Genomic DNA, 135,424 nt, shown 5'->3' with positions numbered 1-135,424 from the left:
GCCTTCAGCTGACGGGCGGTTTCTGCTTTCTCTCCTTGCAGCCGGGCTCTGCGGGTGCTGAGGCTGCTCTGGGCTCTGCCAGGGCTCTGCTGGAGCTCAGCACCGGGCTGGAATCAGCCAAAGAAGAAATGGTGTGACCTGCAGCACAGACTTGCTTGAGCATTTTGGCAGCACAGCTCAAGTTTGCAGAGTGTACACCTCCATGGGAAAAGATGACACCCCCCAAAAAATAAATTTGTTCAATAACTTCTGAAATGAAATCAATCTGGAATGCCCCAAAATGACATTTCTCAGCTTGCTCAAGTTGTAGCTCAGCCCTTCTCTGAACAGTTCTCTCCCCATCTGCCTTTTACTACTGCTCCCTCTTTTCCCTCGGTGAGTTCCCAGCCCATTGCAGCCTGTATCACACTGTTGCCTTCCTTGGTGCCCCTCACCACGAGGAAGGCTGAGCCCCAGGCTTAGGGATGCATCCTGTCACTGGCTGAGGAGCAGCAATGTCTCAGAGGTCCCATGGGATTTTGGTGTTATTGAGAGCCACTCTCCAGCCCTCAGCTCTGCTCACGGCTGAGCTCCCACTCCCTTTCCCTTGTCCTTCCTGCAGGATGAGCTCTCTGAATCCCCTTGAGCCTCTTCACCCTTCCCAGCCCACACACCCACCTCAGTAAGGCCGAAGCTGAAGCTGCTCTGTCTCCTCTGGTGTACAGGGTGATCTTGTCCCCAATGAGTTGCAGCTGGACCAGTTGCTGAAGATTGGAGGTGGGCCTGATCTTGACAGGCCACACCTGCAACCAACAAGAACTAGTGATATATAAGAGTAAGGGAAGAGGAGTGAGAGGAGTCAGATTACTCCTGCAAGGACCTGGAACAGTCAGTGTGTAGAGGGACTGCCTGTGAGGAACATCAAGAAGGTATGAAGCTCTGACAATACAAAATCCTTGCGCTATGATGATACTAGAATTTGTGTTATCTAAGACAACACTCTGGCACACCATCCAGTCCCCTGTGCAGGGAGCCCCAGCCCCAGAGCACAGCACACAACAGTGCAGTCCAGGCTGGAACAGCTGCCCGACAGGCCTGGCTTGGCTCTTTGTGGCAAGGGAATGCTCCCTGTTTCCAGCTGTCCCTGCAGGATGGCCCCAGGGCAGAGCCCAGCTGGGCTCCCACTGCAGCCCCTGGAGCTTGGGGCAGACAGTGCTCCCAGAGCTGAGGTTCCTGGGGAGCACCCGGAGCTGTGCCTTGCACTCTGCTGCCATGTGTCACAGTGCAGGCTGGCTAGTGCTGTGTGAATGCACCAGCCCCTGGTTTGAGTGACAGGGGCCTTGCCCAGTCACATCTCTGCCAAGGCTGCAGCATTTCACTGGGCAGAACCTGACAAGGCATAGAGAGCAGAGCAATGAAATTATCCAGACTGGGTTTTTCAAAGGCCCTTTAGAAGGAAGGGCTTGAGAATAAATGCTCTCTGTTTGCCACATGAACATTGGGGAGAGTTAGTGTCTTTGTCTTCAACCCACTCCCCCTCGAGCCAACGTTACAGCCACCCACTCCCTCACACATCCCCCTCATGCCTTCCCACTGCTGTGTCCTGTCAGGGCTTCTGCAGCCCCTCATCCCTTCTTGGCCCCGTCCCCTCAGGGTCTCCCCCAGCCCAGCCAACCTGCCCGGCAGCAGCGCCGCAGCCCCACAGCAGCTGCAGAGGAGCCCCATCCAGAGGCACCTCGGAGCCCTCAGCAATCCAGCCAGCAGCACACGGGCAGGAGGACACAGATGGCGCTTCCTGCCTGGGACACGGCTTGTGGCCATCTCCAGGCACTGCTCTCACAGGGATCTCTGCAGCTCCAGCCCCTGCCCACCCGCTCTGTTGGCAGCAAAAAGGCTTCAGCAGAACCACCAAAGGCCAAGGGGCTTCTGGCCATTTTCCCTGCAACACAGCATGCTGGGACAGCTTGCTGAGCCCAAGCACCCTTTTTCCCCTCTTCCCCTATGCCCTGCAGACCCTGGGAAGCAAAAGAAAGCTCCTGGGAGTCTGTGTATTATAACACAATCTATATTCATATACTAAAGAAAAAACAAAAATAAAAGAACAATCTTGAAGAAATAGAAAATTCCTGCTGGCTTAGGTGTCCCCAACAGACAGAGCCTCTGGGCTCAGCTCTCTGCAGATCTCCAGCAGCGCAGCCAGCCGAGCCCCGACAGACGAGGCCGTGTCCTCCATGCCCTGCGGAGCTGATCCTGCAGCCTCTGGAAGACGGAAGATCGCTCACTCTGGAGTGACTGGAGGACATTCAGTGTATGAAGTGCCATGTGTGACGTGGCACTGCTGGTGTCCTCTGTCAGGTGTTCAAGGGCTGAAAGAGAGAGGAACAGAGCCACAGTCAGAATCTGAGAGAACCCGAGGAGAGTCCCCTGCCAGGGCCATTCCAGCCGGCTCTAGCCATGGCCAGGAGGGAGCAGGGACCAATGGGACCAGCCCGAAGCTCCTGGCCACGAATCCCCCATGTGGCCCTGAAATCTCTGTGTGCTCTGCCCACGCTGCCCCTCGTCCACACAGGGAGCAGAGCCCTCTGCAGCCGGGGCAGGGCTTGCAGCTCCCCCCATCAGCCCCTGCTGTCCGCACGCTGCCCTCACTCACCACTGCAGATGAGCCGGAGCTCTTCCTTCTTCCCCCTCAGGTGCCGCCCGGCCATCCCTGGGAACACAGAGCCTGTCACAGCCCCAGCGGCACAGCTCCCTGCCAGCGGCGCTGCCGGCACTGTGGCCACACGCCCTGCTGGCCCGGCAGGGCTCAGCCCGGCCCCTGCTGCACGCTGCCGCCCCAGGGCACGGCTGGGAGAGGGCGGCAGCAGCGCCAGGGCCAGGCGGGGCTCGATGGTGCCGGGCCCGGGTGGCGCTGCCGGGGCAGCAGGCGGGGCTGGGGCCGAGCTGTGGCAGGGCCGGGAGGGAGCCCGGGCTCGTGGCTCACCAATGAACCTGATGGCCACCACTCGCAGGGACTCCTGTGGGCTCTGCAGGTAGGGCAGGGCCCGGCGCAGGTGCTCGGCTGCTCTGCTCCCGTGGTCTGCCAGCTGGAGAGAGCGGCAGGAGGGAAGGGTTGGTGCGGGCTCAGCCCCTTGGCCGGGCGCTGCCTGCGCCCAGCCCCAGCCTCCCCTGCCTGCACAGCCCTGAGGAGCGGCCAGCAGCTGCTGGTGCCGGGCTCTGGAGGGGCAGAGGGCCGGCTGCTGCCCGGGGAGCCGCGGTGCCGGCCTGCCCCCCAGCTCTGCTGGGCCAGGGCTCCATCGGAGCCCGGCTCAGGCCCACAGGAGCCTGGAGAACAGCCCGCACAGCCTCTGGGTGCAGCAGCGGGCAGGGGCACAGCTGCCAGCCCCGCACTCTGAGCACCGCCCTCGGGGGCCTTCTCCAGGCTGAGGCTGGGGCTTCCAGGCCGTCCTTACCAGGCACTTGGTGAACTTCCACGGCTTCTGGTTCTTCACCAGTCTTTCAAGATCCCTCCTCTTCAGGAACTTAACCACACAAAGCAGCGTTTCCTGAGAAGCCTGGAGAGCAGCAGAGATGCAGAGATGGCCCCACAGCCCAGGGCGCAGGACTCACGTCCCTGTGCCAAGGCCTGGAGGAGGCTGCAGCCTGGCAGGCGCCAGGGCAGGAGGCAGCCGAGCCCCCTGCCAGGGGGACAGCAGCAGCCCACGAGTCCTCACCTGTGCCACACGCCGATTCTCATCATGGCAGTGGAAAAAGAGTGGCAGCAGGCTCTGGCGCAGGGGTGTCTTCAGGGCCTTTTTTTTCTTTTCCAGTGGAAGAGTCACCAAGGTTCTGAAGAGCAGTATGGAGAGCAGCTGCACCTGGCTATTATTCTGTATTGAAGGAAGAAAAGAGGACCTTAGCATTGGCTGCATGGGGCTCAGCTTGGCCCAGGCCTGCAAATCCACAAGGCACAGTGCCAGGGAAGCACCCAGTGGCCGTGGCTGGGGGCAGTGAGCCTTACGTGGTCAAAGAGTGGCAGGAGTGCCTCAAGCAGCTGCAGTGTGATGGGGCTGGGCATCAGCATGTCATTGTCCAAGATGATAAAGCTGAGAAGCATGACTGTCATGCTAACTATCTCTCCATCTGCGTCCCACAGGAGCTCCACAAGACTTTCAGTCAGGCTCCACATTTTTTCGGTCTGTGCGGAACACAAGTTTGTGAAACGCCATCCTGCTGCTGCAGGGCTCAGAGGCCAAAGGCCTGTCCTGAAGCACTCGGGCAGCTGAACTGGGAGGCAGGAGAGCTGGGAGCAACTGCCCCAGTGCCCAAAGCTCAGCCAAGCCCAAGGGACTGCATTCCCCAGCTCAGCCTCTGCTGCTGCCCCCTTCTCACCATTGAGGGCTCCTCAATGAGCTCCAGAAGGGCCCTGAGCGCCAGGCGACGCCTCTCCCTGCACTCGCTCTGCAGCTGCCTTGACAAGATTTCCAGGACTCTGTTAGCACCACGTTCACTCAGGTCCAGGAACTCGAGGACCTGAAAGGCACAGGGCAGTGAGAGGGGACCTGGCCGGCAGGAGCCCAGAACCGCACAGGGCTGGGCCCAGGCAGCAGCACAGGGTGCGGGCACCGTCCCAGGCAGCTGTGGCTCCGAGAGGGCAGAGAGCTGGGAGGCAGCTGAGCGAGGCAGTGCTGGCCATCAGGCTCACCTCCACAAGGAACGCCAGGGCAGGCAGATCCCAGCGTGGCTCCCGTGTGCTGAGCAGCCGGAGCAGATAGCGAGCAATTCGGGAACACAAGGGGATGGAGACACAGCACATCTCCCTAGCAGGAAAAAAGGAACCAAGACTTTTGGCCAGGGGAACAAACCTCGGCCAGGACTGACTCACAGAGGTCTGGTCTTTCCCCAGCATCCTGTAAGGGGCCCTGGCCTATGTGGGAGGTGGCTCCTTGTGGGCACCCTCCTCTCCCAGCCTTTTCCAGTCTGCTTGGTCATCCCTCATTGACAAGGCTCTCTGGGTCACAACCACAGGGGCTGTCTTGGGAACCCTGGGAACAGAGCACAAATGTCAGAGGCAGTGGGGAGAAGCGGGTCTCACCTGGCCAGCAGACCCACGGCATAGTGGTGGGTGTCAGCACACAGCAGCGTGTCCCAGCCACCCCTGCGTTCCATTTCCACCACCACATCCTCCTGCTGCATTCGGCAGAGCAGGGACTTCAGGGTCTGCACTGCAAACCTGCGTGCAGAGCAAAGCCCAGGTCATGCTGGGAGCACTGGCTCCTGCCCAAGGACGTGGCTGGGACAGGAGGAGTGGGATGAGCACCTGTTGGGGCTGGTGGCAAGGCCATGTTGCTCCTGGCATCCTTTCCAGAAGGTATCGACCTCCGCTGGCACATCCAGAGTGCTGAAGAACACTTGGAAGAGCAGATGCACAAAGAGGCGGGGGAAATACACCGTCACCATATGTGGGACACAGGGCACCTGGAGGATCTTCCACATCACCACAGCTGCCTGCAAAGGACAAAGCCCCCCAAGACAGCCCTCAGTGCTGAGGTGTCCGTGTGGCAGGGCCTGAGCAAGGGAGGGAGAGGCCAGGAGAGAGGCAGGGGGAGCACGGGACCTGGTGCCCCTGAAGCTGCTCCTGGGCCAGGTTTCAGCCCAGTCCCTGAGGCAGGGAGATGCAGTGGGGGAAGGAAGATGGAGAGCTGCTGGAGAGGCGGCCGGGGGGCCAGCAAAGGCCAGTTGCAGAAACTCACAGCCAGGGCAAAAACACCCGTTTTGTCCCCATCCGAGGTGCACGTGCTGTGCTCTGGCCAGCTCCCCAGCACATCCAGGAGTATCAGCAGCACCGGCTCCGCAGTCCTGGGCGAGCACATGATGCTCTTCCACATGGTCAAAGCAGCTCTGTGGGGTTAGAGCTCTGTCTCAGGGGGCTCTCAGACACAGCTCCATGGCCTGGGCAGCAGTGGGGATCTGAGCTGGCTTCCAGCTCTGCCTCTGCCCACTGGCCCTCGCCAGCAGCACCCAGGCAGCCCAGCCCTATGGGGACAGTCCCCTGAGGGGTGGCAAAGAGCATGGCAGCAGGCTCGGGGGCTGACGTGCAAGGGCTGGCAAAGAGAGCAGCCAGAGGGCCCTGGAACTCTCTGTTGGTCAGACACTTTGGCCAGGCTGTACAGGCTGATGGGCTGGGGAGCCCTGAGCCCTCTGGGCAGGTGGGCCCCATACCTGTCACAGGATGGGGACACACGCAGGAGCGTCATGACTACGTCAGTGGGCTGTGCTTCAGTGAGATCCAGCAGGGTCCTGTTCAGCCTGTGCTCAGCAAACTGATTGGCCAGGAGCCACTGGTGGATGTACCTGACCAGGGCGGGCACCTGGAGAGGGCACAGGGAGACTTGGAAAGCTGCCAGAGGGAGGAATGTCCCCAGCTTCCCCAGAGAAGTGCTGCCCTTCCCAACACACTGCCATGTGGCCTCAAAGGTTTCCAGTGACCAGAAGGCGTGGCTTAGGAGGCCAAGCAATTCCTGGGAGGATCAAACCCTGGCTACAGGCTGCTTACTTGCTTTGGACTGGAAAAGCCCTCCTCTACGAGCATATCCAGCAGGGCAGCACTGGTCTTGGTTTTGAAGATGTGCGAATATGCTCTGAGCCCAGTGCCCATGGGGCTGGTCTCTTCTTCCCGAATTCTCTTCAGGAATTTGCAAACCAGCTGTAGGAGAAGGGCAGGAAGCCAGGGATTTTGCACGGAATGCTCCAAGCACTGTGACAGCAGGCCCAGCCCAGGTGGGGATGGCTGCAGGTACCTGTGCTGTTCTGTGGAAGAGGCCACGGGCGGGGTCCTGCTCTAGTGTGTGCTCCAGGGCTGCACCTGGAAAAGAGGGAGCACAGCCAGAGCTGAGGGGCTGCGGGAGAGGCAGGAGAACACAGCCCAGCCCTGTGCTCCCCAGGTGGGGACAGCCCTGGGATGCCCCAGGGGATGGAGCACAGCCCTGCGGGGTGTCTGCCTGGCCCCTATTCCGTCCTGTCCATGTGCATGGCCCAGGGGATGGGATGGGATGGGATGGGATGGGATGGGATGGGATGGGATGGGATGGGATGGGATGGGATGGGATGGGATGGGATGGGATGGGATGGGATGGGATGGGATGGCGCAGTGCCCAGCTGGCTGCAGGCACCAACTCTGTGGCCCAGCTCCACCACTCACCACCACTCAACGGCTCCAGCTCTTCAGTCTCCTGTGCGGGGGCAGGTCCAGGACCTTCTTCCTCTTCTTCCCTCCAGGCCAGCTTGGGCCCTCTCTGCTCCATGTCTTGCAGGAGAGATGCCGTGGAAAAGCTCCGAGTCAGCAAGTCCTACAGTCGTGCCTGGAAGGCACCTTCGAGAGAGAAGCCTCGGGAAGGCTACAGGACAGCAAGTCCTGCACTCTGGTCTCGAGGGCTCCTGCCACAAGGACAGGAGACTCCTGTCAAGGATTGTGGTGTGGCCTCAAGGGCACTGGCAGCAGGGATTGGAGATGCCTCCGGGGCACCAAGTCCCACGCTCTGCCCTCAAGGGCACCTGCAGAAGAGGAGCCTCGGGAAGGCCACAGGTCAGCAAGTCCTGTGGTCTGGCCTCGAGGTCAGCTGCAGGAACAATGCCTCGGAAAGGCTCTGGGTCAGACACGATCGAAGGCGCTGTGCGGGGGCTCCTCACGGCACCGCTCTGTGCTGTCCTGTCCCGTTGCCTGCTCCGAGCACTGTGGCCTGCTCTTGTCACCACCAGCTCCTATGTCACCACGTGTCACAAAGAGCCCTTGGACACCCCTTCTGTGCCATGGTTACCATGCTGCACCGTGTCACAAAGGGCCCCTGCACACACTGCCCCCTGCCCTGGGGCTGCCCCCAGCTGAACCAAAGTGGCCCCTGTTGGAAGGAATCTCTCACCCCAAGTGTTTAAGGCAGCCCGACGGGGTCTTTAGGAACAGCTCAGACCATCAGCAAACAGTGCCCTGCTCTCTGGGCTCAGGGCAGCAGAAGGAGACCCCAGGGCTGCCGAGGCAGCCGCTCTGGGAAGGGCACGGGGCCTTCCACAGAAGCTGGCACAGCCTCCTTGGGACACGTCCCAGCGGGTGGCCATCCTAAACCTGTGGGTGTGACATGGACAGGGAACGTGTGGGCCAGGGCACGAATGCTGCTCTGATCCCTGGGCCTGGGGAGCACTGACATCAGCAGGTGTGGCAGAGTCCCTGCCCAAGCAGACCTGCCACCCCCCGAGCCCCGGCAGCGCTGGTGCCCATCTCCTGTCCCAGAGACCTGTGCCCCCGGGGGGCTTCTGTGCCAGAGGGAGCCAAAGCCCACCTGCATTGGGGGCTGTGCTCCTTCCTGCAGGGGCTGTTGGCAGGAGCACCTGGAGCAGACGCTGGCAACACTTGGTCTCGGTCAGAAGCTCTCACTCCATGCTGAAATTATTTTCTATTGAAGTAATTTCCTTTAGCACAGAAACACCTTAGTGGTGAAGGCACAGAAGAATCTGGCGTTTAAGACTCCTCACTTCAGGAAAGCTTTACTTCCCATTGCTCAACTCAAGGAGTTCCAAAAAGTTGCAAACTTCCCAAATTCATTGGGATGGCCTGAGAAGGTGAAGAGTTGGAAGTTTGCTTCCCATCTCAAAGCAGCAACTCATTTGCCCTAATGTGACCCACTGAGAGTCACTTTACAGAACATAACACTACACAGAGGCAAAAAAAAGGTCATTCTTTGGTTTGCAAATGGTTTTCTATGAAGGCATGATAATATCCTAATTCTCTTAAGGAATAAAAGCTGTCCAGAAATGAAAGTCCACTCAGTGTTGCAAAAGTAGCCCAAACAAATGAGTAGATGGCCAAAGGGCTAATCCTCGCCCTGGTACAGATATCTAAGTGGCCAGTAAAGTACAGCTCTCCCTTCTTGTTCCCTGCAGGAGAATCAGGACCATGAACAGGAAGAGTCACAGATATTCTTTCTGCCCTCTGTAAGGCAAAGCTGTGCCAAACCACAAATGCTGCCTTCAAACTGACTCAAATTCCAGCCTAGACCTCTCACCTTCCAGACAACTCCTTCCCCAACACTTCACCAACACCAACCCTCCCAAACTCCCACCCAGAAGCCCTCAACATCCCACCAGGACCCCCAGCTGTCCCCGACCCTCCACAGAGCTTTCCCACCCTCCTGCAGACACCCTGGTTCACTGCAGGAGCCGTGGGATGGCACTCAGGGGGATCTGCTCCAAGGCCTTCCCCGGTGGCAAGCTCAGGCTGCCAGGCCTAGGGTTCCTGGATCACCCTTCCCACCTCACTGGGAGCTCCCAGGGAAGCACTTTCCTTGAGAAGCAAGCTCCAAAGGCATTTCCCAAAATGTGTAGATTTCCTGGGGAACACCAACACACTCTTAAGAAAAGCTGGCAAGGCTGAATGCTCCAGCTCTAGCTCCTATTCCCCCAAGTGTGTTTCCAGGTGGAGGTTCAGAGGTGCAGCCCCAGGCCCTCTACAAACACAAGCTGCCCGCTGCCTCTTCACCTGCCTCAACTCCTGCCTGCGCTCACGGCAGGAAAACCAGGCTGTTCCCAGCCAGAGCCCAGAGCCCTGTCCCCACAGGACGCTCTTGCCAGAACCTTCCAGAACTCTCTGCTGTGCATGCAGAGCTTTTCATGCCCGCTCCCAACAGGCTTTGGAATGCAGAGCACACCCTGGCTGGCTCTGCCACCAGCACACCCCAAACACAGGTGGAGGAAGAAGCAGCAGGGGTTGTTTTGCCGCCAGGCCCAAAAGAAACTGGAAGGGTGCCCTCGCTCTGGTCTCACTTGGTTGGCTTTCTGACTGGGTCTGAGCCTGGGGCTGCCATTCCTCATTGTGGGGACCAGAACCACACCTGGGATCCCAGCACTGCCAGGCAGCGCTCCAGGCACTGGCACAGGTGTGTGTCTGAGTCTAGGGCACCATGCTGCTGCTTCATTTGCTCTTAGGCACACCCAAAGCTCTCTGTTGAGCCCAGATGGTCTCTGGTTCTGCCCTCTTCCTGATCCTGTGCAGGGATGGAGCAGTGCAGTGCTTTCAGGAAGCTGTTCTTGAAACCTTCCAGCATTCCAAGCTCCTTTGCCCTCTGTGGATGCTTGCCATGGAATGCCTCACAGCTGGGTTCAGAGCATCCTCAGCTTGGCTCTTCCAAAGTCCAGGGGCTCCAGGGTGCTCAGCAAGATCAGTGGTGTGGAAATGGACCTTCAGCACAGGGACCCTTCCAGCCTGATCTGCTCTCGTTCCTCTGTGTCTGTGCACAAAACGCGGCGTGGAAGAGAACACCAGGAGGGGCCTGTGTGTCCCAGGGCTCTGGATTTGCATCGCTCCAACTACACAGAGATGGGGGTAAAGTGAAGAAGCCAAACTGTTTATTAATGGAAGGTGAAGCAAAGTGATGAGCAGGGAGGGAAGAAAGGGGATGGGCAGGGTCTGAGGGCTGGAGGGAGGGAGCTGTCACCAGGGAGGGAGAAGGTGGGAGCTATGGGAGCTTCCCACAGGCTCAGCTGTGCCAGTCATCAGCTGTGCCTGGAGCTCCAGCTGATCTCCTCTGGTCTCCAGGTGGTCTCACCTTCCAAGGGATCTGGAGGTCTTAAAGAGACACTGGTTCTTCTGAGCCAGAAGATGAAAGTAGTTCTGCAGCTCTTCCCTCAGACATCATCTGTATAAATGTGCTTATATGGGAAGGGATGTTGTCTTCACTCAGGCCTTGAAGGGCTGGAAGAGAGAGGAACAGAGCCACAGTCAGAACCTGGATGTTCAGGAATCCAAGGAGACCTTCCTGCCAGGGCCATCCCACCCAGCTCTTGCCATGGCCACAAGAGAGGAGGGGCCAAGGGGATCAGCTGCAAGGTGCTGGCCATGAATCCCCTCACCCATGTCCCTGAAATCTCTGTGTGCTCTGCCCACGCCACCCTCGTCCACACAAGGAGCGAAGCCCACTGCAGCCAGGGCAGGGATTGCAGCTCCCTGCCCAGGCATTGCAGCTCACCCAGCCAGCCCCTGCTGACAGCCCGCTGCCCTCACTCACCCTCGTGGAGGGCCTGGAACTCTTCCTTCTGCCCCATCAGGAGCAGCCTGGCCATCCCTGGGAACACAGGCTAACCATAACTAAGGCTGCTGTGGCTGTTATCCAGTTTGTTTTATGGCCTAATGAGGTGAGAAATTCATGGATTTTTAACTTCCTCTGGAAGGCGAGCGCATGGATTCAGAGCTATCACACACTAACTGTGTGTTTTTGGGGTATTTTAATAATGGTACTTACTGTGAGGAAATGACATTGGGGGAGACTTTCTCTCAACCCTTCACCCAGCTCTTTGGGTCTGTCCCACCACTTTTCAAAGGGTTCATATCCACTCTAAATGCTACTGATATCATACAGTGGTTATTTTTGCTGATAGGCCTGTTCTATTTAGCATTCAGAGATAGGGGAAGATTAACCTGGATAACCACGCTGACACCTATCCCAGAGACAAGGGATGCTGCTGCCCCAGAGCCTGACCCTGCCCCACAGCCCACCTCAGAAATGAACCACCCAGATTGGGTTCTGGTGAAGGAGATGGGCCAGATGCTGAAGGAGTACATTTCCCCAGCTGGTGAAAACCCTCCCCCTGCCTCAAAGAGGGAGAGTCTGATGGTGCAGCAGTGGAACCCACAGATGTTACAACCATCCAGGTTCCAGCTGAACTGCAGAGGCAGTCACAGCCAGCAGCAGTCGCTCCTGCAGAAACAAGGAGGTCTAAGATGAAATCAGAGCACCCAGATAAGGATAAGAATGGAGGGCCCTCATAACCCGCAGGGGAGCCAGTGGTTGAGTTCATCACTGAGTCCCTGATGTACGAAAGTCCCTGTGGATGAACTGCACAAGGACATTGTACGCCGGGGATGTGAGGCTTAAACAACCTGGTTACTTCGGGTCGGGGACCTTATGGTCACAGGCGTGCAACTGGATGGTGGTGAGGCAAGGAATTTGGGACCCTTGACCCAGGACTCAGGTATGAATCAGGTATTTGTATCGGATCAGGGTCCCTTTCCCTCTGGGAGCTGCTTATAATGAGTGTCAGAGAGAGGTTTCTCCACAGGGAGAGAATGCAGGAGCACCACCATAGAATGTGCTGGAAGACCCTCGAGGAAGGGATCCAACAGCTGAGAGAAGTGGCAGCATTGGAGGTACTCTTTGGGAGGGATGGACAGCATGACAATGACCCTGACAAAATCAGGTGCACAGGGCAAATGCTGTGGAGTCTGGCAGATCTGGGGCCATCTCAATACACCACCTTCATTGCAACGATTAATGCCGATACCAACCAAGAGACAGCGGGCTCTGTCACCAACAAGCTTAGAAATTGTGAGAGTATGATCAATGGCCCAATGCAGGCTCATGTCTCTGCTATTATTAAGAGCCTACAAGAAGAGATGAGGGTGGAGAGAGGAAGAACAGTTCCCACATGGCACCAGTGCGAGTCACAGGCCCCAAAGTCACAGCCCAGCGTTCCCCAGCTAGAGAGAGAGGCTACACCCCAAGGGCTGACCTGTGGTTCTTTCTGTGTGACCATGGGGAAGACGTGGGAAGGTGGGATGGGAAACCCACTTCTGTCCTGGCAGCACGGGTGCGTCAGCTCAAGGAGGGAAACACTAACGGAGGGAGTTCCACTAAAGTGAAGGTAGCCTCAACCTCCCATGTCCAAGCTACCAGGTATGATCTGTCAGATCCCCTTGAAGGAACCTCTACCGTGTATGCTCAGGAAAGAAATAATAACCAGGGTTAGAGGGGCCCTGTCTCTAGCTTGGAAGAAGCACAGCCAAACCGGATCTTCTGGACGGTGTGCATCGGATGCCCTGGCACATCATAGTGACAAAAATACGATGCCTTGGTTGATACTGGTGAGCAGTGTACCCTGATACCATCAGTACATGTTGGGGCAGAACCTGTTTCCATTGCTGGGGTGATGGGGGGGATGGCAGCAATTGACCCTGTTGGGAGCCCAGGTGAGCCTGACTGGGAAGGAGTGGCAGAAACATCCCATTGTGACTGGCCCAGAGGCTCTGTGTATTCTGGGCATAAACTTCCTCCAGAATGGCTATTACAGAGAACCAAAGGGACTCAGGTGGGCTTTTGGCATAGCTGCTGTAGAGGCAGAAAACATTAAGCAGTTGAACACCTTACCTGGACTATCAGAAAACCCATCTACAGTAGGGCTCCTGAATGCGGAAGAGCAACAGGTGCCAATTGTGCACCGCCATCAGTGTCAGATGAATCGAGATGCTGTGATCCCCATCCACAAAATGATCGGTGAGCTGGAGAGCCAAGGGGTGGTCAGCAAAACCCACTCACCCTTCAACAGCCTCACTTGGCCTGTGTGCAAGTCTGACAGAGAATGGGGGTTGACTGTGGACTATCATGGCTTGAATGAAGTGACTCCACCACTGAGCGCTGCTGTGCCGGACATGCGGGAACTCCAGTACAAGCTGGAGTTCGAGGCAGCAAAGTGCTTTGCCACTATTGACATTGCCAACACGTTTTTCTCCATTTCTCTGGCAGCAGAATGCAGGCCTCAGTTTGCTTTCACCTGGAGGGGCGTGCAGTACACCTGGAACCAATTGCCCCAGGGGTGGAAGCACAGCCCCACCATCTGCCATGGACTGATCCAGGCTGCACTGGAAAAGGGTGAGGCTCCAGAACATCTGCAGTACATCGATGACATCGCTGTGCGGGGGAACACAGCAATAGAAGTATTTGAGAAAGGAAGGAGGATCATCCAGATTCTGCTGGAAGCTGGCTTTGCTGTCAAGAAGAGCAAAGTCAAGGGACCTGCCCGAGAGATCCAGTTCCTGGGAGTAAAGTGGCAAGATGGACGGTGTCAGATTCCCACTGAGGTCATCAACAAGATCAACGTGATATCTCCACCAACCAGCAAGAAGGAAACACAAGCTTTCCTGGGGGCCATAGGGTTTTGGAGAATGCACATTCCCGAGTACAGCCAGATTGTGAGCCCTCTCTACCTGGTCACCCGCAAGAAGAACAATTTCCACTGGGGCCCTGAGACGCAGGAAGCCTTTGCCCAGATCACGCAGGAGATCGCTCATGCCGTAGCCCTTGGCCCAGTCAGGACAGGACCAGAGGTGAAGAATGTGCTCTACTCTGCAGCTGGGAGCCATGGCCTCTCCTGGAGGCTTTGGCAGAAGGTGCCTGGGGAGACTTGAGCCCAACCACTGGGATTCTGGAGCCAAAGTTACAGAGGGTCCAAAGCCAACTCCACTCCCACAGAGAAGGAAATCTTGGCCGCCTATGAAGGAGTTCAAGCTGCCTCGGAGGTGATTGGCAGAGAAGCACAACTCCTCCTGGCACCTCGACCACCAGTGCTGGGGTGGATGTTTAAAGGAAAGGTTCCCTCTACCCACCACACCACCAACACTGCATGGAGCAAGTGGATTGCTCTTATCACACAGTGAGCTCGTATTGGAAACCTGAATCACCCTGGGATTTTGGAGATAATTACAAACTGGCTGGAAGATGAGAACTTTGGTCTCACTGACGAAGAGGAGAAGGAACAAGTGACACGGGCTGAGGAAGCTCCACCATCCAACCAACTTCCAGCAGAGGAAACACGCTATGCTCTTTTCACTGAAGGTTCCTGTTGCATTGAAGGGATGAAGCAGAAATGGAAAGCAGCTGTATGGAGCCCCACATGACAGGTTGTTTAAGCTACCAAAGGAGAAGGTGGATCAAGTCAACTTGCGGAACTCAAGGCCATTCAGCTGGCCCTGGACATTGCTGAAATGGAAAAGTGGCCAAAGCTCTACCTTTATACTGATTCGTGAATGGTAGCCAATGCTCTGTGGGGCTGGCTGGAAAGGTGGAAAAAGGGCAACTGGCAACATAGAGCAAAGCCTGTCTGGGCTGCTGATGAGGGGAAAGACATTGCCTCTGGGGTAGAAAATCTATCTGTGAAGGTCTGTCATTTAGATGCCCATGTCCCCAAGAGTAGAGCCAATGAGGAGCATTGAAACAATGAGCAGGTAGGTCAGGCTGCAGAGATAGAGGTGTCAAAGATAGACTTAGATTGGCAACATAAGAGGGAGTTATTCTCACCTTGATTTACCCATGATGTCTCAGGTCATCAGGGTAGAGATGTCATTTCTAAGTGGGCACGAGACCGAGGGGTGGATCTAACCATGGACAGTGTTTCTCAGGTTATCCATGACTGTGAGATGTGTGCTGCCATCAAGCAGGCCCCGCGAGTGAAGCCCCTGTGGTATGGTGGGCGGTGGTCCAAGTACAGGTATGGGGAGGCCTGGCAGATCGACTACATCACACTGCCCCAGACACGCCAGGGCAAGCTCTACGTGCTGACCATGGTAGAAGCCACCACAGGATGGTTGGAGACCTACCCTGTGCCTCATGCCACTGCCCAGAACACCATCCTGGGCCTGGAAAAGCAAGTCCTGTGGAGACATGGCACCCCTGAGAGAATTGAGTCAGGCAACAGGACCCATTTCAAGAATGGCCTTATCAACACCTGGGCCAGAGAACACAGTATTGAATGGATATATCATATCCCCTATCATGCACCAGCTGCTGGGAAAGTTCAACGGTGTAACAGACTACTTCTGACTACCCTGAAGGCACTTGGCAGGGGAACCTTCAGAAATTGGGAAATGAACTTAGGAAAAGCAGCCTGGATGGTAAACACCTGAGGGTTCATCAATCGAGCTGGTCCTGCCCAGTCTGAACCCCTGCACACAGTGGATGGAGATAAAGTCCCTGTGGTACACATGAAAGGTATTTTAGGAAAGACTGTTTGGATTAATCCCACCTCAGGCAAAGACAAACCCATCCATGGGATTGGTTTTGCCCAAGGACCTGGTTACACTTGGTGGGTAATGCAGAAAGATGGAGAAAGCCGTTGTGTACCACAGGGAAACCCAGTCTTCAGTGAGAAGTGTGTGTAAGGTTTCATTGTGATGCAGATGGAAATAGAGTAAGGGGTGGATAATGTCCTGGATTGCAAGGTAATTAATGTGTATATTCTATTTTCCATCTGTTAGAGTTGTGGCAGTTATCTTCTGTTAATTGGGCAGTTTTCTTTATCTCTTCCACAAACCAATCCTCCCTCTGGGAAATATCTTCTGTCCATGGGCCATTGAGTGTCACTGCATAAAATTGCTGATAAAATTACATCATTCCATTGGGAGATGCTCCATGCAGGGGGAGGAGCCAAGCATTCCTACCTGGACATAATCTGAGATTTTGGGATACCAGAGCAGCCTTTTCCCACTGGATTCCCACAGGAGCTGCTGTCTTCTCCACTGGATTCCCAGAGGAAGACCAGGCCCATCTACAGCACCCCTGGACCTTCAGAGGAAAACTCCACCCTTCTACAGGATCACTGCTCCAACAGAACCCCATCTGTCACTGCAGCCACCATTTAATGGGACTGCTGCCAACACCCTGACACACAGGGAGTCAGGTTGTGTTCTGAGTCTGTCAGTGGTTTTTTTGCTGTCTGTATGGTTGCATTTGTATTTTTAGTTTTCCTAGTAAGAAACTGTAATTCCTATTCCCGTATCTTTATCTGAGAGCCTTTTAATTTCAAAATTGTAATCATTTGGTGGGAGGGGATTTCCATTTTTCATTTCAGGGGAGGTTTCTGCCTTCCTTAGCAGATACCTGTCTGTCCTGGTTTAGGGCAAATTTGGGAGAGAATCCCCAAAAAGGGCTTCTCCAAAAAACAAACCCACATGGCCCCTCCCCACAACCAGTTCAGGAAGAATTCCTCGGAGAGAAGTGGAAAGAACCTGTGTATTTGACAAGCACAGCACCCCCAACACCCAAAATGAACAATACCGGATGACACCGCTCTTTCACTGCTCTGAAAAAGATGACAAATTCAGAAAGTCTCTCCTGGGGGTGGTCGCTGTTATCAGTCCCTCTGGCGCTGGGGCAGCTGCTGCAGCCACAAGATGCAAACTCTCTCTTGGTGTTTCCCAGGTCCCAGTCCGGAGCATGTCGGTAGATCCAAACAGGAAGGGGAGACAGTCCAGGAAGAAATTTGGACTGTTTAGCTAAATTAACTAATGAGAAGAGGGAAAAAAGCAAGAGCAAGCAAAAGCAAAGAAAAAGCAGAGCAGAAGCAAGAGCAAAAGCAAAAAGCAGGGCAAAAAGCAAAAAAGCAGCAGTATGTACTGGTGCTATCTGTATGTCCCGCCGAGTGGCTGATAAGAGGCCCAAAACAAAACTTTCACTCTGCAGAGCCAGTCTTAAAGGCACAGAACATAATATCCAGCATAACACAGATGAGTGGGGATACCAGTCACCCCAGGACACTGTCTTTTCAAACCAAGACAGTTGGATACACAGAATTTTAGAGGCAGAATATCAATTTCAGCCATGGACACCTGGAGGTGAAGGACGGTTCTTTTCCATAGGAAGGAAAACACAGAACACCAGTGTTTCAGGGCCAGATGAAAGGCAGCAATCAGAGGCCAAGGCCAGGCAGATCTCTCTGTCCTAGCAGCTTTTGTCTGAAAGCAGCCCTTGGATATCGGGAGTTTTGGAGGTGGAATCCCAATTTTGGCCATTTCAGCGTAGATATAAAGGATGGTTCTTTCCCACAGGAAGGAGAGCACAGAGCCCAAGTGTTTCAAAGGCAGAAGAGGAGACAGGTGGCTCCTGGGAGGCCAAGCCAGCCAGACCTGTTTGTCCAGGCAGCTTTCGTCACCGAGAAATCCTTGGATATACAGAATTTGGGGGGCTGAGTTTCAATTTCAGCCCTGGACATCCTGATGAAAAGGATGGTTCTTTTCCATTGGAAGAACGCACCGAGCCCCAGTGTTTCAAAAGCAGGTGAGAGGAAGCCCCCAAGAGGCCAAGGGCAGCCAGAGCTGTCTGTCCTGGCAGCTTTCACCTGGGAGCAATCCTTGGATGGACAGAGTTTTGGAGGTGGAATCCCACTTTGTCCATGAGCACCTGGTCGAGGTGGATGGTTTTTCCATAGGAAAGAAAAGCACAAACTCCAAGAGTTTATGAAGAAGATGAGAGGCGGCCTCCCATGGGCCAAGGCAGCCAGAGCTGTCTCTCCAGGCACCTTCCATCTGTGGGAAGTCTTTGGACATAGGGAATTTTGGAGGTGGAATCTCAGTTTCTGTTGTGGGTGCCTGGAATGGAAGAAGAGTTCTTTTCATGAGGAAAGCTCAGAGCCCCAGTGTTTCAAAGGCAGATGAGAAACAGCCCTCAGGAAACCAAGGCCAGCCAGACTTGTATCTTCTAGCAGGTTTTGTCTGGGAGAAATCCTTGGATATGGAATTCAGGAGGTGGATTCCCAACATTGGCCATGGGGACCTAGACATGAAAAGTGCTTTTTTTCCCATAGGAAAGAAAAGCACATGGTCCCAGTGTTTCAAAGGCAGAATAGAGGTGGCCTCAGGGTGGTCAAGCCAGCCAGGTCTGTCTGTCCTGGCAGATTTCATATGGGAACAATCTGTGCATACAAGGAAATATGGAGAAGGAATCCCAATTTTGGCAATGGACACCTGGAAAGAGGGACAGTTCTTTCCATAGGAAGGAGAGCACAGAGCCCCAGTGCTTCAGGGGCTGATGAGAAGCAGGCCTCGACATGCCAAGGTCAGCCAGACCTGTCAGGGGGCCCCGAGAAGGCCAAGCCAGTCAAACAGTCAAGACCTGTTCCATGTCCCCTGGGTTCCATGGGGTCCCACAGTATCACAATGGTCTCCTTGGTTCCATGAATCCCTGTAGTGTGACAATATTCTCCTTGTCACAATGTTCCCCTTGCTTCTGTAGAGTCACAATGGATCTTTGCTTCCATGAGGTCTTGCAATGTCACAATGGCTCCTTGGTTCTTTGGCCCCACATCTTCATCCTTGACCCTTGGTTCCATAGGGTCCCTGAGTTTCACAACTGTCTCCTTGATTCCATGAGGCACCAGAGTGTCACAATGGTCTCTGATTGCATGAGGTTCCAGAGTGTCACTATGGTGTCCTTGGATCTGCATTGCCTCCATGGCCCCTTGGTTCCATGAGTTCTGTACTGTCAGCAATGGATTCTTTGTTCCAAAGGGGCCTTGATGTGTCCCAAGGGCTCCTTGGTTCCGTGACATTCCAAAGTGTCATGTACGGAAAATCACACTATGGAAAGCCAGTGTCCATAAAGGAGACAGAGGAGTCCTGCAACTTTATTCCAATAAAGGGAAAGAGTCCACCAGGGCACACACCCACGGGGTTTTCTCTCTCGAGGTTCCAGAGGGTGCAGCCTCCTTTTATCCAAACTCCTAGCCACATGTTGCCCTCTTCCTGTCCCCATTGGCAGGGAGGTACTGAGAAGGTTCAGCCTTCCCAAACCATCTGTCACATTTTCCCCTCTTGAACCTGTCATTTTACCCCAAAGTTCATAAACTCAAGCTTGTGCAGACCCACGTGTCTGTTTCAGGAGCCAAGCTGTCTGGGCACTGTAATAAAGTTAATGGAGACATTAAGACCATTTCAAAGATGTTAACACCAAAACCTTCACCCATCGAACTGTCTGTAAAGAATCTTCCCTATCAGTCACAATGGACTCCTCATTTCCATGGGGCCCCACTCTGTCACAAGGGCCCCTTGGCTCCATGAGGTTCCCCAGTGTCACCCAGGTGTCCTTGGATCCGCATTGTCACAACTGACCCACAGTTCCATGAGGTTCCCCAGTGTCACCATGGTCGCTGTCTGAGGCTGGATGAGATCAATGTCCTCAGACACCTTGGGATGAGCTGTCAGTCAGTCACACAGTGGGGACAGCGCTGAGCCAGCCCTGACTGCCTGAGCAATCACAAATCCCACCTGAGGGGAGCCCCACAAAGGCCCAGGGGCTTAAAAACACAGAGCACAAGGTCAGCCCCTGGTATGGACCCTGCCTTCTCCTGGGGTTTGGGTCTCACCCACACTGGAACCCCAGGAACTTGGAGCCATATGCGTGTCCTTCTAGAGCTTCTGTCTTTCTGTCTCTCTCTTTCCTCTCCTTCTAATGCTCTTTCTATGGAACATTTTTGGGTACCTCAACAACCTAATTATTTAAAGGTTTCCAGGTTCAATGGGCCAAGTTAATGAAGTTCCTGCAATGATAAGTGTTTTTTGTTGAATTGGATGTGACATTGAATCCTTTTCCAAAGTTTCTTGGATTTTTGTGCTTTGCCAGTAAAATTTTGTGTCATTTTGACCTCTTGAGAATATCTGGTTGGTGTTTCTCCTGTACACAAAACTTGAGTAAAGAAGCCTTTGGTCACCCCCAGCATTTGAGTGTTCTGGGGTGTCAGAGCCCCGCAGGCTCCCAACAGCCTCTTGTTTCCATGAGGCCCCGCTGTGTCACTCTGGCCCTCGGTTCCCTGAGGATCTGGAGTGTCACACGGGTTGATGGCGTTTGTCCTTGCTGCCCCTCACATCCCCCTGGGTGGAGCATCTCCCAATGGGATGATGTAATTTTATCAGTCATGCAGTGACACTCAATGGCCCATGAACAGAAGATGGGAGGGAGGATTGGTTTGCAGCCTGATCTACCTGCTCATTGTTTTGGTGTTCCTCACTAGCCTGACCCCTGGGGACATGGACATCTACTTGACAGACTTTCTCAAGTAGCTTCTCTACCCAAGTGGCGATGTCTTTCCCCTCATCAGCAGCCCAGACTGCCTTTCCTCTATATATCCCCTCTGCTGCCAGAGAAATGGAGAAAAACGCGTTGGCAATGTCAATAGTGGCAAAGCACTTTGCTGCCTTGGAGTCCAGCTCATACTGGAGTTCCCGCATGTCCAGCACAGCAGAGATCAGTGGTGGAGTCATTTCATTGAATGCACGGTAGTCCACAGTCAATCTCCATTCTCTGTCAGAATTGCACACAAACCAGATGGGGCTGTTGAAGGGTGAGTGGGTTTTGCTGACCACCCCTTGGCTCTCCAGCTCACGGATCATTTTGTGGATGGGGATTTGGTCATCTCAGATACTGCCGGTGGTGCACCGTCAACGTGGCAATTGGCTCTCGTTGTTCTTCTGCCTTCAGAAGTCCTGCTGTAGATGAGTTTTCTGATAGTCCAGGCAATGTGTTCAACTGTTGATGTCCTCTGCCTCTACAACAGCTATGCCAAGAGCCCACCTGAGTCCCTTTGGTTCTCTGTAATAGCCATTCTGGAGGAAGTCTATTCCCAGAATACACGGGGCCTCTGGGCCAGTCACAATGGGATGTTTCTGCCACTCCTTCCCAGTCAGGCTCACCTGGGCTCCCAACAGGGTCAATTGCTGCCATCCCCCCATCACCCCAGCAATGGAAACAGGTTCTGCCCCAACATGTACTGATGGTATCAGGGTACACTGCTCACCAGTATCAACCAAGGCATCGTATTTTTGTCGCTATGATGTGCCAGGCCATCCGATGCACACCGTCCAGAAGATCCGGTTTGCCGTGCCTCTTCCCAGCTAGAGGCAGGGCCCCTCTAACCCTGGTTATTATGTCTTTCCTGGGCATACACGGTAGAGGTTCCTTCAAGGGGATCTGACAGATCATACCCGGTAGCTTGGACATGGGAGGTTGAGGCTACCTTCACTTTAGTGGAACTCCCTCCATTAGTGTTTCCCTCCTTGAGCTGATGTACCCGTGCTGCCAGGACAGAAGTGGGTTTCCCATCCCACCTTCCCATGTCTTCCCCATGGTCACACAGAAAGAACCACAGGTCAGCCCTTGGGGTGTAGCCTCTCTCTCTAGCTGGGGAACGCTGGGCTGTGACTTTGGGGCCTGTGACTCGCACTGGTGCCATGTGGGAACTGTTCGTCCTCTCTCCACCCTCATCTCTTCTTGTAGGCTCTTAATAATAGCAGAGACATGAGCCTGCATGGGGCCATTGGTCATACTCTCACAATTTCTAAGCTTGTTGGTGACAGAGCCCGCTGTCTCTTGGTTGGTATCGGCATTAATCGTTGCAGTGAAGGTGGTGTATTGAGATGGCCCCAGATCTGCCAGACTCCACAGCATTTGCCCTGTGCACCTGATTTTGTCAGGGTCATTGTCATGCTGTCCATCCCTCCCAAAGAGTACCTCCAATGCTGCCACTTCTCTCAGCTGTTGGATCCCTTCCTCGAGGGTCTTCCAGCACATTCTATGGTGGTGCTCCTGCATTCTCTCCCTCTGGACAAACCTCTCTCTGACACTCACTATAAGCAGCTCCCAGAGGGAAAGGGACCCTGACACCCTTAAAAAAATCTCATTCATACCTGAGTCCTGTGTCAAGAGTCCCAAATTCCTTGCCACACAACCATCCAGTTGCACACCTGTGACCATAATGTCCCAGACCCGGAGTAGTAACCAGGTTGTATAAGCCTCACATCCCCGTTGTACAATGTCTTTGTGCAGACTACAGAGACTTTTGTACGTCAGGGACTCAGTGATGATCTCAACCACTGGCTCCCCTGTGGGTTGTGAGGGCCCTCCATTCTTATCCTTACCTGGATGCTCTGATTTCATCTTAGACCTCCTTGTTTCTGCAGGAGCGACTGCTGCTGGCTGTGACTGCCTCTGCAGTTCAGCTGGAACCTGGATGGTTGGAACATCTGTGGGTTCCACTGCTGCACCATCAGACTCTCCCTCTTTGAGGCAGGGGGAGGGTTTCCACCAGCTGGGGAAATGTACTCCTTCAGCATCTGGCCCATCTCCTTCACCAGAACCCAATCTGGGTGGTTCATTTCTGAGGTGGGCTGTGGAGCAGGGTCAGGCTCTGGGGCAGCAGCATCCCTTGTCTCTGGGGTAGGTGTCAGGGTGGTTATCCAGGTTAATCTTCCCTTATCTCTGAATGCTAAATAGAACAGGCCTATCAGCAAAAATAACCACTGTATGATATCATTAGCATTTAGAGTGGATATGAACCCTTTGTAAACTGATGGGGCAGACCCAAAGAGCTGGGTGAAGGGTTGAGAGAAAGTTTCCCCCGGTGGCATTTCCTCACAGTAAGTACCATTACTAAAATACCCCAAAAACACAGTTAGTGTGTGATAGCTCTGAATCCATGCGCTCGCCTTCCAGAGGAAGTTAAAAATCCATGAATTTCTCACCTCATTAGGCCATAAAACAAACTGGATAACAGCCACAGCAGCCTTAGTTATGGTTAGCCTGTGTTCCCAGGGAGGGCCAGGCTGCTCCTGATGGGGCAGAAGGAAGAGTTCCAGGCCCTCCACGAGGGTGAGTGAGGGCAGCGGGCTGTCAGCAGGGGCTGGCTGGGTGAGCTGCAATGCCTGGGCAGGGAGCTGCAATCCCTGCCCTGGCTGCAGTGGGCTTCGCTCCTTGTGTGGACGAGGGTGGCGTGGGCAGAGCACACAGAGATTTCAGGGACATGGGTGAGGGGATTCATGGCCAGCACCTTGCAGCTGATCCCCTTGGCCCCTGCTCTCTTGTGGCCATGGCAAGAGCTGGGTGGGATGGCCCTGGCAGGAAGGTCTCCTTGGATTCCTGCACATCCAGGTTCTGACTGTGGCTCTGTTCCTCTCTCTTCCAGTCCTTCAAGCCCTCAGTGAAAATGACAGCCCCTCCCATATAGGCACATTTTTTCAGGTGATGTTTGAGGGAAGAGCTGAAGAACTTTCATCTGCTGGCTCAGAAGAACCAGTGTCTCTTTAAGACCTCCAGACCTCCCTTTGAAGGTGACACCACCTGAAGACCAGAGAAGACCAGTTGGAGCTCCAGGCACAGCTGATGACTGGCACAGCTGAGCCTGTGGGAAGCTCCCATAGCTCCTGCCTTCTCCCTCCCTGTAGACAGCTCCCTCCCTCCAGCCCTCAGACCCTGCCTGTGGTAGTTGGTGTTTTACAGTAGTTTTAATATAAAAGTTAGATTTCCTATGTTAGTCAGCTATAATGGTTTCTCCCATGTACCCCATTTTGTTCCCCCTAATGGTTCAGTCCTAAGTTGTTTACCACAAAGTTTTCCCACCACTAGTCTTCCCATCAGTGTCAGTCTCCCTGCTCCCCCCTCATTCCTTTAGAAGCCCTTGTCAATCTCAGTTGTACTACCCCTTACTCTTGTCAGTCTCCATAGTCACGCCCCTTGTATTCTCGAATGTTCTGTGTCAGTTAGCTATGTCTCGATGGTTGATTGGTTTGTGAGGCTTCTTCCCTCCCCTGAATGATCCTTATTGGAGTTGCTAAGTGATCTGTTCCTCCCCTAAGATCCCCTCATTGGGGGAGAGTTGTAGCCACCCCTTGTACCATCCCCTCTTTAAAAATGCTAGTCAGACCCATTTTCTTTGTCACTTGCACTGGACCCCTTTCAGAAATAAACATTCCTTGGAAACTCAGGCAAGTGATCCTTCCTTGTTTCCTTCACCTCTGATTTCTCATGCCATGCTCCTGCTGTCACCCACGCCGTAGCAATTACCGCCACCCTAGACGGTCTCAGCAGAGATCAGGGGGCGGCCACTCTCGTGTGTGCCCTCAGCCACCAAGGGTGTGCTGGCCAGCAAACCTCCATCCCGTGGCTGCAGAGCGCTTCCACACCTGCACATCCCCTTTCTTCCCTCCCAGCTCATTCCTTTGCTTCACCTTCCAATAATAAACTGTTTGGCTTCTTTGCTTTACCTGCATCTCTGTGGAACTGGAGGAATACAAATCTGGGGCCCTGGGACACACAAGCCCCTCCTGCCATTCTCTCCCACACCGTGTTTTGTGCACAGACACAGGAACAAAGGCAGATCAGGCTGGAAAGTTCCCTGTGCTGAAGATCCATTTCCACGATGCTGTGGAGGTACAGACCTTGCTGAGCACCCTGGAGCCCCTGGACTTTGGAAGAGCCAAGCTGAGGATGCTCTGAACCCAGCTGTGAGGGATTCCATGGCAAGCATCCACAGAGGGCAAAGGAGCTTGGAACGCTGGAAGGTTTCAAGAACAGCTTCCTGAAAGCACTGCACTGCTCCATCCCTGCACAGGATCAGGAAGAGGGCAGAACCAGAGACCATGTGGGCTCAGCAGAGAGCTTTGGGTGTGCCTAAGAGCAAATGAAGCAGCAGCACGGTGCCCGAGACTCAGACACACACCTGTGCCAGTGCCCAGAGCGCTGCCTGGCAGTGCTGGGATCCCAGGTGTGGTTCTGGTCCCCACAATGAGGAATGGCAGCCCCAGGCTCAGACCCAGTCAGAAAGCCAACCAAGTGAGACCAGAGTGAGGGCACCTTTCCAGTTTCTCTTGGGCATGGCCGCAAAACAACCCCTGCTGCTTCTTCCTCCATCTGTGTTTGGGGCGTGCTGGTGGCAGAGCCAGCCAGGGTGTGCTCTGCATTCCAAAGCCTGTTGGGAGCAGGCATGAAAAGCGCTGCGTGCACAGCAGAGAGTTCTGGAAGGTTCTGGCAAGAGCGTCCTGTGGGGACAGGGCTCTGGGCTCTGGCTGGGAACAGCCTGGTTTTCCTGCCGTGAGCGCAGGCAGGAGTTGAGGCAGGTGAAGAGGCAGCAGGCACCTTGTGTTTGTAGAGGGCCTGAGGCTGCACCTCTGAACCTCTACCTGGAAACACACTTGGGGGAATAGGAGCTAGAGCTGGAGTACCTGTCCTGAAAGGACCTGAAGTCATTCAGCCTTTCCAGGTTTTCTTAAGAGTGTGTTGGTGTTCCCCAGAAAAGCTACACATTTGGGGAAATGCCTTTGGAGGAAAGGGGCTTGCTTCTCAAGGAAATTGCTTCCCAGGGAGCTCCCAGTGAGGTAGGTGCAAGTGTCCTACTTTGGCTCTCTGTGCTCCTTGCAGTCCTTGAGGCCCGTTGCACTTGGCAGAGGGGCAGGGCAAGGGAGAAGGCTGTGAGGAGCAGGTTTGGCATCCACCTGGACCTGCAGAGACCAACCCAAACACCTGCAGCAGGGTGTGTTCTCCCTCTTTGGACAGAGGTGTGAGCAGGGGCATCTCTGTCCAGCCACGAGCCCCAGAGCTCTCTTTGAGAGCTGGGAATTAAAAGGCCTTTACAGACACACTTTTCACATCTTCCCTGTCTGCTGTGTTTCAACTCTTAGCAATATGCATTTGCCTCCTACTTGGTGGAAGCTGCTGTGGCCCAGGGCCAGCACAGAGCTGGGCTGGGTGGGCCAGGCAGTGTGGAGAGCCTTGGCTGATCTTGGTGTGTCCCTGGCCTCAGAAAAGGCTTGGAAAGTTTGCCTCTCCAGGCGTCCTGCTCATTGGCTCTCCCTGTGCCTCTTGGAGAGAACAAGGTAGGCATTTCTGGCAGCTGGGCATCAGCAGGCCTTCAAATGGGGGTGTGTTGTGGAGCCAGCCCAGCTGAGATACCTGGAGAGGAGCCCAGTGCTCCTTGCTCCCCTCTGCTGACACGTGAGCGTTTGTCGGGTTTTGGGATGACGCTGTCTGGGGTGCTACGTGGACATGAGACAGCCGGTCCTGTCCTGCTGGGTCCCAGCAGTGCCTCGCAGCAGCCCCGCATCCATGTCAGGATGCTAGCCAAGAGAGGTCCTGGGAGCTGAGACAGCTGATTTTAATCTTGTGCAGGTGCCTACAGGTCAAGGCCAAGGGTGTTCCCTCAGGATATAGCAGTCCTGAGGGCTTTCCCTAATTCAGAGAAATCAGCAGACAAAAGCATTGTCTGCCAAAAGCCCTTTTACTGACCTGGCAGGAGGGCAGGAGTCTGCACCCCACTAAAATATTTCTCTGCCACTTAGAAATTTCAGTGGAAATTTCAGTATGTAGGAATTGTATCAAACGTACCATCCATCTTTACACTGCTGTGGTGATTCGATAGGCAGGGGGTTAGAAATACATTGTGTCAGATTCCTAGACTTGAAGCTGTTGTCCAGGCACTGGCCAGGAGCAATCTCGATGCCCCAAAGCAGCACAAAGTCTTCCTCATGGCTTCCCTGCACAGGGCTGATTCCATACTTGCCCTTAGTTCTTCTGGCAGACTATGTCTAAAGCTTTTTGTCAAGTCACTCTCATGTCAAGTTAGGTTTTTCTTATGCTAACTGGTGCTAAGTACTTATGTCTGTCTGTGCTAAGTGTTTGTTGACTAATGTGAATTGCTTGTGCTTACTTATGTCAAACAAATCCTTGTTTCATTGCCAAAGGTGCCTGAGGCCGCCTGCTCCTTGTGGCACCAGTTGCTTTCCTGTGGGATGTTCTACCTCCCCAGAGAGTTAGGAGGGAGCTGGAGAAAAGAGCTTGTCAGGCTGCTCTGGATCCTTTCCCAGCAGCCCTGGTTGAGTGGAGAAGTCCAAGCTGGGCACAAAGGTGCAAATGGAACAGCCGTGCACAGGAAGGCTCGCTGGGAAGGGTGATCCAGGAGCCCCAGGCCTGGCAGCCTGAGCTTGCCACCGGGGAAGGCCTTGGAGCAGATCCCCCTGAGTGCCATCCCAGGGCATGTGCAGTGAACCAGGGTGTCTGCAGGAGGGTGGGAAAGCTCTGCAGAGGGACGGGGTCAGCTGGGGGTCCTGGTGGGGTGTTGAGGGCTTCTGGGTGGGAGTTTGGGGAGGTTGTTATTGGTGGAGTGTTGGGGAAGGAGTTGTCTGGAAGGTGAGAGGTCTAGGCTGGAATTTGAGTCAGTTTGAAGGCAGCATCTGTGGTTTGGCACAGCTTTGGTTATGGAGGGCAGAAAGAATATCTGTGACTCTTCCTGTTCATGGTCCTGATTCTCCTGCAGGGAACAAGAAGGGAGAGCTGTACTTTACTGGCCACTTAGATATCTGTACCAGGGGGAGGATTAGCCCTTTTGCCATCTACTCATTTGTTTGGGCTACTTATGTAACACTGAATGGACTTTCATTTCTGGACAGCTTTTATTCCTTAAGAGAATTAAGATATTATCATGCCTTCATAGAAAACCATTTGCAAACCAAAGAATGACCTTTTTTTTTGCCTCTGTGTAGTGTTATGTTCTGTAAAGTGACTCTCAGTGGGTCACATTAGGGCAAATGAGTTGCTGCTTTGCGATGGGAAGCAAAATTCCAACTCTTCACCTTCTCAGGCCATCCCAATGAATTTGGGAAGTTTGCAACTTTTTGGAACTCCTTGAGTTGAGCAATGGGAAGTAAAGCTTTCCTGAAGTGAGGAGTCTGGAACGCCAGATTCTTCTGTGCCTTCACCACTAAGGTTTTTCTGTGCTAAAGGAAATTACTTCAATAGAAAATAATTTCAGCATGGAGTGAGAGCTTCTGACCGAGACCAAGTGTTGCCAGCATTTGCTCCAGGTGCTCCTGCCAACAGCCCCTGCAGGAAGGAGCACAGCCCCCAATGCACGTGGGCTTTGGCTCCCTCTGGCACAGAAGCCCCCCGGGGGCACAGGTCTCTGGGACAGGAGATGGGCACCAGCGCTGCCAGGGCTCAGGGGGTGGCAGGTCTGCTTGGGCAGGGACTCTGCCACACCTGCTGATGTCAGTGCTCCCCAGGTCCAGGGATCAGAGCAGCATTCGTGCCCTGGCCCACACGTTCCCTGTCCATGTCACACCCACAGGTTTAGGATGGCCACCAGCTGGGACGTGTCCCAAGGAGGCCGTGCCAGCTTCTGTGGAAGGCCCCGTGCCCTTCGCAGAGCGGCTGCCTCGGCAGCCCTGGGGTCTCCTTCTGCTGCCCTGAGCCCAGAGAGCAGGGCACCGTTTGCTGATGCTCTGAGCCCTTCCTTAAGACCCTGTCAGGCTGGCTTAGAAACCTGGGACCAGGGATTCCTTCCAGCCTGGGCCACTTTGGGTGGGCTGGGGGCGGCCCCAGGGGAGGGGGCAGTGTGTGCAGGGGCCCTTTGTGACATGGGGTAGCATGGTCAGCATAGAACGGGTGTCCAAGGGCCCTTTGTGACACGTGGTGACATAGGAGCTGGTGGTGACAAGAGCAGGCCACAGTGCTCGGAGCAGGCAACGGGACAGGACAGCACAGAGCGGTGCCGTGAGGAGCCCCCGCACAGCGCGTTCGATCGTGTCTGACCCAGAGCCTTTCCGAGCCATTGTTCCTGCAGCTGACCTCGAGGCCAGACCGCAGGACTTGCTGACCCGTGGCCGTCCGAAGCTTCTATTCTGCACTGCCCTCAAGGGCAGAGTGTGGGACTTGGTGCAGCGGTGTGGAGAGTTTTGTGCAGGGCTGGCTTGAAGAGAAGGGCCATGGTCAGGCTGACTTGATAGTGCTGAGAGATATTTAGGCCAAGGGTAGCTCCAAGGGCAAAGTTTCCCTTGAGAACAAAGAAGCTTTATAAGAATGTGCAAAAAGAGATGCGAACGTGGAACAGAAATTGTTGCTTAAGCACAGGAATGTAGAAGTTGTTAGTGATAACTCGCAATGACGAAAAATGCAGCCTAACCAATAAGGAGCTATGATTTTGCAATATGTATGAGCTGATTAACTAGTGTATTTAATCATGAGGATAATGCTAATAAATTGAGACTTGCTGATGGCCACCTGGTGTCCGAGTCTCCCTTCTCCGACAAATGGTTGACCCCGACGTGCCTCTGTCGCTTTTAAAAAGAAAACAGGGGAGAACGTGCCACGGTCGGTGAAGTAGCGTTGGGGCCCGATGCAACCGGGTCGGTGTCAAACGACGTAGGGAAGACACCCTCAGGAGCTACAGCGGTGGTCCTGGGCCATACGTGCTGCCGAAGCCGGAGAGTTGCAACAGCGCTGACGATACAATGGACAGGCAAGCAGCATATGATTTATTTATTCACCACTTAGATAGGAGGGGGTTAAAGGAAATAGATTTAAAAAAGGAACTCCCGGGGCTGTTAGCTTGGGGATATGCGAAAGGTTGTTTTTTAAATCCGCACACGGTGCATGAGCTTACAGAATGGCGTAAGTTAGGAGATGTATTGTGGGACGCAGTTTTGGAGGACGATAAGACGGCAAAAAAGCTAGGGAAAGTTTGGAGAGTAGTGCATAATACGCTGTTGAAGCAAGAATCAGAAAAGAGAGCAGCTAGGGAAGCAGTTGAGGCACATAAACGGAATGCTCAGTATGGGTCAGACAGTGAACCTCGAGCACCTGGCATTTCGCAAGTCGTGATACCTCTCCCTGGGGGGCCCGAGAAATGTCCGGATTTGAGCGGCTTGCAGCCCTCTGCGCCTCCCGCGAGTGAGAGTCCGGATACTTTGTTACAGCCCATAAATACCTCAGGGCGCGACATTCCAAAAGCAACCCCCGCGGAGCCAGAACCTGTCCCTGGGGCGCTTAGCAACCTGTGGGGGGAGATGGCTCGGCAGCGGAGGGAGGCATGGAATACCCTGGCTAAGCACGGGCTGGAAACGGGAGAGGAGGCGGAGGTAGATGCAGCAAGAGAATGGGCATTTCCCGTGGTGTACACTCAGGGGGTGGACCAACAGGGACAGCCGGTGCAATTGGGAACGTATTCACCCTTGGATTGGAAATTGTTGGCTCAGTTGCGGCAGACAGTTAGTCAGTTTGGATTTAAGAGTGAGCCCGCTAAGCAAATGCTCGACTATTTGTTTGATACACAGTTGCTGCTTCCCAATGACTTGCGGAGCATTGTGAAATTGATATTTACACAACATCAGCAATTGTTATTTAATGCACACTGGCACGGACGTGTTAATGAAGCCTTAGCGGTACAGAGGGGACCAGGAGACCCGTTGCAGGGAGTTACGCTGGAGGAATTAATGGGGGTTGGGCACTATCGAAGGACCGAAGCCCAAATGATAATGGGTCCAGATAAGGTTAGAGAAGCGATGAGGTTGGTGCGGCTCGCTATGGAACAAGTGAAGGATAGCTCAGGAATACCTATGTATATGGGAATTAAGCAGGGACGCGAGGAATCATTTGGAAGTTTTATAGACAAAGCTGCTGCAGCTATTGAGAGAGCAGGAGTGCCAGAGTATATGCGCGGGGCATTACTTAAACAGTGTGCTTTGCAAAATAGCAATGAGTCCACTAAAAAGGTGTTAGCGACTTTGGGTGCCAACTGGACCATAGAGGAAGCTTTAGAGAGGATGGCTTTGCAACCGACGGGCTCGCAGGCTTTTTTAGTTAGTGTTATTAAGGAACTAGGACTAGGGTTGCAGAAACAGGCAGAATCCACACAGTCACAAGTGCTTGCAGCTCTTGCTCCTCTCCGTGCTTCCACCGTGGCTCCAGCAACATCCGGTGATCGCCGGCCGCCCTCTACACGCTGCTATCGATGTGGAGGGGGAGGTCATACGAGGAGGAATTGTCGAGCATCAGGGGTATGGTGCCAAAACTGTCAAAGTGGCACTCATAATACCTCTGCCTGCCGTCGCCGACCGTCGGGAAACCCCCGGCGGAGCGCGAATGGCAGCCGCGCCCAGATACAAGTCGCTGCCGTGACATCAGCGCCACCTCCTGTCTTCAACCAGCAACAACAGGGAGCTTGGGACTCGACTTGGCAGCAGCAGTAAAAGTCACCCTGATGACGACACAGCCCACTAAAATCCCCACTGGAATATATGGCCCTATAAAAATTGAAGGACAACCTTATGGAGGACTGTTGCTGGGACGATCTTCGGTTTCTATAATGGGACTGTTTGTGTTACCCGGTGTGATTGATGCGGATTATCAAGGACAAATACAAATTATGGCTTACACTCCCTTTCCACCGCTAACGATTGAGGCAGGACAACGCATTGCACAATTTATACCACTTCCACAGCTTAATAGGGGAGTGCAACCATTGCAACAGACCCCTCGCGGTAACCAAGGTTTTGGATCCTCTGGTTTAGCAATGCTCACAATGGACTTGCACAGCAGACCCAAAAAGAAGGTGAAAATAACCTATGCAGGAAATACAATTGAACTTTGGGGCTTATTAGATACAGGAGCGGATACCAGCATTATCTCCCCGGATAAATGGCCGAAGGACTGGCCTACCAAGGATACCACGGATACAGTTACAGGAATAGGAGGATTTACCCTAGCCCGAAAAACACCTCCAGTGACAGTGGCGATAGAGGACCAACAATTGGTCACAGTTTTGTCAATAGTCACCTTGCCACCCACAGTACACTGTTTAATTGGGAGAGACGTGTTAGCACAACTTGGGGTTGTATTATCAAATGAGCACCCTTTGGGGTAATTGCCATTGCTTGGACTTTCCCAATTCCACTTACATGGACTACAAATACCCCTGTAATGGTTAAGCAATGGCCTTTAAAAAGGGAAAGTTTGCTACAAGCACATAAACTAGTGGAGGAGCAATTTCAACAAGGACATTTACAACTATCCACTAGTCCATGGAACACTCCTATTTTTGTGATTAAAAAGAAGTCAGGGATATTTTTAATTTGTGGAGATAGAGCATGGGCAGGAAAGCCTGGTCTTTCAGTAGGAGGTCCCTGTTACCTTGGCAAACTAACACTTTTTGCTCCCAGTATCACGATAGTTCAGAACAAGACACAGAGGACCAGACGAGCTAGGCGTGATGTACACCAATTGGGGAAGGAATGTAATGACGGGGTAGAACTGTGGAACAGACCAACAACTATCATTGCCTCATTATTGACACCAGGGGTAACTGCAGCACATGCAATCACACAATTGAAAAAATTGGCCTGTTGGACAGGAAAACAAATTAATATTACTTCTGAAATATTGGGTGAACTGGTGACTGATGTCGACAATGTGAGACATCAGCTACTACAAAATCGTGCCGCAATAGATTTTTTGCTTTTGGCCCATGGACACGGGTGCGAGGATTTTGAGGGCATGTGTTGCCTTAACTTATCCAGTCATTCAGAGTCAATTCATAAAAAGTTACAACTGTTGCACGACAACATGAAGAAACTTACTGTTAATTCAAATCCTTTTGACGCTTGGCTGAGCTCTTTGGGAATTGCTGGCTGGCTTAAGAGCTTAATTATGATGTTTGCAGGACCTTTGCTTATTATAATATGTATTTTGCTTTTTGGGCCTTGTATATTGCAGTGTATATTAGCACGGATTAGAGCATTTACAGACAGCCTTTTTGAAAAACATGCAACCCTTCTTGCCCAAAAAGAAAACGGGGGAAGTGTGGAGAGTTTTGTGCAGGGCTGGCTTGAAGAGAAGGGCCATGGTCAGGCTGACTTGATAGTGCTGAGAGATATTTAGGCCAAGGGTAGCTCCAAGGGCAAAGTTTCCCTTGAGAACAAAGAAGCTTTATAAGAATGTGCAAAAAGAGATGCGAACGTGGAACAGAAATTGTTGCTTAAGCACAGGAATGTAGAAGTTGTTAGTGATAACTCGCAATGACGAAAAATGCAGCCTAACCAATAAGGAGCTATGATTTTGCAATATGTATGAGCTGATTAACTAGTGTATTTAATCATGAGGATAATGCTAATAAATTGAGACTTGCTGATGGCCACCTGGTGTCCGAGTCTCCCTTCTCCGACACAGCGGAGCTTTTCCAAGGCATTTCTCCTGCAAGTAGCTCCAGTCACTGACATGGAGCAGAGACGCCCGAAAGTGTCCAAGCTGGCCTGGGTGGAAGGGGAGGAAGAAGGCCTTGGAGCTGCCCCAGCAGAGGAGACTGAAGAGGTGGTGCCATTCCATCCACAGCAGGAGGGTGAGTGGCAGAGCTCGGCCACAGGACTGGTGCCTGCAGCCAGCTTGACCCCATGCCATGCCATGCCATGCCATGCCATGCCATGCCATGCCATGCCATGCCATGCCATGCCATGCCATGCCATGCCATGCCATGCCATGCCATGCCATGCCATGCCATGCCACCCCCTGGGGACATACCTATGGACAGGACGGAAGAGCGGCTGGGCAGACATCCTGCAGTAGCCGTGCTCCATTCCCCTGGAGCATCCCGGGGCTCTCCCTGCCTGGGAGGAGCAGGGCTGGGCTGTGTTCTCCAGCCCCTCCCGCATGCCCTCAGCTCTGCCTGTTCTTGCTCTTTGCCCGATCCAGCCCTGGAGCTCACACAAGAGCAGGAATCCAGCCGTGGCCGCTTCCACAGAACAGCGCAGGTACCTGCAGCCACCCCTACCTGGGCTGGGCCTGCTGTCCCTGCTCAGCCGAGCATGGTGTGTGCAGCACTCCGTGGAATACCCCTGGCTTCTTGACCTTCTCCTACAGTTCATCTGCAAATTCATCAAGAGCATTCGGCAGGAAGAGACCAGGGCTATGGGCACGGGCCTTAGAGCGCATTCAGAGGTCCTCAAACATGAGACCAGTGCTGCCCTCCTGTGTATGCTTGTAGAGGAAGTTTTTTACAGTCCAAAGCAAGTAAGCAGCCTATGGCCAGGGTTTGATCCTCCCAAGAATTGCTTGGCCTCTCAAGCCACGTCTGCTGGTCCCTGTGAGCATTTGAGGCCACATGGCAGTGTGGTGGGAAGGGCAGCACTTCTCTGGGGAAGCTGGGGACATTCCTCCCTCTGGCAACTTTCCAAGTCTCCCTGTGCCTTCTCCAGGTGCCCGCCCTGGTCAGGTACATCCACCAGCGGATCATGGCCAATGATTCTGTGGAGCACAGGCTGGACAAGCCCCTGCTGGATCTCACCGAAGCACAGCCAAATGATGCAGTAATGACACTCCTGCGTGTGTCCCCATCCTGTGACAGGTATGGGACCCACCTGCCCAGAGGGCTCAGGGCTCCCCAGCCCATCAGCCTGTACAGCCTGTTGCAGGTGTCTGACCAACAGAGAGTTCCAGGGCCCTCTGGCTGCTCCCTTTGCCAGCCCTGGCGTGTCAGCCCCTGAGCCTGAATGCTGCTGGCAAGGGCCAGTGGGCAGAGGCAGAGCCAGCGGTCCACCTGGGCCCCTAGAGACGCCCAGGCCCTGATGCTTTGTCTGAGACCCCCCTGAGACAGAGCTCTAACCCCACAGAGCTGCCATGGCCATGTGGAAGACCATCATGGGCTCGCCCAGGACTGCGGAGCTGGCACAGCTGGTACTCCTGGATGTGCTGGGGAGCTGGCCAGAGCACAGCACGTGCACCTCGGATGGGGACAAAACGGGTGTCTTTGCCCTGGCTGTGAGTTTCCGCAACTGGCCTTTGCTGGCCTCAAGGCTGCCTCTCCAGCAGCTCTCCATCTTCCTTCCCCCACTGTATCTCCCTGCCTCGGGCACTCGCCTGAAACCTGGCCCAGCTTCAGGCCCACCAAGCCCGGTGCTCCCCCTGCGTCTCTCCGGGCCTCTCCCTGCCACACTTGGGCCCTGCCACACGGACACCTCGGCACTGAGCACTGTCTTGGGGGACTTTGTCCTTTCAGGCAACCGTGGTGATGTGGAAGATCCTCCAGGAGCCCTGTGTCCCACATATGGTGACGGTGTATTTCCCCCGCCTCTTTGTGCATCTGCTCTTCCAAGTGTTCTTCAGCACTCTGGATGTGCCAGAGGAGGTCAATACCTTCTGGATGGGATGCCAGGAAGAGCATGGCCTTGCCACCAGCCCCAACAGGTGCTCATCCCACTCCTCTTGTCCCTGCCACGTGGCCAGTGAAGGAGACAGTGCTGCCAGTGTGACCTGGGCTGTGCTCTGCACACAGGTTTGCAGTGCAGACTCTGAAGTCCCTGCTCTGCCGAACACAGCAGGAGGATGTGGTGGTGGCAATGGAACGCAGGTGTGGCTGGGACACGCTGCTCTCTGTTGACACCAGCCACTATGCCGTGGGTCTGCTGGCCAGGTGAGACCCCTTCTCCCCACTGCCTCTGACATTTGTGCTCTGTTCCCGGGTGCCCTACACAGTCCCCTCTGGTTGTAGCCCAGAGGGCCTTGTCACTGAGGGACGGCCGAGCAGACTGGAAAAGGCTGGGAGAGGAGGGTGGACAAAAGGAGCCACCTCCGAAATATCCCAGGTGCACTTGCAGGATGCTGGGGAAAGACCAGACCTCTGTGAGTCAGTCCTGGGAAACATTTGTCCCCCTGGCTCACAGTCTTGGTTCCTTTTTCTCCTGCCAGGGAGATGTGCTGTGTCTCCCTCCCCTCCTGTTCCCGGATTTTTCGTTACCTGCTCCGGCTGCTCAGCACACAGGAGCCACGCTGGGATCTGCCTGCCCTGGCGTTCCTTGTGGAGGTGAGCCTGATGGCCAGCACTGCCTCGCTCAGCTGCCTCCCAGCTCTCTGCCCTCTCGGAGCCACAGCTGCCTGGGACGGTGCCCGTGCCCTGTGCTGCTGCCTGGGCCCAGCCCTGTGCGGTTCTGGGCTCCTGCCGGCCAGGTCCCCTGTCACTGCCCTGTGCCTTTCAGGTCCTCGAGTTCCTGGGCTTGAGGGAATGCGATGCTGACAGAGTCCTGCAAATCTTCTCACGGTACCTGAAGAGCGAGTGCAGGGAGAGGCGTCTCCTGGCATTCAAGGCCCTCCTCAGGTTCACTGACAATCCCTTGATGGTGAGAAGGGGGCAGCAGCTGAAGCTGCACTGGGGAATGCAGTCGCTTGGGCTTGGCTGGGCTTTGGGCGCTGGGGCAGTTGCTCCCAGCTCTCCTGCCTCCCCTTCAGCTGCCCGAGTGCTTTGGGACAGGCATTTGGCCTCTAGGCCCTGCACCAGCAGGGTGGAATTTCATAAACTTGTGATCCACACAGACCAGAAAAATGTGGAGCCTGACTCAAGGACTTGTGAGGCTCCTGTGGGATGAAGATGGAGAGATAGTTAAGATAAAGGTCATGGTACTCAGCTTTATAATCTTGGACAAGGACACGCCAATACCCAGCCTGATCGCACTGCAGCTGGCTGAGGCGCTCCCGCCTCTCTTTGACCATGTAAGGCTCTGTGCGCCCAGCCACAGCCACTGGGTGCTGCCTGGACACTTGGTGCCCTGTGGATTTGCAGGCTTGCACCCAGCTGAGCCCCTTGCAGCCCATGCTGAGGTCTTCTTTTCTTCTCTTCATTCAGAATAATAGCCAGGTGCAGCAGCTCTCCATATTGCTCTTCCAAACATTGCTGACTCTTCCACTGGAAAAGAAAATAAAGGCCCTGAAGACACAAGTGAGCCACAGCCTGCTCCCACTTTTCTTCCACTGCCATGATGGGAATCGGCGTGTGGCACAGGTGAGGACTCGTGGGCTGCTGCTGTCCCCCTGGCAGGGGGCTCGGCTGCCTCCTGCCCTGGCGCCTGCTGGGCTGCAGCCTCCTCCAGGCCTTGGCACAGGGACGTGAGTCCTGCGCCCTGGGCTGTGGGGCCATTTCTGTGTCTCTGCTACTCTCCAGGCTTCTCAGGAAACGCTACATTGTTTGCTCAAGTTCCTGAAGAGGAAAGATCTAGAAAAACTGGTGACGAAGGAGAAACTCTGGATTTTCGCCAACTGCCTAGTAAGGACAGCCTGCAAGCCCCAGCCTCTGCCTGGAGAAGGCCCCCGAGGGCGGTGCTCAGAGTGCGGGGCTGGCAGCTGTGCCCCTGCCCGCTGCTGCACCCAGAGGCTGTGCGGGCTCTTCTCCAGGCTCCTGTGGGCCTCAGCCAGGCTCCGATGCAGCCCTGGCCCAGCGGAGCTGTGGGGCGGGCTGGCACCGCGGCTCCCTGGGCAGCAGCCGGCCCTCTGCACCTTCCAGAGCCTGGCACCAGCAGCTGCTGGCCGTGCCTCAGGGCTGTGCAGGCAGGGGAGGCTGGGGCTGGGCACAGGCAGCGCCCGGCCAAGGGGCTGAGCCCACGCTAACCCTTCCCTCCTGCTGCTCTCTCCAGCTGGCAGACGACGAGGGCAGAGCGGCCGAGCACCTGCGCCGGGCCCTGCCCTACCTGCAGAGCCCACAGGAGTCCCTGCGAGTGGCGGCCATCAGGTTCATAGGTGAGCCACGAGCCCGGGCTCCCTCCCCAGCCCGCCACAGCTCGGCCCCAGCCCCGCCTGCTGCCACGGCAGCGCCACCCGGGCCCGGCGCCATCGAGCCCCGCCTGGCCACGGCGCTGCTGCCGCCCTCTTGCAGCCGTGCCCTGGGGCGGCAGCGTGCAGCAGGGGCCGGGCTGAGCCCTGCCGGGCCAGCAGGGTGTGTAGCCACAGTGCCGGCAGCAATGCTGGCAGGGAGCTGTGCCGCTGGGGCTGTGACAGGCTCTGTGTTCCCAGGGATGGCCGGGCGGATCTTGACGGGGAAGTATCAAGAGCTGAAGCTTATCTACAGTGGTGAGTGAGGGCAGCAGGCTGGCAGCGGGGGCTGGCAAGGGGAAAGCTGCAAGCCCTGTCCCGTCTGTGGAGGGCTCTGCTCATTGTGCGGACGAGGGCTGGCCTGGGTGGAGCACACTGAGATTTAAGGGCCATGTGGGGGATTCATGGCTGCTCTTTGGGCTGATCCCCTTGGACCCTGCTCCATCCTGGCCATGGCTAGTGCGGGCCGGGATGGCCCTGGCAGGGCGCTCTCCTCAGCTCCCTGCAGATGTGTCATCTGACCATGGCTCTGTTCCTCTCTGTTACAGCCCTGGAAGTAATGGCAAATGACATCAGCCCCTCTGTCAGCAGCCTGTCAATTCAAACTTGGCATATCCTCAGGGCTTTAGACAGACCTCGATATTCCACCTTCAGGAATCTGCATGGTGAGCTCCGTGGGCCATGGAGGACAAGGCTTCGTCTGCTGGGGCTCAGCTGCCTGCGCTGCTGGAGCTCTGCACAGAGATGAGCCCAGAGGCTCTGTCTGCTGGGGCCACCTGAGCCAGCAGAGATTTTCAGTTTGTTCAAGACTGTTCTTTTCTTCTTTTTGTTTTTCTTTAGTATATAAATATAGGATGTGTTATAATAGACAGACACCCAGGATCTTTCTTTTGCTGCCAGGACCTGCAGGGCATTGAAGAAGAGGGGAAAAGGGTGCTTGTGCTCAGTGAGCTGCCCAGGTGTGCAGTGCTGCAGGAAAAATGGCCAGAAGCCTTTTGGCCTTTGGTGGTTCTGCTGAAGCCTTTGTGGTGCCAGCAGAACAGTTGGGCAGGGGTTGGAGCTGTGGGGATCCCTGCGAGAGCGGTGCCTGGAGATGGCCACAAGCCCTGTCCCAGGCAGGCACCGCTATCTGTGTCCTCCTGCCCGTGTGCTGCTCGCTGCGTTGCTGAGGGCTCCGAGGTGCCTCTGGATGGGGCTCCTCTGGAGCTGCTGTGGGGCTGTGGCGCTGCTGCCGGGCAGTTTGGCCGGGCTGGGGGAGACCCTGAGGGGCTGGGGCACTGGGAAGCCGTGAGCAATTGTGTGCCAGAGGCTACAAGCAGCCCCCTGGCAGCCGCCTTGTTCCTGGCACCCGGCTGCTCTGGCGCTTCCTCAGTGGGCGGTTGGAGGGACCTCCTGGAATCAGGCATGGAACCCTGGTCCCGGCCTTTCAGGGCTGTGGGGCCAGGAGTTGTGGGGCTGGGCGTGTGCCCTCCCTGTGCTCGAGACTGGAGCCCCAGGCCCCTCAGCCTTAGGCATTGAGCTCCACTGCCTGCTTGCTGAGTCTTGTTCCTGTTGCTGTGGGGGAGGCTGAGCTCTGTGCTTTAGGTGCCGTTGAGCCAGAAGAACAGCAGCTTTGAGCCCAGAGGGGCCACAGAAAGGCCTGGACAGGGCATTCCTGGCATTCCCAGGGCAGGGACACATGGTAGTGTGGCACCTTCAGGGTGCCACGCTGGCTTTGCACTGGGCCACCTCCCTGTGTGTGCAGGGCTGGCTCTTTGCTTTGCTGTGCTTGGCCTTTTGCCAACGTGCTCCTTTGGCTGCCTGCAGAGAGGGGCAGCCCTATAAGAAGGGGGAAAGGCCCTGTCTCCAACATCTCAAAGGGGGAAATGGAGCTCTCCCGGCCCTCAGCCCACGCTGTAAGCAGAGCAGAGCCTTTCCCCCAGCTCTGATGGCTTTCTGCCTGCTGCTGGGCCCTGGCCACCATGACCCACTGCACTTGCTCTGAGTCACCTACAGGATGGCTGCTGCCTCTTGATTTGCTGGCGGGACGTGAGGGTCACTGAGGGAAAGGTGGGTGTCCCAGTGCTGAGGGCACACATGGGTCACTGAGCAGACTTGAAGCTTCCCCAGCAGGTTGCAGGTGCCTTATGTGTCACTGAAGGGAAGGCAGATGCCCCATGTGTGGCCGAGGTGTCATGAAGGTCTCTGAATGGCATGCAGATGCCCAGCATGCCACTGAGGGCACATGAGAGTCCCTGAGGGGAGGCGGGTGTCTGTCGTGTCCCTCAGCGTACAACGTCGGTGTCACTGAGGGAACCTGAGCGTCCCTTGAAGGGGACACAGGCACGCCACGTGTCGCCGAGCGCACGTGCCGCTCGCTGAAGAGACGCCAGGGCCGCTGAGGGGACGTGGGCTCGCCCTGAGGGACACGGCAGGGCCGGGCCGGTCCCCGCTGCGCCGCCGCCGCCCGCTCCCCGCCGCAGGGAGCGTTTCCCGCCCAGGCGCGGGCGGCCCCGCCCCGCCGGTCCCCTCAGCCGCGGGCGGGAGCTCCAACCCGCTGTGGCCGCCCCTCGGGGCCAGGCGCCGGGCGGCCTTCCAGAAGCCGTGGGGGAGCTGCCCTGGGGCTGCCCTGCGCTCATACACACCGAGGAGGATGGGGCAGTGTTGTCTCAGGACTAGGGAGTGTTTCACTTTGAGAGGGGTAAAGCTGCAGTAGCTTAGAGCAAGAGAACTTCACAGCACAGGAATGCTACTGGAATTGCCTGGTGTCACCTGTAGGGCACGCAATGAACATTTGGGCTTTCAAGTTGAGATAATCACTGGACTGTGAGAATAATGAAATTGGAGGTCATCTGTCGAGTACATGTAGTGGGTGGACATTTCAGCAGGAAGATTTGAGGTCATCTCTAGGGGACAAAATTACTTTTGAGAAGAAGTCTGAGTAATTTCTAGAGGACACATAGAGATCATTTTGTGACAAAACCTGAGGGAAATGTTAGGGCAAAGACAGAACATTTGGGGGGTAAAACCTCAGGTTCTCTGACTTCCCACTACCTCATCCCATGCCCCAGCAGGGGAGCTTTGCCCTCCCTGTCCCCAGCCAGCCCAGCCTGGGCACCTCGGGGGTGCCCCCACCCTCCTGCTGAGGCCCGGCCTCGAGGGCTTCTGCCGCAGGCCTGGGAGACGCTCTGGGGAAGCGCCAGAGCAGCCAGGTGCCAGGGACAAGGCGGCTGCCTGGCGGCTGCTTATGGCCTCTGACACCCAATTGCTCAGGGCTTCCCACCGCCCTGGCTCCTCAGGGGCCTCCTGGTGTTCTGACAATTGACAGAGGTGATTTAATGGACACACCACTGGAAATAATGTCCTTATTTTACTGTCAATAAGAAGGAACCACAGTGTAAGATGATACATTCAATAAAAATGTGTGCTCGGTTATTGTGACAAGCAAAAACAAGCAAGATAGTGCACCTAAATAAGTACTATAAGAGAGAGAGAGAGCTATTTTGAAAGAAACATTACCAATTGCCTAAATTGTTTATCATCTTGCAGATCTGCACTTGCTGGGGAGCTGCATTTTACACCAAGGACCTGGGGAACCGTTCCCAGCAATTGGGAAAATCCTAGGTCATCCATTCACCCAGAGATGAGGTTTCCAAATTTGCCCTGAAAGTGGATCCAGCTTTTATAGGCCCAAAAGAGCAATTCAACGCAACTCAATTATATTTTTAGCCCAGAAACCCCTGCAGCTGATGGTATACTTCACAGCCAGCAGGGACACAGCTAGGCCAAAGCCCAAACCTCTGCTGGGAGGGTTTCCCCTCAAATACCCTACAAACAAACCTCTATTCAAGTCAGTTGGGAAAGTTTCTTCAAATGATACATTTCTGGCACCTAACTACACAGGGTTATGTGAAAGTTTCTGAAGCAGCTGGTTTGGAGTCAAAGAGCCAGCAATAAGAGTCCTTGTCATTTATTTGTAGCTAAATCACACTTCGGGGGACTTGAAGGAGTTTGGAACGAGTTAGAGACCAGACCTCTGAATTTTTTAGCTGTTGCCATTTCTTTTTCTTCTACATAGACAGGAAGGATGAGTTTGGCTCACATCTCCACCGCAAGGCTCAGAAGGTCACAAGACTCCTAGTTACAAGACCTTTTTAAGGATTTATTGGCCAATCAAACACTGCCAACAAGGATATTTATGTTTGTCTGGGTTTGAAAAGACAGGTGTCTGCTAAGGAAGGCAGAGGCCTCCCCTGAAATGGAAAATGTGAACCCCCTCCCTCTGAATTGTTATAAGTTTGAAATTAAGGGGCTCTAAGGCAAAGATATGGGACAAGGAATAACTTCTTTAGTAGGAAGGAAAAAAAACCCCAAAAAACAATGCAGTAATACAAAACAATACTGGCAGAGTCAGAATATGGTCTGACTCCCTGTGTGTCAGGGTGTTGGTAGTAATCCCATTAAATGGTGGCTGCAGTTCTCCTGGAGAGACAGGTGAGGTTCTGTTAAAGCAGTGACCATGTAGAAGGGTGGAGTTTTCCTTTGAAGATCCAGTGGTGGTGTGGATTGGTCTGGTCTTCCTCTGGGAATCCAGTGGGAAAGGTGCTGTGGTGTTCCAACTGTCAGATTACATCCAGGAAGGAATGCTAGGCTCCATCCCCTGGGTGGAGCTTCTCCCAATGGGATGATGTAATTTTATCAGTCATGCAGTCAGCACCTGCAGAGCCTGGCTGCAAGGAGAGAAAGCAGAAACCGCCCGTCAGCTGAAGGCTCCTGTGCCCTTGTCCCAGCCGCCCACGGTGCCCAGGCCATGCTGGCCGTGCTCAGAGCGGTGCCCAGAGCTGCCCATCACTGCTGCTTTTGGCAGCAGGGCAGGAGGGCAGGACGTGTGCCCAGCCTGCAGCCAGCCAGGGCACATCCACCTCCTCAGCAGCTGCCCAGAGCAGGAGGCTCCTGTGCTCGCTGCCATCTCCCAGAAGCTCTGATCCCACCATGCCAGGCAGACAGGGACCCACCTCACGCCCTCCCCTGCTGGAAGAAAAGCTGGTCCCAAAGGATGTCCTCAGCCTTCTCCAAGGGCACGGCCCATCCACACTGCAGCTGGTCCCAAGCACTTCCTGATCCAGACTGGACCCGACCTGGAACACTTCCTCTAGAAAAACAAACAACAAATTATTGAAAATAGATTACAGACAAAAAGGGGAAACAAGAAAAGATTTAAAAAAATCTTCTCTGTGTGGGGCTTAAGGAAGACCACCCCCTGCATGCAAGGAAAAAACCCACACACGGGTGAGGGAAGCCCAGGCTTTCTCCCTTCCCCCCTGCACTGCCCCCCACAATAACGCTGATCCCAAAGCAAACAAGGGCAGTGGAGCAGCCCAAGCCCTTCCTTGCCTGCACAGCAAAGCAGCCTCAGCACAGGTTCTGGAGTCCCACCTCTGCTCCCACCATGGGGTTTGTTTGTGTCGGGCTGGCTGCCTCAGCCCCAGCCCAGGGCACGGTGGGGGCTGGGGGCTGTTGGCAGGGCCAGGAGCCCACTCCCATTTCGTACCCAGCCCAGCCCATCCCCCCAGCCCTGCCAAAACCAGCTGGGCAGGCGACTGAAGGATCAGCTGCATCTGCCCCAGCAAAGGGGGAACCTTTGGTTCCCAGCCAGGCTGTGCAATGCCCAAATCTGGGAGCATCCCCCTGGGTGTGGACTGATCTGCAAATTTGCTGTGGAGCCTGGCTTTGGAGAAGGTGCCACAATCAAAGTCCATCATCTTCAGCTGGCCTGTGGCCAGGTCCAGGAAGAGGTTGCCATCCTTGATGTCATCCTTGCTGTCTCCAGCAGCAGCAGTCCCACCTGGTACAGCTTCTCCAGGGGCTCCTTCTCCTTCCATGGGGTGAGACCAGGCTCTCAGGTTCTGCCCAAGGCCCCAGCTGTCAGGGAACCAGGACAAGCAAAACCAGCTCAGATGGTGGCCACCAGTGCTGGGCAGAGCAGCTCAGCTCAACAACAAGGGCTGTGTGTTCCCATCTGATGAGCCCTGGGCAGTGACACAGGCAGGACAAAAAAGTCTGGCTTCCTTTGCTTCTGACTGCCAAAGCATGTGTGGAGCTGTAACTTACCAGGGCCCTGCATCACAGTGTGCCTGTGGCTCTCTCCCTTCTTCTAGGGCAGATGAATATCCTGCATCCAAGGATGACAGAGCAGCTCTTCTAATGAGGGCCTTTCCAAGTCCAGCATGGATAAACACCGCCTGATCAGATCTTGGCACTCTGGGCAGGGATACCACAAACCGCCGGTCAGTTGGAGAAGGCTCCTGTTGGCTTTGCCCCACTATTCCCGTGCCCAGGCCATGCTGGATGTGCTCAGAGCTGGGCCTAAGCTTTCCCATCCATTCCCTGGTTTGGAGGAGAGCAGGAGAGCAGGACATGTGCCACCTCCTCAGCAGCTGCCAGAGCAGGATGCTCACGAGCCCGCTGCTGTCTCCCAGCACTGGTATTCCCCCGTGCCCAGAGATGAGGATCCACCTTGAGAGAGCCCTTGTGGCAGCGAGAGCTGATGGTCCCAGCTGATGTTCTGGCCCCTCCTGAAAGGGTGCTCCCCACAGACCATCTGGTGCAGCAGGATGCCCAGGGACCAGATGGTAGCTGGCCTGCCATAGTACCAGCCAAAGTGGGTCCATTCCGGGGGGCTGTATGACCGTGTTCCTATGGAATACAGATGGAGTTCATCAGGGGGATGCTGCTGCTCCCAGAGCCTGGCCCCAGCATCCCTGCTCCAGTGGCACATGGGGTGTGACGCACTGCCCTCTCACCAGCACCTGGGACTTCTGTACAGACTTGGGGTTGGAAAAGAAGCCACTGGGGTTGGAAGAGGGCAGTGGAAGCCCTGGCAAGGCCCCATCATAACAAGGAAGAAACCACTCAGTGCTGGGGGAAAAACCATGCCTGCATCCTCCCTGCCTGCATTGCTCCAAAAACATTATGAACCCAAAACAAAGCAGGCGAGTGGAGCAGTCCAAGCCCATTCTCACCTGCACACCAAACTGGCTGGGGCACTGGTTCCGACCCCCCCTCTCAGCTACCACCACCCACGGGTGTTTTTGTTGGGTTGGCTGCCCCAGCCCCAGTCCTGGGCAGAGTGGTGGGCAAAGGCTGCCAGGAGGGCTGGAAGCTGGCTCCACACCCAGCCCTGCTCAAAAGCAGCTTGGCTGAAGTCTCCCGGTCTCCCTTTCCCGGGGTCCCCTCCTCTCCCAGTCTCTCTCCCCATGCCCGGTCGGGCCATGCCCCACGCCTGCCCCTGGCCCCGGGCGGGGCTGCATCGTGCCCGGACCCGGGCGTCCCGCCGCGGTCTCGCCTCCGGCCGGCTCTGGTCGTACTGGCGGTGGCGCTGCTGGGCGGGCATCAGTGCCTGGGACAGGGGCGGCATCGCCTCCCTTTGGCTCCGCCTGGCCCGAGCCCGGCCCCGGGCCCGGCCCCGGCCCCGGCCCCGGCCCCGGCCCCGGCCCCGGCCCCAGCCCCTCCCGGGGCCCGCGGAGGACACAGGCGGCGCGGCCGCTCCCGCCGCCTCCGCTCCTGCTTGCCCGGCCCGAGCTCCGCCGCTCGGCAGCGCGGCCGCCGGCCCCGAGCCGCCGCTGTCCCGCTGCAGGGAGCGAACGCCTGGGGATGGCCGGCCCGGGGCGCTTGAGGGGCGCTCGGGGGCCGTTACCGGCCCCGGGCCGAGCGCTGACAGCCGCGTCCCGCCGGCAGGGAAGGCGCAGCAGGGCCTGAAGGAGCAGTACCGGCTGGGCTCGCTGCTGGGGCGCGGCGGCTTCGGCAGCGTCTTCGCGGCCACGCGGCTCTCGGACGGCGCCCCGGTGAGCGGCGGGCGCAGGAGGAGGAGGAGGAGGGGGCGGAGGAGGAGGAGGGCGGAGGATGGGGCTGAGCAAGGCGGGCGGCGAACTCAGCCCGCTGCTGCCCTTGGCTTGCAGGTGGCCATCAAAAGGGTGCCACGGGAGCGCGTCCGGCACTGGGGCGAGCTGGTGAGTGAGCGGGGCCAGCGGGAGCAGCCGGGCCGTGCCGGGCGGGGATGAGCCGAGGCCCGACAGTGTGGAAGCCTCCAGGACGCCTCGAGGGAGAGCGGGCGTGGGGCCAGCGCAGGGCACAGAGCATCCCAGGCTGGCTGAGGGCTTCCCGAGCCCCGGCACGGCATCAGCCCCACTGACGGCATCGTGCTCCTCCCGCAGCCCGACGGCACCAGCGCACCCCTGGAGATCGTGCTGCTGGCCAAGGTGTCCACTGGCTTCCCTGGTGTGGTCCAGCTGCTGGAGTGGCTTGAGCTCCCCAACGACGTCTTGATGGTGCTCGAGCGCCCGGAGCGGTGTCAGGACCTGCAGCATTTCATTCGGGCACGGGGCTTCCTGCCCGAGGAGGTGGCACGGGAGCTGTTCCGCCAGGTGCTGGAGGCCGTGCGGCACTGCACCAGCTGCGGGGTCCTGCACAGGGACATCAAACCAGAGAACATCCTGGTTGACCTGGCCACCGGGCAGGCCAAATTGATTGACTTTGGCTGTGGCACCTACCTGCAGGACACAGCCTACACTCACTTTGCAGGTGAGCCCACACAGGGTGTGCTCCTGGTCCCAGCATCTCATGGCCCAACATCTCACAGCCCAAGCTGGGTGTGGCAGTGGGGATTCTCCCTTCTGCAGCCCTTCATGGCACTGAGACTTCAGCCGAGTTGCTTTTGAGCAGGGCTGGGTGTGGAGCCAGCTTCCAGCCCTGCAGGCAGCCTTTGCCAGCCACTCTGCCCAGGACTGGGGCTGGGGCAGCCAGCCCAGCAAAAACACCCGTGGGTGGGGGTAGCCGAGAGGGGGGGTCGGAACCAGTGCCCCAGCCAGTTTGGTGTGCAGGTGAGAAAGGCCTTGGACTGCTCCACTCGCCTGCTTTGTTTTGGGTTCATAATGTTTTTTGGAGCAATGCAGGAAGGGAGGATGCAGGCATGGTTTTTCCCCCAGCACTGAGTGGTTTCTTCCTTGGTTATTGTGGGGCCTTTCCAGGGCTTCCACTGCCCTCTTCCAACCCCAGTGGCTTCTTTTCCAACCCCAAGTCTGTACACAAGTCCCAGGTACTGGTGTGAGGGCAGTGCGTCACACCCCGTGTGCCACTGGAGCAGGGATGCTGGGGCCAGGCTCTGGGAGCAGCAGCATCCCCCTGATGAACTCCATCTGTATTCCATAGGAACACGGTCATACAGCCCCCCGGAATGGACCCACTTTGGCTGGTACTATGGCAGGCCAGCTACCATCTGGTCCCTGGGCATTATGCTGCACCAGATGGTCTGTGGGGAGCACCTTTCAGGAGGGGCCAGAACATCAGCTGGGACCATCAGCTCTCGCTGCCACAAGGGCTTTCTCAAGGTGGATCCTCATCTCTGGGCACGGGGGAATACCAGTGCTGGGAGACAGCAGCGGGCTCGTGAGCATCCTGCTCTGGCAGCTGCTGAGGAGGTGGCACATGTCCTTCTCTCCTCCTCTCCTCCAAACCAGGGAATGGATGGGAAAGCTTAGGCCCAGCTCTGAGCACATCCAGCATGGCCTGGGCACGGGAATAGTGGGGCAAAGCCAACAGGAGCCTTCTCCAACTGAGCAGCGGTTTTTGGTTTCCCTGCCCAGAGTGCCAAGATCTGATCAGGCGGTGTTTATCCATGCTGGACTTGGAAAGACCCTCATTAGAAGAGCTGCTCTGTCATCCTTGGATGCAGGATATTCATCTGCCCTAGAAGAAGGGAGAGAGCCACAGGCACACTGTGATGCAGGGCCCTGGTAAGTTACAGCTCCACACGTGCCTTGGCAGTCAGAAGCAAAGGAAGCCAGACTTTTTTGTCCTGCCCGTGTCACTGCCCAGGGCTCATCAGATGGGAACACACAGCCCTTGTGCTGGAGCTGAGCTGCTCTGCCCAGCACTGGTGGCCACCATGCGAGCTGGTTTTGCTTGTCCTGGTTCCCTGACAGCTGGGGCCTTGGGCAGAACCTGAGAGCCTGGTCTCACCCCAGGGAAGGAGATGGAGCCCCTGGAGAAGCGGTACCAGGTGGGACTGCTGCTGCTGGAGGCATCAAGGATGGCAACCTCTTCCTGGACCTGGCCACTGGCCAGCTGAAGATGATGGACTTTGATTGTGGCATCTTCTTCAAAGCCAGGCTCCACAGCAAATTTACAGATGAGTCCACACCCAGGGGGATGCTCCCAGATTTGGGCATTGCACAGCCTAGCTGGGAACCAAAGGTTCCCCCTTTGCTGGGGCAGATGCAGCTGATCCTTCAGTCGCCTGCCCAGCTGGTTTTGGCAGGGCTGGGGGGATGGGCTGGGCTGGGTACTAAATGGGAGTGGGCTCCTGGCCCTGCCAAGAGCCCCCAGCCCCCACCGTGCCCCGGGCTGGGGCTGGGGCAGCCAGCCTGACACAAACAAACCCCATGGCGGGAGCAGAGGTGGGACTCCAGAACCTGTGCTGAGGCTGCTTTGCTGTGCAGGCAAGGAAGGGCTTGGGCTGCTCCACTGCCCTTGTTTGCTTTGGGATCAGTGTTATTGTGGGGGGCAGTGCAGGGGGGAAGGGAGAAAGCCTGGGCTTCCCTCACCAGTGTGTGGGTTTTTCCTTGCATGCAGGGGTTTGGCCTTCCTTAAGGCCCTGGCAGAGATAAGATTTTTTTACCTTTTTTCTTGTTTCCCCTTTTTGTCTGTAATCTATTTTCAATAATTTGTTGTTTGTTTTTCTAGATGAAGCCTTATAGGTTGGGTCCAGTCTGGATCAGGAAGTGCTTGGGACCAGCTGCAGTGTGGATGGGCCGTGCCCTTGGAGACGGCTGAGGACATCGTTTGGGACCAGCTTTTCTTCCAGCAGGGGAGGGCGTGAGGTGGGTCCCTGTCTGCCTGGCATGGTGGGATCAGAGCTTCTGGGAGATGGCAGCGAGCACAGGAGCCTCCTGCTCTGGGCAGCTGCTGAGGAGGTGGATGTGCCCTGGCTGGCTGCAGGCTGGGCACACGTCCTGCCCTCCTGCCCTGCTGCCAAAAGCAGCAGTGATGGGCAGCTCTGGGCACCGCTCTGAGCACAGCCAGCATGGCCTGGGCACCGTGGGCGGCTGGGACAAGGGCACAGGAGCCTTCAGCTGACGGGCGGTTTCTGCTTTCTCTCCTTGCAGCCGGGCTCTGCGGGTGCTGAGGCTGCTCTGGGCTCTGCCAGGGCTCTGCTGGAGCTCAGCACCAAGCTGGAATCAGCCAAAGAAGAAATGGTGTGACCTGCAGCACAGACTTGCTTGAGCATTTTGGCAGCACAGCTCAAGTTTGCAGAGTGTACACCTCCAAGGGAAAACATGACACGCCCCAAAAAATAAATTTGTTCAATAACTTCTGAAATGAAATCAATCTGGGATGCCCCCAAATGACATTTCTCAGCTTGCTCAAGTTGTAGCTCAGCCCTTCTCTGAACAGTTCTCTCCCCATCTGCCTTTTACTACTGCTCCCTCTTTTCCCTCAGTGAGTTCCCAGCCCATTGCAGCCTGTATCACACTGTTGCCTTCCTTGGTGCCCCTCCCCACGAGGAAGGCTGAGCCCCAGGCTTAGGGATGCATCCTGTCACTGGCTGAGGAGCAGCAATGTCTCAGAGGTCCCATGGGATTTTGGTGTCATTGAGAGCCACCCTCCAGCCCTCAGCTCTGCTCACTGCTGAGCTCCCACTCCCTTTCCCTTGTCCTTCCTGCAGGATGAGCTCTCTGAATCCCCTGGAGCCTCTTCACCCTTCCCAGCCCACACACCCACCTCAGTTAGGCCGAAGCTGAAGCTGCTCTGTCTCCTCTGGTGTACAGGGTGATCTTGTCCCCAGTGAGTTGCAGCTGGACCAGTTGCTGAAGATTGGAGGCGGGCCTGATCTTGACAGGCCACACCTGCAACCAACAAGCACTAGTGATATATAAGAGTAAGGGAAGAGGAGTGAGAGGAGTCAGATTACTCCTGCAAGGACCTGGAACAGTCAGTGTGTAGAGGAACTGCCTGTGAGGAACATCAAGAAGGTATGAAGCTCTGACAATACGAAATCCTTGTGATATGATGACAATAGAATTTGTGTTATCTAAGACAACACTCTGGCACACCATCCAGTCCCCTGTGCAGGGAGCCCCAGCCCCAGAGCACAGCACACAACAGTGCAGTCCGGGCTGGAGCAGCTGCCCTGCAGGCCTGGCTTGGCTCTTTGTGGCAAGGGAATGCTCCCTGTTTCCAGCTGTCCCTGCAGGATGGCCCCAGGTCAGAGCCCAGCTGGGCTCCCACTGCAGCCACTGGAGCTTGGGGCAGACAGTGCTCCCAGAGCTGAGGTTCCTGGGGAGCACCCGGAGCTGTGCCTTGCACTCTGCTGCCATGTGTCACAGTGCAGGCTGGCTAGTGCTGTGTGAATGCACCAGCCCCTGGTTTGACTGACAGGGGCCTCGCCCAGTCACATCTCTGCCAAGGCTGCAGCATTTCACTGGGCAGAACCTGACAAGGCATAGAGAGCAGAGCAATGAAATTACCCAGACTGGGTTTTTCAAAGGCACTTTAGAAGGAAGGGCTTGAGAATAAATGCTCTCTGTTTGCCACATTGGGGTGAGTTAGTGTCTTTGTCTTCAACCCACTCCGCCTCGAGCCAACGTTACAGCCACCCACTCCCTCACACATCCCCCTCATGCCTTCCCACTGCTGTGTCCTGTCAGGGCTTCTGCAGCCCCTCATCCCTTCATGGCCCTGTCCCCTCAGGGTCTCCCCCAGCCCGGCCAACCTGCCCGGCAGCAGCGCCGCAGCCCCACAGCAGCTGCAGAGGAGCCCCATCCAGAGGCACCTCGGAGCCCTCAGCAATCCAGCCAGCAGCACACGGGCAGGAGGACACAGATGGCGCTTCCTGCCTGGGACAGGGCTTGTGGCCATCTCCAGGCACTGCTCTCACAGGGATCTCTGCAGCTCCAGCCCCTGCCCACCCGCTCTGTTGGCAGCAAAAACGCTTCAGCAGAACCACCAAAGGGCAAGGGGCTTCTGGCCATTTTCCCTGCAACACAGCATGCCTGGACAGCTTGCTGAGCCCAAGCACCCTTTTTCCCCTCTTCCCCTATGCCCTGCAGACCCTGGGAAGCAAAAGAAAGCTCCTGGGAGTCTGTGTATTATAACACATTCTATATTCATATACTAAAGAAAAAACAAAAATAATAGAACAATCTTGAAGAAATAGAACATTCCTGCTGGCTTAGGTGGCCCCAGCAGACAGAGCCTCTGGGCTCAGCTCTCTGCAGATCTCCAGCAGCGCAGCCAGCCGAGCCCTGACAGACGAGGCCGTGTCCTCCATGCCCTGCGGAGCTGATCCTGCAGCCTCTGGAAGACGGAAGATCGCTCACTCTGGAGTGACTGGAGGACATTCAGTGTATGAAGTGCCATGTGTGACGAGGCACTGCTGGTGTCCTCTGTCAGGTGTTCAAGGGCTGAAAGAGAGAGGAACAGAGCCATGGTCAGATCCCGAACCTGAGAGAACCCGAGGAGAGTCCCCTGCCAGGGCCATTCCAGCCGGCTCTAGCCATGGCCAGGAGGGAGCAGGGACCAACGGGACCAGCCCGAAGCTCCTGGCCACGAATCCCCCACGTGGCCCTGAAATCTCTGTGTGCTCTGCCCACGCCGCCCCTTATCCGCACAGGGAGCAGAGCCCTCCACAGCCGGGGCAGGGCTTGCAGCTGTCCCTGCCAGCCCCCTGCTTTCCGCCCGCTGCCCTCACTCACCGTTGCAGATGAGCTGGAGCTCTTCCTTCTTCCCCCTCAGGTACCACCCGGCCATCCCTGGGAACACAGAGCCTGTCACAGCCCCAGCGGCACAGCTCCCTGCCAGCGGCGCTGCTGGCACTGTGGCCACACGCCCTGCTGGCCCGGCAGGGCTCAGCCCGGCCCCTGCTGCATGCGGCCGCCCCAGGGCACGGCTGAGAGAGGGCGGCAGCAGCGCCGGGGCCAGGCGGGGCTCGATGGCGCCGGGCCCGGGTGGCGCTGCCGGGGCAGCAGGTGGGGCTGGGGCCGAGCTGTGGCAGGGCCGGGAGGGAGCCCGGGCTCGTGGCTCACCAATGAACCTGATGGCCGCCACTTGCAGGGACTCCTGTGGGCTCTGCAGGTAGGGCAGGGCCTGGCGCAGGTGCTCGGCTGCTCTGCTCCCATGGTCTGCCAGCTGGAGAGAGCGGCAGGAGGGAAGGGTTGGTGAGGGCTCAGCCCCTTGGCCGGGCGCTGCCTGCGCCCAGCCCCAGCCTCCCCTGCCTGCACAGCCCTGAGGCGCGGCCAGCAGCTGCTGGTGCCGGGCTCTGGAGGGTGCAGAGGGCAGGCTGCTGCCCGGGGAGCCGCGGTGCCAGCCCGCCCCACAGCTCTGCTGGGCCAGGGCTCCATCGGAGCCCGGCTCAGGCCCACAGGAGCCTGGAGAAGAGCCCGCACAGCCTCTGGGTGCAGCAGCGGGCAGGGGCACAGCTGCCAGCCCCATACTCTGAGCACCGCCCTCGGGGGCCTTCTCCAGGCTGAGGCTGGGGCTTGCAGGCCGTCCTTACCAGGCACTTGGTGAACTTCCACGGCTTCTGGTTCTTCACCAGTCTTTCAAGATCCCTCCTCTTCAGGAACTTGACCACACAAAGCAGCGTTTCCTGAGAAGCCTGGAGAGCAGCAGAGATGCAGAGATGGCCCCACAGCCCAGGGTGCAGGACTCACGTCCCTGTGCCAAGGCCTGGAGGAGGCTGCAGCCCGGCAGGCGCCAGGGCAGGAGGCAGCCGAGCCCCCTGCCAGGGGGACAGCAGCAGCCCACGAGTCCTCACCTGTGCCACACGCCGATTCTCATCATGGCAGTGGAAGAAGAGTGGCAGCAGGCTCTGGCGCAGGGGTGTCTTCAGGGCCTTTTTTTTCTTTTCCAGTGGAAGAGTCACCAAGGTTCTGAAGAGCAGTATGGAGAGCAGCTGCACCTGGCTATTATTCTGTATTGAAGGAAGAAAAGAAGGCCTTAGCATTGGCTGCATGGGGCTCAGCTTGGCACAAGCCTGCAAATCCACAAGGCACAGTGCCTGGGAGCACCCAGTGGCCGTGGCTGGGGGCAGCGAGCCTTACATGGTCAAAGAGTGGCAGGAGTGCCTCAAGCAGCTGCAGTATGATGGGGCTGGGCATCAGCATGTCATTGTCCAAGATGATAAAGCTGAGAAGCATGACTGTCATGCTAACTATCTCTCCATCTGCGTCCCACAGGAGCTCCACAAGACTTTCAGTCAGGCTCCACATTTTTTCGGTCTGTGCGAAACACAAGTTTGTGAAACGCCATCCTGCTACTGCAGGGCCCAGAGGCCAAAGGCCTGTCCTGAAGCACTCGCGCAGCTGAACTGGGAGGCAGGAGAGCTGGGAGCAACTTCCCCAGTGCCCAAAGCTCAGCCAAGCCAAAGGGACTGCATTCCCCAGCTCAGCCTCAGCTGCTGCCCCCTTCTCACCATTGAGGGCTCCTCAATGAGCTCCAGAAGGGCCCTGAGCGCCAGGCGACGCCTCTCCCTGCACTCGCTCTGCAGCTGCCTTGACAAGATTTCCAGGACTCTGTTAGCACCGCGTTCACTCAGGTCCAGGAACTCGAGGACCTGAAAGGCACAGGGCAGTGACAGGGGACCCGGCCGGCAGGAGCCCAGAACCGCACAGGGCTGGGCCCAGGCAGCAGCACAGGGTGCGGGCACCGTCCCAGGCAGCTGTGGCTCCGAGAGGGCAGAGAGCTGGGAGGCAGCTGAGCGAGGCAGTGCTGGCCATCAGGCTCACCTCCACAAGGAACGCCAGGGCAGGCAGATCCCAGCGTGGCTCCCGTGTGCTGAGCAGCCGGAGCAGGTAGCGAGTGATTCGGGAACACAAGGGGATGGAGACACAGCACATCTCCCTAGCAGGAGAAAAAGGAACCAAGACTTTTGGCCAGGGGAACAAACCTCTGCCAGGACTGACTCACAGAGGTCTGGTCTTTCCCCAGCATCCTGCAAGGGGCCCTGGCCTATCTGGGAGGTGGCTCCTTGTGGGCACCCTCCTCTCCCAGCCTTTTCCAGTCTGCTTGGTCATCCCTCGTTCACAAGGCTCTCTGGGCCACAACCACGGGGACTGTGTTGGGAACCCAGGGAACAGAGCACAAATGTCAGAGGCAGTGGGGAGAAGGGGGTCTCACCTGGCCAGCAGACCCACAGCATAGTGGTGGGTGTCAGCACACAGCAGCGTGTCCCAGCCACCCCTGCGTTCCACTGCCACCACCACATCCTCCTGCTGCATTCGGCAGAGCAGGGACTTCAGAGTCTGCACTGCAAACCTGCGTGCAGAGCAAAGCCCAGGTCACGCTGGGAGCACTGGCTCCTACCCAGGGACGTGGCAGGGACAGGAGGAGTGGGATGAGCACCTGTTGGGGCTGGTGGCAAGGCCATGTTGCTCCTGGCATCCGTTCCAGAAGGTATCGACCTCCTCTGGCACATCCAGAGTGCTGAAGAACACTTGGAAGAGCAGATGCACAAAGAGGCGGGGGAAATACACCGTCACCATATGTGGGACACAGGGCACCTGGAGGATCTTCCACATCACCACAGCTGCCTGCAAAGGACAAAGCCCCCCAAGACAGCCCTCAGTGCTGAGGTGTCCGTGTGGCAGGGCCCGAGCAGGGGAGGGAGAGGCCAGGAGAGAGGCAGGTGGAGCATGGGGCCTGGTGCCCCTGAAGCTGCCCCTGGGCCAGGTTTCAGCCCAGTCCCTGAGGCAGGGAGATGCAGTGGGGCAAGGAAGATGGAGAGCTGCTGGAGAGGCGGCCGTGGGGCCAGCAAAGGCCAGTTGCAGAAACTCACAGCCAGGGCAAAGACACCCGTTTTGTCCCCATCCGAGGTCCATGTGCTGTGCTCTGGCCAGCTCCCCAGCACATCCAGGAGTATCAGCAGCACCGGCTCTGCAGTCCTGGGCGAGCACATGATGCTCTTCCACATGGTCAAAGCAGCTCTGTGGGGTTAGAGCTCTGTCTCAAGGGGCTCTCAGACACAGCACCATGGCCTGGGCAGCAGTGGGGATCTGAGCTGGCTTCCAGCTCTGCCTCTGCCCAACGGCCCTCACCAGCAGCACCCAGGCAGCCCAGACCTATGGGGACAGTCCCCTGAGGGGTGGCAAGGGAGCGTGGCAGCAGGCTCGGGGGCTGACGTGCCAGGGCTGGCAAAGAGAGCAGCCAGAAGGCCCTGGAACTCTCTGTTGGTCAGACACTTTGGCCAGGCTGTACAGGCTGATGGGCTGGGGAGCCCTGAGCCCTCTGGGCAGGTGGGCCCCATACCTGTCACAGGATGGGGACACACGCAGGAGCGTCATGACTACGTCAGCGGGCTGTGCTTCAGTGAGATCCAGCAGGGTCCTGTTCAGCCTGTGCTCAGCAAACTGATTGGCCAGGAGCCACTGGTGGATGTACCTGACCAGGGCGGGCACCTGGAGAGGGCACAGGGAGACTTGGAAAGCTGCCAGAGGGAGGAATGTCCCCAGCTTCCCCAGAGAAGTGCTACCCTTCCCACCACACTGCCATGTGGCCTCAAAGGTTTCCAGTGACCAGCAGGCGTGGCTTGGGAGGCAATTCCTGGGAGGATCAAACCCTGGCCACAGGCTGCTTACTTGCTTTGGACTGGAAAAGCCCTCCTCTACGAGCATATCCAGCAGGGCAGCAGTGGTCTTGGTTTGGAAGATGTGCGAATATGCTCTGAGCCCAGTGCCCATGGGGCTGGTCTCTTCTTCCCGAATTCTCTTCAGGAATTTGCAAACCAGCTGTAGGAGAAGGGCAGGAAGCCAGGGATTTTGCATGGAATGCTCCAAGCACGGTGAGAGCAGGCCCAGCCCAGGAGGGGATGGCTGCAGGTACCTGTGCTGTTCTGTGGAAGAGGCCACGGGCGGGGTCCTGCTCTTGTGTGCGCTCCAGGGCTGCACCTGGCAAAGAAGGAGCACAGCCAGAGCTGAGGGGCTGCGGGAGAGGCCGGAGAACACAGCCCAGCCCTGTGCTTCCCATGCAGGGACAGCCCTGGGATGCCCCAGGGGATGGAGCATGGCCCCTGCGGGGTGTCTGCCTAGCCCCTCTTCCTTCATGTCCATGGGCATGGCCCAGGGGATGGGATGGGATGGGATGGGATGGGATGGGATGGGATGGGATGGGATGGGATGGGATGGGATGGGATGGGATGGGATGGGATGGGATGGGATGGGGTGGGGTGGGATGGGATGGGATGGGGTGGGATGGGATGGGATGGGATGGGATGGGGTGGGATGGGATGGGATGGGATGGGATGGGATGGGATGGGATGGGATGGGATGGGATGGGATGGGATGGGATGGGATGGGATGGGATGGCGCAGTGCCCAGCTGGCTGCAGGCACCAACTCTGTGGCCCAGCTCTACTACTCACCACCACTCAACGGCTCCAGCTCTTCAGTCTCCTGTGCGGGGGCAGGTCCAGGGCCTTCTTCCTCTTCTTCCCCCCAGGCCAGCTTGGGCACTCTTGTGGCTCTCTGCTCCATGTCTTGCAGGAGAGATGCCTTGGAAAAGCTCCGAGTCAGCAAGTCCTACAGTCGTGCCTGGAAAGCACCTTCGAGAGAGAAGCCTCGGGAAGGCTACAGGACAGCAAGTCCTGCACTCTGGTCTCGAGGGCTCCTGCCACAAGGACAGGAGACTCCTGTCAAGGATTGTGGTGTGGCCTCAAGGGCACTGGCAGCAGGGATTGGAGATGCCTCCAGGGCACAAAGTCTCACACTCTGCCCTCAAGGGCACCTGCAGAAGAGGAGCCTCGGGAAGGCCACAGGTCAGCAAGTCCTGTGGTCTGGCCTCGAGGTCAGCTGCAGGAACAATGCCTCGGAAAGGCTCTGGGTCAGACACGATCGAAGGCGCTGTGCGGGGGCTCCTCACGGCACCGCTCTGTGCTGTCCTGTCCCGTTGCCTGCTCCGAGCACTGTGGCCTGCTCTTGTCACCACCAGCTCCTATGTCACCACGTGTCACAAAGAGCCCTTGGACACCCCTTCTGTGCCATGGTTGCCATGCTGCACCGTGTCACAAAGGGCCCCTGCACACACTGCCCCCTGCCCTGGGGCCGCCCCCAGCTTAACCAAAGTGGCCCAGGTTGAAAGGAATCTCTCACCCCAAGTGTTTAAGGCAGCCCGACAGGGTCTTTAAGAACAGCTCAGACCATTAGCAAACAGTGCCCTGCTCTATGGGTTCAGGGCAGCAGAAGGAGACCCCAGGGCTGCCGAGGCAGCCGCTCTGGGAAGGGCAGGGGCCTTCCACAGAAGCTGGCACGGCCTCCTTGGGACACGTCCCGGCAGGTGGCCATCCTAAACCTGTGGGTGTGACATGGACAGGGAACGTGTGGGCCAGGGCACGAATGCTGCTCTGACCCCTGGGCCTGGGGAGCACTGACATCAGCAGGTGTGGCAGAGTCCCTGCCCAAGCAGACCTGCCACCCCCCGAGCCCTGGCAGCGCTGGTGCCCATCTCCTGCCCCAGAGACCTGTGCCCCCGGGGGGCTTCTGTGCCAGAGGGAGCCAAAGCCCACCTGCATTGGGGGCTGTGCTCCTTCCTGCAGGGGCTCTTGGCAGGAGCACCTGGAGCAAATGCTGGCAACACTTGGTCTCGGTCAGAAGCTCTCACTCCATGCTGAAATTATTTTCTATTGAAGTAATTTCCTTTAGCACAGAAACACCTTAGTGGTGAAGGCACAGAAGAATCTGGCGTTTAAGACTCCTCACTTCAGGAAAGCTTTACTTCCCATTGCTCAACTCAAGGAGTTCCAAAAAGTTGCAAACTTCCCAAATTCATTGGGATGGCCTGAGGAGGTGAAGAGTTGGATGTTTGCTTCCCATCTCAAAGCAGCAACTCATTTACCTTAACATCATCCACTGAGAGTCACTTTACAGAACATAACACTATACAGATGCAAAAAAAAGGCCATTCTTTGGTTTGCAAACAGTTGTCTATGAAGGGATGATAATATCCTAATTCTCTTAAGGAATAAAAGCTGTCCAGAAATGAAAGTCCACTCAGTGTTGCAAAAGTAGCCCAAACAAATGAGTAGATGGCCAAAGGGCTAATCCTCCCCCTGGTACAGATATCTAAGTGGCCAGTAAAGTACAGCTCTCCCTTCTTGTTCCCTGCAGGAGAATCAGGACCATGAACAGGAAGAGTCACAGATATTCTTTCTGCCCTCCATAACCAAAGCTGTGCCAAACCACAGATGCTGCCTTCAAACTGACTCAAATTCCAGCCTAGACCTCTCACCTTCCAGACAACTCCTTCCCCAACACTTCACCAACACCAACCCTCCCAAACTCCCACCCAGAAGCTCTCAACACCCCACCAGGACCCCCAGCTGACCCCGTCCCTCCGCAGAGCTTTCCCACCCTCCAGCACACGCCCTGGTTCACTGCACATGCCCTGGGATGGCACTCAGGGGGATCTGTTCCAAGGCCTTCCCCGGTGGCAAGCTCAGGCTGCCAGGCCTAGGGTTCCTGGATCACCCTTCCCACCTCACTGGGAGCTCCCAGGGAAGCACTTTCCTTGAGAAGCAAGCTCCAAAGGCATTTCCCCAAATGTGTAGATTTCCTGGGGAACACCAACACACTCTTAAGAAAAGCTGGCAAGGCTGAATGCTCCAGCTCTAGCTCCTATTCGCCCAAGTGTGTTTCCAGGTGGAGGTTCAGAGGTGTAGCCCCAGGCCCTCTAGAAACACATTGTGCCCGCTGCCTTTTCACCTGCCTCAACTCCTGCCTGCGCTCACGGCAGGAAAACCAGGCTGTTCCCAGCCAGAGCCCAGAGCCCTGTCCCCACAGGACGCTCTTGCCAGAACCTTCCAGAACTCTCTGCTGTGCATGCAGAGCTTTTCATGCCCGCTCCCAACATGCTTTGGAATGCAGAGCACACCCTGGCTGGCTCTGCCACCAGCACGCCCCAAACACAGGTGGAGGAAGAAGCAGCAGGGGTTGTTTTGCGGCCATGCCCAAGAGAAACTGGAAGGGTGCCCTCGCTCTGGTCTCACTTGGTTGGCTTTCTGACTGGGTCTGAGCCTGGGGCTGCCATTCCTCGGTTCTGGGGACCAGAACCACACCTGGGATCCCAGCACTGCCATGCAGCGCTCCAGGCACTGGCACAGGTGTGTGTCTGAGTCTCAGGCACCGTGCTGCTGCTTCATTTGCTCTTAGGCACAACTAAAGCTCTCTGTTGAGCCCAGATGGTCTCTGGTTCTGCCCTCTTCCTGATCCTGTGCAGGGATGGAGCAGTGCTGTGCTTTCAGGAAGCTGTTCTTAAACCTTCCAGCATTCCAAGCTCTTTTGCCCTCTGTGGATGCTTGCCATGGAATGCCTCACAGCTGGGTTCCGAGCATCCTCAGCTTGGCTCTTCCAAAGTCCAGGGGCTCCAGGGTGCTCAGCAAGATCAGTGGTGTGGAAATGGACCTTCAGCACAGGGACCCTTCCAGCCTGATCTGCCCTCGTTCCTCTGTGTCTGTGCACAAAACACGGCGTGGAAGAGAACACCAGGAGGGGCCTGTGTGTCCCAGGGCTCTGGATTTGCATTGCTCCAGCTCCACAGAGATGTGGGTAAAGTGAAGAAGCCAAACAGTTTATTAATGGAAGGTGAAGCAAAGGGATGAGCTGGGAGGGAAGAAAGGGGATGGGCAGGGTCTGAAGGCTGGAGGGAGGGAGCTGTCACCAGGGAGGGAGAAGGTGGGAGCTATGGGAGCTTCCCACAGGCTCAGCTGTGCCAGTCATCAGCTGTGCCTGGAGCTCCAGCTGGTCTCTGGTCTCCAGGTGGTTTCACCTTCCAAGGGATCTGGAGGTCTTAAAGAGACACTGGTTCTTCTGAGCCAGAAGATGAAAGTAGCTCTGCAGCTGTTCCCTCAAACATCATCTGTATAAATGTGCTTAAATGGGAAGGGATGTTGTCTTCACTCAGGCCTTGAAGGGCTGGAAGAGAGAGGAACAGAGCCACAGTCAGAACCTGGATGTGCAGGAATCCAAGGAGACCTTCCTGCCAGGGCCATCCCACCCAGCTCTTGCCATGGCCACAAGACAGGAGGGGCCAAGGGGATCAGCTGCAAGGTGCTGGCCATGAATCCCCTCACCCATGTCCCTGAAATCTCTGTGTGCTCTGCCCACGCCACCCTCGTCCACAGAAGGAGCGAAGCCCACTGCAGCCAGGGCAGGGATTGCAGCTCCCTGCCCAGGCATTGCAGCTCACCCAGCCAGCCCCTGCTGACAGCCCGCTGCCCTCACTCACCCTCGTGGAGGGCCTGGAACTCTTCCTTCTGCCCCATCAGGAGCAGCCTGGCCATCCCTGGGAACACAGGCTAACCATAACTAAGGCTGCTGTGGCTGTTATCCAGTTTGTTTTATGGCTTAATGAGGTGAGAAATTCATGGATTTTTAACTTCCTCTGGAAGGCGAGCGCATGGATTCAGAGCTATCACACACTAAATGTGTGTTTTTGGGGTATTTTAAAATAGTACTTACTGTGAGGAAATGACATTGGGGGAGACTTTCTCTCAACCCTTCACCCAGCTCTTTGGGTCTGCCCCACCACTTTTCAAAGGGTTCACATCCACTCTAAATGCTACTGATATCATACAGTGGTTGTTTTTGCTGATAGGCCTGTTCTATTTAGCATTCAGAGATAGGGGAAGATTAACCTGGATAACTATGCTGACACCTACCCCAGAGACAAGGGATGCTGCTGCCCCAGAGCCTGACCCTGCCCCACAGCCCATCTCAGAAATGAACCACCCAGATTAGGTTCTGGTGAAGGAGATGGGCCAGATGCTGAAGGAGTACATTTCCCCAGCTGGTGAAAACCCTCCCCCTGCCTCAAAGAGGGAGAGTCTGATGGTGCAGCAGTGGAACCCACAGATGTTACAACCATCCAGGTTCCAGCTGAACTGCAGAGGCAGTCACAGCCAGCAGCAGTCACTCCTGCAGAAACAAGGAGGTCTAAGATGAAATCAGAGCATCCAGGTAAGGATAAGAATGGAGAGCCCTCACAACCCACAGGGGAGCCAGTGGCTGAGATCATCACTGAGTCCCTGATGTACGAAAGTCCCTGTGGATGAACTGCACAAGGACATTGTACGCCGGGGATGTGAGGCTTATACAACCTGGTTACTCTGGGTCGGGGACCTTATGGTCACAGGTGTGCAACTGGATGGTTGTGAGGCAAGGAATTTGGGACCCTTGACCCAGGACTCAGGTATGAATCAGGTATTTGTATCAGATCCAGGGTCCCTTTCCCTCTGGGAGCTGCTTATAATGAGTGTCAGAGAGAGGTTTGTCCACAGGGAGAGAATGCAGGAGCAACACCATAGAATGTGCTGGAAGACCCTTGAGGAAGGGATCCAACAGCTGAGAGAAGTGGCAGTATTGGAGGTACTCTTTGGGAGGGATGGACAGCATGACAATGACCCTGACAAAATCAGGTGCACAGGGCAAATGCTGTGGAGTCTGGCAGATCTGGGGCCATCTCAATACACCACCTTCATTGCAACGATTAATGCCGATACCAACCAAGAGACAGTGGGCTCTGTCACCAACAAGCTTAGAAATTGTGAGAGTATGATCAATGGCCCAATGCAGGCTCATGTCTCTGCTATTATTAAGAGCTAACAAGAAAAGATGAGGGTGGAGGGAGGAAGAACAGTTCCCACATGGCACCAGTGCGAGTCACAGGCCCCAAAGTCACAGCCCAGCGTTCCCCAGCTAGAGAGAGAGGCTACACCCCAAGGGCTGACCTGTGGTTCTTTCTGTGTGACCATGGGGAAGATGTGGGAAGGTGGGATGGGAAACCCACTTCTGTCCTGGCAGCACGGGTGCGTCAGCTCAAGGAGGGAAACACTAACGGAGGGAGTTCCACTAAAGTGAAGGTAGCCTCAACCTCCCATGTCCAAGCTACCGGGTATGATCTGTCAGATCCCCTTGAAGGAACCTCTACCGTGTATGCCCAGGAAAGACATAATAACCAGGGTTAGAGGGGCCCTGCCTCTAGCTGGGAAGAGGCACAGCCAAACCGGATCTTCTGGACGGTGTGCATCTGATGGCCTGGCACATCATAGCGACAAAAATACGATGCATTGGTTGATACTGGTGTGCAGTGTACCCTGATACCATCAGTACATGTTGGGGCAGAACCTGTTTCCATTGCTGCGGTGATGGGGGGGATTGCAACAACTGACCCTGTTGGGAGCCCAGGTGAGTCTGACTGGGAAGGAATGGCAGAAACATCCCATTGTGACTGGCCCAGAGGCTCTGTGTATTCTGGGCATAAACTTCCTCCAGAATGGCTATTACAGAGAACCAAAGGGACTCAGGTGGGCTTTTGGCATAGCTGCTGTAGAGGCAGAGAACATTAAGCAGCTGAACACTCTGCCTGGACTATCAGAAAACTCATCTACAGTAGGACTCCTGAACGTGGAAGAGCAGCGAGTGCCAGTTGCCACCTGAACAGTGCACTGCCATCAGTGTCATATGAATCGAGATGCTGTGATCCCCATCCACAAAATGATCAGTGAGCTGGAGAGCCAAGGGGTAGTCAGCAAAACCCACTCACCCTTCAACAGCCTCACTTGCTCTGTGTGCAAGTCTGACAGAGAATGGAGATTGACTGTGGACTATCGTGGCTTGAATGAAGTGACTCCACCACTGAGCGCTGCTCTGCCAGACATGCTGGAACTCCAGTACGAGCTGGAGTCCAAGGCAGCAAAGTGCTTTGCCACTATTGACATTGCCAACACGTTTTTCTCCATTCCTCTGGCATCAGAATGCAGGCCTCAGTTTGCTTTCACCTGGAGGGGAGTGCAGTATACCTGGAACCGATTGCCCCAGGGGTAGAAGCACAGCCCAACCATCTGCCAAGGACTGATCCAGGCTGCACTGGAAAAGGGTGAGGCTCCAGAACATCTGCAGTCCATCAGTGCAGTACATCAGTAGTACTGCAGTACATCAGTGACACCATTGTTTGGGGGAACACGGCAATGGAAATATTTAAAAAAGAGAGAGGATCATCCAGATTCTGCTGGAAGCTGGCTTCTCTGACAAGAAGAGACAAGTCAAGGGACCTGCCCAAAAGATCCAATTCCTGGGAGTAAAGTAGCAAGATGGTGTTAGATTCCAACTGAGGTCATCAACAAGATCACTGCAATGTCTCCACCAACCAGCAAGAAGGGAACACAAGCTTTTGCCACAGGGTTTTGGAGAATGAGCCCTCTCTACCTGGTCACCCACAAGAAGAACAATTTCCACTGGGGCCCTGAGCAGCAGGAAGCCTTTGCCCAGATCACGCAGGAGATCACTCCTGCAGTAGCACTTGGCCCAGTCAGGACAGGACCAGAGGTGAAGAATGTGCTCTACTCTGCAGCCAGGAACAATGGATTGTCCTGGAGACTTTGGCAGAAGGTGCCTGGGGAGACTTGAGGCCGAGCACTGGGATTCTGGAGCCAAAGTTACAGAGGGTCCAAAGCCAACTCCACTCCCACAGAGAAGGAAATCTTGGCCGCCTATGAAGGAGTTCAAGGTGCCTCGGAGGTGATTGGCAGAGAAGCACAACTCCTCCTGGCACCTCGACCACCAGTGCTGGGGTGGATGTTTAAAGGAAAGGTTCCCTCTACCCACCACGCCACCAACACTGCATGGAGCAAGTGGATTGCTGTTATCACACAGCGAGCTCGTATTGGAAACCTGAATCACCCTGGGATTTTGGAGATAATTACAAACTGGCTGGAAGATGAGAACTTTGGTCTCACTGACGAAGAGGAGCAGGAACAAGTGACATGGGCTGAGGAAGCTCCACCATACAACCAACTACCAGCAGAGGAAACATGCTACGCTCTTTTCACTGAAGGTTCCTGTTGCATTGAAGGGATGAACCAGAAATGGAAAGCAGCTGTATGGAGCCCCACATGACAGGTTTCACAAGCTACCAAAGGAGAAGGGGGATCAAGTCAACTTACTGAACTCAAGGCCATTCAGCTGGCTCTGCACATTGCTGAAATGGAAAAGTGGCCAAAGCTCTACCTTTATACTGATTTGTGGATGGTCACCAATGCTCTGTGGGGCTGGCTGGAAAGGTGGAAAATGGCCAACTGGCAGCATAGAGCAATACCAGTCTGGGCTGCTGATGAGTGGAAAGACATTGCCTCTGGGGTAGAAAATCTGTCAGTGAAAGTCTGTCATTTAGAAGCCCATGTCCCCAAGAGTAGAGCCAATGAGGAGCACTGAAACAATGAGCAGGTAGGTCAGGCTGCAAAGACAGAGGTGTCAAAAATAGACTTAGATTGGCAACATAAGGGGGAGGTATTCTCACCTTGATGGACCCATGATGTCTCAGGTCATCAGGGTAGAGATGTCACTTCTAAGTGGGCACGAGAGCGAGGGGTGGATCTAACCATGGACAGTGTTTCTCAGGTTATCCATGACTGTGAGATGTGTGCTGAGATCAAGCAGGCCCCGCAAGTGAAGCCCCTATGGTATGGTGGTCCAGGTACAAATATGGGGAGGCCTGGCAGATCGACTACATCACACTGCCCCAGACACCCCAGGGCAAGCTCTACGTGCTGACCATGGTGGAAGCCACCACTGGATGGTTGGAGACCCACCCTGTGCCTCATGCCACTGCCCAGAACCCCATCCTGGGCCTGGAAAAGCAAGTCCTGTGAAGATATGGCACCCCTGAGAGAATTGAGTCAGACAACAGGACCCATTTCAAGAATGGCCTTATCAACACCTGGGCCAGGGAACATGGTATTGAATGGATATATCATATCCCCTATCATGCACCAGCTGCCTGGAAAGTTGAACGGTGTAACAGACTACTTCTGACTACCCTGAAGGCACTTGGCAGGGGAACCTTCAGAAATTGGGAAATGAACTTAGGAAAAGCAGCCTGGATGGTAAACACCTGAGGGTTCATCAATCGAGCTGGCACTGCCCAGTCTGAACCCCTGCACACAGTGGATGGAGATAAAATCCCTGCGGTACCCATGAAAGGTATTTTAGGAAAGACTGTTTGGATTAATCCCACCTCAGGCAAAGACAAACACATCCATGGGATTTGTTTTGCCCAAGGACCTGGTTACACTTAGTGGGTAATGCAGAAAGATGGAGAAAACCGTTGTGTACCACAGGGAAACCCAGTCTTCAGTGAGAAGTGTGTGTAAGGTTTCATTATAATGCAGATGGAAATAGAATAAGGGGTGGATAATGTCCTTGATTGCAAGGTAATTAATGTGTATATTCTATTTTCCATCTGTTAGAGGTGTGGCAGTTATCTTCTGTTAATTGTGCAGTTTTCTTTATCTCTTCCACAAACCAATCCTCCCTCTGGGAAATATCTTCTGTCCATGGGCCATTGAGTGTCATTGCATAAAATTACTGATAAAATTACATCATCCCATTGGGAGATGCTCCACCCAGGGGGAGGAGCCAAGCATTCCTACCTGGATATAATCTGGGATTTTAGGACACCAGAGCAGCCTTTTTCCACTGGATTCGCAGAGGAGCTGCTGTCTTCTCCACTGGATTCCCAGAGGAAGACCAGGCCCATCTACAGCACCCCTGGACCTTCAGAGGAAAACTCCACCATTCTACAGGATCACTGCTCCAACAGAACCCCATCTGTCACTGCAGCCACCATTTAATGGGACTGCTGCCAACACCCTGACACACAGGGAGTCAGGTTGTGTTCTGAGTCTGTCAGTGGCTTTTTTGTTGTCTGTATGATTGCATTTGTCTTTTTAGTTTTCCTAGTAACGAACTGTTATTCCTATTCCATATCTTTGCCTGAGAGCCTTTTAATTTCAAAATTGTAAGAATTTGGACAGAGGAGGTTTCCATTTTCCGTTTCAGGGGAGGTTCCTGCCTTTTTTAGCAGACACCTGTCTTTTCAAACCAAGACAGTTGGATACACAGAATTTTAGAGGCAGAATATCAATTTCAGCCATGGACTCATGGAGGTGAAGGACGGTTCTTTTCCATAGGAAGGAAAACACAGAACACTTGTGTTTCAGGGCCAGATGAAAGGCAGCAATCAGAGGCCAAGGCCAGGCAGATCTCTCTGTCCTGGCAGCTTTTGTCTGAAAGCACCCCTTGGATATCGGGAGTTCTGGAGGTGGAATCCCAATTTCGGCCATTTTAGCATAGATATAAAGGATGGTTCTTTTCCACAGGAAGGAGAGCACAGAGCCCAAGTGTTTCAAAGGCAGAAGAGGAGACAGGTGGCTCCTGGGAGGCCAAGCCAGCCAGACCTGTTTGTCCAGGCAGCTTTCATCACTGAGAAATCCTTGGATATACAGAATTTGGGGGGCTGAGTCTCAATTTCAGCCCTGGACATCCTGATGAAAAGGATGGTTCTTTTCCATTGGAAGGAAAGCACCGAGCCCCAGTGTTTCAAAAGCAGGTGAGAGGAAGCCCCCAAGAGGCCAAGGGCAGCCAGACCTGTCTGTCCTGGCAGCTTTCACCTGGGAGCAATCCTTGGATGGACAGAGTTTTGGAGGTGGAATCCCACTTTGGCCATGAGCACCTGGTCGAGGTGGATGGTTTTTCCATAGGAAAGAAAAGCACAAACTCCAAGGGTTTATGAAGAAGATGAGAGGAGGCCTCCCATGGGCCAAGGCAGCCAGAGCTGTCTCTCCTGGCACCTTCCATCTGTGGGAAGTCTTTGGACATAGGGAATTTTGGAGGTGGAATCTCAGTTTTGGTTGTGGGTGCCTGGAATGGAAGAAGAGTTCTTTTCATGAGGAAAGCACAGAGCCCCAGTGTTTCAAAGGCAGATGAGAAACAGCCCTCAGGAAACCAAGGCCAGCCAGACTTGTATCTTCTAGCAGGTTTTGTCTGGGAGAAATCCTTGGATATGGGAATTCTGGAGGTGGATTCCCAACATTGGCCAAGGGGACCTAGACATGAAAAGTGCTTTTTTTTTTCCCATAGGAAAGAAAAGCACATGATCCCAGTGTTTCAAAGGAAGAATAGAGGTGGGCTCAGGGTGGTCAAGCCAGCCAGGTCTGTCTGTCCTGGCAGATTTCATCTGGGAACAATCTGTGCATACAAGGAAATATGGAGAAGGAATCCCAATTTTGGCAATGGACACCTGGAAAGAGGGACAGTTCTTTCCATAGGAAGGAGAGCACAGAGCCCCAGTGCTTCAGGGGCTGATGAGAAGCAGGCCTCGACATGCCAAGGTCAGCCAGACCTGTTCAGGTGGCCCCGAGAAGGCCAAGCCAGTCAAACAGTCAAGACCTGTTCCATGTTCCCTGGGTTCCATGGGGTCCCACAGTATCACAATGGTCTCCTTGGTTCCATGAATCCCTGTAGTGTGACAATATTCTCCTTGTCACAATGTTCCCCTTGCTTCTGTAGAGTCACAATGGATCTTTGCTTCCATGAGGTCTTGCAATGTCACAATGTCTCCTTGGTTCTATGGCCCCACATCTTCATCCTTGACCCTTGGTTCCATTGGGTCCCTGGGTTTCACAACTGTCTCCTTGATTCCATGAGGCACCAGAGTGTCACAATGGTCTCTGATTCCATGAGGTTCCATAGTGTCACTATGGTGTCCTTGGATCTGCATTGCCTCCATGGCCCCTTGGTTCCATGAGTTCTGTACTGTCAGCAATGGATTCTTTGTTCCAAGGGGGCCTTGATGTGTCCCAAGTGCTCCTTGGTTCCGTGACATTCCAAAGTGTCATGTATGGAAAATCACACAATGGAAAGCCGGTGTCCATAAAGGAGACAGAGGAGTCCTGCAACTTTATTCCAATAATGGGAAAGGGTCCACCAGGGCAAACACCCACGGGGTTTTCTCTCTCAAGGTTCCAGAGGGTGCAGCCTCCTTTTATCCAAACTCCCGGCCGCATGTTGCCCATGTTCCTGTCCCCATTGGCCGAGGTACTGGGAAGGTTCAGCCTTCCAAAACCATCTGTCACATTTTCCCCTCTTGAACCTGTCATTTTACCCCAAAGTTCATAAACTCAAGCTGGTGCAGACCCACATGTCTGTTTCAGGAGCCAAGCTGTCTGGGCTCTGTAATAAAGTTAATGGAGACATTAAGACCATTTCAAAGATGTTAACACCAAAACCTTCACCCATCGAACTGTCTGTAAAGAATCTTCCCTATCAGTCACAATGGACTCCTCATTTCCATGGGGCCCCACTCTGCCACAAGGGCCCCTTGGCTCCATGAGGTTCCCCAGTGTCACCCTGGTGTCCTTGGATCCGCATTGTCACAACTGACCCACAGTTCCATGAGGGTCCCCAGTGTCACCATGGTCCCTGTCAGAGGCTGGATGAGATCAATGTCCTCAGACACCTTAGGATGAGCTGTCAATCAGTCACACAGTGGGGACAGCGCTGAGCCAGCCCTGACTGCCTGAGCAATCACAAATCCCTCCTGAGGGGAGCCCCACAAAGGCCCAGGGGCTTAAAAACACAGAGCACAAGGTCAGCCCCTGGTATGGAGCCTGCCTTCTCCTGGGGTTTGGGTCTCACCCACACTGGAACCCCAGGAACTTGGAGCCATATGCGTGTCCTTATAGAGCTTCTGTCTTTCTGTCTCTCTCTTTCCTCTCCTTCTAATGCTCTTTCTATGGAACATTTTTGGGTACCTCAGCAACCTAATTGTTTAAAGGTTTCCAGGTTCAATGGGCCAAGTTAATGAAGTTCCTGCAATGATAAGTGTTTTATGTTGAATTGGATGTGACATTGAATCCTTTTCCAAAGTTTCTTGGATTTTTGTGCTTTGCCAGTAAAATTTTGTGTCATTTTGACCTCTTGAGAATATCTGGTTGGTGTTTCTCCTGTACACAAAACTTGACTAAAGAAGCCTTTGGTCACCCCCAGCATTTGAGTGTTCTGGGGTGTCAGAGCCCCGCAGGCTCCCAACGGCCTCTTGTTTCCATGAGGCCCCGCTGTGTCACTCTGGCCCTCGGTTCCCTGATGATCTGGAGTGTCACACGGGTTTGATGGCGTTTGTCCTTGCTGCCCCTCACATCCCCCTGCCCCACAAAGAGCCCCGAGCCAGCCGTGAGGGACAGGCCCTGCTCGCCCAGGCTGGGCTCAGGGCTTGGCCTTTCTGCTTCCTGCAGCCAAGCCAGGCCTTGCTCAGCATTGTAGTTCCCTGCCCAGAGCCTTGGGCTCCCTGCACTCCTTCCCTCAAGGATCTGCTCTCAGCACTCCCTGGGCAGCCTTTGGCACTCCCTGCCCTCCCTGGGGCCCAGCCGTGCTCCAAGGCACTTGGAGTTTTGCTGCTGACTCCTTGAGCGGCTTCTTCCTCCTTCTCTCAGTGCCTGAGGCTCCTGGACCCAGCCCCAAATCCACCGTGGGGCTGATTAAAATACAGAAAGCCCTCAGGAGCTCTTTGTCTCCCTTCCATTGTCTTTGAGTCTCCAGGGCTTGTGCAGTGATTGGAGTCAGTTTGGAGTTCTCTTCAGGAGGAAGATTTCAAAGTGCACATAGTGATTTTTGGTTTTAGTCAAGGAAATATTTTTTTACTTTTCATTTCAGACAAGAGATGACAGAAGCATTCCCCCAGTGATCTTGATGCTGAATGTCTCCTTAGGAGGTCTGGGCAGGGAGAAGAATGAGCCCCTTGCAGGCTGAGCCTGTTTGGACAAGCTGCTCCTCACCCCCAGCCTCACCATGTCTGACATCGCCCACCTAGGACTGACATCCAAAAAAATGTTTAAAAAATATTAATTTTCCATAAACATGAAATTTAAGTTATTAATAAAATTAAAATTATCTTTCTCTTATTTATAAAAATCTTATTCTAGAGTTGTATTACCTAATTTTTATGCTGTTCTTAAAAAACCAATACATTTTTAGCAGCCATGTTATTGGTCATTGGTTCTAAGTAACACAATTCCCTTCATTAATAATTAATCCCTATTGGTTATTTTTTTTCTTATTCTTTATGGTAACTAGTAATATTTGCAGTCCTTTTGTAATCTTTTTTAAAATTATTTTCTCACACAAGGTAAAAGGGGCCACTCTGGGGTGCCTGGAGACATTTCTGGGGCATATTTGGGGCAGTTTTGGGTCTGGGGAGGGAATTCAGAGAGAACTTGAGGGTCTGGAGAACACTTGGGGGGGCCGGGTGGGCACTTGGAGTGGCACTCAAGGATTCTGAGGGACAGTTCGGGGTCCGGGGCAGCACTTGGGGGTCCAGGGGAGCCCTTGGAGGTCGGGGAGGAGAATTTGGGGCCCTTCGGGGTCCGGGCGGGCCCTTGGGGAGTTCGAACGGGGCTCTCTGGGGCGCGGGGGGTGATGGGAGTTGTAGGCGCGGGTATCATTCGGTTGAACGGGGCCGCGGAGCATCACGGGAGTTCGAGACGCAGCTGCAGTGGCTCTCTGCGGGGCGCGGGGTATGACGGGAGATGAAGTCCTGCCTGGAATAGCTCTGGACGTGCGCCGCGGAGCATGATGGGAGCTGTAGTGCCAGAAGTGGTTGGAACGGGGCGTTTCGGGGTTCGGGAAGGCTCTTTTGCGTCTGAGCCACGACTTCAAGTCCTCGGGAGAACGCAAAGAGTTCGGGAGCCCTTGGGGGGAGTACAGGGACGCTCTATCTGGGCTCTTTAGGGCGCGGGGCATTGCAGGATTTTGAGACGCGGGACTGTGTTCTGAGGGGCTCTGGGGCAGCGGGGAATGAGAGGAGATGAATTCCCAGAAGTGGGTGTGCCGGGCATCTGTGGGTTTGGGAGCACTCAGGGGGTCCGAAGGGGGGGTCCGGAATGGGCGCTGAGGGGGCACTGAGGGATCCTGGAGGGTCTGGGGGACACTTACGGCACAGATGGGGGGCGGATCCCGGGGGGGGGGGGGCTGGGGGGCTGTGGAGCGCGGGGCATGGCAGGTATTGTAAGCAAAACCAAAAGATGGCGCCGACATGAGGCACCGCCCCCGAGACCCCGATCCCTGGTCGTGATTAGCTGCGAGCGGTGATGGGCGGGAGCCTCGGCAAATGGGAGGCGGCGGAGGCGGGAACAGCGCATTCCACCTCTCCAGTCCCTCCTAGTCCACCCCAGTTCGTCCGCAGTACAGACCAGTACAACCCCAGTACACAACAAGTTCATCCCACTTAGAAGCCAGTAGAACCCCAGTGCCCCTCCAATCCCTCCCAGTACAGACCAGTCCCTCCCAATACACCTGAGTTCATTCCCAGTCCCTTCCAGTTCCCCCCAGTCTTCCCCACCTGCTCTCTGTGGCTTTGGGGTTTCAAACCTGGGCACTGGGGCTGATGGCTGTCCCAGGGAAGGAGCTGGACAAGGCGTCCATTGCCCCGGAGCTGTAATTTGGATTGTCACTTGCCACTGTCCCTCTGAGCTCTTCCTTGTTTTTGGAGATGGGCTCTCAGTGAGCTGGTGGCTCTCCAGTAATGGCCCTGCCAGCAGCCAGGGCAGAGAATGAACTGAGTTTCTCCTCCTGCCGTTGTTGGTGCCCTGTCTGGGTGTGCAGAGGAGTCTCTTATCTCTTAGCCCGCAGGAGCACTGGTCTCCTGAGGCAGCCCTGTTTGGAGGCTGCACTCACAGGCACTGGTGTTATGTAACAGATGGCACCAGATTCTTGGGGTGGCTTTCCAGAAATGCACCATGGTTAGGGGAAAAGCTTTGTTCTTGCCCTGGCAATGGATTTGCTCAGGGCCAGGATCACAGATTTGTTCCGAAGGCTGTAGATGAATGGATTTAAGAGGGGGTACAGGACTGTGTTCAGCAGAGCTACAATTCTGCTGGTGCTCAAGGAAACAGCTTCTGCAGGACACGTGTAGAGAGCAGTGCAGCTCCCATAGGCAATGGATAAGGTGATGAGATGGGAAGAACACGTAGTCAAAGCTTTTTTCCTCCCAGAGGCTGCTGGAAGATGCAGAACACAGAGGAGGATGCAGATGTAAAATGCCAGAGTCAAACATAAGGAACCCAGCACGACACAGGATAAGAAGACAGAGTCTATTTTCCAAAGCAGGCTGGTGTCAGAGCAGGAGAGTTTGAACAAGGGGGAGTTGTCACAAAGGAAATGGGGGATCTTGGAGCCACAGAAAGACAGCTCAGAGAGGAAGAACAGCCGGTAGCTCTGCAGGCCAAAGCCGAGGACCCAAGCAGCAACAACCAGGTGGACACAGAGCTGAGGCTTCATGATGGCAGCGTAGAGCAAAGGTTGGCAGATGGCAACATAGCGGTCAAAGGACATGACAACGAGCAGGATGAACTCTGTGCAGCCCAGGGCAAAATAGAAATAGTTTTGGGCAAAGCAGCTGCTTAGTGAGAGAGCGTTCTGGCCAGAACTCAGCATCACAAACAATTTGATGCTTGTGGAGGATGTAAACCAGATTTCCAGGAAGGCCAGGTTGCTGATGAAAAAGTACATGGGGGTTTGCAGGTGGTGATCCACACACACGAGGAAAATGATGGTTGCATTCCCCATCACTGTTGTCAGGTACATGAGCAGGAGGACCAGAGAGAAGAATACCTGCAGTCTTGGATCAAGCTCTGGGAAACCCTCTAGGATGAACTCAGTAACTGCTGTTTCATTTTCTGGTCCCATGCTGAATTCCAGCTCATCCTGCTGAGACAGGAACATGGCAAAAACAAGTGGGATAATTTCACAGTCTGGACAAACATTTCTATCCCTCTTTCTCTGCTTCTTTCTTTTCCTGCAGTCTTGCTATAGAGCGCAGAGATCGTGCATCAAACAATTCTCACACCCTGATTGTTCGGTTTCCCACTTCAGGAAGAGACCCCAGGGATTTTATTGTGTTCTACCTTTTCCAAACACCCCCGAAGAATTCTTTCACCAGAACAGAGCATTCTAAAGAGCTATTGGCTATTTCCCCCCATTCCTAGGAAAGTCCCGGCTCACTCAGACCTACTGCAAAATCTGTCACACCCGTGTGCCAAACACCTCTCACCTACAGCACAAACACTAAACTGTGAAATTACATCCAATCTGTGCATTGAAGGTCCTTGTTTCTACTTTTCAGTACTTGCCTTTGGACCAGGAGTCGCTGAGGACCTGTTGATTCCAAAATAAGCAATCCCAAGTATCTCTTTTGCAACCCTCTGCTTTCTTCCACAGTTTTTCCCTCTCTGGCTCTTCAGGAAAGGAATGGGGAGGGCAGAATAGGGACCAAGCATAGCTTGGTTTTTTAGTACTCTAAATGAAGACTGGAATTTATTATGGATCCACAGAGAGTGTCACAATCTGAGCTGTCACCTGTCTGCACCAAAATGCACCTGTTCCCATGCAGTCCTTCATTGCTGTTGCTATCAAATAACCCGAGTGCAGAGCAAGAGAAAAGTGCCAGGAAGAGATCAGTAACTTTTGTTTTGTGTGCCAGCTGGGAGCAGCCAGCCTCCAAATGTTCTCTTGTCTCCACTGGCTACAGAGGGAGCCTCGAGAAAACAAATTCTCCTGGGTGTCAGCAGGGGAGTAGGTGAAACTTACTTTTCAAGTCTCAAAACCCCTTACTCTCAAATCCCTAATTAATGAAGTAATTAAGTTACTCTGTTTTGAAACCAAAATACACAGCTAAGAAAAGATACATGAGAAAAAGATATGCAATTAAAACTGGTATTTTCCCTTTCAGGTTGGTTTTTTTTTTTTTTGGTTTGCTTTTAGACATGGAGAAGAGCGAGGCAGATGACTTTGAAAATAGGAATTTTTAAAATGCCTGGGGAGAAGAGGAGAGGGAGGGTCTGAAGCAGTGAAACAAAGCTCTGTTGATGTGCAACCAGAGCACTGAAGTCACCGGTCCCCTGGGTGGCCCAAGGACTCTCCCACCTCATTGTCCACACAGAGCAGAGGAGAGACTGGTCTGAGACAGGCCATCAACTTGAAACCAAGTGACTGAGTTCAGTCGAGAGCCCTCCAAATGAACCAACTCCAAAATGAGCAAAAATGAGTCACATTCGAAATTAAGAGTGGGACTGAAATGTTTGGGAGCTTTCCAGGTGGGGACTCGGGGCAGCCCTAGAGATGAGCAGATCCTGCTGTGCCCAGGCCGATTCTTGTGCAAAAATGCAGTGATCACCACCCTGGGTGGAGGCTCTGACTGCTTCAGAGACCCCTGCAGCACCTTCTGCTGCACAGCTGAGCAAATTACAATTACTTAAATTGAAATTTAAAACTTAATTTTAATTAAAGCTGAGAAAATTACAATTATTTAAGATGCTTCCACACTCCAGAGACCACAGGCAGGTGGATTAACAGAAGCAATCAGAACAGCTTTAAGTGAAGCCACATTTCATGCAGTTGAAGGCTCTGTTGCAAGGGACACTCTTCCAATGTGAGTTATTCCACAATTCAATTTCCCTGTGTTGGGAAGGGTGAAAGTTTGACAAGAAAGTCCCACAGATACGGATGCTTAGCAGAAAGATTTTTAAATGTAAAACCTGAAGAAAGAATAGAGATGGAAGCAAGTTTTGATATAGAAGAATTGCTGAGTCTTACTGGATAACCAAGGAGGCAAAGGGTATGTTAGTTAGAAGGGGTTTTTATGACTCAGAGCAAAGGATAAACCCACCTCAAACCAGAAGATGTTTTTACCAAGCAGAAAGATTCCACAGGCAAACAAGTCAGCAGATGTTGCAAGTAGAAAAAAAGGTCTCAGAATTTTCCACTGCAAGAAAACTGAAAACCAACTTCTAGCTTAAATTGTAATGTACTAACTTTTAGTGATTGGAGAATAGCACCATGAATATGGTAAATCAGTAGTTATGAAAGGCTACCGATAAAAGTTAAGGTATAGATTGGTTCTGCTGTATTAAGATGCTCAGCAAAGAAAAGTATATAATGCATTGTAACCTAAACTAAGGGTCTCCAGGCCTGCCTGCAGCTGGAGCTGACAGCTGAGGGCACAGGCTCTTTCACCCACGACCCCGGGCTGCTGTAACCTCTTGGATGGAAGAAACTGCATTTTGTAGAGCTGCTGGATTCCCACATCTCTCCTTCAGGCTCTTACAGTGGCGCCCAACGTGCGGCACCATCAGTCAGAGCCTGAATGAGGGACACAGGTCTCCAGGCCTGCCTGCAGCTGGAGCTGACACAGCTGACACCTGCATGCACAGGCTCTGTCACCCACAACCTGGACTGCTGTAATGTCTTGGATGTAACAAACTGCATTTTGGAGAGCTGCCTGGAGTCCTGCATCTCCCATTCAGGCTCTTACCATGAGTTCTGTTCCAGGTATAGTGGATCGGAGTTGTGGCACTGGAGGTTTTGGATCTACAGGACCACCTCAGGTTCTTTGGACTCAGAAGGTGACAGATGAGTGTCTGGTAATTCAATGTTTGGTCACTGCTAAGGGATGTCATCCAGAAACTACAGCTAGATCAGGTTTACTTGGCACAGGAGCAGATGTAACTATAATTTCACAGCTTGTTTGGCCTCACTCAATCAGCCTTTGGAGGTGTTGGGTTAGGTGGGTCAACTGCTGGTGCTTTATCTGCTATTATGATCACTGTACCACATCCGGAAGGCCAACAAGCGAACATCAGACCTTGTGTTACTAATGCTGAGTCTAATTTATGGGGACGTGATTGCTTAAACCAATGGGATGTTAAAATTACCGCGGATTTTTAGTGGGGGCGTCTGGGATGCAGGGCCTTAAACGTCCGGCTGTGTCCTTGACATGGCTGACAGATGAGCCTGTCTGGATTCATCAGTGGCCCCTGCCTCCTGAAAAGCTTCTTGCCCTGCGAGGCTTAGTGAAAGAACAATTACTAGCTGGACATATTGAAAACTCATTTAGCCCATGGAATACACATGTATTTGTAATAAAAAAGAAATCAAAAAAGTGGAGACTTCTGCACGATTTGCGGCGCATAAACGCTGTGATGGCCGCAATGGGTGCTCTACAGTCAGGTCTCCCAACACCAAACTTTCTGCGTCCTTTACGTGACTTACAAGTCTCTCCTATATTCTACCATTTTTTTCTTTGAATTCAAAACAGCTGAACTTCAAGAAAAGCATTAAGGTATGGGTGAAAGATTTAATCAGGGGAAAGTGGACTGGCCCAGTGGAATCAGTAACATGGGGAAGAGGATACGCGTGTGTTTTAACAGAAAATGACCCTTGATGGGTCTCTGCCCATTGTGTCAAACCTTGTTTGGAGCACACAGAAAAGGACAGGATGGGTGGTTCTACAGTGGAAGCAAAATGAGTAGGTAATTGCATTGGTTATTAGGTGGATGGAAGCATGGACCCTCAAGGAATGTCTGGTAAAGATGGTAATTCAAGACAGAGTAAAGGGAGTTATAGGCTTACCCTGAAAATCCAAAATTTAAGTTAGTGGATGTTACTTTTGCTTCTTTTCCTTGAATTCTCTTAGAGAGGTTGGTAGTACTGAGAAATGTGTCTTGTACCATTTCCTTTTGCAGGGCACCGACAGTCCCAAAATAGGGGAACTTGATGTACCTAAGGGAGAAGTGTTGCCTTTGTACAGGGGTTGAATTAGTAGCTGAAGTCCACACTTTGAGCAACTAGGTTGGTTGCCCATTATGAGAGCAGCAGCCAGTTGTAAAGTTAAGTGGATGCTACTGAGTTCTGAGTGGTGACTAGGCAGATGACTTGGTCTCTGACTCTGTGTGGAGAAAGTTATTGGATTAGAGGTGAAGGTGTCATTCTGCTAGAAATGTGTCATCGGGAAATTGCGAGGTCTGTAACGGTATTTGAAGATCTTTTATTTTGTGCCTTATTTGTATATGAACATTAAGATTGTGAGGGTGTGTTTTGTGGAGTTGGTAGAAGTTGGTTATCTGTTAGTGAATGAAGAATGGATCCTCCGTCTGCTTGGATTTTTGCAAGGGCCCTGCAGAAGTCCTTAGAAGTTGTATTTGCGGGTCAAATACAAAAAGGGGGAATTGTAGGAAAGACATTCTGTACTGTTCTTGTGAGCTAGCAAAGGCCTCCTGACTATACAGAGAAGCCCCATATCTCTCCTGAGGAAGACACCAAGGTTATCACGATGGAGATGTGATGAAAGAGAGAAAGTTAAGAGATACAGACCCTAGCTGGCTCACAGAGTGACGTGGCTCCCTGATCACCTACTGAGAATTTTGTTTCTCTCTTATAACCAATGGGCAGTGAATGTGTATGTTGAGTGAATGTAAATATCTTGAAAAAGTATAAAAACAGCATGTTGCTATAATAAATCTCTCTTGCACCCTTCTGATGGAGTTGTGGTACTTTGTGCTCTGCCGTGCTCTATACCGACACATCCCTGCCCTCCTAACCTGAGTGAAAGGCTGAAGTTTTGCAGGAATTGCGGTGTAAAGGCACCAGAGGTGCTGCTGTGGGCCCGAGACCTGCCTGGAGTCAGGCAATGCCTTCCCTCCTTTCAGGATTATGGAGAGCAGTTGAGGGTGTTGCGCAGGGCGCTTGCCTGGCCCCGGGACACTGCAACACTGCCAGTGGGCACTGGGATGCCACCTGCTCCCTTGGCAGCATCTGCCCGCTGCCGGTGGTGGTGCTGGGACCGATTGGTGACTGTGCGTTTGCAAAAGGAGCGATTTCCCTCCTCCCTCCCGTGTGAGGCCGCCATGGCCCCTGAGGGGATGGAGCTCGACCGGGGCGCCCCCTGCTGGCCAGGAGTGCTCCCTGCAGCGCCCCCTGCTGGCCGGGAGTGCTCCCTGCAGCGCCCCCTGCTGGCCAGGAGTGCTCTCTGCAGCGCCCCCTGCTGGCCAGGAGTGCTCCCTGCAGCGCCCCCTGCTGGCCGGGAGTGCTCCCTGCAGCGCCCCCTGCTGGCCAGGAGTGCTCTCTGCAGCGCCCCCTGCTGGTCGGGAATGCTCCCTGCAGCGCCCCCTGCTGGCCGGGAGTGCTCCCTGCAGCGCCCCCTGCTGCCCGGGAGTGCTCCCTGCAGCGCCCCCTGCTGGCCGCGGTTATCATTGCCACAAAAACCAACAGCGCTGAGTGGGAGGGAAAGTTCTGGTTTTGTGTTGTATGTTCTGTTCTGGTTTATAAATTTCCCAGTAAAGAGCTGTTGTTCCTTTTCTTGCACTTTTGCTTAGAAGCCCCATCATTTTTGAAACTAAAAAAAATTTTTAACATGGGTCTTCTTTCCATTCCAGGAATGTTCCCACTTTCCTCGGCAGATATTTCTCATTTAAATGAGTTGCCAACTCCTGGGTTCCAGCGTGGAGGGGACAGACACCCCAGAGGGAGATAGGTTCAGGGACTGGGCCACCTCATGCTCTGCCCTTTAAGCCAGTCGGGCCACCAAGTGCCCTGTCCCCATGTGGCACTTCTGGTCACCCGGAAACTCAGGAGCTGGCTTTGGCAGAGCATCACAGTGTCCCCAAGTGTGCCACAGCTGACAGACTGATGGACAGACAGGGCCCGGGCTCACCAAAACCAAGGCCTGACCCACCCATGCCACACACAGGTGTTCCAAAATGTCTCCAGACATCAAACTTTTCCTGTCTCTGGCACCCCACCCTGTGCCATGGCCTGATCCCGACTGCCCTGGCAAAGGGGGAGGCTCTGGAACTCCCACCGGGCCTTTGGACATCCTCGTGTGGGGAACATGGCAGAGGAGGGATTTGGGACAGGGGAGAAGAGAATCCAGAGCCTCCTGAAGGCTGCTTTGGCCATCAGAGCAGTGAAGGTCCAGGGCCCTACCAGGTTCCTCTGGTGGGGGAAATGTTCTGGGGGAAAAATCCAGGGTTTGTTCCTTTTTGGGGGCTTTCTCTGAAAGTTGTTCCTTTTTGTGACCCTTTGGACTCTGAACCTTGTTGCAGTTGCTGTTGGTTTTATTCTCTCTCGTTGCTGTTGCAGGAAATTGTTCTTTTCTCAGCCCTTTGTGGTCTTTCTGCCTCCACAGGGAGGAAAGGGGCAGTTTTGGTGGCAGCACACACACGAGTGGGTGCCCATGGGTGGGGACCCCCAGTGCCCCCCAGTTCCCCCGAGTGTCACAGCACATTCTTGTAGATGTCACCGGGTTCCCGCGGTGGCCCCTGGGGTCCCTGCAGTTCCACGTAGGTCACCTGGGGATCCTGGAGGGTGGTGGCACGGGGGGACACTGTGAGAGACACGGGCTGTGGGATCTGGGTGGGGTGACACTCGTGGGTGACATGCCCCTCTGCGTGTTTCCCCTCCATACTCACCTGCTGCCCTCTTGGTGACCACGACGTGGGTGTACAGCACCTCCCCCTCCTCTGGGGGGGCCGGGGGATCTGGGGGGGCCCTGAGGGAATAAAGGGGATGTGGGGGAGGGAATAGGAGGTCTTTGGGGTTGGGGTAAAAGGGGAGGGTGTGGTTTGGGCCCCCCACTCACCTTTCCTGATTCTTCCTGGCAGCTGCAAAGGAAAGAGGAGAGGGGTGACTGTGGGGTCCCAGCGCCCAGACCCCTCTCAGGATTCCTGAACCCCCACACGACCCTCAATTTCCCACAGGACCCCCAAGCATCCCTGAAGTCTCCCAGAACTGATGAACCCCCCCAGTTCCCCCAACCAACTCTGCCTCAAGGATCCAAAGCCCAGCAGAGACAGAGACCCCCCAAAAGCCCCCGGGGCCACTGAAAGAAGCCCCAACATCCCTGCAGGACCCTCCAGCACCACCCCAAAACCTACAGGACCCCCAGCCAAGGTCTCAGTTCTAGGGCTGTGGGAGCTGCATTATGGTTCCCCAATTCTGGGAGCCTCTACAGCTCCCTGGGATACCGGTCTCTCCATTGTCACCCACCCACACGGTGCCACCGGTGCCAGGCCACAATGACACCCACGAGCAGGAGCAGGAACAAAAGGGCCCCACCATACCCTGAAGCCACTGCAAGAAACAGAGGGGGACACATCACGGTCACCCATCAGGCCAGGGATCCTGCAGTCCCTGGTGAACTTGTGTCACCTTACCTGCATCCCTGTGTGTCCCTGTATCCCACGGTGTCACCTCCAGGACCAGCTCTGGGCTGAGTGCCCGGAACACGCGATGCTCGTCTGCCTGGTTGGTGGCCATGCACTGGTAGGTGCCTGAATGTCCCACATTGGTGGCCCTGAACTCCAGAAGGGGACCCCGGGCCACCTCCTGCCCGTTGTGCAGCCAGGAGAAGGTGACAGGGGCTGAGCCCACCTGCACTAAGCAGCGCAGTGTCACAGGGTCACCTGCATGCACCTGGTGTGACAGGGGACCGGGGGTGATGGTGGCATTGGCCACGGGCACTGCAAGGACAGAGAGGGGGCTGAGGGCACAGGGAGGGGCTGGCAGCCAGTGTGGGGGGGGATAGGGACAGGGGGGATGGGTGTGATGGGGGATTTCGGGGATGGGGTCACACCACGGAGGGGTGAGGGGACACAGGGCAGAGGAGAGGAGACCCAAGAAATTTGTCAGGGGGACATGGAGGTCCCCAGGCAGGGGACCAGATGAGGCAATGGGGGCTCCCCGTGCCCATCCCCACACTCACTGCGCACCGCGACGCGGAGCTGGGTGCTGCTCTTCTGCACAGCCCTCCCCCCTCAGAGGGCACCTCGCAGCTGTAACTCCCTGAGTGGGAGACCCCCACGGCAGGCACCAGCACCTATGGAGACCCCTGCGGGCCCCCCACCACCTGCCTGTCCCGGTAGAACAGGAGGGGAAGTGCAGGAGGGAGGCTTGGAGCCGCAGGGGGCTGGGGGTGCTGAGCCAGCTGAGAGTCAGGGGGGACCCCGTGGTGAGCTTGGGGAACCCTCCAGCACCAGCACCAGAAAGAGTGAGGGAAGGAGAGGGGAGGTGAGGACTGTGACTCAGAGTGCACTGGGAAGTGGCTTTGGGGCTGTCAGGAGATGGGAGTTCCAGCCGTGGGGGTGCTCACCGTGCACTGTCACTGTCACTGCTGCTGACCCTGACGGCCAGGACCTCACCCAGCCCTTGCAGCGGTAGCTGCCGCTGTGGTTCAGCTGGAGGGGGGACAGGGACAGCTCGGTCGCATTAAGGGGCCTCGTCAGATTATTCTCATCCTTGAAAAATCGCACCTTGGTTACCGGGCTGTTCCACCGCCCCCGGCAGCGCAGTGTCACCGTGTCCCCCTCCAGCAGCACCCGTGCTGGCACCTGCAGCACCAGATCATCTGTGGGACAGGAGGGTCCCATCTTACTGAGGGGCTTGGGAAAGGTCAGAGGTGGGTCCCCATGGCACTGGGGACATCTGGGTGCACTGGGATGCACTGGGATGTCCCTGTGTGCAGGGCACAGGCTCCTGCCACACGAGGGGTGTGAAGCCACCCACAGAGTGGAGCCCACCCAGACCTGTCAGGGGCCACCCAGACCATTTAAGATCCCCCTCACCATCTAAGACTGTCACAGCGGGGCTAAGCCCAGTGCCAGGTCTGTCACACTCGTAGGTGCCACTCTCTGTGACATTGAGGCGGTCGTGTCTCTCCTGCCACCAGCGCTGCCCGTCCTTGTACCAGGTGGTGGCACCGGCAGTCCCCAAGCCCTGGCAGGTCAGTGTCACCTGGTCCCACACCACCGGCGGCGTCCAAGGGGGTTCCACAAGGAGCTGGGGGGTCTGGGCCCCTGCAGGTGACAGGGGACAGCAGCCTGCCAGGGCCAGCGTAGGGTGGGGACAGCGCTGTGGGGACATGGCATCCCCCGAGGACTCACCAGCAAGGCCGAGGGTCTGGGCTGGAGGGAGAAGGGACAGGGCTGGGTGGGGATGGCACTGAGGGGACAGAGGCAGACGGGGTACAGGATGTGAGAGCTGTCCAGAACTGTCTCCATGGGACAGCAGTTCTTTTGGGAAAGTGCATGGGGGTGGTCCCCAAAAGATTTGGTGAGGCAGGGGGATAGGTCTGTGTCACAGCCACCCGTGCACCACATCCCTGATGCACGGCCACCTTGGGAACTGGGACACTGAGACCACTGAGGCAGAACATGGGGACACTGTGGACACCCCAGGCACAAGGACACCACGGACACAGCCCATGCTGGCCCAGGTAACCTCCACCAGATCATGATCCCATCCCCATGATCCCATCCTCATGGTCACATCCTCACGGTTCTTGTCCCCTTCTGTCCCTGCATCCCAGTTCCCTTGTCCCTATCCCCAGAGCTACCTGAGCCCAAAGGTGCCAGTCCCACATTCCTGTCCCCAAATCCCCATCCCCAAATTCCTGCCCCCTGTTTCTGTCCCCAAAGCCACCCCACATCCCCAGTCCCACCAAGGTCCACTGTGGGTAACACGGACTGGCTCTGCTGGCATTGGGGACCTTGGGGGACCCAGCAGCCCCCCTTGTCCTCTCCCTGCCCTATCTCCATGCTTTCAGGCCCAGGGCAGTCACCCCACAGGAGCAGTGCCACCTTCCTGGCCATCCCGGTGTCCCCAGCCATGTGGACTGGCTGTCACTCGCTGTCACTCCCCTGGCTGGTGGCTCTTTGGATGAAGAGGAAGGAAGCGAGGTCACGCCTGTCCCCACGTGGAGGTGGCCCTTGGTGGGACAGGGTGGCCACAAGCTGGGCACAGGAAGGGGACGAGGGTGGGTGGGACAAGATGGGATATGGGGTTCCAAGGAGTGGGGGCTCAGGGGGTTTTGGGGAGCTAGGGAAGAATGTCCAGGGGAATGGAGGGATCCCAGGGATGGGGTCCCTGGCCAATGGGGGTGCTGAGGAGGGGGAGTCACTGGGAATGGGGGTGCCATGGGAATGGGGGTCCCCAGGGCCTGGGGGACTCGGGGATGGGAGTCCTAGAGGAATGTGGGCTCCAGGGATTTGGGGTCAGGAGATGGGGGTCCTGGGGATGAGATTGCCAGGGGAATGGGGAGTCCTGGGAGAATAAAGTTCCTGGGGAAAGGGAGATTTCAGGGGATGGAATGAACAGGTGAGGGTTCCTTGGGAATGGTGTGCTGGGCCATGGAGATCCTGGGGAATGGCAGTACTGGGATGGGGGTCCCAGAGATGGGGGGATATAAGGAATGGGGCCCCCATGGTTGGGCTCCCAGGGGAAGGGGGGTACCAGGGATGGGCAGTTGCTGGATGGGCACAGGCATCTCATCTCCTTCCCTGGGTGCCTCAGATTTTGGGGTGACCCAGGGAACATCATAATCCCCATGGGGTGCTCATTTCCTGTGCAGGCATCACATGGCGATCCTCTGCTTCTGTGCCCTCCCCTACCCTTGATTTCTCCTCTCTTTATTTGTCTTTCTTCCTTATTTTCCTCACTTTTCTACCAGGTCCCCTCACCCCTGGTTCCTGGCTAAGCAATCCCAGGGAGCGCCTGAGCAGGGAAGGGGTTGGGGGGACCAAGGGGAATGGGAAAATGGGGAGCAGGAGGTGCAGGGAAGGGTGGGGAGGCTGTGGGGGATGGAGGTGTTGGGCTGTGGCCCCTCAATATTTTCACTCTCTTTTTCCTGGACAAGAAGGAAGAGGCTGTTTGTGCTCAGTTTCAGATGGGAAAGGGAGGCAGTTCTGTCCTGGGGGGCACATCCAGGGGGCTCCGGTCCCAGGAGGATCCTGTCCCAGGGGGTGACACATCCTGGCATGAGGGAACCTTTACCAGAGGGTGGCAGTTCCAGAAATGTCCCTGCACATTCCTGATGGGGTGCCTGTCCCAGGGGTGGCACATCCTGGGGACCCCTGTCAACCCAAAGGGTGGGGCTCAGCCATGGCCCAGCCCCACTGCACAGGGATGGCCATTGCCCAGCCCTGCTCTGGCCAGCCCCAGGTGGCAGCCAGGACCTGAGGGTCCCCCCCACCCCCTTGGCTTTGATTCTGGCAGCTTTAGAGCTGCTGCAGAGGTGAGAATTCTGTGGGGGAAAAGGCCTGCCTGTGGTTTGCTCAGCCCTGCAAGAAGCACAAAGCCCAAAGGGAACCCAAGCAGTGGCTCTGTGAGGGCCTTTGATGGTTTTCAGAGCAGGGCTGGCTGGAAACCCACCCTGCAGGGGCAGCTGGGAGGGAACCAGCCCGGAAATGCAGCAATTGATCATTTTGTCCCTTTGCCTAAGGGACTGAGAGAGCCCCAAAACTACTGCAAATCCCACACCAGTCTGCTTAACAAGCTGACCTGGACCCTCCTTCTTGAACAAAACCTGCAGCCCTTTGGTACCTCATGGAAAGAATGTTTGGGTTCTGGATGTGCACACCAGAGGAGAGGGAGAAGTGTGGAAATACTGAGCGGGGGCTTCACACGAGGGGCTGGGGAACAGGGGTGTCACAGCAGGAGCAGGGAGTGCCCAGGCAGGGGAATTCAGGGCAGGCTGGAGAGGATTTAGCAGGGAATCAGACCCTGAGGCACACACGGGCATTTCCACAGATTGCTGTGCACTGTCCCAAGGATGGACAGAGCTTCTCTCCTTCCTCCATGGGAAGTCGATCAAGTTTCAGGGTGGGAATGAGCAAAATGGGGAAGAGTTCCTAAAGGTAGGCCAACCAAAGGCTTCCTTAGAGTCTGGGTTGCTGCCCAGCAGGCAGGGAACAATCCCATGGAGCTGTTGGATACTCAGAGAGATTCCACACTTTGTGTTATCCACAAGCAAACTCTGCAGTGGGATGCACCAAGGGAATCCTAAAGGGAACCCTAAAGGGAACAAAAAAGTCTCATTTCTTCGGGATTTGTTTGTGTTTTCATTGTGAGGGAGTTGTTGGGAGAGCAACAGTAAGAAGGATTCTATAAACCAGACCAATGACCTTTCTGCTGCAGGAAAGAGAAAGTGAATGTTGGCACCAAGCGGGCGGTGGGAGAATTCAGGGAGGGGTCAGGGACACATCACCCACGGGTGTCACCCCCTACACAGGTCCCCACAACTGGTGTCACTCTCATGGCCCCCACAGGTGTCCCCTGGCCCTGCCCCACCTCAGGATCCACATGTGACCAACGTGGAACTGTTGGGAACCTATGAGGGACAGAGGGACCCTTGTCACTACGATGACGTGCTGTGACACTGGGGGCACTGGGGGGCACTGGGGCACTGGGGGGCATCGATTCCCATCAGGGGTCTCCTCTTCCTCTTCACAGCACCCCATGGGGCTCCTCATGCCCCCTCCCAGTGCCAGGGGGGCACACGACCCTTTTCACTCTTATTGTACACAAAATGCAGCTTTTGATTAAACCATGTGAGAAACCTGGCTCACTCTTTAAAATTTGTAAATGAATAATAAGGGATAAAAGGATCAGTAAACAGCATGCTGGGTGCTTGGCAAGTGCCAGAGGCACACTGTTAACTACAACAATTCATCTTACATACCTTTTCATTGTATTGGTTAAATACATACTCAGGAGGGTTACGCATATTCAAATATTCTTTCCAGTTTACATGTTCCAGGAATTCTTTTGCTTGGTTTGACCCTTGATTCCTTTTCTTAAAGTACATGCCATACTGCAGAGTAAATTTATATATTTTATGTTCTCACAAGGCCCCCTGTTCTGTGATTTGACAGTTCTTGATAAACAAAGGGTCAGTGGTAAATTCCTCTTTGCATTCTTTCTTTTGATGTTTATTTACTTGCTACTTTTCAATGTGTTCTTATCATACAGATGAGATACTCCACCAGTACAATAAATCAACATTAGCTATTTCACAAAATTATCTGAGTTATTCTGACCATTGTCACTTAGTTACACAAATAAAGGCATTAGCCACTTCTGCAATGGTTAATGTTGTTATACACAGCACATTGTGTCTATCTTGATATTTTGTGAGAGCCTAAACTATAATATATTTATCACACTAAAATATATGTTCTGCACAGGGATTAGGGTAAAAAGGCTGACAAACGGTGGTGTATCAAAAGCCATTAAAAAGTGATTACAAACTGTATTGTATCAAAATAGTTTGCAAAAACCAATATAATGGAGAAAGCCAATGGCTCCATAGTTATGAATAACAGGGAGAAGGTGTATTGAAGGGTTTATTTGACTTCTCCTTATCCTGCTCTGATTTTGTCAGCAATAAATTCAATTCATATCTCTAAATCCGAGGCAGTTTGGCCCATGACAGGATGTGATGAGTGACCTCTCCTGGTCCGTGTCTCAACCCAGGAGCCCTTTGCTCAATTTTCCTCTTCCCATCCAGGTGCGGAGGGCAGTGAGGGAGCCACTATGGTGGGTGCAGGACATCCGGCCACTGTCCACCCACGGCAGGGCAGGAAGGAGGAGGAGGGTCTGGGTCAGGTTACTGAGCAGATTGGTGTGGGATTTGCAGTAATTCTGGGGCTCTCTCAGTCCCTTGGGCAAAGGGACAAAATGATCAATTGCTGCATTTCCGGGCTGGTTCCCTCACAGCTGCCCCTGCAGGGTGGGTTTCCAGCCAGCCCTGCTCTGAAAACCATCAAAGGCCCTCCCAGAGCCACTGCTTGGGCTCCCTTTGGGCTTTGTGCTTCTTGCAGGGCTGAGCAAACCACAGGCAGGCCTTTTCCCCCCACAGAATTCTCACCTCTGCAGCAGCTCTAAAGCTGCCAGAATCAAAGCCAAGGGGGCAGGGGGGACCCTGAGGTCCTGGCTGCCACCTGGGGCTGAGCAGGGCTGGGCAATGGCCATCCCTGTGCAGTGGGGCTGGGCCATGGCTGGGCCCCACACTTGGATGGCCGCTGGCCTCAAGGTGCAGGAGTTTGGGAGCTCCTTCCTGCCCTGGGCTCCATTCCCAAGCTGCTCTTGTAGACTCAGATCCTGCAAGGGACAAGCAAGAAGGGAGAAGTCTGGCCACCCTCCAGACCCTCCATGCCCCAGGACAGGACCCCCTTGGCCAGCATGTTTCCCCCCCTGGGACAGGATCCACCCAGGAAAGAACCCACCCCCGTGTAAAAAACGTGTCAAACTGCCTCTTCCTTCTTCTGCAGGAGAGAGAAATTTGAAGTGTTAGGGGGAGAAAAGCTGGACACCCCTATCCTGCACAGCCTCCCCAGCCCTCCCTGCAGACCCCTCACCCCTGCTTCCCCCACCCTGGGCTTCCCCCAACCCCTTCCCTGCTCAGGGCCTCTCCAGTATCATCAAGGTATGAACTGGGGGCTTGTGAAATTGAGGGGAAAATTGATGGAAATGGAAATAAAGAGGAGAAAAAGCCCCTCGGGACTATAGAGACATGGACCCAGACCTTCTTGGAACCTACCTGGGGTGACCCTGCAAAAATGAGCACCCTGGGGGGACTTTGCTGGGCCTGGGTCACCCCAAAATCTGAGGCACCCAGGGAAGGAGCTTTGACCCACAGGCTCACCAAGCCACTGCCCATCCCTGGCGCCCCCCTTCCCCAGGGATCCCAATCACGGGAGCCCCATTCCTTCTATCCTCCCTTCCCTGGGACCTGCATCCCACTACGGACATTCCCCAGGATCTCCATGGCCCAGAACCCCATTCACAAGGAACCCTCTCCCGGTCACTCCATCCCCTGAAATGCTCCTTTCCCGAGGACCTTGATTCTCCCAGGACCCCCATTCCCATGCGATCTGCCATTCCCCCAGCTTCCCCATCCCGTGACCCCAAGTCCCTGGAGCCCACATTCCCCTGGGACTCCCATCCCTGAATCCCCCACAGCTCTGGTGATCCCCATTCCCATGGCACCCCCATTGCCACTGACTCCCCCTCTTCAGAACCCCCATTCCCCAGGGACCCCAACCCTGCCTTCCCAAACCCCCTGAGCTCCCCACTCCTGGGAACCCCAGGTCCCACCTTGATCCACACAACCTTGTCCCCTTCCTGTGCCCAGCTTGTGGCCACCCTGCCCCCACCAAGGGCCACCTCCACGTGGGAACGGGCGTGACCTCGCTTCCTTCCCCTTCACCCAAAGAGCCGCCAGCCAGGGGAGCGGTGGCCACAGCAGCGAGTGACAGCCAGTCCACATGGCTGGGGACACCGGGATGGCCGGGAAGGTGGCACTGCTCCTGTGGGGTGAGTGCCCTGGGCACGGGCCTGACACCCCAGGGATAGGGAGGGGAGGGTGCCCAGGGGGGCTGCTGGGTCCCCTGATGTCCCCAATGCCAGCAGGGCATGGAGTCCAGTGTGACCAAAATTGTGGGGTGGCCGTGGGGACAGGAACAGATGGCAGAAACAGTGGAGCTGTGGTGGGGGGGACCTGGAGAGGGGCATGGAAATGTGGGGACAAGGATGTGGCAGAAGGAACCTTGGAGCTGCGGCAGCTGTGGGGACAGGGACAGGGACACAGGGATGCAGGGACAGGGACAAGGGGACAAGTACCATGTGCTTGGGCCATGGCGACAGGTGCCATAGGAATGGGACCATGGGCACAGGGCCATGGGGCTGTGGCTGTGGGGCTGGTGGGGGTGACCTGTGCCAGCACAGGGTCCCCATGCCTGAGCATGTGTTGGCTGCTCTGTCCCTGTCCTTGAGCCCTCTGTGCCACACCACTGTCCACACTGAGACCTCTTGTGACAGCCCCACACCCCGTGCCCCTGTGCCACTGTTCCTGCAGTGCCACCCCCTCCCAGCCCTGTCCCTTCTCCCTTTCAGCACAGACCCTCGGCCTCGCTGGTGAGTCCTTGGTGGATGCCATGTCCCCATCCCGCTGTCCTCAGCCCTGCACTGGCCCTGGCAGGCTGCAGTCCCCTGTCACCCGCAGGTGCCCAGACCACCCAGCTCCTCGTGGAGCCCCCCTGGACACCGCCAGTGCTGTGGGACCGGGTGACACTGACCTGCCAGGGCTCGGGGAGCACCCGTGACACCACCTGGTACAAGGACGGGCGGCGCTGGTGGGAACAGGGACGTGACCGCCTCATTGTCACCCATAGTGGCACCTACGCGTGTGACAGACCCAGCAGTGGGCTCAGCCCCACCATGAACGTCTCAGATGGTGAGGGAGGTTTCGTTGTCCCCAGCTTGGCACCTGCGGGGACCCTGAGGGCTCTGGGTGGGCTCCAGTCCATGGGTCAGCTCCTGGTGTGAGCAGAGCCTGTCCCCTGCTCTGGGGATATCCCAGAGCATCCCAGTGTGGGCGAAACCGTGTGGGTACTGGGGACCACTGGTGCGCTGGCTGTGACCCAATGGGGAGGTCCCGGTGACATGGGGACCCTCCATATCCCTGAGATGTGACAGGACCCCCCTGTCCCCCTGACTGGCTGGTGCTGCAGGTGCCGGCTCAGGCGCTGCTGGAGGGGGACACGGTGACACTGTGCTGCCAGAGCTGGCGAGACACCCCGATCACTTTGGTGTCCTTCTACCACGAGGAGGAGGAACTGGGGGTGTTCCCCAATGGCACCCAGCTGTCCCTGTCCCCTCTGCAGCTGAACCACAGCGGCCGCTACAGCTGCAAGGGCCAGGTGGGATCCTGGGGGTGGCAGGAGTCAGCGCTGGTGACAGTGACAGTGCATGGTGAGCACTCCAAAGTCCCCACCCCAACACCCCCACAGCCCTCCCCAGAGACTCGGGGCCACAAATCCCCCTCCCCTCTCCTGCCCTGGCCTCTCCCCTGTGCTGGTGCTGGAGGATCCCCCCGAGCTCACCGAGGGGTCCCCTCTGACTCTCAGCTGCCTCAGCACCCCCAGCCCCCTGTGGCCCCAAGCCCTCCTCCTGCACATGTTCTACCTGGATGGGTAGGCGGTGGGGAGCCCACAGCGGTCCCCAGCTGCTGGTCCCTGCTGTGGGGGTCTCCCACTGGGTGAATTACAGCTGCCAGGTGCACCTCGAGGTGGGGCGTGCGGAGGAGCAGCACTCAGCTCTGCGTCACAGTGCGCAGTGAGTGCGGGGATGGCACGGGGAGCCCCCACTGCCTGCTCAGGTCACCTGCCTGGGGACCTCTTTGTCCCCCATGACACCTTTCTTGTGTGCTTCCCCCTCTCCCCTTGTCCCCTCACCCCTCTCTGGTGTGACCCCATCCCCAAAATCCCCCATCACACCCATCTCCCCTGTCCCATCCCCCCACACCAGCTGCCAGCCCCTCCCTGTGGCCTCAGCCCTGTCTCTGTCCCCACAGTGCCTGTGGCCAATGCCACCATCACCCCTGATGTACTGGAGGTGACACCGCAGGACACAGAGACAGGCAGAGACACAGGTGGGGTCACACAGGGGCACCAGGGAGTGCAGGACCCCTGGGGTGATGGGTGACCCTGACGTGTCCCCCTCTGTTTCTTGCAGTGGCTGCAGGGGTCAGTGGGGCCCTTTTGTTCCTGCTCCTGCTCGTGGGTGTCATTGTGGCCTGGCACCGGTGGCACCGTGTGGGTGGGTGACAGTGGGGGGATGGGGGACATGGAGAGAGGTGGGAAGGGCCCCAGGGAAGGAGGGCTGTAGGGCAGCACCAACATCCCCTGACGTAGGAGGGGCTGAGCCCCCAGAGACCATGGCTCACAGCCCTGGGGAGGTGTTGGAGAGTGGTGCAGGGACTTTGGGGGTGCTATCAGGGGTGCCCCTCCCTGCCAGGCTCGGGTAGGGCAGGAGCACAGGTAGTGTTCTGCTCAATTCCTTTGGTGGTGGAGGAAAATGATGAAAGAAACAGGAGAATCCGCATCATCAACAAGTGGCTTAAGGGTTGGTGTCATCAGCAAAATTTTGGATTCTTTGATCATGGGGAAGCTTTTACAGCATCTGCTCTGCTAGAACCAGATGGGGTACATCTCTCTGTTAAGGGCAAAAGGTTTTTAGCTCATGAACTGGCAGAGCTCATTGAGAGGGCTTTAAACTAGGTTTGAAGGGGGAAGGGGAAGCAGCTGAGCTATCTGGAAGCAGGCCCAAAGGTTGCAAGGCTGAGTTAGGGGTGAAGTCAGTAGCCCAGCTGAGGTGTGTGTATACCAATGCACACAGCTTGGGCAATAAACAAGAAGAGCTGGAGGCCGTGGTGCAACTGCAGAGCTATGATGTAGCTGCCATCATGGAAACGTGGTGGGATGACTCACATAGCTGGAGTACTGCACTGGATGGATACAAGCTCTTCAGAAGAGACAGGAAAGGAAGACGAGGAGGAGGGGTGGCCCTTTATATTAAGGAGACTTTTGATGCCATAGAAATTGAAACTAAGGAAGATGGAGTTGAATGTCTATGGGAAAAAATTAAGGGGAAGGCCAACAAGGCTGACACCCTGCTGGGAGTCTGTTATCGTCCACCCGACCAGGAAGAAGAGGTAGATGACCTATTCTATAAGCAGCTAGGTAATGTTTCAAGATCATCAGCCCTTGTTCTTGTGGGTGACTTCAACCTACCAGACATCTGCTGGGAACTTAATACAGCAGTAAAGAGCAGTCCAGGAAATTCTTAGAATGTATGGAGGACAACTTTCTGTCGCAGCTGGTGGGTGAAGCCACCAGGGGAGGGGCTGTGTTAGATCTGCTGTTTGCAAATAGAGATGGGCTGGTGGGAGATGTGGTGGTTGGAGGTCGCTTGGGGCAGAGTGATCATGAAATAATAGAGTTCTCAATATTTGGTGAAGTCAGGAGGAGCACCAGTAAGACTCTTACACTGAACTTCTGGAGGGCAGACTTTGGCCTGTTTAGGAGACTTATTCAGAGCGTCCCTTGGGAAACAGCCCTTAAAAACAAAGGAGTTCAGGAAAGGTGGGCATGCCTCAAAACAGAGATCATGAGGGCACAGGAACAGACTGTCCCTGTGTGCCAAAAGATCAGTCAGCAGGGTAAATGTCCAGCCTGGCTGGGCAAGGAGGTTTTGGAAGAACTTAGGAATAAAAAGAGGATGTATCAGCGTTGGAAGGAGAGTCAGGTCTCTAAGGAAGTATTCAAGAAGGCTGCTGGAGCATGCAGGAAAAAAATAGGGAGGCCAAAGCTCATTTTGAACTTAGAATGGCAACTTTTGTAAAGGATAATAAAAAGTGGTTTTACAAATACATTAATGCTAGAAGGAAGCGTAGGACCAGCCTTTGTTCTTTGTTGGACAAGGGAGGGAACTTAGTATCTGCAGATGAGGAGAAGGCAGGAGTGCTTAATGCCCACTTTGCCTCAGTTTTTAGTGGGAAGATGACCTGCCCTCAAGACACCTGCCCGCTTGGAGTGGTTGTTGGTGTCAGGGAGCAGAATGGTCCCCCCATTATCCAAGAGGAGGCAGTCAAAGAACTCCTGAAATGCTTGGATGTTCATAAATCTATGGGACCAGACGGGATCCACCCCAGGGTAATGACAGAGCTGGCAAATGAGCTTGCAAAGCCACTCTCCATCATTTACCAACAGTCCTGGCGCACTGCTGAGGTTCCGGATGGCTGGAAGCTGGCCAATGTGATACCCATTCACAAAAAGGGTGCAAAGGAGGATCCTGGTAATTATAGACCAGTCAGCCTGACCTCAGTCCCTGGCAAAATAATGGAACAGTTTATAAAAGTGCCATCACACAGAATTGACAGGATGGCCAGGGTATCAGACCCAGTCAGCATGGGTTTAGGAGGGGTAGCTCATGTTTAACCAACCTGGTCACCTTTTATGACCAGGTAACCCGCCTAGTGGATGAAGGGAAGGCTGTAGACATTGTTTATTTGGATATCAGCAAGGCCTTTGGCACTGTCTCCCACAGCATACTCCTAGACAAGCGGCAGCCTGTGGCTTGGACAGGAGCACTCTTTGCTGGGTTAGAACTGGCTGGATGGCTGGGCCCAGAGAGTGGTGGTGAATGGTGCTGCATCCAGCTGGTGGCCAGTCACCAGTGGTGTCCCTCAGGGGTCTGTGCTGGGGCCAGTTCTGTTTAATATTTTTATTGATGATATGGATGAGGTTTAGAGTCTTTCATTAGCAAATTGCAGATGACACTAAGCTGGGAGCGTGTGTCCATCTGTTAGAGGGACGGAGGGCTTTGCAGAGGGACCTGGAACAGTTGGATGGATGGGCAGAATCTAATGGGATGAAGTTCAGTAAGTCCAAGTGCCAAGTCCTGCACTTTGGCCACAATAACCCCCTGCAATGTTATAGGCTGGGGATGCTGTTGCTGGACAGTGCTCAGGAGGAAAGGGACCTGGGGGTGCTGGTTGACAGTCGGCTGAACATGAGCCAGCAGTGTGCCCAGGTGGCCAAGAGGGCCAATGGCATCCTGGCTAGTATCAGGAATAGTGTGGCCAGCAGGAGCAGGGAGGCCATCCTTCCCCTGTACTCAGCACTGGTGAGGCCACACCTCGAGTATTGCGTCCAGTTCTGGGCCCCTCAGTTTAGGAGGGACATTGAGATGCTTGAGCATGTCCAGAGGAGAGCAACGAGGCTGGTGAGGGGCTTGGAACACAAGCTGTATGAAGAATGACTGAGGGAGCTGGGGTTGTTCAGCCTGGAGAAAAGGAGACTCAGAGGCGACCTTATCACTCTCTTCAACTTCCTGAAGGGTGGTGGTGCTGAGCTGGGGGTCAGTCTCTTTCTCCGGGCAACAACAGACAGAACAAGAGGACACAGTCTCAAGCTGTGCCAAGGGAGATACAGGCTAGAATTAAGGAGGAAGTTTTTCACAGAAAGAGTGGTCAAATACTGGAATCATCTACCCAGGGAGGTGGTGGAGTCACCATCCCTCGATGTATTTAAAAAAAGACTGGATTTGGCACTTGGTGCCATGTTCTACTTGAGGTGTTGGAGCGTGGGTTGGACTCGATGATCTTAAAGGTCTCTCCCAACCTAGAAATTCTGTGATTCTGTGATTGATACCATGGAACGGGGCCGCGGAGCATCACGGGAGTTCTAGGCGCGGCTGCACTGGCACTCGGCGAGGCGCGAGGCATGACGGGAGATGAAGTCCCGACTGGAACAGCGCTGGACGCGCGCCGCGGAGCATGATGGGAGCAGTAGTCCCGGAAGTGGCTCGAACACGATGTTTGGGGGTCCGGGAGGGCTCTTGGTGGACACTTTTGCGTCCGAGCCGCGACTTGAGGTCTTCGGGGGAACTTAAACATTTCGAGAGCCCTTGGGGGGAGCTCGAGGAGCTCTTCCTGAGTTTTTTAGGGCGCGGGGCACGGCAGGAGTTTTAGGCGCGGGACTATGATCTGAGGGGCTCTGGGACCGCGGGGGATGAGAGGAGATGAATTCCCAGAAGTGGCTGTGCCGAGCATCTGTGGGACTGGGAGCACTCAGGGGATCTGGGGACGCTTTTGGGGGGTCCCGAATGGGCGCTGAGGGGGCACTGAGGGATCCTGGAGGGTCTGGGGGACACTTATGGGACAGATGGGGCGCGGATCCCGGGGGGGGGTGGTGGTTCTGTGGAGCGCGGGGCATGACGGGCGTTATAGTCCCGGCTCTAATGGCGGGGGGGGGTGGTGGGTGCCGCGTTTAATCAGGCCGCGGGACATGACGGTCACTGTAGTCCCGGCTCATATGGTGCACATATGGCCGCAGAGCATGATGGGAGTTGTAGTAAATAAGGCGAGGCCTACCATAGGCAGCGCCCCCAAGGCTCAGATCTCAGGCGCTGATTTGCTGTGAGCGTTGATCGGCGGGAGCCTCGGCAAATGGGATGCGGTGGAGGCGGGAACAGCCCCTTCAACCTCTCCAGTCCCTCCCAGTAAAGCCCAGTTCATCCCCAGTACAGACCTGTAAAACCCCACTACAGACCACTTCATTCCAGGGAGAGCCGAGTACAACCCCAGTGCGCCTCTAAACCCTCCCAGTACAGCCCAGTAAAACCCCAGTACCCCTCCAATCCCTCCCAGTACAACCCAGTCTGTCCCAAAACACCTGAGTTCATTTCCAGTCCCTTCCAGTTCCCCCCAATGTCATCCTCAGAATGCCTCAGTGTCCCCAGTCTTCTCTGCAGTTTCCCAGTGTCCCCAGTTTGTCCCAGTATCCCCCAGTATCACTCTCAGTATGTCCCAGTGTTTACCCTTGCAGTCCACCCCAGTCCACACAGATGACCCCTCAGCATTCCTTGTGTTCCCAGGTTGTCCCAGTCCTCTCCAGTGTCACTCCCAGTATGTCCCAGTGTCTCCCACAGCGTTCCCAGTGTTCCCCAGTACATCCCAGTCCTCCCCAGTGTTTCCAAGGACAGTTTAATTTCTCACGGTTGCTGAGGCAGCCAAACCCAGCAGTGGGGTTGGTGCAGTGCCCATGGCCACAGCCCCTTGCAGTGGCCCAGTGCAGCTTGGGCTGATGATCCACCCTCAGAGCTGGCCCAGGACAGGTCTGCAGTGGCTTTGGTGGCACCTTGGGCTGGCACACACCTGAGCAGTGTGTCTGTTTTCAGTGGGGAAACTCAGGAGTTTCAGATTGCTTCAGAAAACCCCAAAGAGTGAAAACCTCTCTAAGGCTGAGTGCAGCCAGCTCTGCAAGCACAGCAGGTCCCAGGGGAGTGAGGACAGACAGGATGGGGCTGGGGAATGTGGAGCAAGGTTGTCCACACTGGGTCAGAGCTCAAGGCACAGCTTCTGTGAGCAGGCCAGAGCTGCTGAGGAGAGACCCTGGGTCAATATCAATCACAGAATGGTGGGATCACCTCTGCTCTAAAGAGAAATAAATAAAATACAACCTTTAAAAAAGGAACGTGTATTTCTTACAAGGTCTTTGAAATCTTTCTCCATAACTGGACTAAGAAAATTTTAATGACCCTCTCAGGGCTTTTCTGTTGTTTACATCAGACTCAGTCCCTGAGAGAGTCTTCAAGAAACTTCTCCATAACTCAAAGCTAAATTTAAACTCCCAAGTTTCGTGAAGTTTTAATGGGTCCCACTGAGGGACACGACTGAGAAAGTGTCCCCAGGTTCCAGGTAGAGCAGAACACTGGAGGCAGTGATGCCAGCTGGGGACAAACAAGGCCAAGGTGTCTCTGGGGCTGAGCAAAGCTGGATGTGTTCCAGGAATGGAAAGTGCCAAGGCCTGAGCCCCAGCCCCTGGCCAGGCAGATCCTGTCCCTCCCTCCTTGCTCAGGGCTCTTCCCGGGATGGGCACTGGCATGTGGGGATGTGCAGTGCCAAGGGCAGGAGCATGGGGCGGCCCCTGCCAGGCTGCTGAGCAGGGACAAGGAGGCCATGAGGCCCCAGGCCTGCAAGGGTCACTTGTCTCCTGCTCCTGGCTCAGGCCCAGGCCCAGCAGCCATGGCCAAAGTGCTGCCCAAGTTGGCTCTGTCAGGGCCTGGCAGCTGCTGCCCATGCCTGTGCCCTGTGCAGCCCAGGCTGTGCTACGGTGTCCCTGCCCTGCGCCTCTGTCCCTGCAGGCTGTGCTCATCCCCCGGCTGCCCCACCTGGCTGGCCCCTTCCTTTGCTGACAGCTCTGCCTCCTGCCTGCCTCTGCCTGCCCACACAAAGCCTTGGGCTGACCCAGGCTCTTTCTGAGGGATGTGTTGCTCCACAGCCCTGCCATGGCAGGGAAATTCCTTGCTCTTTTTTCCTAATCTGGGCCTCCCAAGCTGCCCTTTGCATTAACTCTTTCTTTCTCTGGCTGTACTTTACAATGTCAAAAGGATCCACCATCTCTGAATCCACCCTTCAGTCCCTCCCAGGGCTCTCCCCTTCTGTCCTCAGTCTGCACCCCACTGAGCACAGAGCTCCTCTGTCCCTATACAGTGCTCATGTGCTTGAGGACATGGGCGCCTGGACAAGAAGGACGGTTCTTTTCTACAGGAAGGAAACCACAGAGCCCCAGGGTTTTGAAGGCAGATGAGAGGCAGGCACTGGAGGCCAAGGTAAGCCAGACCTGTCTGTCCTTGCAGCTTTTGTCTGAAAGCAACCCTTGGATATTTGGGGAGTTTTGGAGGTGCAATTCCATTTCAGCCATATGTAGCAGTGTATTTCTATAGCCATGGGTGCCTGGACCAGAATGACAGCTCTTCTGCACAGGAAGGAAAGGGCAGAGCCCCAGTGTTTCACAGGCAGATGAGAGCTGGTCTTCAGGAATCCAAGGGAACCTAGACAGTCCTGGCAGCTTTTATCTGGGAGCTCTCTTGGATATAAGGAATTTTGGAGGCAGATTCCCAGTTTTGGCTATGGATGCCTGCACATGAGAGATGTTTCTTTCCATGGAAAGAAAAGCACAGCCCCCCCAGTGTTTTGATGGCAGATGAGAGGTTGCCCCCCCAGATGCCAAGGCCATCTAGAGCTGTCTGTTCTGGCAGATTTCATATAGGAACAACCCTTTGATATAATCAAATATGGAGGTAGAATCCCAATTTCAGCCATGAACCCCTGGAGGAGAAGGAGAGTTCTTTCCCAGAGGAAGGAAAACATGGAGCTCCATGGCTTCAGGGCCGGATGAATAGCAATCCTCCACATGCCAAGGTCAGCCGGACCAGTCAGGCTAAGCCAGCAAGACTTGTTCCATGTTCTTGGACCCTGGGGGCCCTGCAGCAGAACTTTGTTTCCAGAAGGCCCAGCGATACCACAGTGGTCTCCTTGGCTCTGCAGTGGCACAATGGCCCCTTGCTTCCATGAGGCCATGCAGTGCCAAAATGGTTTCCTTGGTTCCATGGGACTGTGCAGAGTGCCACAATGGCCCCTTGGTTCTATTGGGCTCCCCAAAATCACAATGGACCCTTGGTTCCACAGGCATGGCTGTGTCACACTGGCCCCTTGCTTCCATGGGGACCCATAGTGTCACACTGGCCCCTTGGTGCCATGGGGACCCATAGTGTCACACTGGCCCCTTGCTTCCATGGGGACCCATAGTGTCACACTGGCCCCTTGGTGCCATGGGGACTCAGAGTGCCAGAATGGTGTCATTGCTTCCATGAGTCGCAGCAGTGTCACAAAGAGCTCCTTGATTCAACAAGGCCTCAAAGTGCCAGAATGGTCTCCAGGATTCCATGATGCCCCACAGTGTCACAAGGACACCTTGGCTCCATGAAACCCTGAAATAGGGAATGGCCCCTTGATTCCATTGGGCTCCTCCCTGTCACACGAGTTCTTAGTTCCACCACACCCTGTAGTGTCACAATGGTCTCCTTGGTTCCACAGAGTCAGAATCTCTCGGTGGTCTCATGGAGCCCCACTAAGATCCCCTTGATTCCATGAGGCCCTGCCGTGCTACAATGACCCTTAGGTTAAATGGCCCCTTGGTTCCAGTGAGTCCTGAAGTGTCATAATGGTCTCCATGATTCCATGAGGCCCCAGAATGTCACAATGGACTTTTGGTTCCATGAGCTTTCGTACAGCCAACAGCAGTGTCCTTGGCTCCACAGTGTCACAAGGGACCCTTTGTTCCATGAGGTTCAGTAGAGTGAGATGGACACCTTGATTCCATGAGGTTCTGTAATGTCCCAATGGACTCCTCGGTTCCATGGCCCTGCTGTCCAGAATTGCCCCTTGGTTCCATGAGGTTCTGAACTGTCAGCAGGAATCACCTTGGTTCTGCAGCGTCATAACTGACCCTTGGTTCCATGAGGTGCCAGGCCTCTCACAGCCTCTCAGAGACCCTTCTCCCCCTCATGGCCCCTCTCAGCCCCTCTCAGCCCCTCATAGCCCCAGGCGTGGGGCTCCTCCCAAAGGAGAAGGGGTCGGGCCCTGCTTGTTCTCCTTTTATTTCAGTCCCTTCACAGCTACGAGTGAAGAAAGGCTGAAATGGAGCCTTTCCCCAGCGTTTCCCTCGGGGTTCATTGTGGGCTGAAGCTCTGTGCTGGCGCTGGCCCGAGCGCCACCATCCCTGCAGCCGCCAGGCCTTTGCTGTCCCCCCGTGTCCGTTCCCTGTCCCCGAGTCCCGCCCGGCTCTGGCAGCAGCAGCAGCCGCAGCGCAGGGGGCGCCGGCCCGGCCCAGCCGGGGCTCCCGGCCAGGAGCAGCAGCAGCGCCGGCCCCTTCCCGCCTGCTCCTGCCTCGGCTCCCGAGGGCTTTTTCCAGCTCAGTTCTGGAGTAGAGCAGCAATCACCCACACCCAGCCCTGACTGCGCAGGGCCCGCCTGTGCTGCCCTGACCCAGCCAGCAGAGAAAGAAAGGATCGGGTTCCAGCGCTGTTTTCAGCACTGCTTTACTCACCCTGAGGTGACAGCAGGAGGCTGCTGCTGCCTTTGCCTTGGCAATTGGAGATCATGGCTGCTCTTGCCACTTGAAATTTATCTGTAAAACTGCAATTTCCTTTTTTGATCAGTGCTACCCAGAGTGCTTTCGTGACAGTGAATGTGGGAATCCTTAAAATCAGAGGGTTTTGGGAAAGCTGCAAAAGGCAGGCCTCAGAGACAGCAGAACTGTGATTAGAGCTGAGCTGTAACCATGAGATAGGGCAGCAGAAAAGTTAAATAAGAAGTGGGAAAGTAAGGACAAATAAAACAATAGTTTGTGTATTAACGCTTGGCTAGAAAAACTCCCTAAGCTGCAGAAAAGTATATCTAGCCTGATATTTGGAAGTACTGAGCTTAATAAATGAGCTCTGAGCATTGTGGCTCACAAGCAGGTATTGTATTCGAAATAATCAGGCATTGTTTTAACCAAAGGTACGTGTGCTTATAATGGTTGGATAGAACTACTGTCAATATGCTTTTGCTTTGTGAGATTGGTCAAAAAACTTTTAAAGTAAGTTGTAACATTGAGTTCTTTGTCTGCTGCCGAGGACACAAACTGCCGGCATCTTCCCATTGTCATAACCATGTAATGAGACTGATGCTGGAAAATAAACACCTCAAGACACATTCCTCAGCAGTCCGGTCCTGTTTGTGATTTTGTACATAGACCCCCGGCCGGCAATAGGTGAACTCAGGCTTTTGGTCACAGGCATCATGATTAGCAGATCTTGAAATCCCCTGAAGTCCCTGAGCACTAAGTCAAGGAGAATTAAAGCCACACAGACAACATTTGCAGTGCTCAAACACGGCCCTGTTGCTGCTGCTGCTGAAATAAAATAATCTGATAGAGGCCATCACAGAAATTGCCTCTCAAGTGTCAAATCAAATGAAAAAATCCACCAGGAGAAAGAGAAACCAGAACTTCTCGACTCACTTCATTGTTTCTCCTTCTGAGCAGCAGCAGCAGCAAGTGGAGATGCGCAGAGGTATTTCCAGCTGCTGCTGATCCCAGCTGGAGCCCAGCCTGCTGCCCAGTCCCAGCGGGAAGCTGAGCCCAGCCCGGGGAGCTCCCGCAGTGTCGGGAGCTCAGCGCACGCGGGGCCAGGCCCAGAGCCCCGGGCACGGCCGCCCATTGCGGGGCAGCGGCGCAGACGGAATGTCCTGCGGCCCAAACCTCCTGCTCCTGCCACACAGCGCCAGCGCTCTCCCCCTCCTCCTCCTCTCCCAGCGCGGCACAAATTCCAGCTCGGAGGAGGCTTCCCCAGAGAGGGCTCAGGCTCCTGCTTCAGCCTCAGGGTCCCTGCAGAGGAACAGGGCATCTTTCAGGCACTTCCACAAGCTCAGGGTTCCCATTTCATGGGCAATCTGGGATGAAAATGGACTTGTTAGGAAGCACAAAAGCAGAGGGAATGGCTCAGAAATTATTAGGAAAAAATGACCCTTCTTAGAGAAAAAGTTTGCCAAGTCATTCAATGCATTTTTCCTTTTCAAATTCTTCCAGTCATCTCCTGACAGGTCCAGCATGTTCTGGTACTTTTCATGAACTGACTGTACTCTTGATTCATATCAATGCATGAGATGAAGAAGCATCTGAACTGAACACTGAAACAAACTCCCTCTGTCAGCCCATTTTCATCTTCTAGCTCACTTTCCCTATGTCCACGGGCATGTTGGAATGATTATCCCACAGCTCTCCATTTCTGGCTGCAGGCTCTGGAGATTCTTTCTCTGCATTCAGTCAGGTTTGCATTCCCTAACAATTCCTGGTAGCCCATCATGTTTTCTGAGGGTAGAACAGTAACATTGAAAACCTCACCAATGGCACAACTGCCCAGCCCACAAGGAAAAGAAAGAACAAGCTGTCAAGTTCTTCAAATATTTGTCCTGCTTTGCTGCAAGACTCATGCTGCACGCACGGTGTGGAAAGCCAAGAGGAGCTGCATTTGGTGGCACATCTTGTGACAGAAGCTGCACCTCGTTCTCCAGGAAAGATTCTTGGAAAGAGCAAAGAGGACTGAGGAGCAGATGATGGGAAAACTGAAAGAGCTTTGAAGAAATTCAAAGAAAACAGAAAGAAACCATCTGAGATGTTTTACTCGATTTATTTTTATGCTCCCCTTTTCCATCTTGCACTACTTCTCCTTCCCATTAATTCCAAATGGATCTCACCTCGAAGATCCATGACTTGGCAAGTTGTAGACACTGTCAAATACCATGAGCTACACCCAGTTTGCCTTCCCCTGGTTTTCTTTGGAAAGCAATGCTGGAGAGGTAAGAGCAGTGCCTGGGTCCGTACAAATTCAGCACTCAGGGAATGCGCTCCGATAGTGTTTGACCCTCAGCAGGGACAATGCACAGCAGGGACTGAGGGGATTCCTGTGCCGCTGTGCAGGAGTGCAGACTCTGGGTCTTGGCTGAACACGGCCAAGTTCCCGTGTTTGGACAGGCTCAGGGGCTGCCCCCGGGGAGCGCGGGGCTCGGCGCGAGGGCGAGTGGGCAACGGGCAAACGGACACGGGGACAAACGGCCCCGGCGCTTCAGTTGCAGCGGCAGCAGCAGCAGCGAAAGCAGCAGCAAAAGCAGCGACTTTGCCGAGTCCCTCTTGCTTGTCCTCTCCCTCTCCCGCAGTCCCGCTTGTCCCGCAGTCCCGCTTGTCTCTCCCTCTCCCGGTCTCCCTTCCCCGGGGTCCCCTCCTCTCCCAGTCTCTCTTTCCCCATGCCCGGTCGGGCCATGCCCCCAGCCCGCCCCCGGCCCCGGGTGCGGCTGCCCGGACCCCGACCCCGGGCGTCCCGCCGCGGTCTCGCCTCCGGCCGGCTCTGGCCGTACTGGCGGTGGCGCTGCTGGGCGGGCATCAGTGCCTGGGGCTGGGGCGGCATCGCCTCCCTTTGGCTCCGCCTGGCCCGAGCCTGGCCCCGGCCCCGGCCCCGGCCCCGGCCCCGGCGCTGGCCCCGGCCCCGGCCCCGGCGCCGGCCCCGGCCCCGGCCCCGGCCCCGGCCCCAGCCCCTCCCGGGGCCCGCGGAGGACACAGGCGGCTCGGCCGCTCCCGCCGCCTCCGCTCCTGCTTGCCCGGCCCGAGCTCCGCCGCTCGGCAGCGCGGCCGACGGCCCCGAGCCGCTGCTGTCCCGCTGCAGGGAGCGAACGCCTGGGGATGGCCGGCCCGGGGCGCTTGAGGGGCGCTCGGGGGCCGCTGCTGGCCCCGGGCCGAGCGCTGACAGCCGCGTCCCGCCGGCAGGGAAGGCGCAGCAGGGCCTGAAGGAGCAGTACCGGCTGGGCTCGCTGCTGGGGCGCGGCGGCTTCGGCAGCGTCTTCGCGGCCACGCGGCTCTCGGACGGCGCCCCGGTGAGCGGCGGGCGCAGGAGGAGGAGGAGGAGGAGGGGGCGGAGGAGGAGGAGGGCGGAGGATGGGGCTGAGCAAGGGGGGCGGCGAACTCAGCCCGCTGCTTCCCTTGGCTTGCAGGTGGCCATCAAAAGGGTGCCAAGGAAGCGCGTCCGGCACTGCGGGCGAGCTGGTGAGTGAGCGGGGCCAGCGGGAGCAGCCGGGCCGTGCCGGGCGGGGATGAGCCGAGGCCCGACAGGGTGGAAGCCTCCAGGACCCCTCGAGGGAGAGCGGGCGTGGGGCCAGCGCAGGGCACAGAGCATCCCAGGCTGGCTGAGGGCTTCCTGAGCCCTGGCACAGCATCAGCCCCACTGACGGCATCGTGCTCCTCCCGCAGCCCGACGGCACCAGCGCACCCCTGGAGATCGTGCTGCTGGCCAAGGTGTCCACTGGCTTCCCTGGTGTGGTCCAGCTGCTGGAGTGGCTTGAGCTCCCCAACGACGTCTTGATGGTGCTGGAGCGCCCGGAGCGGTGTCAGGACCTGCAGCATTTCATTCGGGCACGGGGCTTCCTGCCCGAGGAGGTGGCGCGGGAGCTGTTCCGCCAGGTGCTGGAGGCCGTGCGGCACTGCACCAGCTGTGGGGTCCTGCACAGGGACATCAAACCAGAGAACATCCTGGTTGACCTGGCCACCGGGCAGGCCAAATTGATCGACTTTGGCTGTGGCACCTACCTGCAGGACACAGCCTACACTCACTTTGCAGGTGAGCCCACACAGGGTGTGCTCCTGGTCCCAGCATCTCATGGCCCAACATCTCAGAGCCCAAGCTGGGTGTGGCAGTGGGGATTCTCCCTTCTGCAGCCCTTCATGGCACTGAGACTTCAGCCAAGTTGCTTTGGAGCAGGGCTGGGTGTGGAGCCAGCTTCCAGCCCTGCAGGCAGCCTTTGCCCACCACTCTGCCCAGGACTGGGGCTGGGGCAGCCAGCCCAACAAAAACACCCGTGGGTGGGGGTAGCTGAGAGGGGGGGTCGGAACCAGTGCCCCAGCCAGTTTGGTTTTCAGGTGAGAAAGGGCTTGGACTGCTCCACTCGCCTGCTTTGTTTTGGGTTCATAATGTTTTTTGGAGCAATGCAGGCAGGGAGGATGCAGGCATGGTTTTTCCCCCAGCACTGAGTGGTTTCTTCCTTGTTATGGTGGGGCCTTGCCACGGCTTCCACTGCCCTCTTCCAACCCCAGTGGCTTCTTTTCCAACCCCAAGTCTGTACACAAGTCCCAGGTGCTGGTGAGAGGGCAGTGCGTCACACCCCATGTGCCACTGGAGCAGGGATGCTGGGGCCAGGCTCTGGGAGCAGCAGCATCCCCCTGATGAACTCCATCTGTATTCCATAGGAACACGGTCATACAGCCCCCCGGAATGGACCCACTTTGGCTGGTACTATGGCAGGCCAGCTACCATCTGGTCCCTGGGCATCCTGCTGCACCAGATGGTCTGTGGGGAGCACCCTTTCAGGAGGGGCCAGAACATCAGCTGGGACCATCAGCTCTCGCTGCCACAAGGGCTCTCTCAAGGTGGATCCTCATCTCTGGGCACGGGGGAATACCAGTGCTGGGAGACAGCAGCGGGCTCGTGAGCATCCTGCTCTGGCAGCTGCTGAGGAGGTGGCACATGTCATTCTCTCCTCCTCTCCTCCAAACCAGGGAATGGATGGGAAAGCTTAGGCCCAGCTCTGAGCACATCCAGCATGGCCTGGGCACAGGAATAGTGGGGCAAAGCCAACAGGAGCCTTCTCCAACTGACCAGCGGTTTGTGGTTTCTCTGCCCAGAGTGCCAAGATCTGATCAGGCGGTGTTTATCCATGCTGGACTTGGAAAGGCCCTCATTAGAAGAGCTGCTCTGTCATCCTTGGATGCAGGATATTCATCTGCCCTAGAAGAAGGGAGAGAGCCACAGGCACACTGTGATGCAGGGCCCTGGTAAGTTACAGCTCCACACATGCCTTGGCAGTCAGAAGCAAAGGAAGCCAGACTTTTTTGTCCTGCCCGTGTCACTGCCCAGGGCTCATCAGATGGGAACACACAGCCCTTGTGCTGGAGCTGAGCTGCTCTGCCCAGCACTGGTGGCCACCATCTGAGCTGGTTTTGCTTGTCCTGGTTCCCTGACAGCTGGGGCTCTGGGCAGAACCTGAGAGCCTGGTCTCACCCCATGGAAGGAGAAGGAGCCCCTGGAGAAGCTGTACCAGGTGGGACTGCTGCTGCTGGAGACAGCGAGGATGACATCAAGGATGGCAACCTCTTCCTGGACCTGGCCACTGGCCAGCTGAAGATGATGGACTTTGATTGTGGCACCTTCTTCAAAGCCAGGCTCCACAGCAAATTTGCAGATGAGTCCACACCCAGGGGGATGCTCCCACATTTGGGCATTGCACAGCCTAGCGGGGAACCAAAGGTTCCCCCTTTGCTGGGGCAGATGCAGCTGATCCTTCAGTCGCCTGCCCAGCTGGTTTTGGCAGGGCTGGGGGGATAGGCTGGGCTGGGTACGAAATGGGAGTGGGCTCCTGGCTCTGCCAACAGCCCCCAGCCCCCACCGTGCCCTGGGCTGGGGCTGGGGCAGCCAGCCCGACACAAACAAACCCCAAGGGGGGAGCAGAGGTGGGACTCCAGAACCTGTGCTGAGGCTGCTTTGCTGTGCAGGCAAGGAAGGGCTTGGGCTGCTCCACTGCCCTTGTTTGCTTTGGGATCAGCATTATTGTGGGGGGCAGTGCAGGGGGGAAGGGAGAAAGCCTGGGCTTCCCTGACCCGTGTGTGGGTTTTTCCTTGCATGCAGGGGTTTGGCCTTCCTCAAGGCCCTGGCAGAGATAAGATTTTTTTACCTTTTTTCTTGTTTCCCCTTTTTGTCTGTAATCTATTTTCAATATTTTGTTGTTTGTTTTTCTAGATGAAGCCTTATAGGTTGGGTCCAGTCTGGATCAGGAAGTGCTTGGGACCAGCTGCAGTGTGGATGGGCCGTGCCCTTGGAGAAGGCTGAGGACATCGTTTGGGACCAGCTTTTCTTCCAGCAGGGGAGGGCGTGAGGTGGGTCCCCGTCTGCCTGGCATGGTGGGATCAGAGCTTCTGGGAGATGGCAGTGAGCACAGGAGCACAGCTCCTGCTCTGGGCAGCTGCTGAGGAGGTGGATGTGCCCTGGCTGGCTGCAGGCTGGGCACACGTCCTGCCCTCCTGCCCTGCTGCCAAAAGCAGCAGTGATGGGCAGCTCTGGGCACCGCTCTGAGCACGGCCAGCATGGCCTGGGCACCGTGGGCAGCTGGGACAAGGGCACAGGAGCCTTCAGCTGACGGGCGGTTTCTGCTTTCTCTCCTTGCAGCCGGGCTCTGCGGGTGCTGAGGCTGCTCTGGGCTCTGCCAGGGCTCTGCTGGAGCTCAGCACCGGGCTGGAATCAGCCAAAGAAGGAATGGTGTGACCTGCAGCACAGACTTGCTTGAGCATTTTGGCAGCACAGCTCAAGTTTGCAGAGTGTTCACCTCCAGGGGAAAACATGACACCCCCCAAAAAATAAATTTGTTCAATAACTTCTGAAATGAAATCAATCTGGGATGCCCCTCAAATGACATTTCTCAGCTTGCTCAAGTTGTAGCTCAGCCCTTCTCTGAACAGTTCTCTCCCCACCTGCCTTTTACTACTGCTCCCTCTTTTCCCTCGGTGAGTTCCCAGCCCATTGCAGCCTGTATCACACTGTTGCCTTCCTTGGTGCCCCTCCCCACGAGGAAGGCTGAGCCCCAGGCTTAGGGATGCATCCTTTCACTGGCTGAGGAGCAGCAATGTCTCAGAGGTCCCATGGGATTTTGGTGTCATTGAGAGCCACTCTCCAGCCCTCAGCTCTGCTCACTGCTGAGCTCCCATTCCCTTTCCCTTGTCCTTCCTGCAGGATGAGCTCTCTGAATCCCCTTGAGCCTCTTCACCCTTCCCAGCCCACACACCCACCTCAGTCAGGCCGAAGCTGAAGCTGCTCTGTCTCCTCTGCTGTACAGGGTGATCTTGACCCCCAATGAGTTGCAGCTGGACCAGTTGCTGAAGATTGGAGGTGGGCCTGATCTTGACAGGCCACACCTGCAACCAACAAGAACTTGTGATATATAAGAGTAAGGGAAGAGGAGTGAGAGGAGTCAGATTACTCCTGCAAGGAGCTGGAACAGTCAGTGTGTAGAGGAACTGCCTGTGAGGAACATCAAGAAGGTGTGAAGCTCTAACAATACGAAATCCTTGCGCTATGATGACGCTAGAATTTGTGTTATCCAAGACAACACTCTGGCACACCATCCAGTCCCCTGTGCAGGGAGCCCCAGCCCCAGAGCACAGCACACAACAGTGCAGTCCAGGCTGGAGCAGCTGCCCTGCAGGCCTGGCTTGGCTCTTTGTGGCAAGGGAATGCTCCCTGTTTCCAGCTGTCCCTGCAGGATGGCCCCAGGGCAGAGCCCAGCCGGGCTCCCACTGCAACCCCTGGAGCTTGGGGCAGACAGTGCTCCCAGAGCTGAGGTTCCTGGGGAGCACCCGGAGCTGTGCCTTGCACTCTGCTGCCATGTGTCACAGTGCAGGCTGGCTAGTGCTGTGTGAATGCACCAGCCCCTGGTTTACTGACAGGGGCCTTGCCCAGTCACATCTCTGCCAAGGCTGCAGCATTTCACTGGGCAGAACCTGACAAGGTATAGAGAGCAGAGCAATGAAATTATCCAGACTGGGTTTTTCAAAGGCCCTTTAGAAGGAAGGGCCTGAGAACAAATGCTCTCTGTTTGCCACATTGGGGTGAGTTAGTGTCTTTGTCTTCAACCCACTCCCCCTCGAGCCAATGTTACAGCCACCCACTCCCTCACACATCCCCCTCATGCCTTCCCACTGCTGTGTCCTGTCAGGGCTTCTGCAGCCCCTCGTCCCTTCATGGCCCCGTCCCCTCAGGGTCTCCCCCAGCCCGGCCAACCTGCCCGGCAGCAGCGCCGCAGCCCCACAGCAGCTCCAGAGGAGCCCCATCCAGAGGCACCTCGCAGCCCTCAGCAATCCAGCCAGCAGCACACGGGCAGGAGGACACAGATGGCGCTTCCTGCCTGGGACAGGGCTTGTGGCCATCTCCAGGCACTGCTCTCACAGGGATCTCTCCAGCTCCAGCCCTTGCCCACCCACTCTGTTGGCAGCACAAAGGCTTCAGCAGAACCACCAAAGGCCAAGGGGCTTCTGGCCATTTTCCCTGCAACACAGCTCTCCGGGACAGCTTACTGAGCCCAAGCACCCTTTTCCCTCTCTTCCTCTATGCCCTGCAGACCCTGGGAAGCAAAAGAAAGCTCCTGGGAGTCTGTGTATTATAACACATTCTATATTCATATACTAAAGAAAAAACAAAAATAAAAGAACAATCATAAAGAAAGAGAATATTCCTGCTGGCTTAGGTGGCCCCAGCAGACAGAGCCTCTGTGCTCAGCTCTCTGCAGATCTCCAGCAGCGCAGCCAGCCGAGCCCCGACAGTCGAGGCCGTGTCCACCATGCCCTGCGGAGCTGATCCTGCAGCCTCTGGAAGATGGAAGATCGCTCACTCTGGAGTGCCTGGAGGACATTCAGTGTATGAAGTGCCATGTGTGACGTGGCACTGCTGGTGTCCTCTGTCAGGTGTTCAAGGGCTGAAAGAGAGAGGAACAGAGCCACGGTCAGAACCTGAGAGAACCCGAGGAGAGTCCCCTGCCAGGGCCATTCCAGCCGGCTCTAGCCATGGCCAGGAGGGAGCAGGGACCAATGGGACCAGCCCGAAGCTCCTGGCCACGAATCCCCCATGTGGCCCTGAAATCTCTGTGTGCTCTGCCCACGCCGCCCCTCGTCCACACAGGGAGCAGAGCCCTCGGCAGCCGGGGCAGGGCTTGCAGCTCCCCCCATCAGCCTCTGCTGTCCGCACGCTGCCCTCACTCACCACTGCAGATGAGCCGGAGCTCTTCCTTCTTCCCCCTCAGGTGCCGCCCGGCCATCCCTGGGAACACAGAGCCTGTCACAGCCCCAGCGGCACAGCTCCCTGCCAGTGGCACTGCTGGCACTTTGGCCACACGGCCTGCTGGCCCGGCAGGGCTCAGCCCAGCCCCTGCTGCATGCGGCTGCCCCAGGGCACGGCTGCGAGAGGGCGGCAGCAGCGCCGGGGCCAGGCGGGGCTCGATGGCGCCGGGCCCGGGTGGCGCTGCTGGGGCAGCAGGTGGGGCTGGGGCCGAGCTGTGGCGGTGCGGGGAGGGAGCCCGGGCTCGTGGCTCACCAATGAACCTGATGGCCGCCACTCGCAGGGACTCCTGTGGTCTCTGCAGGTAGGGCAGGGCCCGGCGCAGGTGCTCGGCTGCTCTGCTCCCATGGTCTGCCAGCTGGAGAGAGCGGCAGGAGGGAAGGGTTGGCGCGAGCTCAGCCTCTCAGCCGGGCGATGCCAGCGCCCAGCCCCAGCCTCCCCTGCCTGCACAGCCCTGAGGCGCGGCCAGCAGCTGCTGGTGCCGGGCTCTGGAGGGGCAGAGGGCAGGCTGCTGCCCGGGGAGCCGCGGTGCCAGCCCGCCCCCCAGCTCTGCTGGGCCAGGGCTGCATCGGAGCCCGGCTCAGGCCCACAGGAGCCTGGAGAAGAGCCCGCACGGCCTCTGGGTGCAGCAGCGGGCAGGGGCACAGCTGCCAGCCCCGCACTCTGAGCACTGAACTCAGGGGCCTTCTCCAGGCTGAGGCTGGGGCTTCCAGGCCGTCCTTACCAGGCACTTGGTGAACTTCCACGGCTTCTGGTTCTTCACCAGTCTTTCAAGATCCCTCCTCTTCAGGAACTTGACCACACAAAGCAGCGTTTCCTGAGAAGCCTGGAGAGCAGCAGAGATGCAGAGATGGCCCCACAGCCCAGGGCGCAGGACTCACGTCCCTGTGCCAAGGCCTGGTGGAGGCTGCAGCCCGGCAGGCGCCAGGGCAGGAGGCAGCCGAGCCCCCTGCCAGGGTGTCCTAGGTTGACTATATGATGCTTTTATCCCCAATCGTCTCATTCCATTTATGCTGAATAGTAAGTTTTGCACCTTTAAGACTTGCTCCAAGGATTGAGGGGGGGAGAGGAGGCGCGCAGTTTGTTTTCAGACATTGAACTCACTCCTACACATTCCTGCTTCTGGACTGTGTGTTTTTCTGCGGATGAGCAGACGGCGGGACAGGGCACTTTTTTTTTCCTTGCTTTTTAGTTAGTTTAGCTAGCTGAGGCAAAGAAGTTCCCTGGACTGCGCTTTTTTTCCTTTTTTTCCCCTTTCTCTGGACCTGTTCACACCTGCTCTAGACTGAACAACCATAAGAGCACCAGCAGCTCGCCTCGGTGGGCCGGGCCGGGCCTGGGCCACGGCATTTCCAGCGCCGGAGGGACTGATAAGGAACTGAGTGAGCTGAACTGGAATCTGGGGAGGGGACTTTCTGGGTGTGTCATCTCCTTTGGAGCAGCAAGGGGTTTTATTGTTTAATATTAAGTTTTCTTGTTTAATAAATAGTTTTTTTCCACTTTTCTCCAAGGAAGTATTTTCTCCTGGACCGGTTGGGGGAGGGGTGGTAGAATCCGATTTCCTAGGGGGGCCCTTTGGGGGTTCTCTCCCAAATTTGCCCTGAACCAGGACAAACACATCAATTGGCGCCCAACGTGAGGCTCGAGAAAGTGGAAAAAAACATTATTGATTGCATGTTAGTTGTGCTTGCTCTGTAGTGAGTTAAAGCAGTCAGTAGCCATGTTGCTTGATTTCATAATATCTCTTGGGGTGGAGGCCTTCATGTGGTTCTGGTCTATAAGCCTTTTTGAAGTTTCAGTACCTTTCTGGTCACTAAGATTACTGTCCCTAAGACGTAAGTTTCACAGTACAGGGGCACGGATTAGAATAGCTATTTTGCTGGCCTTGGTGATAATGATTTATAGGGCATTTACAAGGTTGCTAGAGTCTGCTTACAATATGTATGGTGTATGGTTTCTTCGTCCTACCCCGCGTCCTAGTTCCGGCAGTATGTTTTGAGAATTTATTAGTAATTGCACCCAGTTTGTTAGAGGAGGAGCAGGGAATGAGACTTTCCAGCCTTTCCTTTCCTTCTTCTCCTCTGAATCTGTTATGTCACTTTTTGAGAATGTTCAGTTTCCCCTGACTGTTAAAGAGACCATGTTTCTGGCATTTAATGTGGTAAGCTTCCTCTATATGGTCTGCAGCTTCTCTAGAATGAGGGCTGAGATGTCCAGAGGAGCTGACAAGACCCCTGACCCAGAAGTAGACTCAGGCATGAAAAATGATGAGTGGTGTGGAGAATGGGAAAATATGGGCCAAACCCTGAAGGAATTTTCTGATCCTGTAAACTGAGATTTTCCATGTGAACAAATTCAGAACCCAGCTGAGGTGGGAAAATACCTGAAAGAGAAATGCCATGGTGACTGTAAGGAAAAAAGTCTCATTGCAATAAGCTGAGCCCTGGCCTACGCTTATCGCACCCTGCTAGATACTAAAGGGCAGCAGACAGAGGCAGGCAGGCAGGGAGATAAAGCAGCAGCTACTCCAATCACTCAGGCTGCAGCCAACACTCCAGCTGCTCAGGCTGGAGCTGAACCAGACAGTAAGCCTAAGCCACTGGCAGTTGCTGCAAGAAAGAAGTACACGAGCAAAACCAATCGGCCAGTGACTGACGATGATAATCCAGGGGAAGGACCCTCACCACCAACTACTGATAAAAAGCCCAAAGTTAATAAAACTGATACAGCCTCAGAAGCCAATATGGAGTCCTATTCCCTGAAAGACCTTCGTGGCCTAAGGAAGGATTATACCCGGCGACCTGATGAATCCATAATTAGTTGGTTAGTCCGTCTCTGGGATGCTGCAGGTGAGGCTACAGTTTTGGATGGCAGTGAAGCCAGGCATTTGAGATCCCTGTCACAGGATCCTGTCATTGACCAAAGAATGATGAGGGGGGCTAACCCTCACAGCCTCTGGGCACGGGTCCTGGGAAGTGTTGCACAAAGATACCTGTGTGCAGACGATCTCTATATGCAGCAAACACAGTGGAAGACCATAGAGCAAGGGATCCAACGCTTGAGGGAAATGGCAGTGGCAGAAATTGTCTTCTCGGATGATGTAAACACTGTAAATCCAGACTTGGTACCATGCACATCTGTAATGTAGAGAAAACTTGTACGACTCGGGCCACATGAATATGCTTCTGCTCTAGCAATAATGAAGCGAGATGACGGTGAGGAGACCGTGCTGGATATGGCAAAGAAACTCCGAGCGTATGCAGACGCTGTGCATGGCCCCACACATGCCAGAATCGCAGCAGTGGAAACACGTCTGCAGAGGTTAGAGGATAAGATAGAAGAGAATCACAAGAAGCTCAGAGAGGAGATTAAGGAAGACCTTCTTCAAATCTCAGCAGTACAGATCAGAAGTTCTGGTGCCCAACGCAGACGCTCCCCAGATGGAGAGAGAAGGTACACCCCACGAGCTGAGCTGTGGTTCTTCCTGCGTGATTGTGGAGAAAACATGAGGAGATGGGATGGAAAACCTACTGCTGCTCTGGTACAACGGGTGCGTGAACTGAAGACTCAGAGAGGAAGTTCCAAAAGGGAAGCAGCTCCAGTAGCCAGTAACCGAACTGTCATATATGATGATAATGACAATATTTTTGATGCCCTTGAAGGAACCTCCAAGACATATGTCCAGGGAAAAAAGGATAACCAAGCTTAGAGGGGCCCTGCCTCTAGCCAAGTAGAGGCTAGGGAAAACCGTGTTTTTTGGACTGTGTAGATTCGTTGGCCTAGCACATCTGAACCACAAGAATACGAAGCTTTGGTCGACACTGGTGCACAATGTACATTAATCCCATCGAGACATGTAGAGGCAGAGTCTGTTTCTATTGCTGGTGTGACAGAGGGATCCCAAGATTTCACTTTGGTGGAAGCTGAGGTGAGCCTGACTGGAAATGAGTGGGAGAAACACCCTATTGTGACTGGCCCAGAGGCCCCATGCATTTTAGGCATAGACTTCCTCCGAAGTGGGTATTTCAAGGACCCAAAGGGATTCAGATGGGCATTTGGAATAGCTGCTGTAGAGGCAGAGGGCGTCAAGCAATTGAACACCTTGCCTGGACTGTCAGAACACCCATCTGCAGTAGGATTTCTGAAGGTAGAAGAGCAACAGGTGCCAATTGCCACCTCGATAGTGCACCGCCGGCAGTATCGGACGAATCGAGATGCCGTGATCCCCATCCACAAAATGATCCGTGAACTGGAGAGCCAAGGGGTGGTCAGCAAGACCCACTCACCCTTCAACAGCCCCATCTGGCCTGTGCGTAAATCTGAGGGAGAATGGAGATTGACTGTGGACTACCGTGCATTGAATGAAGTGACTCCACCACTGAGCGCTGCTGTGCCAGACATGCTAGAACTCCAGTATGAGCTAGAGTCCAAGGCAGCGAAGTGGTATGCCACCATTGACATTGCCAATGCATTTTTCTCCATTCCTCTGGCAGCAGATTGCAGGCCTCAGTTTGCTTTCACCTGGAGGGGAGTGCAGTATACCTGGAACCGATTGCCCCAGGGGTGGAAGCACAGCCCCACCATCTGCCATGGACTGATCCAGAGTGTACTAGAAAAAGGTGAGGCTCCAGAACATCTGCAATACATTGATGACATCATTGTATGGGGGAAGACGGCAGCAGAAGTGTTTGAGAAAGGAAGGGAAATTATCCAGATTCTCCTGAAAGCCGGCTTTGCCATCAAAAAGAGCAAAGTCAAGGGACCTGCTCAAGAGATCCAGTTTCTGGGAGTGAAGTGGCAAGACGGACGGCGTCAGATTCCCACTGATGTCATCAACAAGATCACAGCAATGTCTCCACCATCCAGCAAGAAGGAAACACAAGCTTTCCTAGGTGCCATAGGCTTTTAGAGAATGCACATTCCTGAGTACAGTCAGATTGTGAGCCCCCTCTACCTGGTCACCCGTAAGAAAAACAAGTTCCACTGGGGCCCTGAGCAGCAACAAGCCTTCACCCAGATCAAGCAGGAGATCGCTCATGCAGTTGCCCTTGGCCCAGTCAAGACAAGACCAGAGGTGAGGAATGTGCTCTACTCTGCAGCCGGGAACCATGGCTTGTCCTGGAGCCTTTGGCAGAAGGTGCCTAGGGAGACTCGAAGCCGACCACTTGGATTTTAGAGTCGAAGCTACAGAGGGTCTGAAGCTAACTATACCCCAACAGAGAAGGAAATTTTAGCAGCCTATGAAGGAGTCCAAGCTGCCTCAGAAGTAATAGGCACTGAAGCACAACTCCTCCTGGCACCCCGACTACCAGTACTGGGGTGGATGTTCAAAGCAAAGGTTCCCTCTATGCACCATGCCACCAGTGCCACATGGAGCAAATGGATTGCTCTGATCACACAGCGCGCCCATATTAGAAAACTGAATCGCCCTGAGATTCTGGAAATAATTACAAACTGGCCGGAAGGTGAAAACTTTGGTCTTGCTGATGAAGAGGAAGAAGTGACACGTGCTGAAGAAGCTCCACCATACAATGAACTGCCAGTGGAAGAAATGCGCTACGCTCTTTTCACTGACGGTTCTTGTCGCATTGTGGGAATGAAACGAAGGTGGAAAGCAGCCGTATGGAGCCCCACACGACAGGTCGCTCAAGCTACCGAAAGAGAAGGTAGATCAAGCCAACTTGCAGAGCTCAAGGCCGTTCAACTGGCCCTGGACATTGCTGAGAGAGAGAAGTAGCCAAGGCTCTACCTTTACACTGATTCATGGATGGTAGCCATGCTCTGTGGAGATGGCTAGAGAGGTAGAAAGAAGCTAACTGGCAACGTAGAAGAAAACCGATTTGGGCTGCTGATGAGTGGAAAGACATCGCTACCAGGGTAGAGAAGCTACCTGTGAAGGTCCGCCATGTAGATGCCCATGTCCCCAAGAGCAGAGCTAATGAGGAGCACCAAAACAATGAGCAGGTAGACCGGGCTGCAAAGATAGAAGTGTCAAAGATAGACCTAGATTGGGAACACAAGGGAGAGTTATTCCTAGCTCGGTGGGCCCACGACGCCTCAAGTCATCAGGGTAGAGATGCCACCTATAAGTGGGCACGAGACCGAGGGGTAGATCTAACCATGGACAGTATTTCTCAAGTTATTCATGACTGTGAGACGTGTGCTGCCATCAAGCAAGCCAAGCGAGTAAAGCCCCTGTGGTATGGTGGGCGGTGGTCCAAGTACAGGTATGGGGAAGCCTGGCAGATCGACTACATCACACTGCCCCAAACACGCCAAGGCAAGCACTACGTGCTGACCATGGTAGAAGCCACCACGGGATGGCTGGAAACCTATCCTGTGTCTCATGCTACTGCCCGGAACACCATCCTGAGTCTTGAAAAGCAAGTCCTGTGGAGACATGGAACCCCTGAGCAGATCGAGTCAGACAATGGGACTCATTTCAAGAACAGCCTTATCAACACCTGGGCTAGGGAACATGGCATTGAGTGGGTGTACCATATTCCCTACCATGCACCGGCTGCAGAGAAAGTGGAGAGGTACAACGGACTGTTGAAAACAACTTTGAAAGCATTGGGTGGGGGATCTTTCAAAAACTGGAAGCAGCATCTGGCAAAAGCCACCTGGCTAGTTAACACCCGAGGCTCTACTAACCGAGTAGGCCCTGCCCAGTCTGAGCCTTTGCATAGAGTAGATGGAGACAAAGTCCCAGTAGTACATGTCAGAAGTTTATTAGAGAAGACAGTTTAGATCAATTCTGCCTCAAGTACAGACAAACCCATTCGTGGGGTTGTCTTTGCTCAGGGACCAAGTTCCACATGGTAGATAATGCAAAGAGATGGAAGGACACGATGTGTACCTCAGGGAGATCTCATTGTTGGGTGAAACCTACGTGTAAATATCACTGTTTGCTAAATGTTACTACCATTGTCTGTGTATAGCTGTATATTGAATGTCTGATGTATGTGTTTATAGAGTTAGAATATATATATTACTTTTAGTAGTAAGCTGACGATATGGGGATAAGGGGTGGAATGTCCTAGGTTGACTATATGATGCTTTTATCCCCAATCGTCTCATTCCATTTATGCTGAATAGTAAGTTTTGCACCTTTAAGACTTGCTCCAAGGATTGAGGGGGGGAGAGGAGGCACGCAGTTTGTTTTCAGACATTGAACTCACTCCTACACATTCCTGCTTCTGGACTGTGTGTTTTTCTGCGGATGAGCAGACGGCGGGACAGGGCACTTTTTTTTTCCTTGCTTTTTAGTTAGTTTAGCTAGCTGAGGCAAAGAAGTTCCCTGGACTGCGCTTTTTTTCCTTTTTTTCCCCTTTCTCTGGACCTGTTCACACCTGCTCTAGACTGAACAACCATAAGAGCACCAGCAGCTCGCCTCGGTGGGCCGGGCCGGGCCTGGGCCACGGCATTTCCAGCGCCGGAGGGACTGATAAGGAACTGAGTGAGCTGAACTGGAATCTGGGGAGGGGACTTTCTGGGTGTGTCATCTCCTTTGGAGCAGCAAGGGGTTTTATTGTTTAATATTAAGTTTTCTTGTTTAATAAATAGTTTTTTTCCACTTTTCTCCAAGGAAGTATTTTCTCCTGGACCGGTTGGGGGAGGGGTGGTAGAATCCGATTTCCTAGGGGGGCCCTTTGGGGGTTCTCTCCCAAATTTGCCCTGAACCAGGACACAGGGGAACAGCAGCAGCCCACGAGTCCTCACCTGTGCCACACGCCGATTCTCATCATGGCAGTGGAAGAAGAGTGGCAGCAGGCTCTGGCGCAGGGGTGTCTTCAGGGCCTTTTTTTTCTTTTCCAGGGGAAGAGTCACCAAGGTTCTTAAGAGCAGTATGGAGAGCAGCTGTACCTGGCTATTATTCTGTATTGAAGGAAGAAAAGAAGGCCTTAGCATTGGCTTCATGGGGCTCAGCTTGGCCCAGGCCTGCAAATCCACAAGGCACAGTGCCTGGGAAGCACCCAGTGGCCGTGGCTGGGGGCAGCGAGCCTTACGTGGTCAAAGAGTGGCAGGAGTGCCTCAAGCAGCTGCAGTGTGATGGGGCTGGGCATCAGCATGTCATTGTCCAAGATGATAAAGCTGAGAAGCATGACTGTCATGCTAACTATCTCTCCATCTGCGTCCCACAGGAGCTCCACAAGACCTTGAGTCAGGCTCCACATTTTTTCGGTCTGTGCGGAACACAAGTTTGTGAAATGCCATCCTGCTGCTGCAGGGCCCAGAGGCCAAAGGCCTGTCCTGAAGCACTCGGGCAGCTGAACTGGGAGGCAGGAGAGCGGGGAGCAACTGCCCCAGTGCCCAAAGCTCAGCCAAGCCCAAGGGACTGCATTCCCCAGCTCAGCCTCTGCTGCTGCCCCCTTCTCACCATTGAGGGCTCCTCAATGAGCTCCAGAAGGGCCCTGAGCACCAGGCGACGCCTCTCCCTGCACTCGCTCTGCAGCTGCCTTGACAAGATTTCCAGGACTCTGTTAGCACCGCGTTCACTCAGGTCCAGGAACTCGAGGACCTGAAAGGCACAGGGCAGTGAGAGGGGACCTGGCCGGCAGGAGCCCAGAACCGCACAGGGCTGGGCCCAGGCAGCAGCACAGGGTGCGGGCACCGTCCCAGGCAGCTGTGGCTCCGAGAGGGCAGAGAGCTGGGAGGCAGCTGAGCGAGGCAGTGCTGGCCATCAGGCTCACCTCCACAAGGAACGCCAGGGCAGGCAGCTCCCAGCGTGGCTCCCGTGTGCTGAGCAGCCGGAGCAGGTAGCGAGCGATCCGAGAACACAAGGGGATGGAGACACAGCACATCTCCCTGGCAGGAGAAAAAGGAACCAAGACTTTTGGCCAGGGGAACAAACCTCTGCCAGGACTGACTCACAGAGGTCTGGTCTTTCCCCAGCATCCTTCAAGGGGCCCTGGCCTATGTGGGAGGTGGCTCCTTGTGGGCACCCTCCTCTCCCAGCCTTTTCCAGTCTGCTTGGTCATCCCTCGTTCACAAGGCTCTCTGGGCCACAACCACAGGGGCTGTCTTGGGAACCGTGGGAACAGAGCACAAATGTCAGAGGCAGTGGGGAGAAGGAGGTCTCACCTGGCCAGCAGACCCACGGCATAGTGGTGGGTGTCAGCACACAGCAGCGTGTCCCAGCCACCCCTGCGTTCCATTTCCACCACCACATCCTCCTGCTGCATTCGGCAGAGCAGGGACTTCAGGGTCTGCACTGCAAACCTGCGTGCAGAGCAAAGCCCAGGTCATGCTGGGAGCACTGGCTCCTGCCCAAGGACGGGGCAAGGAGAGGAGGACTGGGATGAGCACCTGCTGGGGTTGGTGGCAAGGCCATGTCGCTCCTGGCATCCGTTCCAGAAGGTATCGACCTCCTCTGGCACATCCAGAGTGCTGAAGAACACTTGGAAGAGCAGATGCACAAAGAGGCGGGGGAAATACACCGTCACCATATGTGGGACACAGGGCACCTGGAGGATCTTCCACATCACCACAGCTGCCTGCAAAGGACAAAGCCCCCCAAGACAGCCCTCAGTGCCGAGGTGTCCGTGTGGCAGGGCCCAAGCAGGGGAGGGAGAGGCCAGGAGAGAGGCAGGGGGAGCACGGGGCCTGGTGCCCCTGAAGCTGCTCCTGGGCCAGGATTCAGGCCAGTCCCTGAGGCAGGGAGATGCAGTGGGGCAAGGAAGATGGAGAGCTGCTGGAGAGGCGGCCGTGGGGCCAGCAAAGGCCAGTTGCAGAAACTCACAGCCAGGGCAAAGAAACCCGTTTTGTCCCCATCCGAGGTGCACATGCTGTGCTCTGGCCAGCTCCCCAGCACATCCAGGAGTATGAGCAGCACCGGCTCCGCAGTCCTGGGCGAGCACATGATGCTCTTCCACATGGTCAAAGCAGCTCTGTGGGGTTGGAGCTCTGTCTCAGGGGGCTCTCAGACAAAGCATCAGGGCCTGGGCAGCAGTGGGGATCTGAGCTGGCTTCCAGCTCTGCCTCTGCCCAATGGCCCTCACCAGCAGCACCCAGGCAGCCCAGCCCTATGGGAACAGTCCCCTGAGGGGTGGCAAGGGAGCATGGCAGCAGGCTCGGGGGCTGACGTGCAAGGGCTGGCAAAGATAGCAGCCAGAGGGCCCTGGAACTCTCTGTTGGTCAGACACTTTGGCCAGGCTGTACAGGCTGATGGGCTGGGGAGCCCTGAGCCGTCTGGGCAGGTGGGCCCCATACCTGTCACAGCACGGGGCCACACGCAGGAGCGTCATGACTACGTCAGCGGGCTGTGCTTCAGTGAGATCCAGCAGGGTCCTGTTCAGCCTGTGCTCAGCAAACTGATTGGCCAGGAGCCACTGGTGGATGTACCTGACCAGGGCAAGCACCTGGAGAAGGCACAGGGAGACTTGGAAAGCTGCCAGAGGGAGGAATTTCCCCAGCTTCCCCAGAGAAGTGCTGCCCTTCCCAACACACTGCCATGTGGCCTCAAAGGTTTCCAGTGACCAGCAGGCGTGGCTTGGGAGGCCAAGCAATTCCTGGGAGGATCAAACCCTGGCCACAGGCTGCTTACTTGCTTTGGATTGGAAAAGCCCTCCTCTACGAGCATATCCAGCAGGGCAGCACTGGTCTTGGTTTGGAAGATGTGCGAATATGCTCTGAGCCCAGTGCCCATGGGGCTGGTCTCTTCTTCCCGAATTCTCTTCAGGAATTTGCAAACCAGCTGTAGGAGAAGGGCAGAAAGCCAGGGATTTTGCACGGAATGCTCCAAGCACTGTGACAGCAGGCCCAGCCCAGGTGGGGATGGCTGCAGGTACCTGTGCTGTTCTGTGGAAGAGGCCACGGGTGGGGTCCTGCTCTTGTGTGCGCTCCAGGGCTGCACCTGGCAAAGAGGGAGCACAGCCAGAGCTGAGGGGCTGCGGGAGAGGCAGGAGAACACAGCCCTGCCCTGTGCTTCCCAGGCAGGGACAGCCCTGGGATGCCCCAGGGGATGGAGCACAGCCCTGCGGGGTGTCTGCCTGGCCCCTCTTCCGTCCTGTCCATGGGCATGACCGATGGGATGGGATGGGATGGGATGGGATGGGATGGGATGGGATGGGATGGGATGGGATGGGATGGGATGGCGCAGCGCCAAGCTGGCTGCAGGCACCAACTCTGTGGCCCAGCTCCACCACTCACCACCACTCAACGGCTCCTGCTCTTCAGTCTCCTGTGCGGGGGCAGGTCCAGGGCCTTCTTCCTCTTCTTCCCTCCAGACCAGCCTGGGCCCTCTTGTGGCTCTCTGCTCCATGTCTTGCAGGAGAGATGCCTTGGAAAAGCTCTGAGTCAGCAAGTCCTACAGTCGTGCCTGGAAGGCACCTTCGAGAGAGAAGCCTCGGGAAGGCCACAGGACAGCAAGTCCTGCACTCTGGTCTCGAGGGCTCCTGCCACAAGGACAGGAGACTCCTGTCAAGGATTGTGGTGTGGCCTCAAGGGCACTGGCAGCAGGGATTGGAGATGCCTCCCGGGCACCAAGTCCCACGCTCTGCCCTCAAGGGCACCTGCAGAAGAGGAGCCTCGGGAAGGCCACAGGTCAGCAAGTCCTGTGGTCTGGCCTCGAGGTCAGCTGCAGGAACAATGCCTCGGAAAGGCTCTGGGTCAGACACGATCGAAGGCGCTGTGCGGGGGCTCCTCACGGCACCGCTCTGTGCTGTCCTGTCCCGTTGCCTGCTCCGAGCACTGTGGCCTGCTCTTGTCACCACCAGCTCCTATGTCACCACGTGTCACAAAGAGCCCTTGGACACCCCTTCTGTGCCATGGTTATCATGCTGCACCGTGTCACAAAGGGCCCCTGCACACACTGCCCCCTGCCCTGGGGCTGCTCCCAGCTGAACCAAAGTGGCCCAGGCTGGAAGGAATCCCTCACCCCAAGTGTTTAAGGCAGCTCGACAGGGTCTTTAGGAACAGCTCAGACCATCAGCAAACAGTGCCCTGCTCTCTGGGCTCAGGGCAGCAGAAGGAGACCCCAGGGCTGCCGAGGCAGCCGCTCTGGGAAGGGCACGGGGCCTTCCACAGAAGCTGGCACGGCCTCCTTGGGGCACGTCCCAGCTGGTGGCTATCCTAAACCTGTGGGTGTGACATGGACAGGGAACGTGTGGGCCAGGGCACGAATGCTGCTCTGACCCCTGGGCCTGGGGAGCACTGACATCAGCAGGTGTGGCAGAGTCCCTGCCCAAGCAGACCTGCCACCCCCCGAGCCCTGGCAGCGCTGGTGCCCATCTCCTGCCCCAGAGACCTGTGCCCCCGGGGGGCTTCTGTGCCAGAGGGAGCCAAAGCCCACCTGCATTGGGGGCTGTGCTCCTTCCTGCAGGGGCTGTTGGCAGGAGCACCTGGAGCAAATGCTGGCAACACTTGGTCTCGGTCAGAAGCTCTCACTCCATGCTGAAATTATTTTCTATTGAAGTAATTTCCTTTAGCACAGAAACACCTTAGTGGTGAAGGCACAGAAGAATCTGGCATTTAAGACTCCTCACTTCAGGAAAGCTTTACTTCTCATTGCTCAACTCAAGGAGTTCCAAAAAGTTGCAAACTTCCCAAATTCATTGGGATGGCCTGAGAAGGTGAAGAGTTGGAAGTTTGATTCCCATCCCAAAGCAGCAACTCATTTGCCCTAACATCATCCACTGAGAGTCACTTTACAGAACATAACACTACACAGAGGCAAAAAAAAGGCCATTCTTTGGTTTGCAAACAGTTGTCTATGAAGGGATGATAATATCCTAATTCTCTTAAGGAACAAAAGCTGTCCCGAAATGAAAGTCCACTCAGTGTTGCAAAAGTAGCCCAAACAAATGAGTAGATGGCAAAAGGGCTAATCCTCCCCCTGGTACAGATATCTAAGTGGCCAGTAAAGTACAGCTCTCCCTTCTTGTTCCCTGCAGGAGAATCAGGACCATGAACAGGAAGAGTCACAGATATTCTTTCTGCCCTCCATAACCAAAGGTGTGCCAAGCCACAGATGCTGCCTTCAAACTGACTCAAATTCCAGCCTAGACCTCTCACCTTCCAGACAACTCCTTCCCCAACACTTTGCCAATACCAACCTCCCCAAACTCCCACCCAGAAGCTCTCAACACCCCACCAGGATCCCCAGCTGTCCCCGTCCCTCCGCAGAGCTTTCCCACCCTCCTGCAGACCCCCTGGTTCCCTGCAGGTGCTGTGGGATGGCACTCAGGGGGATCTGCTCCAAGGCCTTCCCCGGTGGCAAGCTCAGGCTGCCAGGCCTGGGGTTCCTGGATCACCCTTCCCACCTCACTGGGAGCTCCCAGGGAAGCACTTTCCTTGAGAAGCAAGCTCCAAAGGCATTTCCCCAAATGTGTAGATTTCCTGGGGAACACCAACACACTCTTAAGAAAAGCTGGCAAGGCTGAATACTCCAGCTCTAGCTCCTATTCGCCCAAGTGTGTTTCCAGGTGGAGGTTCAGGGGTGCAGCCCCAGGCCCTCTACAAACACAAGCTGCCCGCTGCCTCTTCACCTGCCTCAACTCCTGCCTGCACTCACGGCAGGAAAACCAGGCTGTTCCCAGCCAGAGCCCAGAGCCCTGTCCCCAAAGGACGCTCTTGCCAGAACCTTCCAGAACTCTCTGCTGTGCACGCAGAGCTTTTCATGTCCGCTCCCAACAGGCTTTGGAACGCAGAGCACAACCTGGCTGGCTCTGCCACCAGCACGCCCCAAACACAGGTGGAGGAAGAAGCAGCAGGGGTTGTTTTGCGGCCATGCCCAAGAGAAACTGGAAGGGTGCCCTCGCTCTGGTCTCACTTGGTTGGCTTTCTGACTGGGTCTGAGCCTGGGGCAGCCATTCCTCATTGTGGGGACCAGAACCACACCTGGGATCCCAGCACTGCCAGGCAGCACTCCAGGCACTGGCACAGTTGTGTGTCTGAGTCTCGGGCACCATGCTGCTGCTTCATTTGCTCTTAGGCACACCCAAAGCTCTCTGTTGAGCCCAGATGGTCTCTGGTTCTGCCCTCTTCCTGATCCTGTACAGGGATGGAGCAGTGCAGTGCTTTCAGGAAGCTGTTCTTGAAACCTTCCAGCATTCCAAACCCCTTTGCCCTCCATGGATGCTTGACATGGAATGCCTCACAGCTGGGTTCAGAGCATCCTCAGGAAGGCTCTTCCAAAGTCCAGGGGCTCCAGGGTGCTCAGCAAGATCAGTGGTGTGGAAATGGACCTTCAGCACAGGGACCCTCCCAGCCTGATCTGCCCTCGTTCCGCTGTGTCTGTGCACAAAACACGGCGTGGAAGAGAACACCAAGAGGGGCCTGTGTGTCCCAGGGCTCTGGATTTGCATCGCTCCAGCTCCACAGAGATGGGGGTAAAGTGAAGAAGCCAAACAGTTTATTAATGGAAGGCGAAGCAAAGGGATGATCTGGGAGGGAAGAAAGGGGATGGGCAGGGTCTGAGGGCTGGAGGGAGGGAGCTGTCATCAGGGAGGGAGAAGGTGGGAGCTATGGGAGCTTCCCACAGGCTCAGCTGTGCCAGTCATCAGCTGTGCCTGGAGCTCCAGCTGGTCTCCTCTGGTCTCCAGGTGGTTTCACCTTCCAAGGGATCTGGAGGTCTTAAAGAGACACTGGTTCTTCTGAGCCAGAAGATGAAAGTAGTTCTGCAGCTCTTCCCTCAAACATCATCTGTATAAATGTGCTTATATGGGAGGGGCTGCTGTCTTCACTCAGGCCTTGAAGGGCTGGAAGAGAGAGGAACAGAGCCACAGTCAGAACCTGGATGTGCAGGAATCCAAGGAGACCTTCCTGCCAGGGCCATCTCACCCAGCTCTTGCCATGGCCACAAGACAGGAGGGGCCAAGGGGATCAGCTGCAAGGTGCTGGCCATGAATCCCCTCACCCATGTCCCTGAAATCTCTGTGTGCTCTGCCCACGCCACCCTCGTCCACAGAAGGAGCGAAGCCCACTGCAGCCAGGGCAGGGATTGCAGCTCCCTGCCCAGGCATTGCAGCTCACCCAGCCAGCCCCTGCTGACAGCCCGCTGCCCTCACTCACCCTCGTGGAGGGCCTGGAACTCTTCCTTCTGCCCCATCAGGAGCAGCCTGGCCCTCCCTGGGAACACAGGCTAACCATAACTAAGGCTGCTGTGGCTGTTATCCAGTTTGTTTTATGGCTTAATAAGGTGAGAAATTAATGGATTTTTAACTTCCTCTGGAAGGCGAGCGCATGGATTCAGAGCTATCACACACTAACTGTGTGGTTTTGGGGTATTTTAATAATGGTACTTACTGTGAGGAAATGACACCGGGGGAAACTTTCTCTCAACCCTTCACCCAGCTCTTTAGGTCTGCCCCATCAGTTTTCAAAGGGTTCAGATCCACTCAGAATGGTAATGATATCATAGAGTGGTTGTTTTTGCTGATAGGCCTGTTCTATTTATCATTCAGAGATAGGGGAAGATTAACCTGGATAACCACCCTGACACCTACCCCAGAGACAAGGGATGCTGCTGCCCCAGAGCCTGACCCTGCCCCACAGCCCACCTCAGAAATGAACCACCCAGATTGGGTTCTGGTGAAGGAGATGGGCCAGATGCTGAAGGAGTACATTTCCCCAGCTGGTGAAAACCCTCCCCCTGCCTCAAAGAGGGAGAGTCTGATGGTGCAGCAGTGGAACCCACAGATGTTACAACCATCCAGGTTCCAGCTGAACTGCAAAGGCAGTCACAGCCAGCAGCAGTCACTCCTGCAGAAACAAGGAGGTCTAAGATGAAATCAGAGCATCCAGGTAAGGATAAGAATGGAGGGCCCTCACAACCCACAGGGGAGCCAGTGGTTGAGTTCATCACTGAGTCCCTGATGTACGAAAGTCCCTGTGGATGAACTGCACAAGGACATTGTACAACGGGGATATGAGGCTTATACAACCTGGTTACTTCGGGTTAGGGACCTTATGGTCACAGGTGTGCAACTGGATGGTTGTGAGGCAAGGAATTTGGGACCCTTGACCCAGGCCTCATGTATGAATCAGGTATTTGTATCGGATCCAGGGTCCCTTTCCCTCTGGGAGCTGCTTATAATGAGTGTCAGAGAGAGGTTTGTCCACAGGGAGAGAATGCAGGAGCACCACCATAGAATGTGCTGGAAGACCCTCGAGGAAGGGATCCAACAGCTGAGAGAAGTGGCAGTATTGGAGGTACTCTTTGGGAGGGATGGACAGCATGACAATGACCCTGACAAAATCAGGTGCACAGGGCAAATGCTGTGGAGTCTGGCAGATCTGGGGCCATCTCAATACACCACCTTCACTGCAACGATTAATGCTGATACCAACCGAGAGACAGCGGGCTCTGTCACCAACAAGCTTAGAAATTGTGAGAGTATGATCAATGGCCCAATGCAGGCTCATGTCTCTGCTATTATTAAGAGCCTACAAGAAGAGATGAGGGTGGAGAGAGGAAGAACAGTTCCCACATGGCACCAGTGTGAGTCACAGGCCCCAAAGTCACAGCCCAGCGTTCCCCAGCTAGAGAGAGAGGCTACACCCCAAGGGCTGACCTGTGGTTCTTTCTGTGTTACCATGGGGAAGACATGGGAAGGTGGGATGGGAAACCCACTTCTGTCCTGGCAGCACGGGTGCGTCAGCTCAAGGAGGGAAACACTAACGGAGGGAGTTCCACTAAAGTGAAGGTAGCCTCAACCTCCCATGTCCAAGCTACCAGGTATGATCTGTCAGATCCCCTTGAAGGAACCTCTACCGTGTATGCCCAGGAAAGACATAATACCCAGGGTTAGAGGGGCCCTGCCTCTAGCTGGGAAGAGGCACAGCCAAACCAGATCTTCTGGACGGTGTGCATCGGATGGCCTGGCACATCATAGTGACAAAAATATGATGCCTTAGTTGATACTGGTGTGCAGTGTACCCTGATACCATCAGTACATGTTGGGGCAGAACCTGTTTCCATTGCTGGGGTGATGGGGGGGATGGCAGCAATTGACCCTGTTGGGAGCCCAGGTGAGCCTGACTGGGAAGGAGTGGGAGAAACATCCCATTGTGACTGGCCCAGAGTCCCCGTGTATTCTGGGCATAGACTTCCTCCGTAATGGCTATTACAGAGAACCAAAAGGACTCAGGTGGGCTTTTGGCATAGCTGCTGTAGAGGCAGAGGACATTAAGGAGTTGAACGCCTTACCTGGACTATCAGAAAACCTATCTACAGTAGGACTCCTGAACGTGGAAGAGAAACAGGTGCCAATTGTGCACCACCATCAGTGTCAGATGAATCGAGATGCTGTGATCCCCATCCACAAAATGATCGGTGAGCTGGAGAGCCAAGGGGTGGTCAGCAAAACCCACTCACCCTTCAACAGCCTCACTTGGCCTGTGTGCAAGTCTGACAGAGAATGGGGGTTGACTGTGGACTACCGTGCATTCAATGAAGTGACTCCACCGCTTAGTGCTGCTCTGCCGGACATGCGGGAACTCCAGTACAAGCTGGAGTCCAAGGCAGCAAAGTGCTTTGCCACTATTGACATTGCCAACACGTTTTTCTCCATTCCTCTGGCAGCAGAGTGCAGGCCTCAGTTTGCTTTCACCTGGAGGGGCGTGCAGTACACCTGGAACTGATTGCCCCAGGGGTGGAAGCACAGCCCCACCATCTGCCATGGACTGATCCAGGCTGCACTGGAAAAGGGTGAGGCTCCAGAACATCTGAGTACATCGGTGACATCGCTGTGTGGGGGAACACAGGAATAGAAGTATTTGAGAAAGGAAAGAGGATCATCCAGATTCTGCTGGAAGCTGGCTTCGCTGTCAAGAAGAGCAAAGTCAAGGGACCTGCACGAGAGATCCAGTTCCTGGGAGTAAAGTGGCAAGATGGACGGTGTCAGATTCCCACTGAGGTCATCAACAAGATCAACGTGATATCTCCACCAACCAGCAAGAAGGAAACACAAGCTTTCCTGGGTGCCATAGGGTTTTGGCGAATGCACATTCCCGAGTACAGCCAGATTGTGAGCCCTCTCTACCTGGTCACCCACAAGAAGAACAATTTCCACTGGGGCCCTGAGCAGCAGGAAGCCTTTGCCCAGATCATGCAGGAGATCACTCATGCAGTAGCCCTTGGCCCAGTCAGGACAGGACCAGAGGTGAAGAACATGCTCTACTCTGCAGCCAGGAACAATGGCTTGTCCTGGAGCCTTTGGCAGAAGGTGCCTGAGAAGACTCGAGGCCGAGCACTGGGATTCTGGAGCCAAAGTTACAGAGGGTCCAAAGCCAACTCCACTCCCACAGAGAAGGAAATCTTGGCCGCCTATGAAGGAGTTCAAGCTGCCTCGGAGGTGATTGGCAGAGAAGCACAACTCCTCCTGGCACCTCGACCACCAGTGCTGGGGTGGATGTTTAAAGGAAAGGTTCCCTCTACCCACCACGCCACCAACACTGCATGGAGCAAGTGGATTGCTCTTATCACACAGTGAGCTCGTATTGGAAACCTGAATCACCCTGGGATTTTGGAGATAATTACAAACTGGCTGGAAGGTGAGAACTTTGGTCTCACTGATGAAGAGGAGCAGGAACAAGTGACACGGGCTGAGGAAGCTCCACCATCCAACCAACTTCCAGCAGAAGAAACACGCTACGCTCTTTTCACTGATGGTTCCTGTTGCATTGAAGGGATGAACCAGAAATGGAAAACAGCTGTATGGAGCCCCACATGACAGGTTTCACAAGCTACCAAAGGAGAAGGTGGATCAAGTCAACTTGCTGAACTCAAGGCCATTCAGCTGGCCCTGCACATTGCTGAAATGGAAAAGTGGTCAAAGGTCTACCTTTATACTGAATTGTTGATGGTAGCCAATGCTCTCTGGGGCTGGCTGGGAGGTGGAAAAAGGGCAACTGGCAGCATAGAGGAAAGCCAATCTGGGCTGCTGATGAGTGGAAAGACATTGCCTCTGGGGTAGAAAATCTGTCTGTGAAGGTCTGTCATTTAGATGCCCATGTCCCCAAGAGTAGAGCCAATGAGGAGCACTGAAACAATGAGCAGGTAGGTCAGGCTGCAAAGACAGAGGTGTCAAAGATAGACTTAGATTGGCAACATAAAGGGGAGGTATTCTCACCTTGATTGACCCATGATGCCTCAGGTCATCAGGGTAGAGATGTCACTTATAAGTGGGCACGAGACCGAGGTGTGGATCTAATCATGGACAGTGTTTCTCAGGTTATCCATGACTGTGAGATGTGTGCTGAGATCAAGCAGGCCCCGCGAGTGAAGCCCCTGTGGTATGGTGGTCCAGGTACAAGTATGGGGAGACCTGGCAGATCGACTACATCACACTGCCCCAGACACGCCAGGGCAAGCTCTACGTGCTGACCATGGTAGAAGCCACCACAGGATGGTTGGAGACCCACCCTGTGCCTCATGTCACTGCCCAGAACACCATCCTGGGCCTGGAAAAGCAAATCCTGTGGAGACATGGAACCCCTGAGAGAATTGAGTCAGACAACAGGACCCATTTCAAGAATGGCCTTATCAACACCTGGGCCAGGGAACATGGTACTGAATGGATATATCATATCCCCTATCATGCACTAGCTGCTGGGAAAGTTCAATGGTGTAACAGACTATCTCTGACTACCCTGAAGGCACTTGGCAGGGGAACCTTCAGAAATTGGGAAATGAACTTAGGAAAAGCAGCCTGGATGGTAAACACTCGAGGATCCATCAATCGAGCTGGTCCTGCCCAGTCTGAGCCCTTGCACACAGTGGATGGAGATAAAGTCCCTGTGGTACCCATGAAAGGTATTTTAGGAAAGACTGTTTGGATTAATCCCACCTCAGGCAAAGACAAACCCGTCCGTGGGATTGGTTTTGCCCAAGAACCTGGTTACACTTGGTGGGTAATGCAGAAAGATGGAGAAAGCCGTTGTGTACCACAGGGAAACCCAGTCTTCAGTGAGAACTGTGTGTAAGGTTTCATTATAATGCAGATGGAAATAGAATAAGGGGTGGATAATGTCCTGGATTGCAAGGTAATTAATGTGTATATTCTATTTTCCATCTGTTAGAGGTGTGGCAATTATCTTCTGTTAATTGGGCTGTTTTCTCTATCTCTTCCACAAACCAATCCTCCCTCTGGGAAATATCTTCTGTCCATGGGCCACTGAGTGTCATTGCATAAAATTACTGATAAAATTACATCATCCCATTGGGAGATGCTCCGCCCAGGGGGAGGAGCCAAGCATTCCTACCTGGACATAATCTGAGATTTTGGGACACCAGAGCAGCCTTTTCCCACTGGATTCCCACAGGAGCTGCTGTCTTCTCCACTGGATTCCCAGAGGAAGACCAGGCCCATCTACAGCACCCCTGGACCTTCAGAGGAAAACTCCACCCTTCTACAGGATCACTGCTCCAACAACCCCATCTGTCACTGCAGCCACCATTTAATGGGACTGCTGCCAACACCCTGACACACAGGGTGTCAGGTTGTGTTCTGAGTCTGTCAGTGGTTTTTTTGTTGTCTGTATGGTTGCATTTGTATTTTTAGTTTTCCTAGTAAGAAACTGTTATTCCGATTCCCGTATCTTTATCTGAGAGCCTTTTAATTTCAAAATTGTAATCATTTGGTGGGAGGGGGTTTACATTTTTCATTTCAGGGGAGGTTTCTGCCTTCCTTAGCAGATACCTGTCTGTCCTGGTTTAGGGCAAATTTGGGAGCGAATCCCCAAAAAGGGCTTCTCCAAAAAACAAACCCACACGGCCCCTCCCCACAACCGGTTCGGGAAGAATTCCTCGGAGAGAAGTGGAAAGAACCTGTTTATTTGACAAGCACAGCACCCCCAACACCCACAATGAACAATACCGGATGCCACCGCTCTTTCACCGCTCTGAAAAAGATGACAAATTCAGAAAGTCTCTCCTGGGGGTGGTCGCTGTTATCAGTCCCTCCGGCAGTGGGGCAGCTGCTGCAGCCACAAGATGCAAACTCTCTCTCGGTGTTTCCCAGGTCCCAGTCCGGAGCAGGTTGGCAGGTCCAAACAGGAAGGGGAGACAGTCCAGGAAGAAATTTGGACTGTTTAGCTAAATTACCTAATGAGAAGAGGGAAAAAAGCAAGAGCAAGAAAAAGCAAAGCAAAAGCAGAGCAGAAGCAAGAGCAAAAGCAAAAAGCAGGGCAAAAAGCCAAAAACAAGCAGTATGTACTGGTGCTATCTGGATGTCCCGCCGAGTGGCTGATAAGAGGCCCAAAACAAAACTTTCACTCTGCAGAGCCAGTCTTAAAGGCACAGAACATAATATCCAGCATAACACAGATGAGTGGGGATACCAGTCACCCCAGGACACTGTCTTTTCAAACCAAGACAGTTGGATACACAGAATTTTAGAGGCAGAATATCAATTTCAGCCATGGACACCTGGAGGTGAAGGACGGTTCTTTTCCATAGGAAGGAAAACACAGAACACTGGTGTTTCAGGGCCAGATGAAAGGCAGCAATCAGAGGCCAAGGCCAGGCAGATCTCTCTGTCCTGGCAGCTTTTGTCTGAAAGCAGCCCTTGGATATCGGGAGTTCTGGAGGTGGAATCCCAATTTCGGCCATTTCAGCATAGATATAAAGGATGGTTCTTTCCCACAGGAAGGAGAGCACAGAGCCCAAGTGTTTCAAAGGCAGAAGAGGAGACAGGTGGCTCCTGGGAGGCCAAGCCAGCCAGACCTGTTTGTTTTGGCAGCTTTCATCACCGAGAAATCCTTGGATATACAGAATTTGGGGGGCTGAGTCTCAATTTCAGCCCTGGACATCCTGATGAAAAGGATGGTTCTTTTCCATTGGAAGGAAAGCACCGAGCCCCAGTGTTTCAAAAGCAGGTGAGAGGAAGCCCCCAAGAGGCCAAGGGCAGCCAGACCTGTCTGTCCTGGCAGCTTTCACCTGGGAGCAATCCTTGGATGGATGGAGTTTTGGAGGTGGAATCCCACTTTGTCCATGAGCACCTGGTCGAGGTGGATGGTTTTTCCATAGGAAAGAAAAGCACAAACTCCAAGGGTTTATGAAGAAGATGAGAGGTGGCCTCCCATGGGCCAAGGCAGCCAGAGCTGTCTCTCCTGGCACCTCTCATCTGTGGGAAGTCTTTGGACATAGGGATTTTTTGAAGTGGAATCTCAGTTTTGGTTGTGGGTGCCTGGAATGGAAGAAGAGTTCTTTTCATGAGGAAAGCTCAGAGCCCCAGTGTTTCAAAGGCAGATGAGAAACAGCCCTCAGGAAACCAAGGCCAGCCAGACTTGTATCTTCTAGCAGGTTTTGTCTGGGAGAAATCCTTGGATATGGGAATTCTGGAGGTGGATTCCCAACATTGGCCATGGGGACCTAGACATGAAAAGTGCTTTTTTTCCCATAGGAAAGAAAAGCACATGGTCCCAGTGTTTCAAAGGCAGAATAGAGGTGGACTTGGGGTTATCAAGCCAGCCAGGTCTGTCTGTCCTGGCAGATTTCATCTGGGAACAATCTGTGCATACAAGGAAATATGGAGAAGGAATCCCAATTTTGGCAATGGACACCTGGAAAGAGAGACAGTTCTTTCCATAGGAAGGAGAGCACAGAGCCCCAGTGCTTCAGGGGCTGATGAGAAGCAGGCCTCGACATGCCAAGGTCAGCCAGACCTGTCAGGTGGCCCCGAGAAGGCCAAGCCAGTCAAACAGTCAAGACCTGTTCCATGTTCCCTGGGTTCCATGGGGCCCCACAGTATCACAATGGTCTCCTTGGTTCCATGAATCCCTGTAGTGTGACAATATTCTCCTTGTCACAATGTTCCCCTTGCTTCTGTAGAGTCACAATGGATCTTTGCTTCCATGAGGTCTTGCAATGTCACAATGGCTCCTTGGTTCTATGGCCCCACATCTTCATCTTTGACCCTTGGTTCCATTGGGTCCCTGGGTTTCACAACTGTCTGGCACCAGAGTGTCACAATGGTCTCTGATTCCATGAGGTTCCATAGTGTCACTATGGTGTCCTTGGATCTGCATTGCCTCCATGGCCCCTTGGTTCCATGAGTTCTGTACTGTCAGCAATGGATTCTTTGTTCCAAAGGGGCCTTGATGTGTCCCAAGGGCTCCTTGGTTCCGTGACATTCCAAAGTGTCATGTACGGAAAATCACACAATGGAAAGCCAGTGTCCATAAAGGAGATAGAGGAGTCCTGCAACTTTATTCCAATAATGGGAAAGAGTCCACCAAGGCACACACCCACGGGGTTTTCTCTCTCGAGGTTCCAGAGGGTGCAGCCTCCTTTTATCCAAACTCCCGGCCACATGTTGCCCTCTTCCTGTCCCCATTGGCCAGGAGGTACTGGGAAGGTTCAGCCTTCCCAAACCACCTGTCACATTTTCCCCTCTTGAACCTGTCATTTTACCCCAAAGTTCATAAACTCAAGCTCGTGCAGACCCACGTGTCTGTTTCAGGAGCCAACCTGTCTGGGCTCTGTAATAAAGTTAATGGAGACATTAAGACCATTTCAAAGATGTTAACACCAAAACCTTCACCCATCGAACTCTCTGTAAAGAATCTTCCCTATCAGTCACAATGGACTCCTCATTTCCATGGGGCCCCACTCTGTCACAAGGGCCCCTTGGCTCCATGAGGTTCCCCAGTGTCACCCTGGTGTCCTTGGATCCGCATTGTCACAACTGACCCACAGTTCCATGAGGGTCCCCAGTGTCACCATGGTCCCTGTCAGAGGCTGGATGAGATCAATGTCCTCAGACACCTTAGGATGAGCTGTCAATCAGTCACACAGTGGGGACAGCGCTGAGCCAGCCCTGACTGCCTGAGCAATCACAAATCCCTCCTGGGGGGAGTCCCACAAAGGCCCAGGGGCTTAAAAACACAGAGCACAAGGTCAGCCCCTGGTATGGACCCTGCCTTCTCCTGGGGTTTGGGTCTCACCCACACTGGAACCCCAGGAACTTGGAGCCATATGCGTGTCCTTCTGTAGAGCTTCTGTCTTTCTGTCTCTCCTCCCCTTCTAATGCTCTTTCTATGGAACATTTTTGGGTACCTCAACAACCTAATTGTTTAAAGGTTTCCAGGTTCGATGGGCCAAGTTATTGAAGTTCCTGCTATGATAAGTGTTTTATGTTGAATTGGATGTTACATTGAATCATTTTCCAAAGTTTCTTGGATTTTTGTACTTTGCCAGTAAAATTTTGTGTCATTTTGACTTCTTGAGAATATCTGGTTGGTGTTTCTTCTTGTGAAATACAAAGCTGTGTTTCGTGTCAGGTACATAGAGGCAATGTGTGTATTTGTGATTGTGATATGTGTGGAGGCCGACAATGGGACAGTTGCGAATTTTAATAATAACTGAGGAAAGTAAAGCATGGAAGAAGGCCTTTGAACCTCTCTTTTCTTTGCAATTAACCTTGGTTGATTTAGGAGCATTTGAATTAAAGCGTTAAGGATGTTGCTTTTTGCTTGTAGTCAGGCCTTAAAGAGTGCTGCAAAAATAACCCTTTTGAAGTATAATTTTAGAATATTGCTTGTATCTTTGAAACTAGAGTTTTGGAATCTATATAGAGGATATATGCTTATCTCACGCCTTAACAAAACAGAGAAAAACAGCTTGAGAAAGGAAGATGAACATCATCTCAAGGACTTCTAATTTTGACCAAGGGAAGCTGGACATCACTGTTATGAGATTTATAGTCATTGTAATTAAAAAGGTGGAGCCACATCTGGGGAGCTGGACTTCCACAGATGGGATTCGTCTTTATTCTTGTGGAAACCAGGACCAGTATTTCAGAAACTACTACTGCTGTCTGGGGGCTACTCCTTTTTGGGATGCATCCTGAGAAAAACTAAGTCACAATAGTGTATAGAATTGTGATGTAAAAATTGGAAAATAGAAACTGCTGATGAGTAAAAATTGGAATAGAAAATGCTGAGAAAGCTTGTGAGTACCCTTATAAATACCTGTAAGCCCCAACTATTGGCGTGCAGTTGGAGGGAAAACTTCCATTACTGTACCCAGCACTGTGTTGCTCATTCTTTTCCATATTAATTAATAAATTGATTGCTACTTGAATATTGGCATAGTTAAGCTTCTTATTTGTAACAAAAGGCTGCCCAGGGAGTGCTGAGAGCAGATCCTTGAGGCCAGGAGTGCAGGGAGCCCAAGGCTCTGGGCAGGGAACTGCAATGCTGAGCAAGGCCTGGCTTGGCTGCAGGAAGCAGAAAGGCCAAGCCCTGAGCCCAGCCTGGGCCAGCAGGGCCTGTCCCTCACGGCTGGCTCGGGGCTCTTTGTGGGGCAGGGGGATGTGAGGGGCAGCAAGGACAAACACCATCCACCTGCAGCCCCTGCCAGCCTCCCCAGGAGGCCGAGGGAGAACCAAAGTGCAGCCCCTGCCAGGAAAGTTCCTCCTGTGGGGCCTCCGGAGGCGCTGCCCGAGCCCAGGGCACAAAGGCCTGGGTGCCTGTGGCCCTGCCAGCCCTGCCCAGCCCTTGGCCATCTGTCCTGCAGGCTGTGCCCCCTGGGCGTGCTGCTCCTCTGCCCTGGCCGGCTGCACTCGCCCATCTCGCTGTGCCCCAGCATTTCTCACCCAGCGTTTCTGGGCCCTCCCTGGGCTCCCTGCACCCAGCGCTGCCGGCTCCTGGCACACAGAGCCCGGCCATGGCCCAGCCTCACGCTGGGACACCTCCAGCACCAACATTCTGCCCTGGGAGGGACTTTTCTTTCTCCTCAGCTCCAGGCTGAGCCTTCCAAGCTGCTCTTTGAGGAGGTTTCCTGCAGTTCCCACTGCCAAGAAAAGCTCTGTCTCCTGCTGGTCACAAAGAGAGAAGGGCTGGAGGGCGATGTGGTGGTCAGAGGCTGTTTGGGGCACAGTGACCATGAAAATATTGAGTTTTAAAATATTCTGTGAAAGAAGGAGGGGCATCCACAGCACATCTACACCTGGCTGGATGGCCAGCCCAGATATTGGTGGTGAACACTGCTGCATCCAGCTGGCAGCCAGCCAGCAGTGGTGCCCTCAGGGCTCTCTGCTGGGGCCAGTTCTGTTCAGTATTTTACTGACAACATGGATGAGGGTGTTGAGGCTTTCATTAGTAAATCTGCAGATCACACTGAGCTGGGAGTGTGTGTCCTTCTGCTGGAAGGTAGGAGGGCTCTGCAGAGAGACCTGGAGCAGTTGGATGGATGGGCAGAGTCCAGTAAGATGACGTTTAACAAGACCAAGTGCTGAGTTCTGCATTTTGGCCACAACAACCCCTGCAGCACTACAGGCTGGGGACAGAGTGGCTGGACAGTGGCCAGGCAGAAAGGGGCCTGGGGTCACTGATGGACAGCAGGCTGGACATGAGCCAGCAGTGTGCCCAGGTGGGCAAGAAGGCCAATGGCACCTGGCCTGGATCAGGAATGGTGTGGCCAGCAGGAGCAGGGCAGTGATTCTTCCCCTGTGCTCAGAACTGGTGAGGCCATACCTCAAGTGCTGTGTCCAGTTCTGGGCCCCCAATTTAGGAAGGCCGTGGAGGGGCTGGAGCATGTCCAGAGAAGGGAAACAAGGCTGGGGAGGGGTCTGGAACACAGGTCCTGTGAGGAGTGGTTGAGGGAGCTGGGGTTGTTGAGCCTGGAGAAGAGGAGAGCCAGAGGTGCCCTTATCACTCTCTACAACTTCCTGAAAGGTGGTTGTGGTCGGATGTGGGTTGGTCTCTTTCTCCAGGTAGCAACTGACAGAACGAGAGGTCACAGTATCAAGTTGTGGCAAGGAAAATATAGGTTGGATATTAGGAAAAAATTTTTCACAGAAAGAGTGATGAAGTACTGGAATGGTCTGCCCAGGGAGGTGGTGGAGTCACCATCCCTGGATGTGTTTAAGAAAAGACTGGATGTGGCACTCAGTGCCATGGTTTAGTTGAGGTGTTAGGGTCAGGAGTGAGTGTCAGGATTGGATTCAATGATCTTGAAGGTCTCTTCCAGCCTTTTGTGATTCTGTGATTCTGTGTAGGTCTTCTGTCAGACCCTGAGAACTCTACAAATCCATTTCCCACAGGGAAGTCTGTACCTCTCAAGTATCTCAGCCAATGGGGAAAGACAGAGGGTTATGTGGATGGGAAAACAGCACTGAAAAGGAGGCTATGTCCTCAAAAAATTGGAGAGACCCCAGGGTAAATGTGTCATGGCCTCTCCCTTTGTTAGAATAAAGTTACAGGACCCTTTTGTCACCTTTTTGGACATAAACCTTTGGCATTGTGTAATTTGCATTGCTCAGTTGGCTTGGAAAAGGGGCGTGTTTCACCAGTCCCAGTGGCACTGACAGTTGTGATGGAATCATCACTTAACTTCCCTTGCAGGGTGTTTAATACAAAATAACCAGCTCCTGCTGCCAAAACTTCCAGTCTTTCCTTTCCCAGTGTAGCTGTTACCACAGGCTCTGCTGGGGATGAAACCTCTGGTCCCCTTCACAAGTACCCAGCTACTGCCATGAGGGAGTTGGGAGAAGTCCTGGGTTTTAGGCGAGGACACTTCTGCTTCCAGTGTCCCTCCATTTTAGAGTATGAGCATTGGTTTGTTCCCAATCTTCCTAATGAAGGTCGAGGAACTGAACTCCTTTCCTGCCACGAGACACAACCCCTTACTCCCTTGGGGCAGCAGTCCTTTGCTGATTCCTTTTTCTTCAGCTGGCATTATTTTCGAGTTAGTCACTTCCAGGTGGATTTCCTTTGATTT

General features: G+C 54.9%; 3 protein-coding genes and 1 long non-coding RNA gene across 8 annotated transcripts; 2 read left to right on the top strand and 2 right to left on the bottom strand.

The window, feature by feature from the left end:
- The first annotated feature begins 37,767 nt into the window (after nucleotides 1–37,767).
- LOC132334924 (uncharacterized) lies at nucleotides 37,768–38,579 on the top strand. The gene is made up of 2 exons (XR_009488566.1): nucleotides 37,768–37,964; nucleotides 38,255–38,579. It is a non-coding gene; the product is annotated as an uncharacterized LOC132334924 (long non-coding RNA).
- Nucleotides 38,580–71,229: 32,650 nt separating this feature from the next.
- On the bottom strand, nucleotides 71,230–82,013 carry LOC132334947 (olfactory receptor 6M1-like). 3 transcript variants are annotated; one of them, XM_059861070.1, is made up of 2 exons: nucleotides 81,947–82,013; nucleotides 71,230–72,264 (listed from the first exon to the last, which is right to left on the bottom strand). In XM_059861070.1, exon 2 carries the CDS (start codon nucleotides 72,241–72,243, stop codon nucleotides 71,299–71,301), a length of 945 nt encoding a protein of 314 aa, XP_059717053.1. In that variant the 5' UTR covers nucleotides 72,244–72,264; nucleotides 81,947–82,013; the 3' UTR covers nucleotides 71,230–71,298. The 3 variants fall into 3 exon arrangements, with proteins under 3 accessions (XP_059717053.1, XP_059717054.1, XP_059717052.1); XM_059861071.1 differs by having other exon boundaries at nucleotides 71,230–72,261; XM_059861069.1 differs by lacking the exon at nucleotides 81,947–82,013 and having other exon boundaries at nucleotides 71,230–75,306.
- Nucleotides 78,238–81,316, bottom strand: LOC132334690 (Fc receptor-like A). 3 transcript variants are annotated; one of them, XM_059860784.1, is made up of 7 exons: nucleotides 81,270–81,316; nucleotides 80,480–81,182; nucleotides 79,545–79,661; nucleotides 79,378–79,461; nucleotides 78,971–78,992; nucleotides 78,801–78,880; nucleotides 78,238–78,715 (listed from the first exon to the last, which is right to left on the bottom strand). In XM_059860784.1, the coding sequence occupies exons 2-7, from the start codon at nucleotides 80,754–80,756 to the stop codon at nucleotides 78,606–78,608; spliced, it is 690 nt and encodes a 229-aa protein (XP_059716767.1). In that variant the 5' UTR covers nucleotides 80,757–81,182; nucleotides 81,270–81,316; the 3' UTR covers nucleotides 78,238–78,605. The 3 variants fall into 3 exon arrangements, with proteins under 3 accessions (XP_059716767.1, XP_059716765.1, XP_059716766.1); XM_059860782.1 differs by having other exon boundaries at nucleotides 78,392–78,715; nucleotides 79,545–79,850; XM_059860783.1 differs by lacking the exon at nucleotides 79,378–79,461 and having other exon boundaries at nucleotides 78,392–78,715; nucleotides 79,545–79,850.
- Nucleotides 82,014–101,152: 19,139 nt separating the features above from the next.
- Nucleotides 101,153–107,280, top strand: LOC132334591 (serine/threonine-protein kinase pim-1-like). The gene is made up of 3 exons (XM_059860698.1): nucleotides 101,153–101,244; nucleotides 102,137–102,459; nucleotides 107,213–107,280. The coding sequence occupies exons 1-3, from the start codon at nucleotides 101,153–101,155 to the stop codon at nucleotides 107,278–107,280; spliced, it is 483 nt and encodes a 160-aa protein (XP_059716681.1).
- Nucleotides 107,281–135,424: the final 28,144 nt, after the last annotated feature.

This window comes from Haemorhous mexicanus, chromosome 16 (assembly GCF_027477595.1).
Source record: "Haemorhous mexicanus isolate bHaeMex1 chromosome 16, bHaeMex1.pri, whole genome shotgun sequence".
Classification (NCBI taxonomy): domain Eukaryota; kingdom Metazoa; phylum Chordata; class Aves; order Passeriformes; family Fringillidae; genus Haemorhous; species Haemorhous mexicanus.
Note: the sequence above shows the minus strand (reverse complement) of the source record. Positions and strands in the feature narration are given on the sequence as shown.

Bases quoted from the DNA above. Each gene is read 5' to 3' on its own strand.
- LOC132334947 (XM_059861069.1), bottom strand. From the start codon at position 72,279: ATGTTCCTGTCTCAGCAGGATGAGCTGGAATTCAGCATGGGACCAGAA.
- LOC132334690 (XM_059860782.1), bottom strand. From the start codon at position 80,756: ATGGGACCCTCCTGTCCCACAGATGATCTGGTGCTGCAGGTGCCAGCA. The intron at 79,851-80,479 runs GTGAGCACCCCC...CTGTCCTTGCAG, and splicing joins AGTGACAGTGACAGTGCACG to TGCCCGTGGCCAATGCCACC. The intron at 78,716-78,800 runs GTGAGTATGGAG...TGTCTCTCACAG, and splicing joins GGTCACCAAGAGGGCAGCAG to TGTCCCCCCGTGCCACCACC.
- LOC132334591 (XM_059860698.1), top strand. From the start codon at position 101,153: ATGCCCCCAGCCCGCCCCCGGCCCCGGGTGCGGCTGCCCGGACCCCGA. The intron at 101,245-102,136 runs GTACTGGCGGTG...CCTCCCGCAGCC, and splicing joins GCCTCCGGCCGGCTCTGGCC to CGACGGCACCAGCGCACCCC. The intron at 102,460-107,212 runs GTGGCACCTACC...AGCTCTCTGCAG, and splicing joins CAAATTGATCGACTTTGGCT to ATCTCCAGCAGCGCAGCCAG.